The sequence below is a fragment of the Prionailurus bengalensis genome, chromosome D2, assembly GCF_016509475.1.
Source record: "Prionailurus bengalensis isolate Pbe53 chromosome D2, Fcat_Pben_1.1_paternal_pri, whole genome shotgun sequence".
Classification (NCBI taxonomy): domain Eukaryota; kingdom Metazoa; phylum Chordata; class Mammalia; order Carnivora; family Felidae; genus Prionailurus; species Prionailurus bengalensis.
Window position 1 is genome coordinate 12100213 of NC_057351.1, and position 123086 is coordinate 12223298.

General features: G+C 41.2%; 2 protein-coding genes and 2 long non-coding RNA genes across 19 annotated transcripts; 2 read left to right on the forward strand and 2 right to left on the reverse strand.

Annotated features, from left to right (window-relative positions):
* Positions 1-7556: 7556 nt before the first annotated feature.
* LOC122493503 lies at positions 7557-21525 on the reverse strand. Its single transcript, XR_006299900.1, has 3 exons — positions 21219-21525; positions 16113-16115; positions 7557-7566 (listed from the first exon to the last, which is right to left on the reverse strand). It is a non-coding gene; the product is annotated as an uncharacterized LOC122493503 (long non-coding RNA).
* Positions 21526-27813: 6288 nt separating this feature from the next.
* On the forward strand, positions 27814-78459 carry HEATR1 (HEAT repeat containing 1). Its single transcript, XM_043596221.1, has 45 exons — positions 27814-27931; positions 28227-28400; positions 28930-29146; positions 30927-31068; positions 32546-32647; positions 33072-33212; positions 34215-34426; positions 34582-34715; positions 36812-36914; positions 37829-37939; positions 38491-38608; positions 39661-39768; positions 42422-42517; positions 42952-43040; positions 44103-44314; positions 44965-45086; positions 46104-46295; positions 48070-48253; positions 48379-48515; positions 49237-49429; positions 54218-54387; positions 54784-54942; positions 56927-57169; positions 57446-57577; positions 58550-58653; positions 58824-58967; positions 59594-59712; positions 59810-59931; positions 61645-61773; positions 63195-63425; positions 64156-64282; positions 66044-66204; positions 69611-69657; positions 69774-69897; positions 70503-70643; positions 71144-71430; positions 72145-72295; positions 73135-73293; positions 73452-73586; positions 73730-73834; positions 73925-74093; positions 74605-74759; positions 75697-75855; positions 77262-77370; positions 78174-78459. The coding sequence occupies exons 2-45, from the start codon at positions 28259-28261 to the stop codon at positions 78260-78262; spliced, it is 6426 nt and encodes a 2141-aa protein (XP_043452156.1). The 5' UTR covers positions 27814-27931; positions 28227-28258; the 3' UTR covers positions 78263-78459.
* Positions 78460-80138: 1679 nt separating this feature from the next.
* Positions 80139-115995, reverse strand: LGALS8 (galectin 8). Of its 16 annotated transcripts, none has more exons than XM_043596223.1 (13): positions 115942-115995; positions 111463-111605; positions 110633-110907; positions 98351-98479; positions 89884-89972; positions 89015-89225; positions 87537-87656; positions 86841-86897; positions 85861-85887; positions 85610-85732; positions 85100-85188; positions 84210-84375; positions 80139-81389 (listed from the first exon to the last, which is right to left on the reverse strand). In XM_043596223.1, exons 4-13 carry the CDS (start codon positions 98393-98395, stop codon positions 81240-81242), a joined length of 1077 nt encoding a protein of 358 aa, XP_043452158.1. In that variant the 5' UTR covers positions 98396-98479; positions 110633-110907; positions 111463-111605; positions 115942-115995; the 3' UTR covers positions 80139-81239. The 16 variants fall into 16 exon arrangements, with proteins under 16 accessions (XP_043452158.1, XP_043452157.1, XP_043452165.1 ...); XM_043596222.1 differs by having other exon boundaries at positions 98351-98484; XM_043596230.1 differs by lacking the exon at positions 86841-86897 and having other exon boundaries at positions 98351-98484.
* LOC122492700 lies at positions 90284-92686 on the forward strand. The gene is made up of 3 exons (XR_006299737.1): positions 90284-90372; positions 90664-91363; positions 92107-92686. It is a non-coding gene; the product is annotated as an uncharacterized LOC122492700 (long non-coding RNA).
* Positions 115996-123086: the final 7091 nt, after the last annotated feature.

The following is a 123086-nucleotide window of genomic DNA, read 5'->3' on the forward strand; positions in this document are numbered from 1 at the left end:
AATGAAAGCAGGCAGGGAAACAGATCTTTTAGGACTTGGTGCCTTGGGGTAAGAAATGTGAAAACCTCATATCATTGTCTTCTGTGTGCTGGTTAGTGTCAGCATTTCAGTTGTCTCTTGCTGCATAAAGACCATCCCAGAACTTAGTGTCTTGGAACAGCCACCACCGTTTATTTCCTCATGATTTTGCGGTTTGAGCAGGGCTTGAGTTGTCCCCACAACTGGACCTTACCCTATGAGATCTTGGTGAAGGTCGTACATGCAGCTGTGCTCAACTGGGGTCTTACCTGGGGCTGGAACAACAAAGATGTCTTCCCTAATGTATGTCAGGGACCATACACCTCAGCCATGGCAGCTGGAATGGCTGGGGACCGGCTGGGCCTTTTGCTCTCCATGCGGTGACCCATGATTTAGTAGTCTCTCCTCAACTACTCTTTGACAACTTGACCCCAAGAGGGTGAAAGCAGAAGCTATAATGCCTCTTCATAAGTCCTATGACCAGCAGTCCTAGAATGTCTCTTCCACTCTATCTGCCTATATTAAAAGGAAAGCAATTAGATTCTACTTCTTGATGGGAGGAGTGGCATACATCATTGGGAGAAATTGTTGACACAAATCTTCAGGACTCATCTATCACAGTCCTCCTTCTGGCCACAACTATTCACCCCCCCCCCAACCCCCCGATACTCTTCAAAGTCTCATCCAATTATGGTACAGGCTTGAAGCCTACTATCTTGTGGTTTACTTCATATCTGGATGTAAAAGAAGCTCTTCAGGTATGACTCCTCTTGATCTAGATACCTATGAATCATATAAGTTATCTACCGGGACACCGGGGCTCAGTCAGTTGACTCTCGATTTCAGTTCAGGTCATGATCTCACAGTTCATGAGATCAAGCCCTGTGTCGGGCTCTGTGCTGACAGCACGGAGCCTGCTTGGTATTCTTTCTCTCCCTCCCTCTCTGCCGTGCCCCCGCTCTCTCTCTCTCTCTCAAAAATAAATAAATAAACAAACTGATAGACGTTATCTACCTCCCATACATCTACTATCGAATTGTGAGACAGAGTCAGTTGCTATGTCTGATACACAGCAATCTCTGGTCCATAGCAATTATGAAATCCAGCCAAGCACATATCATGATCTCCCTTGACTCCAGCGCAGGACTGAAAGGGCACAGGAAGATCTTCACTTACGGCCCCTTTCTGCAGTCTGGGATTGACTACCTGATCCAGTATTTCCCATTGCTCTTAGCCCCGCCCTCTGAGCTCTTGACTCTTCTCGGAGTCGTCTTCCCTTTTCCATGGTAACAGAGCATGCTCACACTGGTGAGCTCACATTGGTCCCACTTTCAGCCCTTTTCCCACCCAAAGAAGACTGGGCTACAAAGTCTCTTTCCATCTTGAACTGTCTCTCTCACCTTTAGTCTAAACAGGTACAACTCTTTTAAACTCTTTGTGGGCTTTTATTTATCAACTTACAATCCATCACATTAAACAAAAACCACACTCACAATTCTTTTCAAGACAATCTCTTCTCCATTTTGGGCTACCAGTCAGGGTGCTGTGGAGCAATGTTCTTAAGGTTCTCATAGCCTCAGAGAAAGGATCTAGGAGGGCATCACCTTACAGTTTTATGAGACCTTAACAAAATGTCTTACAGAGACTCTTGTCTTTATCTTTTTTTAAAATGTTTATTTATTTTTGAGAAAGAGAGAGAGACAGAGCATGAGCAGGGAGAGGAGCAGAGAGAGAGGGAGACACAGAATCTGAAGCAGGCTCCAAGCTCTGAGCTGTCAGCACAGAGCTCGACCCAGGGCTCAAACCCACAAGATGTGAGATCATGACCTGAGACAAAGTCAGATGCTTAACCGACTGAGCCACCCAGGCACCCCATGTTTATCTTGATCTGAAGGCCATGTGTGATTAGCGGTACACTGGATTTGATCTTTGTCTTAAGACTATTCTTCCTTTAAGAATCTTTTGCTCATCTAGACCTTCCAAAAATAAAAAATAGTTTTCATTTCCTAACTCATCAATTCCTGGATCACAACTATATCTCCCAACTTTTGCTTGAGACGGAACCATTCCTTCTTTAGCTCATCTCTCTCTTCCCTTTCTTTATCACAGACAGTTAAAATAAGTCAACTGGCACTTTCCACATTCAGCTGGAAAATCTCTTTGGCAAGCTTGACAAATACATTAGGTACATGTTTTAGCTGAGTACTTTCTGCTGCTCTGTAGCATGCATTGTCCTTTCTCCAGCTTCCAGGGTAGCTACTTCATTATTCTTCCAGCCTCCCCCACAGGCTCCTCACCAGCCCTGTGGTCTCCATCTGCCTGACCCCACAGCCAACAGCACACATGTTAGGTTTTTTGTTACAGTAGCATCCCAAGTTCAGGTACCCATTTCTGTATCTGTTACCTATCAATAAATAACAAACCAGCCCCAAACCTAATGATTTAAAACGATTAGTTATTATTTCTCACAATTCTGTGGGTTGAATGAGCAATTCTTCCGCTTTCCAGGTTGTTGGCCAAATCTCATTCATGTGTCTGCATTCAGCCGGTGGCTTTGCTTTCCTGAAGAGGAGACTTCTTTTTCTTTTGTATGTCTGGGACATTGGGCTGACCATCAGCTGAGGCGCCTTGGTTCTCCTCCACCTGGCCTCCCTCTCTATGTGGCATTTCATCCCCCAGGGCCACTCCACGTGGCCTCTCCTTCCAGCAGACTGCCTTGGGTATGGCCGCTGGGTTCCAAGAAAGCCAAGTGCAAACTAACAGGCACAACATCACTGCTTTTTTAGTCTGTTGGTCAAACCAAGTGCCAGAACCAACACTGATGCAGGAGAAGCAAAACAGAAGGGAGGAGCATGCCCAGATGGAAGAAATTGTTAGTAGTCATGTTTATGGGAAAAATTCCCCTGTCAGTTTCAACCTACCCTCTGTATCCCTTCTATTCACTCCCCTGAGGCCTTGCAGAATCCTGAGCATCTCTGGTCAGGATTCAGGAACTCATCTGAGTCCCTTTAGATGCATGTTTGCATTCATGGGTTTGCATTCACAGGTTTCTGCATTGTTCCTAATACCCAAAGCTTGAACTCTGTCACAGGTATGGTAGTGAAATCTCTTTCTTGCTCCTGTTGAGAATAAAATGACTATTATTATTAACAGCTAATATGTATTAAACCCATTCTTGGTACCAAGCAAACCTGGAGAGCTTTGCATCATTTCTGATTTGCAAGGGAGAAAACTTGAGATTCAGAATGTTAGTTTGGTGGCCCAAAGTGGTAAATGGCAGAACAAGAACTGGAGCCTAGGTTGTTTGGGTTAAAAGCTGTCGGCATAACTCCAAAGCTCTACTCCTCTCTTCCTGGGCGGTAGCACTGCAGAAGTCTATCAATTCCCCTTACCTGAATCACGTTCTAATTCCTCAACCATGCGCAAAGTTGGGGCCCTGCTGTGTGCCCAGACCTTTCTTCATGTAGGCCCCGTGCCTTCTTCCTTTAAAAAAAAAAAATTAAATACAAGGGTGCCTGGGTGGCTCAGTCAGTGAAGCATTCAACTTTAGCTCAGGTCACGATCTTAACAGTTTGTGAGTTCGAGCCCCACATCAGGTTCTCTGCTGTTGGCTCAGAGCCTGCTTCAGATTCTCTGTCCTCCTCTCTCTCTGTGCCCCTCCCCACTCATTCTCTCTTTCTCTCAAAATAAATAAATAACTTTAAAAAAATTAAATGCATATTCTATTGAACTATACCATACATACAGAAAAGTATAATTATTGTATAGCTTGATGACTTTTTTTTTACAAAATGTACTTACTACCCAAATCAAGAAGTAGAACATTGCCATTGCCGCAGAAACCCTCACCTCACACCTCCCCAAGCCCCAGTTACTAACTATTTATGCTCTACAAAAATAACTATTATTTTCTATATTACAGGTCAATTTTGACTGTTTTTGAACTTTATGTAGCTAGAATTATATGTATTCTTTTTGTCTGGCTTCTTCCTGCTTGACATTATGCATGAGAGAATCAGTCGTATCAATCAGTGTGTAATGATGGTTTATTTATTTTCATTTCTTAATGGTGTTCCGTTGTGTGGCAACTACACAATGTATGTGTTCCTTCATCTGTTGATAAACATCTGGATTGTTCCCAGATTAAGCTATTACAAATGATGTTGCTATGAACATTCTTGGACAAGCCTCTGGGGCATACGTATCTGTTGAGTTTATACCTGAGAGGTCCGCAATTATGAAACAATGAATTTGCAAAGCATCTGGACCAATTTTCACGTCCGCTGGCAGTGTAAGAGAATTTCAATTGTTCCACATCATTACCAACACCTGCTTCTGCTGGTCCTTTTCGTGTTAGCCCTTCTGGTGGTATGTAGAAAAATCTCACTGTGGCCTTAATTTGGCTGCTTATAATTAAGGCTGAGAACATATTCGTATGTTTATTAGACATTCAGATGTTGCATTTTTTGAAGTGATTATTAAAGTCTTTTCCCCATTTTTCTATTAGGCTGTCTTTCTTTTCCATTTGAAACAGTTCTTTAAATGTTTAGTTTTTAAAACATTAAGCACTTGTCAGATATATGCATTGCAAATATTTTCTCTATTCTTTGCCTTGCTTTTGCTTTGTCTTCACTGTGTTTTTCAATAAAGTTGTTTTTTAAGTATCACTGCTCCCAGGTGACCAGTTGCTAAAGTCTACTTCCCCGTGGGGGTCACACAGTTTCCTCTGGTCCCTCTCTAATGCTACCTGCTGCCTGTGCCCTTGCCTTCAGGACAATGTCTCCTGTTGGCTGCATTGAACACCCTCAGAGTCCAGTGCACCTGTTTCTGTCTTTCCAGAGCCTGCGCCATCCCAGTGGACAGATCTGGTTCCAAGTTCTGGCACTTTCCAGTCTTCTCAGACTCCCTGAAGTTAACTAGCTGTGCCCAATCGTGTTCTGAAAAAAAAGTTCAGGATGTCCACACAATTGGCTTGTAAATTAACTTTAGAACCCATGACGCTGTACATTGGGGAAGTCCTAGATATTCTATCTCCTTCTGTCTTAGTCACCAAGGATCCAGTACCTCTTCCAGCCAAAGGGAACTAATACATTAGTTTTAAACCATGCTTTGAGATCACCCAAGATACCTCTGCAATTTAGTGCCAGGCCACTAATCTATGAGAGAAATTATACTATGAGAAAATGAAACTCTTTTTTTTTTTAATTTTTTTTTTAACGTTTATTATTAAGAGACAGAGAGAGACAGAGCACGAGCATGGGAGGGGCAGAGAGAGGGGAGACACAGAATCTGAAGCAGTCTCTAGGCTCCGAGCTGTTAGCACAGAGCCCGACCAGGGGCTTGAACTCACAAACCGCTAGATCACCACCTGCGCTGAAGACAGACACTTAACTGGCTGAGCCACCCAGACGCCCTGAGAAAATGAAACTCTTAAGCCAAACTGAGAAATTCAACAAATAAATCTTGAGTGACTGATATGTGTCAATCACTGTTCCAAACATTACAGAAACAACAAATGAAAAATAAAAAAGACACCTATCCATGTATACATGGATTATGTTTTAGATGGAGAAACAGATAGCAAACAAGTTAAGTAAGACGTTTAGTAGATTAGATAAATACTAAAGGGAAGGGAGGTGGGAGTGTCATGACAGTGGTCAGTGGGTTGACAGTTTTAGACAGGACTTCTAGGTAGAGGCTCACCAAAAAGGCGACATTTGAGCCAAGACTGGAAAAAGAAAGAGAGCCGTGGTGATACCTGGAGGGGGAAGACTATTTATAACAAAGAAAATAGCAAATGCAAATCCCCTGAGGTGGAAGTGTGTCTTTTGTGTTGGAAAAACAATGGGTAGCAAAGAGGCAAGAATGGCTGGAGATGAGCAAGAAATAGGAGAAGAGGTCAAATAGGTACAAAGGGGGTAGGCTTTATAGGTCACTGACCTACAATATGACACAGGGCTATACTAATTTGGGATAGTGAAGCTTAGATGCCAAGTTCACTGTGTGTTGAGATAATGAACATAGTTGTAACTTGAGAGTTGTTAAGAACAGCATACTTCAGCCCTTAGGGAGAGGAAGGAACAGCCATGGGAAGGGCTAGGGGCCACACCACAGGACCAGGGGTTTTGCTGCTTGGGGGTGGGGAGCAATGAGATCCCGAGTCCATAGAGACAAGAAGATTCAGGGAAAGACCAGGACACGGAGGGGCATTAACAAACCCAAGACGCAGAGGTTCAGCCGAGCCTCTCTGGCTTCTAGCAGGGACCTGATAAATGAGAAAAAAAAAGGCTGAGATCGCACTGAGAGATCTCACCAATAGAGAGTTCCTTATTTAAGAGTTGACTTTACCCAATGTCTGCCTGCCTTGGGGTCATTCTCTAGTACTTTAAGTGATTGTTTTTTTTATATTTTGTGAAGATTTTATAAGGTTAATCTCTAATAAAATTAGCCCAACCTAGCTACTAAGTACTAGAAATGAGACTTCCTTTATTATTATTTTAAAAATTCATGATGTCGTCTGTCATTCTTCAGCAACTCCGTCTTACCAGACATGTTTTGTTAGTTCTGACTTAGGCTCCTCTTTTTGGCTGGTAGTTCTTCTTAAATAAGGTGCATTTTTCTTTGTTGGCTCATTGGAACTCTGATTCGATGTTGAATTGCCCAAGTGGGGAGCAACCCTTCATGGAATGAGGGCTGAGCTGTCGTAAGGGTTGTAGGATCTAGAAGCAGGCAGGTGAAGCATTGCAGATCACACGGTGTTTCTGTTCTGTTAGTTTCCTAGGCTCAGGATCAGGGAAGACTCAGGACATCATTGAGCTTTGTATCAGTAATCATTGTTATGTGCCAATATTGCTGCAAACTCGGTGGTTCAAAACAACACACATTTATCAGCTCATACTTTCTGTGGGTCGGGAGTCGGGGCACAGCTAACCTGGATCATCTGCTTCAGCATCTTATAAACCTGCAATTAAGGTGTCAACTGGCGGCCGGGTGGACACCCATCTAAGGCTCGGCGGGGGAAGGATCCACACCCAAGTTCACGGGGTTGCTGACAATATTCAGTTCTTCGTGGGCTGTTGGACTGAGGGTCTTGGTCTATTTCTGGCTGTCAGCTGGAGGTTGCCCTCAGTTCCTTGCCATCCGGGTCTTCCCAAAAGTCACTTGCAACCTGACAGCCAGCCGGAAAGAGAGCCTTCTGTCAGGACCGATGTCACGATGATATGCAATGTGATCACACACAGTGTTTCACCTTTGCCAGGTTCCATTGGTTAGAAGCAAGTCCTAGGCTTTACCCATGCTCACAAGGAGGGGATTTGGATAAGGGCATGAATGCTAGTACAGGGGCTGTGGGGCCACTTTCGAGTCCATCTGCTGTTAAGTTTCTTCATGATATTTTGGGGCCTGGAGGACTAAACACACTCACGCATTCAAAGCCAACCTATCATGGGAGGGTGCACAGATTTTGGCAGTATCTGTTCTACCCCGGAGCCTCTCCTTCATGGTCTTCACACATGAGTTTCCTGGTGTTATTAGCCTCCGTGCTCTTCCCTGGCACCCAGTGACAGCTAAATATCACACAGAGCAAAGGCTCTACTTCTCCTCCTGTTAATGCCACTGTCTTGGTCCAAGCAAGGCATAGATAGGAAAATTACAAATGAGCCTCCCTCTTAGGTGCCCAGAATCCCTCTCTGTATTTGTTTTTTACAACACGGAACATCTCCCACAGCTTAAATGTTTGGAAGTACATAAACACACTATGATACCCCTAAATTATAGTACCCCCCCAGTTGTGTAGCTGTTAACAGAGATTTTAGCATGGAAAAATGTTCTGGGGGTGCGGTGGGGAGAACTGCTTAAAAAACAGGAGATACTCCAAAAATGATTCTTTTTATTTTTTATTTTATTTTTTTAAGTTTATTTATTTATTTTGAGAGAGACAGAGACATCACAAGTGGGGAAGGAGCAGGGAGAGAGGGAGAAAGAATCCCAACCAGGCTCTGCACTGCCAGCACAGAGCCTGACTCGGGCTCAAACCCACGAAGCTGTGAGATCATGACCCGAGCCGAAACCAAGAGTCAGACGCTTAACCGACTGAGCCACCCAGGCACCCTGATTTCTTTTAAATATATGCATGTATGTGTGTATAAATGTGAAAACTTAGCCATATAAAAAATATAATGAAATGTATTGCTTTTGTAATAAAGGGCCAAACTTTAGAAGTTTTCTGCTTTTTATGTCTTGAGTATAATATGTCTGAGATGAAGGACCTGTGTTCTTTATCTCCGTATTTCTAGCCCCTAGCATAACTCCCTTGGACATATTAGGATCTTAATGTTTTTAAACAAACACATGGATTTCAGAAGGTTTAAAACTAATATCAAGATACTCTATGGGGATATGCAAACAATACTAATTTACAAGCGTTATTACAAACAAAACAAAATCTCCCAAACTTTTCCTCTATTTCTTTTTTTTTTTTTAAGTTCATTTACTCATTTTGAAAGAAAGCGCACACACGCAGGAGGGGAAGAGAGAGAGAGAGAGGGAGAGGGAGAGACAGAGAGAGAGACAGAGAGAGAGAGACAGAGAGAATCCCAAGCAGGTTCCTCACTGTCAGTGCAGAGCCCAATGCAGGGCTAGAACTCATGAACCATGAGATCATGACCTGAGCCGAAACCAAGGCACTGACTGAGCCACCCAGGCACCCCTTGCTCTATTTCTTGTAAGGAACCAACTCCATTCTGCCTTCCCCAATGCAGTCGATTATTCTAGGAGGTAAGGGTGGCAGGTGGCATGGTTACTGGTCAAGGATGGTTTAGACAAGTGATGGCATGGTTATTGGTAAAATTGTCAGATAATCAAGTATTTCCTGTTTCAATCTATAGTTTGAACTGTCTTCCCTGATATGACTTTGGAAAAGAGTACTAATAACTAGCAAAATTGATGGAGTGGCTATTATACTTCCTGCTTGGGACCAACACTATAGGAGCTGGCGATGAGCACTCAACTGATTTTGAACTTCAGGATGGGGGAGAAGGAAAAAAAATGGACCAAATACATAACATTTGAGACAGTGAGAATTTACTGTAACGAACCCCTTGTTATTTTTTAACTTCACCCAAAATAAACTGTTGATAATTAAGAGTGAAGGGTAAGAGATTTTTCCTAAGGATACTAAATATGTTCAATATGTTCAATATGTTCATTGTTATTTCAGTATTGCCCTTTAATGGTTACATTATGTTGAAGGCTAATGAGGAAAATATAATTTGAATCCTATCTTACAGAAGAGAATATTGGAGCACTGAAGGAGTCTAAAGAAATTATACAAGATGATTGGGAAAGTCAGTGGCCCATCCAACAAGAGAAATGAATAGTTTTGATCAACCTGTCTGTGTAAGTGTGGCTGAGCTATTTTTACCTCCCCTTCACCAGCTTCCTGGTCCCTCCCCCCAAAATAAAACAACAGATAACTCGGTAGTTTGGTCTTTTCATTTTCCTTCCTCAGTTCCAATATTTTATGATGGTTAGCTCAGTTTCCCGTTTTTAGCCTACTCTTTGCCCAGCAGACGCATTCAGGTACACTCAGCTGGGCAACAAAGTCGCCCACCGATATCAGGTTGGTAGCAAGAGTTTGCTGGTGTATTTCATCTGACTGGTTTTCCTTCATACTGGTAGCGTCAGCCTCAGTACTGGCTGGGTTCAGACAGCTGCTGCATTTTCCTCCATGTGTCATTCTAACAAAAACAAAAACAAAAGACCCCCAAAACCAGAGAGCCTGCGTGGGCTGGACACAGTGCTGATCCTCGCTGAAGGATGGAGTGACAGAAGGAAAAGTAAGCAGACAGCCCAGTTTCCGCCTCTCCTTTCCCGTGCTGGGGTGAGTGTTTTCCGTTCTGTCTTACTCTGTAGCATGCTTTCTTTCTCTACCTTCTCCCGTCAAGTCCCTGCTTGGAGGGTCCCTGGAGTCGTACCTGTACCTTCGGTATCCAGAATCTGAGATCCTCCCAGGCAAATCACCGCCAGCCGATTTCCCACCTTTCTCTCTTTTCTTGCTCATTGGTCTCCTTTCTCTCTTTATTGAAGTCCATTTTTTCTTCAAAAAGGTCAAACTTCGATTGAGCTTCTCCACCAGCAAGTATATTCACAAATTAATCTGAGGTTATGTTGTCCTCTTTTGAGGAGTGCCTAAAACTGACTATTATGCCCAGGAGAAGACATTTTGTTACTTATTGTTTCAGGTTATAGTGGCTTCCAGATCTTCTTAAATTTTTTTTTTTTTCTTTCTGGGACACCTGAGTGGCTCAGTCAGTTAAGCCTCCTATTCTGATTTCGGCTCAAGTCACGATCTCACGGTGGTGAGATCGAGCCCCACGTCAGGCTCCACGCTGAGTAGAGCCTGCTTGGAATTCTCTCCCCCTCACTCTCTCCCCCTACCCCTGCTCACATTCTCTCTCTCTCAAAATAAATAAATAAACATTAAAAATTTTTTTCCTGTTCGGGCGCCTGGGTGGCTCAGTCGGTTAAGCGTCTGACTTTGGCTCAGGTCATGATCTCATGGTTCGTGGGTTTGAGTGGGTTCGGGCAGAGTTCGAGTTCCTCTGCTCATGCTCTCTCTCTCTGTCTCTCAAAAACTGAATAAATGTTAAAAATTAAAAAAAAATTTTTTTTCTGTTGTTAAAAGTAAACATTGTTTAGACAAAATAAGAAAACACCAGGAGATATAGAGAAGAAAATGGAAATCAGGGGCTCATCATCCAGAGCTAATGTTAATATTTACGTACATTTTTTTCAAGATCTTATTCTATGCATACGTGATTGCCTATCAAATACATATGTTTACCGAATAGGGACAATTTGAGAATATACATTTGTTGTACTTTTTATTTAGCAAAGTCACATTTTCTGACATAATTATTCTTTTTTTAATTTTTAAAATTTTTAATTATTATTATTATTATTATAACATTTATTCATTTTTGAGAGAGTGTGAGTTGGGGAGGGGCAGAGAGAGAGACACACACACACAGAATCAGAAGCAGGCTCCAGGCTCTGAGCTGTCAGCACAGAGCCTGACACGGGGCTGGAACTCACGAACCCTGAGATCATGACCTGAGCCGTGGTCTGTTGCTCAACGGACTGAGCTGTGCAGGCCCCCATCTTTTTTTTATTTTTTATTTACTTTTATTTTTTAGAGACAGAGAGAGAGAAGATGGGGGAGGGGCAGAGGGAGACAGAGAGAGAATCCCAAGCAGGATCCATGCTCAGCATGGAGCCCTACTTGCGGATGGATCCCATGACCCTGGGATCTTGACCTGGGGAGAGTCAAGAGTCAGTTGCTCAACCAACTGACCCAGGAGCCCCAGTTAAAGAGTCTTTTAAAAATATTATTGTTGGGGCGCCTGGGTGGCGCAGTCGGTTGGGCGTCCGACTTCAGCCAGGTCACGATCTCGCCGTCAGTGAGTTCGAGCCCCACGTCGGGCTCTGGGCTGATGGCTCAGAGCCTGGAGCCTGTTTCCGATTCTGTGTCTCCCTCTCTCTCTGCCCCTCCCCCGTTCATGCTCTGTCTCTCTCTGTCCCAAAAATAAATTAAAAAAAGAGTTGAAAAAAAAAAAGAATATTTTTTAGTACTACCAAAGTTGATATTTATGAATTACAGAAATATACTATCAATACATTTTGTTACAAATTTTTATTCTCCATTTTAAAAGGTAAAAGCCGAGGGGTGCCTGGGTGCCTAAGTCGGTTAAACGTTCGAATTCGGCTCAGGTCATGATCTCCCTGTTTGCGGGTTTGAACCCCGCATCGTGCTCTGTATGGACACCATAAAGCTTGCTTTGGATTCTGTGTCTCCCCCTCTCTCTGCCCCTCCATGCTCATGCTCACTTTCTGTCTCTCAATAATGAATACATGTTTAAAAAATATATATATATAAAATAAAATATAAAGTAGACAAAAATGTCAAATATTTTATTTAATGGAAGGAGGAGCAGTGGTGCTACATCATGAAGAACAAATGAAGCTAAAAATACCAACTAGTTGAGAAAAACTGCAGAAGATATTCTAAGAACTGATGAGGAAACATGACAGCAAATTCCTCTGTACTTTGCAGACAGACTCGTGTGCTCTGTGGGAAAGTCTGGGTCTTCTGTTCAACCATGGAATAAAATCCCATAAATATATTATACATAACATATATTAGTGCTTATGGAGAAATGTGTGGTGATATATACCAAATTTTTAACAGCGGTTACACCGTGGAGTACACTTGAAAAGTGAGACAAAGTACATTTTTACTTTATATACTTAAATATTGCTTAAAAGTTTTACAATGACCATGTATTATTTTTACTTTCTTTTTTTTTCTTTCTTCTTCTTCTTCTTTTTATTTATTTATTTATTTATTTATTTTTTGTAGTGGAGGAAGAAAATCTGAACCTCAGAGAAGTGAAGTAACTTTTTTCAAATCACTCAAATGGCTAGTAAAAAAGATAGGACCGGAATCCAGGGATTTCTGATCCTGGTCGGGTGCTTTTTCTAACTAAAGAACGCTTTAGACACACTGTTACCAGAACATCTGGCTTCCTACGAATCCAGTCCAACCTCTCATTTCTTAGGGAAGTAAATAAAACATGATTTTCTGCTTCTCCCAGGAGGACAAGTTTCTGAGCCTCTTGGTCAACAACATATCCTTCTCAAGATTTTTTTTTTCTATATTTACTATTGTAATCATCATAGAAATATTCATTTATAGTTACGATGCTTCCCTTATGTGACCAATTCTGGCCACTTCCCTAGCCACTAATCCACTAAGACGGGATTGAAACAAACTGGGACTTTATTCCATGGTTGAACAGAAGACCCAGCCTTTCCCACAGAGCGCACGAGTCTCTCTGCAAAGTACAGAGGAATTTGCTATCATGTTTCCTCATCAGTTCTTAGAATATCTTCTGCAGTTATACTATACTATACTGTACTATATATACATACACTATATATAATATACTTTATAATACATTTTATATATAATATGTATTATAATACATATATATTTTTTATAGAAAAATGGGATCAAACTCTATATATTTCCTATGACTTGCTTTTTCCACTAAACAGTATATCATGGACACTCTTTCCAACTGTAGCGTTATATCGCATGATACAGAGATATCCTAATTTATTTAACAATTCCCATTATGATGGACTTTTAGTCCAAAGCTTTTAGGATAGCTTTCTAAAAATGGAATTACTGAGGTATAAATATTTCAAATTTGTGTAGGTAGTACCAAACTGCCCTCCAAAAGCACAGCTCTTGCTGTTTCCCCCAATAGACTATAACAAGGCTCCGCCTACACACCTTTATCAACACGGACTGTCATTATCTCTTTATGTTCTGCCAATCCGGTCAGTGAACACAGAATCTTATTGAAACTTCCTTAATTACAACATAAAGAGTTGGAATCCATGACCTCTAAGGACACTTGGGTTTTAAAATGCTACATGTGGAAAACATAATTGCTTTGCCTCAAGACGTACATGTGAGGCTTCATAATGGATTTTTCTGGGCCCATCTGCAAAACTATAATGCACAATCCTGAGAGTTTCTGCTCAGAATTCCAGAGGAGGTGGCATTCCAGTTAGAGTTAGGGGACCCATCATCAATTTCACCTGAAGGGAAGGAAGACCAATGTTGCTCTTTTCAGCAATTTTAACTGAAAGGAAAAAAACCGTAGTAACACACACACGCGCACACACACACACACACACAGAACAAAAGGCTAAAAATATATAAACCTTTCTTCAGTATTGCATGTAACAAAGGAAGGACGAAAGCTCCGTATTTAAAATATGGCATTTGGCAGGGACTCTCACTATTGATAATAACTCTACTGACGAAACGATCTTGGTTAATTTCTTCTTTCTGACTAAATCTATCTAAATATGTAGACACTATGGTAATTCTAACACAACTTTCAGTTAGCCCAAGGCGGGGCGGGGGCGGCAGGGGTGGGGGTGCAGATTATGACAGAACAGTGGAAAATCTACCAGGGGAAGGTTAGTTTGATTGAGGTGACCTTTTGGCTTTAGCAATCCAGTTGTTCCATTAAGAGTTATAGTGTCTTTTCTGTAGCAATTTGGAAACCGTGTCTTAGATTTAAGACCCTAGTTGGGGCGCCTGGGTGGCGCAGTCGGTTAAGCGTCCGACTTCAGCCAGGTCACGATCTCGCGGTCGGGGAGTTCGAGCCCCGCGTCGGGCTCTGGGCTGATGGCTCAGAGCCTGGAGCCTGTTTCCGATTCTGTGTCTCCCTCTCTCTCTGCCCCTCCCCCGTTCATGCTCTGTCTCTCTCTGTCCCAAAAATAAATAAACGTTGAAAAAAAAAAAAAAAGATTTAAGACCCTAGTGAGTTGCCCCCAAGCTCCAAATGTAGGGAAAGGGTAATGTCTTAATTACCATTAGTTTTTTTTTGTTTGTTTGTTTGTTTGCTGATTTCCTTTCTGGTAGCTCTTTTTATTTTATAAAATCCTCGTACAGTTTGAAATCTTTCAGCTTTTAAAAGTCCAATCAGTTGTACTCCAAGAACGGAGGAAATAATTTCTGAATGGTACTTGTAGGGACATTTATTAAAATGTTAACATAACCCCAGGACTGAACTATTGCTGTCACCTCCTGCTGGGCTCCGAAGCCAGCCTTCACCCCTTTGACCTGACCTCCTTTGGGGGCCAGAGTCCCCAACTGACCTCAGTCTCTGGATCCCACCTCCTATCTTGCCTTTTCCTTCTAGCATGCCCCATGTTTCACTTAGACTGGCAGTTCCCCAAACACCCCGCTTCACTTCGTACCTGTGTTTTTTTCACTGGCGGCCCCTGCCCGGAATGACTGGTCCCCCAGCTGTCATCCCCTTGTTTCTTTCTATTTGACCTTTCAAGCCACAGCTCCATTGTCACCTTCTCTGAGAAAAGGAACGCCCCAGGGAAAGCTGACCCCTTGTGCCCTCAGTCCCTGGTCTCGTGCCTGTTAAGCAGAATGGCAGAGGTTATTTTAAAAGGCTGCCTTCTGTACAAGACTCTGCTAATGCTTCCTTCTGGCTAAATACAGGCCCTGTGAATCTGTCATCTTCCCAGCATTTATCAAAGTATGGGACATACTGTAGAGATGTATTGATGTTAATTGAATTGACTTGACTCGAATGACATAATGACGAATCTGATCTTACTTGGGAACTCATTTTATTGGTGATCTTGGCATAAGTTCCAACAAAGCATTGTCAAATAAGCTATGCTTGCAAATTAGGCAAACTACTAATGATTCACGTCCCTGGCACAGTGATCTCAAGGTCTTTATTATTGGAAGGAGGTATGAGAAAGAGTTATTTCTGTTATTTTCACAGTCTTCTTTGTGCTTCCTGTACAATAGCCATGGCTCCCTAAAGATTCTGAGATCTTCTGAAATGTTTGAAAGCACATTCAGTGAAAAACAGACTAACAACATGTGCGAAGTACAATAGGACTCACTTTGCTAGAGTTCATTCAATTAATTTTTTAAAGGTACACGGTCGTCTTTCTGACCATAATGGAGCTTTTCGTTTGGAGCTTTTTGTGGAATACATTTCCCCTTTCCCTTTTGGACAATGCAAAATAGTAACTGCCTTATATATAAATATGTCACCCTTTAATCTAAGACCTTAAAATTCTTCAATGTCTACAGTCACACTTGTAGCTTAAAATTGTTATAATTACATTGACTTTTACAGAAGATCCTCTGAGATGCATACTGAAAAATTTCCCAGTATCTTTATAAGTATATTAAACAGAGTGAATTCATTTCATTACTCCTTCTGTTATAGAAACCTGACTCCTTGAACTGAATGTCTTCTTCAAAGTATGTTCTTTGTTCTTAGGCTAAAGAAGAGCCTTACGTGACCCCGAATGTGCATTGGTGTTTAAATAGTTATTAATATATTATCTCTAATAAGCTATGCAGAGTTATTTATGGAGAAAAAATGGTGACTATATTTGTTAAGGTTTAAATATCAGAGGGCGTGGGGCGCCTGGGTGGCTCAGTCGGTTAAGCGTCCGACTTCGGCTCAGGTCACGATCTCGCGGTGTGTGAGTTCGAGCCCCGCGTCGGGCTCTGTGCTGACTGCTCAGAGCCTGGAGCCTGTTTCAGATTCTGTGTCTCCCTCTCTCTCTGACCCTCCCCCGTTCATGCTCTGTCTCTCTCTGTCTCAAAAATAAATAAATGTTAAAAAAAAATTTAAATATCAGAGGGTGATTTAAAATGGAAAATATCATGTAAAAATGATTGGTATGCATAGATAAATTAGAAAAAGATCTTTGATTATTTTTGTTTAAAACTATCAAAGGATAGTTTTTAAAAGTTTATATTAAAAAATCTATACTTGTATTATCTGAATTTACATTTAATTATATATAACTGCACTTTCAAAAATCCACCATCCCACACAATAAAGTGATTACAGTCTGTTTACAGTTGTGGAATGTTGGGTTGCTAACAGGCATCCAGAAATGGAATTAGTAAGTCAATGCGTATGAACATGTTTTGAGTTCCTGATGCATATTTCCTATTACTTCTGAAAGGGTGACACCACTTTATAGTATCATTGGGTAATGCATGAAAATATGAATTAAAATCTGCCTTTTCCAGGAATAAACAACGTTACTTTTTAAAAATTTTGCTAATTTAGTAGGTATGAGGTGCATTATTCTAATCCATTTTTTTGCTTTCTAACAAAGTTGAGTATTTTCCCATAAATTTAATAGGTGGATTTTATATGTGTGAATCAGTTGGTTATATTTTTTGGCTGTTTATCTATTAAAACTTTAGTGTTTCATTCATGATTATGAGATATGTGTTGGGTACATATATTATCCTTTTATCTTCTATATTTGCTCTTTTTCACTCTGTTGCTTGTCTTTTAAGTTTGTTTATGCATTATTTAAAAAAGCATCAGGGACACCTGGGTGGCTCTGTTGGTTATGTGCCTGACTCTTGATTTCAGCTCAGGTCATGATCTCACAGTCCATGAGCTTGAGCCCCACGTTGGGCTCCACACTGACAGTGTGGAGCCTGCTTGGGATTCGCTCTCTCTCTCTCTCTCTCTCTTTCTCTCTGTCCCTCTATTGATCTCTCTCCCTCCCAAAATAAATAAACTTTAAAAATCAATAAATAAATAAATAAGCATCAGATACTTGAATGTGTAGTATAGATGTCATTATATCTGATGATCTTTTTCTCAATAATTGTTTTCTGAAGCATCTGGACATTCTCTCTCACATCATTCCCCAAGTTAGTAAATATGCAATTTCATTTTTTTGGTTTCTTCCACTATTTATGTTTTTACGCAGTTTTTTTTTCAGCATTCTGATTATGATAAGACTTGGTGTCATTTTCTCCGTTTCTTGTGTGTTTTTAAGCTTCCCGAGTCTATGGATTTATCATTTTTTCATCAAATTTGGAAAACGTCCAGCCATGATCTCTTCAAGTACCTTTTTTTCTGTCTGCCCCTGCCTTTGAGGATTCCAGTTACAAATGCATTCATCCACTTAAAGTTGTCTCATAGTTTACTAACGTTTTGTTCATTAAAAAAAAAAATTCTCTTCCCTATGGGTTTTTTATTTTTATTTTATTATTTTTTTAATTTATTTTTTTACTGAGGTGAGTAATTTGGGTGGAGTAAAATATTTATTTGTTTGTTTATTTATTTATTTATTTATTATTTTATTTTATTTTAAAAACCCTATGGGTTTTTTATTTTTATTTTTATTATTTCTATTGCTATGCTTTCAAGTTCATTAATCTTTTCTTCTGTGACATCTCTTTTACCATTACTCCCATGCAGTGTATTTTTTATCTTACACATCACAGTTTTCTTCTCTAGTAGCTCAGTATGGGTCTTCTTAAAAACACCCTGTGTCTCTATTAACTTTTCGAACACGTGGAATATAGTTAACACCAATTATTTACTGTCTTTTGCCTGCTAATTCCAATGTCTGTGTTAGTTCTGGGTCTGTTTCAATTGATATTTCTTCATTATGTGCTGTATTTTCTTCTTTTTTGTGTGTGCCTCATGATTTTTTTTTTTTTTTGTATTGAATAAGAGATATTGCCAAATTTACCTTGCTGGGTGCTGGATATTTTTGTGTTCCTTTAGACGTTCTTGAGTTTTGCTCTGGAATATAGCTTGATCACTTGGAAACAGTTCTATCTTTCACGACTTGATGTCGAGGTATGTTAGGTGGCACTGAAACAGGGCTTGTGTATAGTCAATTGCTTCAATTACCCCACTTCTGAGGCAAGACCCTTCTATGAACCTACCCAGTCACGAGGCCTTCATGTCACTGGTAGGGCTCTATTCCTGGCCCTGTGTGAACGTGGGCACTGTTCCCTCTATTCCCTGCAGATGGTTCTTTCTTCAGCTTCAGCAAGCCCTGACCAGCGCTCGAGGGGGACCCTCTCCAGATCTCCACCGCTCGCTGTCTTCGAGGGTTTCTCGTCTTCAGTATTCTGCCCTACAAACTTTAGCTACCTTGTTCTCTCTGGACTCTTAGCTCCGTATCTTCAACTCAGAGAATCCACTCTTCCCTGCCTGGGTTTCCTCTCCTTGGACTGTGGCCAGGAGACTCTCCCAAGGCAACCAGGGGCTCCCCTCTTCTATTTCCTGTCTCTCTGGGATCGCTGATAACTTAGTTGTCAGATGTACGGTGTCTTAAAGACTGTTGCTTCATATATTTTGTCCATATTTTGGTTGTTTCCAGTGAGAGTGTTAATATGGTCCTTGATTATTCCATTCTGTTCCAAACTATAATTTCTTTCAGTATTTTGGAATCTATTCTTGTGTATGGATTGAGAGGAATTTCTATTTCAATATTTTTTTTACTCCACCCAAATTACTCACCTCAACATCAGTTGTTGAATATTTTCTTCCCTGATTTTCTTTTATTTTAAATAATCTCGACACCCGACATGGGGCTCAAACTCATGACCCTAAGTTCAAGAGTCACATGCTCTACTGACTAAGCCAGCCAACCTCCCCATTCCCTGATTGTTTTTGAAATTTACTTTGTACTATATTAAATACTCACATATATTTGGGGTCTATTTCTGGATTAGCTCTTTGGTACTGGAGATCTATTAATCTTTGTCCCAAAGCTGTATCTTTTACCTGAAGTTGCTTTCTCATATATTTTTATTTAGTTTATTTTTTTAATTTCTTTTAGTTTATTTATTTTGAGAGAGAGAGTGAGCATGAGAGGGGAACGGGCAGAGAGAGTGAGAATCCCAAGCAGGCTCTGCACTGTTAGCACAGAGCCCAACGCGGGTCTGGATCTCATGGACTGTGAGATTGTGACCTGAGCCAAAATCAAGAGTCGAGTTGCTTAACCGACTGGGCCACCCAGGTATTTTTAATACCTAATAATATGAATCTACCCTATTACATTTTTCCATGAAATTTCCCTCTGAAAATTTTAAAAATGTATTCTGTTATACTTATCTTTTTCTATCCATTTAGAAAACATTTTGTCAAATTTTAAAAACCATTCTGGGATTTTTCTCAAGACTGAATTAAATATGTAAGTTAACTTGAAGATGACACATAGACATTTTATATAATATTTGTCTTCCTTTCCAGGAGCATAATATACTATCAATCTTCACTCATTCAAATCTTTTGTTTTAATTTTCCGTAAGTTTGTACTGTTTCTTCACAAAGCTCTTGTGTATTTTTCTCTCAAGCACTTTGTGTGTGTGTTTTGCTTTTGGAAATTGGCCCCTATTTGTAGGGTTGGTTTCCTATAATTACAGATAAAATGCTGCGGACATCATGTGTGTGTGTGTGCGTGCGTGTGTGTGTGTGTGTGTGTGTGTTTATGCTTGCACCCATACAGTTTCTTACATTCCATACAATATCCAGCTGTTTCGAGAGCTAAATGCTTGGCTTGCCCAGGTGCATATATAATCATGTTACTGGGAAATAATGGCATTTTCATTTCTTTATTAGCAATACTTAAATAACCCACATTAAACTAAACTGGTTTAATGGGTCTCGAAACTAGTTACAGCATGGAATTATCCTACTAAAAATATTATTCTGGCTCCTAGTTAGTACTAAAAATAAACTAAAATCCTCAGAGAAGTCTTTTTTAAGATTACCAAAGGGAGCCTCTCTGCTCCTCCCCACTGGACAGTCTCCTCTTCTGGTGCTTTGCCAGCCACATCCCTGAGACACAACGGGGAAGCTCAGAGTAAACGGATTTGGCCATATCAGGCACCCGGTCATCAGGGCTGCTTTTAACTCTGGCAAAGTGAATACTGTTGCCATCAATGACCCCTTCATTGACTTCAAGTACGTGGTCTGCATGTTCCAGTATTATTCCACCCAGGGCAAATTCAACGGCGCAGTCAGGGCTGAAAACAAAACACCGGTCATCCATGGAAAACCCGTTTTCACCTTCCAGGAGCGAGATCCTGCCAACATCAAATGGGGTAATGCTGGTGCTGAGTATGTTGTCGAGTCCACTGGGGTCTTCACTATCATGTAGAAGGTTGGGCCTCACTTGCAGATGGCCCTCACTTGAAGGTTATCATCCCTGCCCCTTCTACCGGTGCCCCCCACATTTGTGAGGGGTGTGAGCCATGAGAAGTATGGCAACTCCCTCAAGATTGTCAGCAATGTCTCCTGTACCACCAACTGCTTGGCCCCTCTGGCCAAAGTCAACCATGACAACTGTGGCATCGTGGGGGTCTCGTGGCCACGGTCCATGCCATCACTGCCACACAGAAGACTGTGGACTACCACTCTGGGAAACTGTGGCATGATGGCCGTGGGCTCGCCCAGAACATCGTCCTTGTTTCTACTGGCACCAAGGCTGTTTCTACTGGCACTCAGGCTCAACCCTGAGCTGAAAGAGAAGCTCACTGTCATGGCCTTCTGTGTCCCCACCCCTCCCATGTGTCACTGGTGCATCTGACCTGCTGCCTGGAGAAAGCCGCCGTATACAATGATATCAAGAAGGTGGTGAAGTGGGCACCAGAGGATACCTTCAAGGGCATCCTGAGCTACACTGAGGACCGGGTTGCCTTCTGCAACTTCAACAGTAACACTCATTCTTCCACTGTTGACACTTGGGCTGGTATTGCTCTCAATGACCACTTTGTCAAGCTCATTTCCTGCAATGACCACTTTGTCAAGCTCATTTCCTGGTACGACAATGAATTTGGCTATAGCAACCAGGTGGTGGACCATATGGTCCACATGGCCTCCAAGGAGTAAGAGCCCCCTGGACCATCAGCCTCAGTGAGAGCAAGAGGAAGAGAGAAGTCCTCAGCTGCTGGAGATTCCTTGCCCCAACTTATCCCCCAACACACTGAGAATCTCCTGGCCTCTACGCAGTTTCCATCCCAGACCCCCCTGAAGAAAGGGAGGGCCTTGGGGAGCCCTCAATGAAGTGTACTGTACCATGTAATCATCCATAACGTGTACTGTTCCAAGCCCCCCCCCAAAAGAATACCAAAGAGAGAATACAAATGTAACAATAATAAAACTTGAAAAGATTGTTTTTCTCTGTTCACTTCCTATCTAATATCATCTTACACAAGGAGCTGCTCTTTTCTTCATCTCCAAACTCCTCTCTCTACCCCAAGTTCTTCAAATCCAGCCCACAGAGAGCTGCATCCTTCCCTTCCTCACCAACCACCTAAACTTTCCTGGGTTTTCTAATAACTCTTGTCATTATGTTTCTATTAATTTCCCCTTGCTGGCTTTCCCAGTCGTCTACGTCACCATGACCCTACTCAACACAAAAATCTCCCCAGCAGCAAATATTCAATTGAAATGAACTTAGAATGAAGTGAGGTTGGGGAAAAAGGGATTCAGGACATCTGCATCTACAATTAAGTGTATTTATTGAACGAATGACTGAATAATGCTCATTAGCTAAGAAAATGTAAATATTTTCAAATCCTGTGGTTCTCTAAATGCTTAAAAACATTATTTTTATTGCATTTTATAATACATGGAAAATTCTAGAAACCAGTTTCTGTAAAATTGTACACAATTTTTAAACTTAAAAAGTTTGAAAGCGGCTATTCCACGCGGTGCTTGGGGATACTGACTAATGGCCTCCCGGGATCAGGAAAATGCTTTATCGCCATCTGCTGGCTCCTGGAGGTATACCAGGCACTTACTCCAATGGATTGACTGACTATTTTTTTCCCAACTCTTAGCTCCCTACCACTGCATTTCAAAATAACCAGGAAAATAATTGTAACTTCTGGGGACAGCACCACAAGTGCTCAAGTTCATAGTACTTTAAATGGCTTTGACTGGGACGTAATGGGAAGAACCAATACTTCTCAGTCCATTTACCAAGTCATGTGTTTGTTGCCTAAAGTGTAGATTTCCCAGGCCGAATTTACATTGCCCATTTTATACATCTTGTTTCATCTTTCATCAATAGATATATGGTCAGGTATCCCATCAATTGTTACATATGATGCAAATAATGTGCAAATGAAAAAATTTTGAAGTTTCTGAATAGTTTACTTTTGTTATAGTTAGAAAATCTCTCAGTCATTCCTGTCACCATACTACTTTCATTCACTTACATTCAGATATACGTTTCTTGAATAAGAAAGAGATACAGACAGAAACAGCTTATACACATTTACATTCGTGCACTCATTTGTTCAGCCAAGAAATATTTATTGTCAACCATGCCCCAGGCACGATACTTCCCAGCACAGATCCGTTAGTAAGCATGAGAAAGCCCTGTCTTCAATACCACCCTTGGGCCAGAGTAAGGCCTGAATTCATATCATGAATACATTTAAAAATTTGTTTAAAAAATGTGGGAGCCTGTCCCTCAAAGTCTGCCTTTTAGCACTGCTGCAGCATAACTTGAACATCCAGTCTCTGATTTGTGTGTTCAAGCATCAGGGAAATAGGTCGCGTGTCCTGTGTCCTCAAATAAAAGCAAACCCTGTTTGAATGCTCTGAAGGCTTATGAGTCGTACTGGCCTTGGACACTGTGTCAGAGCACAAGATTTGTACGTAAAAGGGCTTTAGGTGAAAGACAAATTGGTTAACTTGTCACGTTCTTGCTTTCAGACTGCATGAACACAATAGATTTCTGCATGATGTATTGTTATTCCCAAGCAGTTCCAAACACGTACTTTCTCGTTTCCTTTTGTTTTCCAATTGATGGGTTTGGATGTACTCATGAATTAGCAAAGTATTCCCAACAATTGGACATGGTAGCTGAAGATTGTTTCCAATATTAAATAATTCATGTGACTCTTAATTTGAAAATAAATATAGATGTAACATGAATGAATGGTGATACTGATTCCTTACACTGGCAACTCGATGGACATTGAATGACAAACTTGTGAATAATTTATTTTTTGTGAAAATATTTAATAGGGTAATAACATTTACCAAAAAATAAAAAAGTTCCACTTTAATTTTATTTGAAAGTTTGTCATCAATTATAATCTATTTTGCCTTCCTAAAAGAAAGACAACTGTTGAAAACCAGTGAAAAATAAAACGTATTGACTTTTTAGTTAATTTCCATTTTTATGAAAACATATTCAAGTTTTGTATACTTTGAATATAATTAAAATTTTTAAAATCTTTTTTATCATTTTTGTCAGTGGAATGCCATTGATGAAAATCTGGCTTAAATAACATAACCGGTAATTTTGCTGAAATGAAAGCAGAATTTTTATGGGATAAATATATAGGAAATGTATTAGCTTTATATGTCTTTATTTCTCATCCAAAATCATCAGTCAATCAACATTATACCCAGACAGGTGCAATAATTAAGTACTGTCATCTTTTATATTTTGCTGTCTTTCGTTCATATAAAAACGTTTTTATTTTATCATAAATGTTTACTTGTCAAAGTTGGAGGTTATCCCTCCAACTTAACGGTAGAGGAGTTAATGGTGTGTTAGGTTGACTTATAACTATTTAGACTGATAGTAGGTCAGTGTCTATTTGTACACTTGCCCAGCCCCCCTGATCTTAGGGGCAGGCTTCATGCCAGCCTATATGAAGACAGTATTCAGGTGAGAAGACACAAGAAATAAGTAAGCGAACAGATGAGATCGATCAGGTAGTCGTAAGCGCTGTGCAGAAAACAGAAGCTTGGTGTATTTGATGGACAGAAAGAAGCTCTTTCTGTGACTGGAATGGAGTAAATGTCAAGATCAGTCCTGTCTGGGATGATCTCCGTATTGTCAAGAATTTGCAGTCAGGTCTCAGCTTAAGTGTTCCCTCCTCAGAGATTTCTTCTCCAACCACTCAAACTAACAATGTCTTTTCTCTGTCACCCCTATCGTATGGCTTTGTAGCAGGATCATTAGAGTCCTTCTCACATTCCTTGATGCTTTTCTGGTTTATCTTTTTGCTTACAGTTTGTCTGTCTCTTCCTGGTGGTATGTGGGGTCCATAAGAGTAGAAAGGCCAGCTGTCTTATTTACCACTATATGCCTAGCCTGGCTTAAAGGACACATGGAATGAATCAAAGTATCATTACTATGTATTAAGAGGGGTGGGGTGAAGGAGGGAGACTATCTTTAAAAAAAACAACTCATGGAGCACCTGGGTGGCATTTAATCCAATTGACCACTGAAGTCCCCTTTGACAGTTCAGTTTGCAGTGGTCAAAAGCTCTAGGGGCTCAGTGGGTTAAGTGTCTAACTTCAGCTCAGGTCATGATCTCATGGTTCGTGGGTTCGAGCCCCGCGTCGGGCTCTGTGCTGACAGCTCAGAGCCTGGATCCTGCTTCGGATTCTGTCTGTCCGTCTGTCTCTCTCTCTCTGCCCTTCCCTGCTCACACTCTCTCTCTCAAAAAGAAATAAACATTAAAAAATTTTAAGAAAAAAAGAAAAAAAAAAACAACTCATTTATTCAGATCACTCTTAGAAACTGTGGGGGTGGAAATAGAGTCCTTGCCCTGAATAGTGATTGAAATGAGGAACAAAATTCATTGCTCTGTCATAATGACATCCCTCATCAGATGAAAGAACATATGGTTAAAATTCCATCTCTGAAAGCCATGTTTATCCTTGCATCAAGAAATACGTATCAGTCATAGCTAAAATTATGGATTTAATGAATGTAAAATAGCAAAAGCCATGAAAAGAATTTGTAGGTAGAAGCAATGGAGAACAACACACGCCGTACAACTGATATTTTAAATTCAAATAACAACTGCAAAAGTAAGTTTGCTCTGTTCCTCAAATGAGTACTCAAACTGGGAGATGGGCATATAGTCACAAAATCCAAGGAAGAGATCATCAGAAAACAATCAGGAATATATCCAGAGAATTCTTCTAAAATGGAGAAAAATATCTAATTCAAAATCACAGTATATTTTAAAGTAAATGCTTTTTAAAAATATATATATGTATATATACATGCTGTGTATATATATCGTACATATATATATTTCATATATATATATGAAACTTTGACTTGTTTTCTTACTTTCCTAGTTTACGTCCAAAATAAAATTCAACATGGCACCGTATACCGTTGGAACTGACATAAAAAGGCATAAAAGATTTCAACATGGAGCAAGCCAGCCGAGCTAAGCCTAGCTCTTTTAGGCAGGGTCGAGAGGCCAGAAAGGAGGAAGACTTTAGGCACGTCCTCACGGGAGGAACCATGAACTTTTTGCCAGCTACAAGCCTTCAGCCTGGACTTCACTCCCTCATCACCATGACACCTGGATCTTTCCAATTAAGGAGGCAATTCAATTTGACAAGTTTCAATCCCTCATTTATCTATTAATCCAACCAATCCCAGTTAACCTACTTTTAATCCCTATTTTGCATAGAGGACCTAAATGAAAACTGTACTCGTGACCTTTCACCTTTATATCTCTGCCCCCTCTTTGTCTTCTTCAGAGTGCAATTCAGGTTTCTATCTGACTCTGTCTTCCAAATTGCAATTCTCATTGCCCAAATAAATGCCAAGTTGCTTGAATTCTCAGTGAATTCTTTCTTGGTAGATGAAGAGTTGAACCAAATACCTGTAGCACTTTTTCTTTTTAACATTTTCATTTTGATAAAGCTTTAAAAAAATACTCAGAATTTTTTTTTAAAGTGGAAAAGCAAATATGCTTTGTGGATAAACTGGTACTGGTTTTCATTTTTTTACTACTTTAACTTCTCCCTAAGTTGATTGCTCTTGTTAAGCAAAATTCTCTTGACACATTAGAACAAAAAAATTCCTTTGAGAGGTCTGCTTGGTTGGGTGAAATAGATATCACCAGAAGTTAAAAAGATCATGTTATTTTCCTAAGGCAATTAACACCACATAGTTATTATTGTAAAAGATTATTAACTACCTACAGATATTTTGGAGGTTGTTTTGAATGCTGTTAAAGCAAAACAGCAAAAGACTGTGCTAACGGGGCACCTGGGTGGCTCAGCTGGTTAAGAGTCGGCCTTTGGCTGAGATCATGACCCCAGGAACCTGCGTGATCATGAGGTTAGTGAGTTTGAGCCCTGCATCTGGCTTGCTGCTGTCAGCAAAGCCAGTTTGGGATCCTCTGTCTCTGTCTCTCTTTCTCTCTCTCCTTTCCTAGCTTGCTCACTTCTTTCTCAAAACAAAACAAAAAAACAAAAACAAAAACAAAAAACCATTAAAAAAAAAAGACTGTGTTAATAAAAGGCAGAGAATACTTGTTAAGTATATAAGCAGGGAGCCCCCAAATTTGTAACTGTGTTTCCAACAATCTTCAGGGAAAAGGGTGACTGAAAGAGTGACATCCTGGTACGGAAGAAAGTTCCACCTCTTGAGAGTAATGAATGCATCCAGAAAGAGATGTAGGATATCCAATTACTCCAGCGACCTGGATAGCTTCTTGGAGAGACCACTCCGCTTCCTTCTGTAGTACCTACCACCTGCTTCGGAAACAGATGGTGGTATAGCCATGTTATTCAGCACCATTAACCTGTATATTAAGAATATTATTCAGCAACATTAACTTATAATGATGCCAAGACCAGTGGTTGCCTGCGGCCAGGAGTAGGAGTGGGCATCACAGCAAAGGGGCAAGAGGAAACTTTTGGAGGCAATGGAAACTTCCTATGTCCTGAATGGGGAGAGAGTTACATCTGCATTTGTTAAAACTCATAGAACTGTTGAACTGAGTTGGGCAATTTGGTTTGTATATTGTATCTCAACAGGGTTAACTTTAAAATAAAATTTAAAAAATTAAGTATGCGTTTTCCAGGAATGCAAAGTGGTCGGTGACAGGATGGTCCCCAAGATCCAAGGCGGTGGCAACCACCATTCATAGAGCGGCTCGCTTCGTTCGATCAGCAGCTCACCTCATGAAATTCTCAGCCTTTCCCCACTTCATAGAGAAGGTGACAAACTCAGCTGAAATAATTCGGTGGAGCTCAGGGGCGCTAGCGCCGGGATTTGAGCCCACTCAACGTGACTTCATAGGTCACATTTTTAACTGCTGGCTAATCTGCTGGTACACAGTGAAAGCTGGATAAACGTATGTTGAATGAATGGTTCCAGCTACAGATCCCTAACGCTCACAAAAGGCTAGCCCTGAGACTGAAACCCTCAGGCACAAAGCCCGGCGCGGACCGCCAGCCCCAGCACCGGAGCCGGACCCAACCCAGACCCAGAGCCTGAAATCTGGCACGGCGAAGGGGCGGGGCTTCGACGCAGGGAGGCGGAGCCATCGTATCGTATTTCTGGCAAGCTTGTACCTCTTCTCTTGCCGTAGTGCCTGAAACCGGAAGCTCCTGTGAAGCATGCTTTGAATTTCCGGGCGAGAGCCGGCCGCTTTGGTAGCATGTGGGAACTGCCGTGAAGGCTGGTCACTCCGGACTTGCGTCCCGAATTCGAGCTCTCGGTGAGCAGGAGCTGCAGGGGAGTAGACGGTGTACTAAGGAAGGGTGAGGTGTCCGCGGGTTTTCGAGTCTCGCGTGGTCGGGGCTGAAGAAAGCCACGGCGCGGCCCCAGGAACCTGCGTTAACGCTGTTGCTGTGGCGTCTGTACCCTGGGGTCCGTGAGTCCCGGGGCAGCCGGCTGTGTGTCCGTGACGCCGCTGAGTGCGAAGAAAGTTACCTGTATGCGAGGCATTAGAGGCTCGTGGTTCAGCCACCTGTGGTTTTCTAGAGACTTCTCACAGTGTCTTTGTTTTTTAGCCTGTGTTTTTAGAAATCCGCCTGCGTGGGAGATGACGTCCTTAGCCCAGCAACTCCAACGCCTCGCCCTCCCTCAGAGTGACCGCAGTCTGTTATCGAGAGATGAAGTTGCTTCTTTGTTGTTTGACCCCAAGGAAGCGGCCACCATCGACAGGGACACCGCTTTTGCCATTGGTGAGCTACCCGTTAATTAAGAAAAGGTCTTCGAAGCACCTGTTTTGGGGTTGTTGCCGTCTTGTTTTCTCTTCTGACCCTCCCTCTTCCGTTAAGAGTTTCCAGTTTGTTGACTTATGTTGTTCAGAGAAAGAGGATAACAAATAACTATGCGCTTGATGCTTGAAACGTGGCAGTATCTGAATTTCACAGATGAAGAGACAAAGGTTGGGAGGTTAACTAATGTGTGGAGTGGACAGTCAAAAAGAGGCTGGAGGCGTGGCTGGGGTCGAGGAGGAGTCTTCCCAATTCCTACGGGAACTGGCCTGATTCTTGCAAGGGATTTTTTTTTTTTAATTTTTTTTTTTTTAAAGAATGGTACCTGCCAGGCAGAACTTTCTGTTCTGGTTGGGGAGATGATTTGTTTTTTATGTTGAAAACTAGAAATCTATGTTTGGGACTGTATTACAGGTTATACAAGATTTTTAGGGATAAGTAAAACTGAGTTTGCTTGCAAAGAATTGTTAAAAATACACTGTCCTTTTCCTAGGATGCACTGGCCTGGAAGAGCTGCTTGGGATCGATCCTTCCTTCGAGCAGTTTGAAGCACCGTTGTTCAGCCAGCTGGCAAAAACATTGGAGCGCAGCGTTCAGACCAAAGCAGTGAACAAACAGCTGGATGAAAACATTTCATTATTCCTTATTCACTTGTCCCCTTACTTCCTGCTGAAGCCAGCACAGAAGTGTCTGGAGTGGTTGATTCACAGGTAACAAATTAATTTACAGAAATAACTATGGGCTAACAACTGTGATCTTTTTTTAAAAATTAGGTAATGAGAACACAAGCCAATTTAAAGCTGAGAAATTAGGTCTATGAAGAGGTTAACACGATGTCTGTAAGATGAGATAAGCTTGCCATTCTGTTAAACTCCTTTTTGTTGACAGAAATACAACTGCTGGAGATCTTGAGTTAATAGACCAACTATATTAGTTCCAAGGAGCTCACGTCACTTTGCCACTACGAACTGTTACCGCATATTTGGACCAAAGGATATTATTAAACTTCTTTCTTGCCAAAATAACAAAACCAGTGCTTTGGGAAGAAGCAAACGGTGTCCTCTAAAATACCGTAACTTAAGAAAAACAACAATAGCTAATGTACATTGAGCATTTACATACCAGGTTCTGTGGTAAGCACTTTGCGCGCACCGTCTCAGTGCTCACAGCATTCCTGCGGGAAGGTACGTGTGTTACCCCATTGTACACCTTACAAAATTGAGGCATAGAGGGGTTAACTTACCTAGTCACACCACTAGTGATCTGAGATACAAGACTGTTTCCAGGGTTTGACTCGTTGGAAATTGTCTTAGTAAGGATATTCAAGTTTATTTCCTCACTGAATTGGCATCACATCACAGCTTACACACTTTGGTTTATTCTGCCGTGTGTTGTATGTTTTAAAAGTAGAAAGAGCTTTATTTCATTAATTGGAGACAAGGGGATAAAGTGATTTCCCTTCTGGACGCAAGTGAGTCATTAAGAAAACGTTAAGTTTAACTTGGGTCTTCTGATGATCAGAGCACTAGAGTCATCAGACAGAAAACAGCAATTCTGTAATATTTCCCTTTTTCTTCTAGCATTTAATTCCTTCCCCCCAGCATTAGCTGGGATGATGAGCATAAGGAGTACTTTTTTTAATTTATTCATGTAACTTATTTATTAAGTAAACATTAGAGTCAACACAAGGTTAAATAGGCTGCCCTTGGTTATTGTTTTGAAGTAAAGGTGTATGCAAAGTTTGGGGCTGTTGTGCTGCCTGAAGTAGTTGAGGAAAGCTTCACGAAGAAAGTAGCATCTTGGCGAATAAGTTTAACGTGTAGTAGAAATAAGAGGAATCACTTCGCTGGGAGAATCAGGAAAAGCATCCTGAACACGGAAGCATTTGAGCTAGGTCTTCAAGGCTAGAAAGGATTTAATGTATCTGATGTGGCTAATGAGCCTGTCTTACTATGGTAGAGGGACCAATACAGAGTTGTGTGAAGTTTAGGGACAAATTATATATAGTTGTAATCTGACAATTTATTCTAATTCAGAGAAAGTAATGTGATTTTAGTCTTCTGGTTTTAGAATTCTGATAAGCTGAGGAAGCTGAACTTTAGAGCACAGAGAGGAGCCGAGCATTGCTGCCTAGTTGACCAGTTGGTTTTGTGTTGATTTGACCACAGTGGTCCCACAGTTATGTTAATTTAATAATAGTGTTTTGTTTTGTTTTTTAAGTTGAGAGAAAGTGAATGGGATGTAAATTTTTATATTGAATAGTAAAAACTATTACTGCATAAGAGTTGACGACCTCTGTTGAGAAGTACTTTAATGCAAAGTAGAGGCTTATCACTTAGTGCTCTTTATCTTGCGTATCGTCATGTACTTGTTTTTACTGATACTTAATTCTGGGTGGTTCTAGCTCGTTGATGGAGAATCTGGACATGGAAGGAAATACGTGCTTGCAGGTTTTGTGTCATTTCAAATTGCTTGCTTTTCTCCCCCCAGGTTCCATATCCATCTTTATAATCAAGATAGCCTCATTGCTTGTGTTCTACCATACCACGAGACCAGAATATTTGTACGGGTTATACAGCTTCTGAAAATTAATAATCCAAAGCACAAATGGTTTTGGTTGTCACCAGTTAAGGTACGATTGTTGAATGACATGTCTATAATCATTACAGGTCTTGATTAAGGGATACAATTTGGAAAAAATGAAGTCCTTAGTGCTCCTACAGGTAGTCCAAGTATTACCTCCATCACTTTTATTTCCTAACTTCTAGTTGAAATTGGCATTTACTTGGCACCTGACATTAGGCTAGGCAATTCTCATTATATTATCTTGGTTTGTCACAAAACTATTTTTACAGATGAGCACAGGCTAAGAGAATTACTTGCCCGAGTTCAAATAACTATAAAGTGACAGTTAGGATTTGAATTTAGATCTGATTTTAAAGTTTATTATCTTTCCACTACACTACTGTCTGACATTTTAGATCTTGGAACTGAATTGCTTAAAAAAAAAATTGGAGGTGAAGAAAAGAAAAATACTTCAAAAAATTAAAAGGATAAGGATGATGGACTTAAGGAAATTATTAAAATTGATTAAAAAAAGATGCTATCATTTAGTCTGTAGATGATTAAAAGGATGTTTGCCTTACAGGAAGGGTCTGGTAAGGATCAGTTAGCATGGTTTTGTGACAAAATGACTGATTTGGCCGTTTTCACTTTGTTGGCAACATACAGTAGAAGAAAGTACATTTATGTTGACAAGAATTTTACTGAATATTAAGTATGGCAATTCAGGCTAGGAGGAGCACAGATGGGGCAAAAGTAGACTAACAGACTGTGGGACCTTGAAAAGAGTTAATTTGATGTGTGATGATAGTGAGGTCAGTGATCAGAATTAGTAAAAAGAAAGGAATGGGAATTTTTAATTGGGAGTACAGTTTAAGAGTTTGGATGTAAAGCACTTGAACCAGTGAGTGTTCAAGAAGAGAAAGACAACCCATAATAAAACTTACCAAACTACTCCCTCTGCTAATATAACATCAAGGTCATTTTTTTTCCCCTACTCTACACACAGACGCTGATGCTCTCTAGACACATTTGTTTCAGGTATGCAACTCCACTCACCTATTAAAGTTCACTTCAGATTCTCCTTTCTTTTAGTTATTCAGTGTTTATTGAGCACCCCGTACATGCCATGTGTGGTGTAAGCGGTGGGAATAGCAGTATAAGGTTTCTGGGTTCCTAGTCTATTTCTATTACTAGTGTTCTTGTAAAGCAAAGACAACCACAGCACATTGGCTCAAAAACCCAGTCTAACTAGTAGAGTTCCTAAGAATCTAGAGAATTCAGATTTAGATAAATACATATGAAAATGCAACACATGGTAAGTAGGCAGTATTCACTGAGTACCTCTACCCCCATTGCTGACCTCTTTTGGATTTCTAAAGTTTGCACAATTTTATATGTTCATTTCCTCTCTACCACCAGCTATATGGAGAGACTGTATTTTGTATTAACTGCACCAGTACAAAGTTGTACTGTGGTAGGTACTTTAAAAAATGATCAGTTGATCAGTATCCCTAATGGTGATTGGTTCTTTCTGTCTGTAACAGCAACATGGAGTGCCCTTAGCTAGGGGAACTTTGATTACCCACTGCTACAAAGATCTTGGATTCATGGATTTCATTTGTAGTCTGGTGACAAAATCTGTGAAGGTGAGTAGTATCTGGTTCCCTGACTCTCTGATTCCATTAAAAGATTGCTTGCTTTGAGTGAAGAAAGGCATTCCCCGATAACTGTACTTAGAATAATCTCCTTTTGTTAAGCGAGCTACTGTTCTGGAACATGAGCAGCTTGAATCAGTCTTTCGTCACAAAAGGTGTTTTCCTTCAAAAATAAATTACTCTGTTTCTTGTCAAATTCTATTTACAGTGACTGTTTAAGAGGGGATCAGAAGTCAGGATTGTTCATTCTTGTCATTTAATTGAACCATTGCATTTGTGTATTTAATGTTGTATATGGTAAACATAAAAATGACAGTCTGAAGTAGTTGAGGGGAGCTGTAAACATTCTTATATGTTTATCTAATTGGCCTTTTTTTTTTTTTTTTTAACCTGTGCTCTGTGTTTTTTGTTGTAGGTTTTTGTTGAGTATCCTGGGAGTTCAGCTCAGTTGAGAGTGCTCTTAACTTTCTATGCTTCTACCATCGTGTCTGCTCTAGTGACTGCTGAGGGCGTATTGGATAATATAGTCGCCAAGCTATTTCCATACATCCAAAAGGTTGGTCCTGCTTGTGTGTAGATTATTTTGTACTTGAAGGAGTTTCCTGGCTTTATGAAAATTTCACTTAGACATAACTATTTTTAAGTTGACAGCATAGTTCAGATGGTTGGCAAGATTTAATTTTTAGGTAAAAAAATCTGACTTTTTTGTCTTAAAAACTTGCAAAAGTGGGATCTTGTTTAGGGTTCATTAAGAATAAATGTTGGCCATTTGGCCCTGACATTACCTTTCAGATTTGTTTTCTTAGCAGTCATCTTGACTCACTGGAAGCAGAATGGATTAGAAAGTCTCCATCAAGGCATATGCTCTTACTCTTTTTACAGTGACTTCCACTTCTCAGTGTTTCTTCTTCCCAGGTGCTTTGTTGCCTACCTACCACCCTCCCAGATTCCCTGTGGGGGTACTGCTTAGGTACTGCTTTCACTTCCTGCTGGTGTCCCAAAATTACTGTCTTTGTTTTTTTTTTTTTTTTTTAATGTTTATTTATTTTAGAGAGAGAAACAGAGCACGAGTGGGGGAGGGGCAGAAAGAGAGGAGGAGACACAGAATCCGAAGCAGGCTCCAGGCTCTGAGCTGTCAGCACAGAGCCCCATGCGGGGCTCGAACTCACAGACCGTGAGATCATGACCTGAGTCAGTCGGACGCTTAACCGACTGAGCCTCCCAGGCGCCCCCATTGTCTTTGTCTCTGAAGTCTCCTTTACACTGGTGGGTGTTTGCCCATAAAAGAAGAGCCTGTTGGCCCTTGTTAGCATATGTAGTGGATTTTCAAGTTGGGAGACCTGCTGAGATCCCTCCTCTCATCCAAGAGACTTAACCTCATCTCTGTGTGCTCAGGAAAAGAGGCTAAATTCTGAAGAGTTGTTGACCCTTCAGCGTACATTAGGTAGTATTAATCTCTCATTTATGGCATTTTTAACTTGTCAAGGTAAAGTAACATTTTAAGTAAAGTTAAAAGATACAGCTTATCATTTTTCCTTGTATCTTAAAAAATATTTAGGGGTTGAAATCATCTTTACCAGATTACAGAGCTGCAACGTACATGATAATATGTCAGATTTCTGTGAAAGTGACAATGGAGGACACCTTCGTCAATTCGTTGGCTTCACAGATCATCAAAACGTTGACCAAAATTCCTTCTTTGATCAAGGATGGATTAGGTTGCTTAATAGTGCTCATGCAGAGACAGAAGCCAGAGAGCCTTGGGAAAAAGTACGTACGATTGAATTGGGAAATGATGATAAATACAGGAGAATGAAAGTATTTTGAATAATTCTTTTCAAAGATAAATTGTATACTTTTTTTTTAAATTGCTATATATTACCTGACTTTTGAAGTTAGCATTTTATGTACTTGTTTCTTCAAAGGCCATTTCCTCATTTGTGTAATGTTCCTGATCTTATTACAATACTTCATGGGATTTCTGAAGTCTATGATGTCAGTCCTCTTCTGCGTTACATGCTTCCCCATCTGGTCGTCTCCATCGTTAATCATATTACAGGTTCGTGGTTGTATATTATGTGTCCAGAAGCGTAACGTCTAAGATTAGATTCTCTTAAATTGTTAATATCTGTAAGATATTTCAAGTTTCTGCTAATTGTTTTTGTGTAATTTTTTTTTTTTTTAATGTGAAAAACATTTGAGGTGGGAGTACATTGGTTGAAGGAGATATTTGTTAATTGATATGCTCAGAATTCTGGTGTGTCTTTTTAATGTGTGTTCTATTTTAATGTTTATTTATTTTGAGAGAGAGAGTTTGTGCACAAGTAGGGGAGGGACAGAGAGGGAGAGAGAGAATCCCAAGCAGGCTCCACACTGTCAGCGCAGAGCCTGACACAGAGCTCCATCCCATAAACCGTGAGCTGTGACCTAAGCCTATACCAAGAGTCAGATGCTTAATCGGCTGAGCCACCCAGGAACCTCTAATGTGTGTTTTTAAAACAATCTCTTCGTTAAAAAGGCTATGGAATTATTTTAAAATGATTAACATATGTTACCCAGTAAAACATTCCCTTCTCATTTAGATATTTAATGAACCTCAGTGACTCATGTACGACAAATATTCAGTTGCCAAAAAAGTTTTTCTCCTTGGAGTCAATGAACATAAAAGTCCTTTGAGTCACTGAACATGGCAGACCAAGAAAATCGCATACATAAAAAACCCAAATTTTGGGGTGCCTGGGTAGCTCAGTCTGACTTAGGCTCAGGTATGATCTCACGGTCCATGAGTTCAAGCCCCATGTCGGGTTCTGTGCTGGCAGCTTGGAGCCTGGGGCCTGCTTAGGATTCTGTGTCTCCCTTTCACTCTCTCTGCCCCTCCCCCACTCATGCTCTGTCTCGATCTCTCAAAAATGAATAAATGTTAAAAAAAAAAAACCACATTTTTAAGAAGCTGTAAAAACGGTTATTAAAAATGACTATTTCCATTATATGCTTTTTATCTTTCAATAAATAGAGAAGTACAAGAAGAAATGTTTGGTCCTGTTGCCACTTAGACTAAGAAAAACATACTAGGGGAGACATCTCTAAAGTGTGTCCGTTTATTGGAAAATGAGCTTTGCCTAACCGGATCTTGGTTTAGATATGTGTCAGAGATATGAGTAGCATGTATAAAAGTATATTTTTCCTATTCTGGTGGTGATGTGGTCCCAATCTTTGAAGGCAGGGCTACCAGCTGATTAGTAATATATGTGCAGTAAATGTGGAATAGAAGATGATGGCTCAGTTCAGTAAGGCGCATCAAGATGCATGCTGAGCCTGCTTTCAGAGCTAGTTTCCTGGGCTCTAGGCTTGGGTCCCAACTTCAACCACTTGTAATATGACCTGGCACAACTATGTTTTGGACCTCTGTTTTATAAATAAGGCATGGAAAACCTGTTTTTTAAAATGTAGAGAATTTCAGGTAAAGCATAAGTGAGGGTAATGTATAGAAAAATGTAAAAAATATACATAGCTGAATAGGTGAGATACACTTTTTTTTTTTTTTAATTTTTTTTTCAACATTTTTTATTTATTTTTGGGACAGAGAGAGACAGAGCATGAACGGGGGAGGGGCAGAGAGAGAGGGAGACACAGAATCGGAAACAGGCTCCAGGCTCTGAGCCATCAGCCCAGAGCCTGACTCGGGGCTCGAACTCACGGAGTGCGAGATGGTGACCTGGCTGAAGTCGGACGCTTAACCGACTGCGCCACCCAGGCGCCCCTGAGATACACTTTTATAAACAGGTAAAAAGCTGGATACCAATATATATGGTTTAAAATGATTCCTGTAGGGGCGCCTGGGTGGCGCAGTCGGTTAAGCGTCCGACTTCAGCCAGGTCACGATCTCGCGGTCCGGGAGTTCGAGCCCCGCGTCAGGCTCTGGGCTGATGGCTCAGAGCCTGGAGCCTGTTTCCGATTCTGTGTCTCCCTCTCTCTCTGCCCCTCCCCCGTTCATGCTCTGTCTCTCTCTGTCCCAAAAATAAATAAACGTTGAAAAAAAAAAATTAAAAAAAAAAAAAAGATTCCTGTAGAAGACTTTTCTGCTGTAAGTAAATTTAATAATGTAGGTGCAAAAGAATTTTGCCCCATCAATTTTAATTTATGTTGTATGCTAAGGTGAAGAAACTGAAGGGACAGATGGTCAAATCTACAGGAGACATTTAGAAGCTATACTTACAAATATATCACTGAAGAACAACTTAGACCATTTGCTGGCTAGGTAAGCTATTATTTCTGACATGCTTTTGATTTGTATCTTTGGGGCTTAGTATACTTTTTAGAGTTGGGTAACAGTCTTCCAGTTTCTCTTTATGATGCATTTCTTGATTTGTCCGTATCATTTCATTAATTACTTAGTGCAGTAATGATGGCAGCAGAAGGAAAATGTAATTTGTTTTTAATGCTTAAATGGGATTATGGAAAGTTAATAGTTAAGCTAAATTTGGGTTATAGCTACATGGAACTAGTGGTTGATTTGAGATTCCTATTAATAACTGCGTAAAAATGCCTGAAACAATGCATCGCAGTTAGTATTTAGTAAATATCAATTAGAAACTTAATATTGAGGGTGTGAAGTGAAAATTCTTTCTTTTCTGTAAAGATAGTTCAGTCTCCCATTTTCTTTTTTCACTTAAAGGACAACTTGATACAGTGAAAAGAATGTAGGCATTACAGTCAGACATGGGCTTCAATCCTTCCTCTCTCATTTCCAGGAGAGTAGAGTAGTAAGTTCTGAAGGTCAGACTGCCTGGATCCGGTTTTGCTGTTGTGTAACATTGGCCTGTCTGCTGCTGTGTGTCATTCGTGCCCCTCGCTCACGGACTTGGCTTGTGGATTAAATGAGAGTAGACGTGGGAAGTACTGTTGAGAGTGTGGGCCCCGGAGTCCAGCAGCCTTTGAGAACCTGCTCTACTGTTGATGGCACAGGAGGGCTCGCTGAGCACTGGCTGCCATGGCTGTCCTCTGATCGCAGGCAGATTACAAGAGTTCTCAGCCCTGGTTTTGCATGTGTAAAATAAGAATGACTGGTACCTTGTGGAAATATGGCAGAAGTATTTCTGAAGCATCTAAAATATAATGGGTGCTCAATAAATAGTAGCTCTCATGTCTGCTGATACTTGTTTTGTTTTGCAGCCTTCTTTTTGAAGAGTATATTTCATATAGTTCACAGGAAGAAATCAGTCCTGATAAAGTATCTTTGCTTAACGAACAGTTTCTTCCACTTATCAGACTTTTGGAAAGCAAGTAAGTTGTGTGTTTCTGCCCTTGTTGAATGTGTGTGTCTTGTTTTATTAAAAGAAGATTCACAGGGGCGCCTGGGTGGCGCAGTCGGTTAAGCGTCCGACTTCAGCCAGGTCACGATCTCGCGGTCCGGGAGTTCGAGCCCCGCGTCGGGCTCTGGGCTGATGGCTCAGAGCCTGGAGCCAGTTTCCGATTCTGTGTCTCCCTCTCTCTCTGCCCCTCCCCCGTTCATGCTCTGTCTCTCTCTGTCCCAAAAATAAATAAACATTGAAAAAAAAAAAAAAAAAAGATTCACAGGTCACATCATAACATAGGGAATGAATTGTAAAGAGGCTGGTTCCCCCCCCCCCCCCCGCCCACCTTTAGGAAGACCGGAATGGGATTAAGTGTATTTGACCTATACTTTCATATAGGAAATAGGGGCCATTTTTGTATAGAGAGATGTTACTGTGTTGGAATACTTTTAAGGTTTTATTTGTATCTTTTTTATACACGTATCATGTGTGTGGTTAGTGACTTCGTTAAGAATAATTAGCTCTTTATTTTCTTCCCAGATATCCCCGAACATTAGATGTTGTATTAGAGGAACGCCTAAAAGAAGTTACAGATCTAAAAAAACAAGAGCTTTTTCATCAGTTTATCTCTCTTTCTACAAGTGGAGGAAAGTATCAGGTAAGTTTTTCTTCGGAGGAATTACTACAATTATGGGTATATTTGTGTGGTTATTTAAGGAATTCTGGAGATAAATTGGCTAGTTCACTCCTTTCTTTGCAACTTTCGTGGACAGGTGAGATTTAGTAGTTTCCCTAGTTCCCTGAAGGGAAGCTGTGAGGCCTCAACTCAGTTATGCATTGAAGTGTTGGAAAAAGGCATGGCAACGTAAATAACTGCATGTGATACTTCTTTCAGGAAAAGTATGTTTTGGAAATGTTATTAGCAGTCATCAAAAGGGGGCTTCACTCAGGTTTCCAGTGTGTCCTTATTTTTTTGCTATGTGTGCACTAGCCTCATGAAGCTGTTCAGGTCACTGGTGAGAATAAGGGAGGCAGATTTTAATTTCATGATCATGTTAGAACTTCAGAAATTTCCTGTCAGTTCACCCTAGATCAATCTATTTCTACTAGAAGTTAGACATTTGAGCAGTTTTTACAGTTAGCCTTGAAAATAAATGTTATGAGGAGAAATGTGATTGTTTAGGTTTCTCTCTTTTGTAATTAGACCTTCATCTTTAATTAGTTTCATTTCCAATATTAGGATAATAGATTTCCTTTTTAGTCTTTTTACATAAGTGAGGTAAGTTGTCATTAATTTGACTGTCATTGTTTTATTATTTAGGTGAATTGCTTTCTGTGTTCAGTGACCAATTTTTTTAATTCATATTTTCATTTAGGTGCTAATACACTGATTTATTTCAGGTATTTCTCAGTCTGAAGTTAGATCCATATAATGAATACAAAGTTACTTCACAGAATTGCTTCACTAAATAAACCTACACATAGACACAAATGTACTCTCAAAATCACAACATTTACAATGCTCATTTTTTTCATCTATTGTAACTCATTACGTTCTAGAGACAAAGATTTTACTTCTTGGTTTCTGGATTTAGATGGTTGTTATCAAATGTGTTGGGCATTTTAGGGCAGTTTTCTCTGGTTTTTATTCTTGATCAGATGCTCAGATTTAATGGTGAAATCATTTGGTGATTGTGATGAAATCTGTAGTTTTTAGCAGATTCTGATACGTCTTTGATGCTCAGTCTGAACCATCCACTTGCTCCTGTGAGACTTCTGGCTATTAATCATCTGAAAAAAATCATGAAGACATCAGAGGTTTGTTTCAGATAGCTTCATTTGTGATATTTTTATCCTTAAAATGCACAGTGTAATTCTAGAAGAGGAAATTGGAACTTACCAACTACAATTGATATTATGTAATTACAGACACAAGGCAAATATCACAGAGAGTACATTGGACCATACATGCCAGTAGCCACCATTTATTAGAGCAACCATGCTCTAATAACCTCTATATTCGTGTTTCCACATTGCAGATTATTACTTCAGTGTTTTTCAGACTATGATTTCTAGATCATTTACAGAGGTTCACCAATTATCTGAGAATGTTGTAGTTTTGAAATTTGACTTTGGTACTCTTAAGTTCAACATGAGTGTATTTGGGGACATTGGAATTACAGCTTTTGGAACACTGTTCGTGATTTCAGTACCTCCGGTTGTATTTGTTTCAGATTTTGGTGGCTGTGAATAATAAGTACGAAGGCTAACTTAATTTGTAAATAATGTCTTTATACCAAAATGGTATTTTACCAAGACTTTGCAGTAATTGAAATGGAGCAGTATTTTCTGAGCTTCAGCCATTCAAACAATTCTGTCACAATTTTTGCTGTTCGAGCTTATCACTAATACTATGTTTTTAAAATTTTTCTCTGGCTTTCAAATGGACTAATTTTTTTTTACATTGTTGTCAAGTCATGAGTTTGAAGGGTTAACTGGTGTAGACATGTAGTGTAGTTACTATAAAGGAAGAGTGTTCATCTGTGTGATAATCTAAATCTTCTCATGTAGTACTGTTGCATATTTGGAACATTTCTGGAAGAGAAAAGTCCTAGAGTTGAGTGTCCTCATGGCACACCATAGTATGAACATGCTGAACTTGAACTTGTGTCATGCTAGCTAGAGCCAGATTCATATCACAAATAGAATTTAATTTCAGAGTGCAATCATAATTACCATAGTAAATTCATTTCAATTTGAGTTTTTTGGTTTTGCAGGGCTTTGTGATAGTGGACTTAAAATTTTTTGGTTTATATTTATATTATCTTTGATTTGCTTTATATTTTTGTGTTACTTCGTTTTAAAATGATATGTAAATAATAATAGCAACATTAGGATCTGGGAGGATTTTTTTTTTTTAACATTTATCTTATTTACATATTTTTTGAGAGAGAGAGACAGAAACAGAGAGACAGAGCATGAACGGGGGAGAGACAGAGAGAGGGAGACACAAAATCCAAAGCAGGCTCCAGGCTCTGAGCTGTCAGCACAGAGCCTGATGCAGGGCATGAACTCATGAGCTGTGAGATGTGACCTGAGCTGAAGTTGGATGCTTAACTAACTGAGCCACCCAGGCACCCCAAGAATGTTTCTTTAAAATGGTTGATGTAATACTCAAATTTATAATCTGTAGCTTTGATTCATTTCTGATCTGGCATAAATTACGTCTCACAAGGTGTTGATAGGTTTGCGTTAGTGATTTGCTGGATAATTAAACCATAGCATACTGGTCTTCATTGTGATAGGAAGATCCCAGTGTCTAGAATGAAAAAAAGGATTCCTAGAAGCTCCTAATATTATATCTGAAGGTGTTCTTGTCCTTCTTTTAATCCCTTTCTTTTCTGTCCACTTCTGGATTTGGTTAGTGTTTCAATAAAGGCCGTTGTACACATTCACCTTTTAGATTTAAGCATGGTTAACTGTCTTCAGATTGGGATATTTGACTACTTGCTAACTATTTAGAAAATTTTGGTGATATTTGCTATGTGAAAGTTGGACTTCAGTTTGTGAATTCTAGGGATTTTAGTTTTATCTCCCAACAGAGTGCCTTACTATTTTTTGTAGCATTATTTAGTTATATTTTTTTCACCACCCATAGATAAGGATATATACTTAGGTTGATTTGCGATCTTACCTTTTTGTTACTGTGAATGATTACGTGCTTTATTTTCTTTTGTAAATGAAAAAAAGTAATCTTTTTGGCAGACTGGCTTCGCAGTGCTTGTCCTCACTCTTGTAAAAATCTTGATAATAATAGCTGACTTTAATAGTGTTTACTACGTAAAAGGCCTAGTTCTAAGCACTGATGTGTATTGTTTAATCTTGTAGCAGTTCTTTGGAGTTGGTACTGTTACTAGCTCTGTTCTCTGGAGGAGAATAGTGAGACCTGGAAAGGTTAAATTACCCAGTCGGTCACACAGCTGGTAGGTGGGTAATGCCAGAATTTAAACCTAGATGTTCTGGTTCTTGAGTCTTTGCACTCTCAATATCCAGGCTCTGATTTAACAAGATGAACTTCTTAATGCAAAAATTATATTTGGATTATATATATTCTATTATATTTTCAGTAGAAACTGGAAAAAGTTTGTACCAAATAATTACTCATCTATAAAGGCCCTTTAGCATTGAGGAGGGCACCTGTTGGGATGAGCACTGGGTGTTGTACGGAAACCAATTTGACAATAAATTTCATATTAAAAAAAATAATAAAAATAACAAAAAAATAAAAAGGCCTTTCAGAGATTATCTAGTTCAGTGCAGGTATGTTTAGAGTGTTTGAATTTGCATCTAGGCCAGAGCCTGTATTTCTTACTGATAATCTGGAGTGCTTTTCACAAAACCAAGCTTCCTATCTAGGGTAAAATCTTAGGAGGTTTTAGCAGCAACTAAATATATTTTTTTTCTTATTTAGGAGAATGTCGATGAGTCTTTCATAAAAGAAGCTGTTTTAACCCGATTAGGTGATGATAGTTTAGATGTTGTTTTGTCGGCTATAAATGCTTTTGAGGTGAGTGAATTTGTTGTTTGTTGAAATACACAATTTGTAAATATTTTCTCCTCATGTGATTCTCTGCTCTAGGCAGGAATATATTGGAAATTATTCCTTCATTGGAAATTTGTTCTCTTGAGAGCATTGACTTAAGCCTGGTTAAGGAAAGCTTATGGGAGAAATCAGACTGCACAACTTCATATTACATAGAAGTTCTTCAAAAGGGAAAAGTGTTTTATAAATTGTTATCGATAGTAAATACCTTGGGATCATGGAAAATTGGCTTATGAATGCCACTTTTGAGAAATAGCTCTCATAAAGCCTTGAAATAGTTCAAGGACTGTTGGGAGACGAATTCTTTACAATTCATTATTTTTTTAAGTGTATTTAACAAGTACCATATGCATTTGAAGCAGGTGAAAATTTACTTATGGCCGTTTTTTCCCCTTTAGATTTTTAAACAACACTTTAGTTCAGAAGTGACTGTTTCAAATCTTCTAAATCTCTTTCGAAGAGCAGAACTTTCAAAAAATAGGGGATGGTATGTATTCATTTCTCTTCATACTGTTTTGAATTGACAAAATTCTTATACCTGTCTCATTTTTTGTGTTTACATGTTTGCATTTTCTAATTTAGTTATATGGTCATGGTAGTGGAATGAATCATAATGTAATTCTTGCATTATGTAAAGAATTAGGATTTGTGTGGCTTCATTATACTATTCTCTGAAATTTTTTCTTCATAAAATGGTGAGAGTCTATAATGTGTGACATAATACTGAAATCTGAGAAGTAGGGTAGTAGGGAGTTTTAGTTTTTATTTGAGTGTTTTTTTTTTAATTTTTTTAATGTTATTTTTGAGAGAGACGGAGTGCGAGTGAGAAAGGAGCAGAGAGAGAGGGAGATGCAGAATCGGAAGCAGGCGTCAGGATCTGAGCTGTCAGCACAGAGCCCAATGTGGGGCTCAAACCTACGAACTGTGAGATCATGACATGAGCCGAAGTCGGATGCTTAACTGACTAGCCACCCAGGCTCCCCGAAAGTTTTAGTTTTCTACTTTATATAATTCTATTTAATTATTTTTTCCCAGGATAGTGTATTACTTTATAATGAAACACGAACTTATGAAAGTAAGCTCAGAGGCATGTGGTTACCTTCTGTACTATTTGATGAGCTCATTTTTGGCATTTAAGCTTTTTTCATGGAAAAATGACTAAGTTCCTTAGAGGAAGAGAGCATGTCTTGCAGGTTTTTGTTTTGTATCCATCATATTTAGTTCGTAGCACATAGTATGTGTTCAGATTTTTTTAAAATTATGAGTGAGTCTGTGATTTCTAGTGGAGTTATATATAGTGTGACATGTTTTATGTTATTATAGTTAGCCTAATGATTTCTCACAAAAAAAGATTTGACAGAGTTAGTTTAAAATTGCTCTCCCAAGTAACTCACCTTTTGGCATGGATTTTAAGTGATTGTGTTGGCTGTGTCTGAATTATGTGTTTGTTGAGACCAGGATGATGTCAGCTGAGCAGGGACAATGCAATGATTTGGGGCTGAATTTAAGTTTCCTAATGGGTTTCTCAGCCAATCTGTTTGTGTCTTAGGTACAAGGTACTTGAGGTAGCAGCAGACATATTAATTAAGGAAGAGCTACTGAAAGAAAATGATCACTTGTCAAATCAGGTGGTGGTACATCTGCTGCCGTTTATGATTATCATCAATGATGACATAGAATCTGCAGAGATGAAAATCGCTATATATTTATCAAAATCAGGAATTTGCTCTCTGCACCCGATATTAAGGGGCTGGAAGGAAGGTAAGAAATTCAGTTGCCTTGTAGAAAAAACACTTTAAATACTTAAAAAAAACAACAGCAAATATTGGCTGTAACTTATTTGAAATCACATTTGCTCTGTTCTGTGTCAGCAAGATTGTTTAAGATCAAAAATCTAAGATCAAAAAACCTACGATCCTTAAGCAACAACAGATTTGAACTGCACAGATTTACTTAAATGTGGGTATTTTTCAATAAATACTGTACAGTACTCTGCATTTTCTCTTCCTTAGAATTATTTAAATAGTACTTTTTTCCTTCTAGGTTTATTATGAGACTACAGTATGTAATACATATAAGATACAAAATCTGTGTTGTTGATGTTATTAGTAAGACTTCAGGTTAACAGTAGACTATTAATGGGTTTTTGAGGAATCAAAACTTATATGTATATTTTCAGCTATGTTGGGAAGTGGGTTGGTGCCCCTGTTCCCACGGTCCGTGGTCAGCTGGACAGTGGAAAGGAAGCTGACCCACACACAGATTCAGAATTGGACAAAAGGGAAAATACAGAGCAAACCTTCATAGGAAAATTATAAAACTTTTGCCTAAATTTCTTACTCTGTAGAATTCTTTAGGTGAGTATTCATGATATAAGGGCCCTGTGTTCATTTTTTTTTTTTTTTTAACAGCTCTTGAAAATGTGATTAAAAGCACAGAGTCAGGAAAGCTAATTGGTGTGGCAAATCAGAAGATGATTGCGTTATTGGCTGACAATATAAGTTCAGGGGATCCTTCTTCAATGTTAAAGATGGTAGGTTTGCTGTCAAAGAACACCCCTGGATTTCTCAGTGTTGCTTCACTAGATTTTTTTTAAATAACGTTTGCATTTTTGACTAAGTATATTCTGCAGATTGTTTTATATCTTTTACGTTTTATATAAATTTTTTATTGTGGTTTTATATTAGACTAATAATAATATGTACCTTTTTGCCTCCGTTTCCTTTTATTTAAAATATGAAAACCTGGGGGCACCTGGGTGGCTCAGTTGGTTGAGCATCCGACTTTGGCTCAGGTCATGATCTCGCGGTCTGTGAGTTTGAGCCCTGTGTCAGGCTCTGTGCTGACAGCTCAGAGACTGGATCCTGCTTCGTATTCTGTGCCTTCCTCTCTCTGCCCCTCCCTCGCTCATGCTCTGTCTCTCTCTCTCTCTCTCTCTCTCTCTCTCTCTGTCAAAAATTAAAAAAATAAAAAAATAAAATAAGGGGGCGCCTGGGTGGCGCAGTCGGTTAAGCATCCGACTTCAGCCAGGTCACGATCTCGCGGTCCGGGAGTTCGAGCCCCGTGTCAGGCTCTGGGCTGATGGCACAGAGCCTGGAGCCTGTTTCCGATTCTGTGCCTCCCTCTCTCTCTGCCCCTCCCCCGTTCATGCTCTGTCTCTCTCTGTCCCAAAAAATAAATAAACGTTGAAAAAAAAAAATTTTTTTTTTAAATAAAATATGAAATCCTGTTTTTTGTTAAAATAGCAAAATATCAAAAAGTTATTTTTTTGTTTTTGTTTTTTTTTTGCCTTAGTAAATAAAGCTTTGTCAAGGCATTAGGTGTATAATTTTAAAGCATTTATCTGGTTGCCAAGTGCAGTTATTTATATTCATTATAATTCTGAATTTTTTAATTTTTTTAATTACTTAGAAGTCAGTGCTTACTACTTTTTAAAGGCTTTGTATTTGTCATCTCACCTTAAATGTAATACCCAGATAGGTCTGGGGTAGAGAAAATTGTTTTATGTGAACTAAGAGCTACCAGTAATGGAGAATGTTTATTTTTCAAGGTGGAGGATTTAATAAGCCTTGGGGAGAAGGACTGCTTTAGTCTGAAGCAGAAAGTGACTTTTCACCTGGTCACGGCTGTGCTGGTTTCTTGCTGTTCATCTTTAAAGGAAACTCACTTTCCATTTGCAATAAGAGTCTTCAGTTTGTTGCAGAAAAAAATAAAGAAGCTTGAAGGTGTCATTACTGCAGTGGTAAGTAGTGCAAAGTGTCTGGAACATTGAGTAAAGTGGCGGTCTGGCTTGTTAATCACAGCAAAACTGAAAATTGGGGGCTGAAATGCTGAATCTTTGGATTCAGTTGAATGCTGAATTAGAAAAGTTAATTGAATTACAGAATGTCAAGGTCGTGATGTTTTATACGTAATGGTTGACTGTCCCCTTTATTATCTTTATTGGGTAGTTATCTGAGTTATGCATAACTATCCTTCATGATGAAGAATTCACTAGGTATGTCAGTGCTTGAATAAAATATTACTTCATTCTATTGTTTCCTAAGAATTGATCTTTTGTATTTTAATGTTACATCAGATTTGGATCTCACCAGCTTACTCGTTGTCTTTGACAGTATCAGCTAAGAAACATGTTTCAGTTGTTTATATTTTTACCTAGTACCGTATCTTGAGGTAATAAGATTATTTCTTTTAATATCTGCCCCCTGTAATAGTATTTAGTTTTTATTTGTCCTCCATCATTCAGAGGGCTCTTCATTTTAGGATTTGCAGAATGAGTCAGCATCTTTTTCACATTTACATATACCCTCAGGATTTTACAAGTTCTGGTCATGGTCATTGTTACCTAAAATCATATAAATTTAAAAAGAGTAATAAATTTTTGTATTTTAAAAAAGTAGCCCAGATAAGCCCTTCTTGAATTCTTTCTTTCTTATCTTTTGTGGATTGTGGTAACCTGAAGGGTGTTTGCCCTTGGTGTTAAAAGTGTGAACAATTTGGGTGTGTGTGTATATATATATATATATATATGTATACATATGTGTGTGTGTATATATATATATATATATATATACGTACATATGTATACACACACATATGCAGATAAAATGCTTTATATTTAGTACCCTTTCTGGGAATCATGGGCCTCTTTCTGGCTGTAGCAGCATATTGAGTCAGTGAAATCCCTCCAGAGAGACGTTCTCTTAGAAGTTTGGCTCTTTCCTTCCAGGTTACTGCTGTGTGCTCTCCTGTACAGAGTCTCATAATTTTCCTTCATATTTTCTCCTGCTTTTTAGTAACTGCAGTATAATTTCTAAACACCTCACATTTTGCTGCTTATTTGCAGAATTACCTGCAAGTTTGGAGATTTTACTATGTATCCTCTTCAGATTACCTGTAAAAGTGGGACATGAGAAAGGTCCCATTAAGGGAGGGTCTCTTAGAAATCCAGCTCCTGGGGCGCCTGGGTGGCGCAGTCGGTTAAGCGTCCGACTTCAGCCAGGTCACGATCTCACGGTCCGTGAGTTCGAGCCCCACGTCGGGCTCTGGGCTGATGGCTCAGAGCCTGGAGCCTGTTTCCGATTCTGTGTCTCCCTCTCTCTCTGCCCCTCGCCCGTTCATGCTCTCTCTCTGTCCCAAAAATAAATAAACGTTGAAAAAAAAAATTTAAAAAAAAAAAAAAAAAAAAAAAGAAATCCAGCTCCTTTCTGTGTAGAAGTGTGTCACTTGATAAACACAAAATATGTGACTAACGTTTGTTTTTAGATGTGTGTGTTGAGAAAATATAGGTAACATGAAACTGTGGATAACTTGGATCTTTTTTTTTTTGTAAATAGTGATTGATGGTTGAATCTCTTTACAAATGTGATTAAAGCTTTTAATTCTCTCACATAAATATGCACAGAGACACAATTTTGCATATTACCCAGACATACACATCCATTGCAGTTCTCCTGTGTATAACTCATGTTCAGAACCCCTTGTTTGTGTTGTCTTTGTCTCTTTTACCATTTCAGGAAATCCCCTCAGAATGGCATTTTGAGCTGATGATGGACAGAGAGATACCAGTGGAACTGTGGACACATTACATAGAACAGCTCAACACCGCCCAGAATATTGCTGTGGAGGATTCAGTTTTACTCATATTTTCACTGAAAAATTTTATTCATGCGCTAAAGGCCCCTAAATCCTTTCCTAGAGGTAGGACAGAGTGTGACTTTCGAATGCGATACTCTAGAAATGGAACTAGTGTCTTGAGTGAAAAGTTCGCACCAGTGTGTCCACGTAAGTTTCTTTACCGTCTCTTTGTCTCCATGTCCGTGTAGAGGACGTGTGGTGGGACCCCGAACAGCTGCAAGAAGACAGCAGGGCCTATGTGTGCTTGCTCATTGGGCTCTTTGAGACGATACTCACCGGTGCTGATGCCGTTCATTTTAGGGTCCTGATGAAACTGTTCATAAAGGTACGAAGCTCCTCTTTTTCAGGCATACTCTTCCCTCTAAGAAGATATCGCAGGGTATTTTAGTTATGACAGTTTTAATGAAAATGAAAATAGTGTGTGCTGATTATGGTGAAGAGTGTGCGCTGATAAACATGGCCCTGTGAGGTAGCGCTGTCGTGACACCAATCGGTAGGTAGGACACAGGTGCACTTTGTTGCGTGCATGCTAGTGTGCTAGACCCGTTAATGTGTTTCATAATCACAACAGCCCAGACTGTTTGGTTGATGAGTGCCATTACCAGTGAGAAAGTGCTGTTCACAGGGCTGATTTAGCATATTGTGCTACTCAGCTAAGAAATTTCAGTGACCTCCAGTGGTCGAGGCCTTTGTTCTTGGCTTCTTGCCCCTCCACAGCATTTGACACAGTTGGTGATGCTGACTCCATCTTTGAAGTACTTTCTTAATGAGGCCTCTCCAGCATCACTCGTCTTGGTTTTCTGCTTAGTGTTCTCATTTTGTTGTCGTTCGGTGTGTTCAAATGTAGAGTTGTAGCAAGTCCTTTGAATTTATTTGCATCCTTCTCATTGGTTAAGTGTAGAAAATTTTAAGTCATGAGACAAAGCAGCAGAACATTGCAATGAAATATTTGTTTTCTGTAATTACACACTAGTGAAAAGAGGATTTGGAACCAACCGAATGTGAGTAAAAATTAAACTTCCCTGTTGTTGATTTGTTCAATTTAGGTGCATCTACAAGATGTTTTTCAGTTCTTCAAGTTCTTTTCTGTTTTATGGACGTATGGGTCTAGCCTTTCAAATCCACTTAACTGCAGCGTGAAAACAGTGCTGCGGACCCAAGCTCTTTATATAGGGTGTGCGATGCTCTCTTCTCAGAAAGCACAGAATAAACATCAGCTGGCATCTGTCTCTTCTCCAGGTATTGTGAGTAGCCTCTTACGTTCCGTCATGACCAATTTTAATGCTTTCTCTATATGTAGTTTGTGTGGATTGTACTTTGGAGAATTTCTTTTTAATTTGTTTTTAAGTAGAATGCTCATAGGGGTGCCTGGGTGGCTCTGTTGGTTGAGCAACCGACTTCAGCTCAGGTCATGATCTTGTGGTCCATGAATTCGAGCCCCAGGTTGTGCTCTGTGCTGACACCTCAGAGCCTGGAGCCTGCTTCAGATTCTCTGTCTCCATCTTTCTCTGCCCCTCTCCTGCTCAGTCTCTCAAAAATAAAAAAAAAAAAAGAGTGCTCACTCACATGTGCATGCACTCTCATTCACGTGCTGTGTATACATGTAATTTATGTAGATGTGTGTGAACTGCTACATGTGTATAATTTTTTTATTTAAAAAAAAATTTTTTTTAACATTTATTTATTTTTGAGACCGAGAGAGACACAGCATGAACGGGGGAGGGTCAGAGAGAGAGGGAGACACAGAATCCAAAACAGGCTCCAGGCTCTGAGCTGTCAGCACAGAGCCCAGTGCGGGGCTCGAACTCACGGACCGCGAGATCATGACCTGAGCCGAACGGGACGCTTAACCGACTGAGCCACCCAGGCGCCCCTACATGTGTATAATTTATATACATATATGTGAACTATATGTGTGTATGTATAAACTACTTCTAATCACCAAAACATAATAAAAATGGCAGATGATTAGTCATAGGTTGTTAATATCCTGCTCATTTTCTGAGTTTCAGCAGTTACAGGGTTATCTGGGGAAGCCAGATCATTTAGTATAGTTCCAATATTCAGCTACTTATAAAAAGGTCTCCACTCTGACAGCCTTCTTGGATTTGTCTCTTCTATCAGGTGTAAGTCATTTTCAGGTTGGACACTCACTAATAAAACACTTATATTAAATTTATATTTTTTGATAAAGTGAAATTTGCAAATTTTGTAAAAGATGCAGAATTTCCTGAAGTTGATGAACATGATACTGAAAAATAGATATTTACAAGCTATTGACAAATGAGAGAATCTGACAGAATTAGACCCTGTAGTGATTAAAGATGAGGAAATTGATGAGGATGATGGATATGATTGATTCTTCAAACCAGAAGGATTTTAATGTCAAAGGAACAAGAGTGGCTCTTGGGAAATTTGATTATGTTCTTGATTTTTTCTTTTTTTTTATTCTAAAATCACTCTTTATAAATGTTCTGTGAAAGCAAAATGAACGATATATGCTTTTCCCAGAACAGTTTCTCAGTGTTTCTCTTTCATTAGCTTTGTGAAAGAGCACATAATTAATCATTATAATCAAGGTTTCATTAAATACAAGGTAAAGTATGTATTTAAATTTTTTACTTGTAGAATAAAATCCCATGAATTATTTCATTACTACTTATTATAAAATTGCAGTCCCTGATTTTAGGTGGACTTAATTTAAGAAGGCTTTTTCAGGTTTTGTTTTGTTTTGTTTTGTTTTTTCCTTTGGATGAGAAAGATATACTGCACATTTTTAAAAACTTTAATCCTTTAATATGTTGTAGGTATTGTTCTATATTATTACTTAGTAAACACAGAAATTTATTTACTTGCAAATGTCTGCAGACTATTCCATTGCATGGAAATAGCCTGATTTATTTAAATGGTTATTTTCTGTTAAAGGTATGTATATTTTATTTAGAGGTCATAACTACTTTGATTTTCTAATTAAGTATAAAATGTCTATTATCTTTTGATATCAAAGGCAGAGGTTCCTGAGGGATAGATGTCTCTTCGTCTATAAATAGCAGGACCAAAAGACTTCACTTTTCCCCAGAATTGCTGCAAGATCGACTCCCTGTCTGCCCCTCTGCCTTGTCATCTGTCACCTCCATTCTTCCTAAAGAACTTTTGCATTTATGCTGCTTAGAAATGTCCCAGTAGCCCACCGAAACCAGGACAGGTGCACCTAATTCCCCTTGGAAGCTCAAGGCCTATGCACTGGAGTCCTGGAGGGCCTGTGTGGAAGGTCACTCAGTGCCCCCAGCCTCCGGGCACCCACTCCAGTGCACAGGGAGCTTCTGTCTGCACCTGCTCTGTAAGGACTCTGGGAGGTGCTGGTATTTGTTTTAATCTGTTTATTAAAAATGTGACACTGTTCAAAAGAAAAAGATACTGCAATATTAAAATACTACAGTACAGGGGCGCCTGGGTGGCGCAGTCGGTTGAGCGTCCGACTTCAGCCAGGTCACGATCTCGCGGTCCGTGAGTTCAAGCCCTGCGTCGGGCTCTGGGCTGATGGCTTGGAGCCTGGAGCCTGTTTCCGATTCTGTGTCTCCCTCTCTCTCTGCCCCTCCTCCCGTTCATGCTCTGTCTCTCTCTGTCCCAAAAATAAATGTTGAAAAAAAAAAATTTTTTTTTAAATATTACAGTACAGTGTTTATGAATTTTTGTCAGTGGTTTAAGAATCTAACCAACATTTATTACTTTCTGTGGAGATATGCGTTCCAGCTCAGTCTTGCATATAGCGAGTTTTGTTAAATGAACATTTAACATCATTTGTAAGATGTAGACTGCCTTTGGTTTTTTAATACTTGACCAATATAGTAAATGTATTCATAAGTTTAAAACCAAAGCTCAGTATTTTTTTCAATCTTTAGGTAAAATATCCTGCTTTAAATCTAAATAAAATGACTTGGGAAAACAGAGTCACATAGACTTTTAAACGGAAGAAAATTCCTAAAAGCTGATAGTTTTAATAAGGTAGCTTTTGCTTACTGTGAGTTCTAGTATTTAACTTGAAGGTGGTAACTGTAGTACTTAGTACTTTGATTTGTTTTTGCATTTGGATTTTTCTGGAAGCTCTGTACCACTATACAGGGAATTTTAGCAAATAGTGACTTGGCCTGAAGCTGCCCTTTGTGTGAATTGAAATTTCCAGCTGTTGCTGACTTTATTTTATAAATTAACCTTACAGAGACTAGGAAAGATTGCCAGCCTTTACATGACCTTCTCAGAAGAGTTTGACAGTTTGTTGAGCTCTTTCTTAGCATTCCAGAAATGAAATATATGGAATGGATCATTAGTAGCAAAATGAAAGTCACCAGTTTGCCCCAGCAGATAGCATGGAATAAAGCTTAAATAACAGTTACCGTGAGAGGAATTTAGGAGTCTTTTTATCCCGGAGACATAGTTTCAAAATACTTCAATCCAGTTGATCTTACCAGATGCATTCTGGCAGATCTTGAAAGCAGGTTTTTCAGTGCTGTTGGACTGAGCAGGGCATAAAACAAAGGAGAGCTTCCAGATTCTTTGTCTAAAATGAGTATAACATTGAAAATTGACAACACTTAGAGACAGAAACAAGACAACAGACCAAGTTGCTTTGAATAATAATGCAAAATTTCTAAATATAATATTTGTAAATTGAGTCCAGCATATTCTTAAAAAGCAAGCATCTGCCCAAATAAAGTTCATTCCAACAATATAAAATTGGTTCAAAATAAAGAACTCTTAATTGGCCATATCAGTGTTAAAGGATTATCATTTTCCAAGAATTTAAAAGGCATTCGATAAAAATCAGTAATTCTAATTTTGTGGCAGTAAAATAGGAGTAATGAGAAAAATACTCAAATCAAAAGCTAGCATCTTCATAGCAGAGTTGGGAAAACAAAAGTGTTCCTGTTGAATCCATCACCATACTGGACACGGCGTTAGAAGTAGTAGTTGGCAGAAATAGCTGTTTGAGACACTGATGGAATGTGTGAGTGATGAGGCTGTGGGATTCTTAGGTGCGTTATTAAATAGGACATCTGAGGCTAGCCGTTTGAAAACATTTGAATAAAAGTTGACTCCATCCTTATTTCCTTAGACAAAATTTCACATGAATTAAAGATTTCACGTTAAAAAAGAACAACATAGCTCTAGTGTTAGAAGAAAACATGGAGTGCGTGTGGCCTCTCTAAATATTTAATATAGATTCAGATACTTGAACAGCTCAGAGCAGGGACGGCCTCTCTAAGCATCATACAAAATTAGAAGAAAAGTGGGACTGAAACTTCTACATTATAAAAAATTCCAGGGGTGCGTGGGTGGCTCAGTCAGTCAGGTATCTGACTCTCAATTTTGGCTCAGGTCATGATCTCATGGTTTGTGGGATCAGGCCCCACATCAGGCTCTGCGGTGCTTGGGATTCTCTGTCTCTCTGTCTCTCTGCCCCTCCTGTTTGTGTGCGCGTTCTCTCAAAAGAAATCAACTTAAAAAAAAATTATAAAATACAATTAAGGACAAAGTATTTGCAAAGTATGGTGCACAATGAGAAGTTTCCTCTGCACACTTACCAAGACGTATGTATGTATGGAGATGCTTGTTGTAGCAGTTTTAATGCTGAAAGACTGGAAGCAGCTGAACTTACCAGTAAGATAATGGTTTAAATAATACTGAAAATGCAATGGAGAACAGTACAGTTTTAAAAGAATGATTTTATATACATACATAAACACACACACACACCCTCGGGTGTCAAACAGTTCCAAATAAATTTGAAATGTGATAGTTCTTGAAGCAGGGTGTGTGCATATGTACACCCCTGTGCTCTGCTCTCATTTGTTTTCAAAAGGGTAAGCTCGCATATATCCACGGTAAACATAATTAAACAGTGAATGGTCTTGAGAGAGAATTTCAGTGGGGGGGAAGACTTCAACATCTACCCTTAGGTGCTATTTCAGTTTTGTACTGTTTCAGTTTTTTAAATTGCTACTTAAATTTTTTTCCGTTTGGTTTTAGTGGTGACATCTCTACTCATTAATCTGGGAAGCCCCATAAAAGAAGTACGAAGGGCCTCCATTCTTTGTCTCCAGGCCCTCAGTGGAGTGGTGTCTCATTTCCATCTGGTAATAGATCATTTGGTTCCTAAAACAGAGGAGATCACCTCAGATGCCACCTATGTTACTCAGGTAAATTCCTCTGCAGAGAAGGTTGAATGTGTGCACTCCTGTATGGACACACGAACAGTTTCCTCCTCCTTTGACATTTTGCTTTATAGGGATTTTGATCGACTTAAGTCACTGAATTTAGAAACTGATGGCGATAATCTGTACATCTTTCTCCTCCCATTTTTAAAAGATAGGAGTACAATGTTTCATTCATTTCTGCTCTGCTTTCTTTGGCTAAAAGGCCAGTATTTGGCTTTTAATCATAAGCTAACTGAGAGGTATTGGTACCCTTTCCAGGGGAAATGAAAGATGATAAGTAGCATCACATCATTTGAGAAAGAATCTTCCATAATTAACACATTTAGCCTTTGTAGTTCCTTAGCTCTTTTTCATCCAATTTTCTTTTTGGTGCCCTAGGATTTGGCTGCTTTATTTGAAGAACTGCGGAGAGAAAAGAAACTAAAATCTCATCAGAAATTATCAGAAACTTTGAAAAACCTACTTAATTGTGTATATAGTTCCCCATCTTATATTGCAAAGGATTTGATGAAAGTACTTCAGGAAGTCAGCAGTGAGGTATGTGCAGTTCAGGCGGCTTGTAGTTTTGTGTGTTCTTACTAAGCACTATTAGAGCTGCTCATCGTATCTAGGAAGATGTGTCCAAGAGTTAAGCAGATGCGTGCAGCACACTCAGAAGTGAAAATTCTCTTACTCGTTTGGGAGGGGGAAGCATTATAGTGTAGAAAAAGACACAGGATGCAAAAAGCAAATATTGTGGGGTTTTTTTCCTTTTTAAAATTGTGTGTTATCCCTACCTAACCAGTTACTTGATTTTAAGTGAATTTAAAAAAACATATGGGGGGAAACACTGAAGGGGCACTGCTGAAAAAATTGTTGGTTTGTGTCTTTTCTTCAGGTGAAAATCCTCCACAAGGTAATAGTTTTGGACATAAGCCTGTGAACATTCCAAAATCGTTTGTTCATTTTTTAAATGTATGTGGTTGACCATTTTTCTGGGGGGAAGGTCCATAGCTTTCATGATATTGTTAAGGAAGCCTGTGATCCCAGTGAAAGAGGTTGTGAAGCACCTGCTTCTGTGAAGGAGCATGCTGGTCAGCACAGGAGAAGCTCTTCATCCTAGGGTTCCAAAAATGCCTAGATGCTTCTCCAGTCTGGGACTGACGACAACTTGGAGAACTGAAATGGGATAAAGTGGTGTGGAAACCACATGATCAGATTTTCCTGGTGGGAACAAACAGGTGGCATTTATCAGCTCTGTGTCATCCCTGGTGGAGTTTAAACTAGGAATTGATGGGGCACCTGGGTAGCTCAGTCGGTTAAGTGCCTGGCTTCTGGTTTCAGCTCAGGTCATAATCTCACCGGTTCGTGAGTTCGAGCCCTGCATCAAGCTGTGCCCTGAATCGCCTGCTTGTGATTCTCTGTCTCCCTGTGTCCATGCCCTTCCCCTGCTTGCTCTCTATCTCTGTCTCTCTCTCAAAATAAATAAATATTTTAAAAATATTTAAATAAATAAACTAGGAATTGACAATTTTGTTCTGTAAAGAACCAAATAGAAGTATTTTAGGCACTGTAGGCTACACAGTCTTTCTTGCAGGTACTTATTAGCTCTGCCATTGTGTTGCGAAAGCCATGGTCACTTACGTAAACAAATGAGCATAGCTATGTTTCAGTAAATAAAATTTACAAAAATACATGGTCCTCTGGATTTGGCCCACAAGCCATAATTTGCTAGCATTTTGGTTTAGTTTTTAAAGGCTTCACATATATAACATGAATTAATATTATATCAATTTGGAAGCTCTGGGGGAAACATGCAATGTTTTAGAGAAAGCTAAAACTTCTTTTTGTGGCCTAAGACTTCAGTTTGTATTTCCTGTTTTCAGAAAGTCTTGGGACACTCAAATGATTCATCTCTGAAGGGTTTAGAGCCCTTTTTTTGTAATGTTTTATTTAATTATTTATTTATTTATTTATTTATTTATTTATTTATTTATTTATTTAAATTTACTTATTTTGAGAGAGACTGCGTAAGCAGGGGAAAGGCAGAGAGAGAAGGGATCCAAAGCGGGCTCCTTACTGACAGCAGAGAGCCCAATATGGGACTCGAACCCACAAACCTCTGAGATCATGACCAGAAGTCAGACGCTTAACCAACTGAGCCACCTAGGTGCCCGCCCCTGTAATGTTTAGTTTTGAAAGAGAGAGAGAGAGAGAGACAGAGCATGAGTGAGGGAGGGGCAGAGAGGCAGGGCTCAAACTTATGAACTGTGTGATCATGGCTTGAGAAGCTGGATGTTTAACCGAGTGAGCCACCCAGGCGCCCCTAGAGCTTTTGGCCATTACAGAATGAACTTCAGGGGAGACTTCAGTGCTTAATTGGATTAAATGCCATTTCTCATGTCTAAGAGATCATCTTTATTGGGGCTTTTTTCTCCAGGCTGTGCTCCCAGTCTTGGAACATCATCTCTTTGGATGTCTTTGTAAAGCAAGCAAAATTATATATCAGTAACTGTTTACTATTGAATTGCCCAAATTTTAGATGGTGCTTTCTCAGCTGTTGCCTATGGCTGAACAACTGTTAGAAAAGATCCAAAAGGACCCGGCAGCTGTCCTGAAAGATGAGGCCATTATTTTGCAACTCACTCTGGGAAAATATAATGAATATTCAGCATCCCTTTTACATAAGGACCCAAAGAGCCTAGATATATTTATAAAAGCCGTGCATACAACAAGGGAACTTGGTGCAGGAATGCCAACCGTTCAGATTACAGCCCTTGAAAAGGTCAGTGATTTTTTTCAGAAACTAAAATATGTTCAAGCTTTTAAATTTTGTACTGTTTTACTTGGAGAAGCTTAAGTGGAAATGTTTTAAAAGGAATATAATATATTTGATCTGTTTTTGCAAAATTGAGTGATGTACATGTGTGTCGAAAAGAACTGCATTTTAACTGACAAAATGAGTAATGATTTTACGTTGTAAGAGAGAGTGGCTTTAAGGTCATTTTTGGAATTCATGTTCGTTCGTTGAGCTCACTTGCCTTTTTTCTATTCCCTCTAGATTACAAAGCCATTTTTTGCAGCTATAGCAGATGAAAAAGTTCAGCAGAAGCTTTTACACATGTTGTTTGATTTATTGGTGAACTGTAAAAATTCACATTGTGCTCAGACCATTAACAGTGTTTTTAAAGGGGTAAGTTGCAAACTTTCTGTAACTTGTTTATTAACGTTTGTTCTCTCCAAGGGACACCATGTTTAACTGTCCTCTGATTTCCAGTGCATTTAGGAAGTCAGATGTTAGCGTCAACAAGAATCCTGGACAAGAAGCTCATAGAAAAGTGCAAAATCAAAATATAAGTTTTCATCATGATTTTTATTGTGCGAAATACTTACAGTGTTAAGCAGGTAGGGTATGTATGTTAGGTTGGATCTTACTCATATTAAATGGGATCTATCTGGTTTATGCAAGGATGTTCAACTGGGTATAGGCTATACTTAATTTATATAGTTGTGTAATGACATACATATAATGAGACTGAGAATCTGCTTGTTGATTTATGTGTGTATTAAAACATAGCTGTACATCAGAATAACCACCTGGTTATTCTGTGTTTGTTTTGCTGTTAAAAAAAATAACTTAGAAAACAAGTTCACAAAAATAGGTAATAATATGGGCAAGTTCTATCCAGTTTTAGCAGTTCTCAGAATTTTGACATATTTTCTTAGATTTCTAAGATGCATTAAATGAAACAAATTAAGGTACAGAGTAGTGTGTATAATACAGTCCTGTTTGTGTGTGTGTGTGTGTTTTAATATTTATGCAGGTTTGGTATGTGGGAAGTACATAAGGTGTTTGCCTTTGGGGATTGATTTGAGCTCTAGAGTCATAGGAAAATGTAAAAGTGACATGGATGTTTTCACTATCTTTTTTTTTTTTTTTTTAATGTTTATTTTGAGAGAAAGAGTGTGAGTGGGGGAGGGCAGCGAGAGGAGGGGAGAGAATCCCAAGCAGGCTCCATACTGTCAGCTCAAAGCCTAATGCAGGGTGCATTCTCATGAACCGTAAGATCATGACCTGAGCTGAAATCCAGAGTAAGTCAGCGTATATTTCTCTGATGTTATCCTGTGCAAGTGTATCATCGACCATTCTTCCTTCATATTTCAGATTTCTGTTAATGCTGAACAAGTCAGAGTAGAACTGGAGCCACCAGATAAAACGAAGTCCTTGGGCACAATTCAGCAAACAAGAAGGCAAAAAATGCAGCAGAAGTAAGAGCTATGTGTTCAGTGAGAAAGTGCCCTTTGTTCCCCAGGCCTTAAATGTTATGAAACCATTACGAGTTTTTTGATACCTGTCAGTTTGACGTATGTGGGTATGATAATTTTTACTTTGCATTCATCATGTTTGCTTTTCTAATATTTTCTTACCTGTTTCACAGAAAATCACAAGATCTAGAATCCATTCAGGAAGTTGGAGGTTCTTACTGGCAAAGAGTAACCCTCATCCTAGAATTACTGCAGCACAAAAAGAAACTCAAAAGTCCTCAGATACTGATACCGACTCTTTTTAACCTGCTAGCAAGGTAATGACACTTGCCTTTGCCTTTGATCTGTGAGAGAATAGGATTCTAATTCCTGCATGTCTTCTCTAACAGTCTGTTTTCAACAGTCTTTTCTTGCTTAACTAGTCTGTAAAATAAAGCAAGTACTGTAGTTGAAAGATGAAAGGTTTTAGGTACCCTTTGCCAGTTCCCCAAGTTGTGTAGTAAGTGACCACTCCTCGTATAGCCTACTTTTTAACTTCCAACACCACATCTCTTGGGCATCTTTACTTGTATTGAAAGACACAGGGTGAAACTTGCTATGTTTTTAGGTGTAAATTACTAGATTGATAGTTCTGGTATATGCCACTGTAGTGTGGATATTCTCTTTTACTGTCTAAAAAACAGAGTAATTTGCAAGGTTGTCCTCTAAGGTTTCAAGTAAGTTCATGGAAAATACAACAGAGAGGGTTTGACATTAAGCACCTACCTGCATGAGAAAAAAATTAGCATTAGAATCTTACATCTTGTTTACAGTCTATGTTTGATGTTAATATTTTAGTTATTCCTAATGAAGTATGTGTTGTGGACAATGGTCTTTAATGTATCACTGAAATTGTGTAACTCTTTGATTTCCCATTATGTTTTTTTTCTGGGGGGTCCTGAAGGAGTTTAGAACCTTTGCTACCAGAGCAGGGAAATATGGAATACACCAAACAATTAATACTTAGTTGTTTGCTTAACATCTGCCAGAAGCTCTCTCCAGAAGGTGGCAAAATACCAAAGGGTATGTACTCTGTTGGAAGGAAAGGGTGGAAGAACTCACTGCTCTGCGTGTGAACGTACCTACCACTTAGAGAGTTTTTTCTTTTTCGTCACTGTAGATGTTCTAGATGAGGAGAAGTTCAATGTGGAATTGATTGTCCAGTGCATCCGTGTTTCAGAGATGCCTCAGACCCATCACCATGCCCTTTTACTTTTGGGTACTGTGGCTGGAATATTTCCTGTAAGTATTAAGTTTGAGACTTCAGCAGATATCTTAGGTATTTTCTTTCTTCAGTGGAAATAACCTAAGTGCTCACTGGTTTGAAATCAGTGGACTTTGGGTCTCATTGGCAGGACTCTCAGCCCTGTCTCCTAATAGCTGAGACAGTGTGAGCTGTTTGATCTTGCTAAGCTTCAGATCCTCTTTTTGTAAAGTGGCAGTAATAGTAACCTTCTCGTAGGATTGTTGTGAGGATGTGACTGGGTAGTTTATGGTTCGCACAGAGCCCAGCACAGTGTAGCTGTGTTAGTGTTATTTGAAAAAAGTTAACTGTCCTGTTCTCCTCAGACAGCTTCAACCAGTGACTTGAGAAAAGTAATTGGATTATAAACTGCCTTAGTTAGAGAAATCATGTCCGTTATAGAAATATATCTTTTGAAGAGATTGAAGTTTTTTCCTATCGGGGATTTAGGTCACGGGTTCTTAACTGGGGTTCTCCATGAGCTTCAGTGGTCTTTCTATACTAACATCATGTGCTAAATTTTATGAGTCTAGGATTTTTTTTTCTTTGAAGAGAGTCAGTAACCCTCAGAGGAGTTGATAATCCAGCAACAAATAAGAATCATTGATATTTTTCTTTGTTTTTATTGAAATATAGTTCATACACCATTAAATTCAACCATTTAAATAGTTGTACTATTCACTGGTTTCAGTATGTTCACAAAGTTGTATACCCATCACTATTATCTCCTTCCAGAACATTTTCATCATGCCAGAAGAAACACCATGCTCATTAACTGTCACTTCTCATTCCATCTGTCAGTACAGTTTCTGCCCTGGCAACCATTAATCTACTTTCTCTCTATAGGTTTGCCTCTTCTGGACATTACCTATAAAAAGAACCCTGTAATATGTGCCCTTTTTAATGTCTGAAACATTAAAGTGAAAACACTTAAGCATCATACTTTCAAGGTTCACCCATGTTGAAGCTTGAATCTATTCCTTTTTATGGCTGAGTAATACTCCACTGTATGCAGATACCATGTTTTGCTTATTTGTTTATCAGTTAATGGATATTTAAGCCATTTCTACTTTCTGGTGTATACCTAGTAGTGGAATTGCTGGGTCATAAGTTAACTTTAATATTCTAAGAAACTGTCAGACTGTTTCCATAGCATCTATAATATCATTTTGTAACCACCAGCAGAATATGAGCATCCTAATTTCTCCATATCTTCACTGCTAGTTGGTACTGTCTTTTTTTTTTTTTTAAGTTTATTTTTGAGAGAGAAAGAGTGTGTGTGAGCAGGGGAGGGGTAGAGAGGGAGGGAGACACAGATTCCGAAGCAGTCTGCAGGCTCTGAGCTGTCAGTACAGAGCCCGACAGGGGGCTCAAACCCACAAACTGAGATCATGACCTGAGCTGAAGTCAGATGCTTAGCTGACTGAGCCACCCAAGCACCCCTTACTTTTTTTTTTTTTTTTTTTTTTTGTCATCCTAGTCTGTGTGAAGTATCTTATGATTTGGAGTTTGCATTTCCCTGAACAACTGATAATGTTGAGCATCTTTTCATGTGCTCAGTGACCATTTGTTTAATCTTTGGAGAAATGTCTTTGGAAATCCTTTGCCTGTTTTTCAGTGGGGTATTTCTTCTTTTATTACTGAGTTATAATGAATCATTAATATTTGATATGCTTAAAATAGAAAATGCTGAAAGGTGTGTTTCCTTTCAGGATAAAGTTCTACACAATATCATGTCTATTTTCACATTTATGGGAGCCAGTGTCATGCGTCTAGATGATACTTACAGTTTTCAAGTTATTAACAAGACAGTGAAAATGGTTATCCCAGCACTTATTCAGGTAAGCTGTTTTAATACCATTGTTTGTATTCTTTTAATTTTATAATTGTATATAGTATGAAACTTAAGTGACATTACAAGTTTTTCTGAAATGCTCAAGTGTTTGTGCTTCTGAAATTTTAGAATGATGGAGCTAAGAATGAGTCTTAGTAACAATGTCCTTTCCAAAAACATGAACATGCATAGCTGGTTCTGCTTTGCTGGGAGGGCATAACTGTACACATGTCTTAGCATTAATCTGACAGTGAATTTACATTTGCTGTATATTTCAGGACATTGCAGTTGGATAATACCCTTACTCATGTCAGTGAAGATAGGACATTTTAGAGCTCCAGTGGCAAATTTGTGAATACGCAATTTCAACAAACATTTTCCAAATGTTCTCTAAGAGCCAGGTACTCAAAGAGATGATTGGGTCTCTCTGCCAATTTGAAAAGCAGCCTTGAAGGTGAAAGAGCTTGGTCATCTGGTTGAGTCTTCTGTTTACCCCTACTTGTTAATGCCTTTCTCACATTATTGACCGTTCCAGGGATGACAGCACCGTCTCCTTTTAATCTTGGTATTTGGTTGATATTGTCTGTCCAACAGGTCCCAACAAGTAGGGGACACAGATCTAAAAAAAAAAATAGCTGTATGCACAGTAGCATGTATGCCAGTAGAATAGATGAGTGGTGAAGGGTTCAGAATAGAGGATGGCACATGTCGGCCCCGAAGACCACAGTTTCAGAAGAAATAGAATTTGAACTGGCATAAATGAAGGGCAGGATTTGCTCGGTAAAAAGGCGAGGTCTGGGAGCATGCACCGTGTGTGTGAAGAAAGTGACGTCAGTCAGTTCGTGGAGTGCAGCGTTGAGACGGAGAAGTGGAGGGCATTGGTTCATTCGTTCATTTGTGCAAGAGGTTGTTATTCATTCTTTAATTCAACAACCGTGTTTGAAGGATCAGTACCAGAGTTAAATGGTTTGAACTTTATTCTGAAAGCAGCAGGGAGTTGTTGGCCTTTCTGTACTCTGCTTATGTAGACTGTACCCGTTCTTCTTGGGGCAGAGCACAAGTCCTGCTTGATATGTGCAGCCTCCCGGTTGGCCTGAGAGCAGACCTGTTGTAAGTGCCCCATACTTGGCATCTGCCATTCATTGCCTGCTAGTGTTCTCTTTCCACGTGTGAGTCTTGTTTCATACAGAGGATGAATCTTCCGGGCTGGGCTCACATCCTACATCTTGTATTCTCCTGGGAGCCAACAGTGCCTGGGACCCCATCTGTACTCTTTGAATATTTATTGATAGGTCTTTGATTATTCAGATTCTTTTGATAACTTTTTCTGGCACATCTGAAGGCCGTGGACATTCCGTGTCCACTTAAAAGCTTCTTTTGTGGAGGGTTGTTTGCTCCTACTCACTGTCCCTGCTTGCTGTTCTGCAGTCTGATGGTGGAGACTCGGTGGAAGTCACAAGAAACGTGGAAGAGGTCGTGGTGAAAATCGTGAATGTATTTGTGGATGCGCTGCCCCACGTCCCAGAGCACAGGCGCCTGCCCATCCTCGTTCAGCTTGTCGACACGCTGGGTGCAGAAAGATTCCTCTGGGTCCTCCTCGTCCTGCTTTTTGAACAGTATGTCACGAAAACAGTGGTGCTGGCTGCCTGTGGAGAAAAGGTCAGAGTATAGAGTGGGGTGATTAGAAGGAAAATGTTTGTGTTTATGAAGCATGGGGTGCTCACGTCGATTTAACAGTCCTTGCTCGCAACTGTTTGTAAAGAGGTTTTTGATGTTCTTTACAGCTGCTTTCCAAGCCTGTGGCACTCTGAATATCCTCCATAGCAACTGATATCTGCTGTAGGCGATTCGACCTAAGAACTGGTCTAGTACAATGCTGGGTGGTTTAATCCAATGCTGGATTAAACTGTGTCTCTTGAAAGTGGTTTTTAAGGCGTTTCTTGGGGGAAAGGGAGGAATGTCTACGTCATCAAAGTGGTTACAACATGGTGGTGGTTTTGAAGAGCCCTGTTTGGATGGATGAGGGCAGAACTTACAGGCTGAGGACTGCTTTTAAATGACTTTCTAGACACAGGATCTGGGAATAGAGGTAGACACATTCTGAGTAAAAGGGTATGTTCAGTTCTGCTAAAAATCATAATGCAGATTATCCTGGAATAATGCCAACATTCTTCTCATAAATTGGCATTTTTAGCTAAGAAGCTCAGTAATTCATTCATCTGGTGATAACATGTGACTATAAGGAACAGTATGTAATGCCTTTGCATGCCAAGAAATATTTTTCAAATACTTCCATCATTTGTACTTAGTTAATAAATTTGATAGGGATAATTACATAAATTCGACATCGAATAGGGATAAATTCAATAATTTTATTTTCTCTATACAGGATGCTATTTTAGAGGCAGACACTGAATTTTGGATTTCAGTCTGTTGTGAATTTAGTGTCCAACATCAGATACAAAGCTTGATGAATATTCTTCAGTACTTAATGAAGCTGCCAGAGGACAAAGAAGGTCAGTCATAATCAGGTGTTCATTGTTGAATCTGAAAGCTCCAGAGGTGCAGAAGACCAGACGGGTCATCCTCAGAGCACATGGTACATCTTAGAAGGGATTTTATAAGTAACTTAATAATTTTTATGTGATGGTGTGCTTTCTCAAATCCTTACAGAAAATGGTAAGTAAGATTTCTCCTTGCCTCTCCTCACACATTGGCATTGACTTTTTTGTTTAAATTTATTTATTTAAATTCAAGTTAGTTAACATACAGTGTAGTATTGGTTTCAGGAGTAGAACCCAGTGATTCATCACATATATAACACCCAGTGCTTATCCCAACAAGTGCCCTCCTTAGTGCCCATCACCGATTTAACACATGCCCCCTACCCACCTCCCCTCCAGCAACCCTCAGTTTGTTCTCTCTTTAAGAGTCTCTCATGGTTGGTCTCCCTCTCTCTTTTTATCTCATTTTCCCTTCTCATCCCTTTTGTCCACCTGTTTTGTTTCTTAAATTCCACATGTGAATGAAATCATATGACATATGTCTTTTCTCTGCTTGACTTCCTTCTCTTAGCCCGATACACTCTAGTTCCATCCATGTTGTTGTAAATGGCAAGATTTCATTCTTTTTGATCACCCAGTAGCATTCCATTATGTGTATATATGCATCTTCTTTATCCGTTTGTCAGTTGGACATCTGGGCTCTTTCCATACTTTGGCTACTGTTGATAGTGCTGCTGTGAACATTGGGGTACATGTGCCCCTTCGAATCGGCACATTGGCTTTTATACCTCTGTCCTTTTGTGTAGATGTGTTGGCTGTGGAGTATTACAGGTATATCCAGGATGAATTGTAGTAAAATGACAGCAGGTTAGCAGCAATGTATTAGCTGTGTCTCAACTTCTCATTAGAATATTTGTGAAGACGTTGACAGGAAAAAAAAAACAGGTGCCACGACTTTGGTAACTAAATATTAAATTTTTACCATATATGTGAGTCTTGAAAAAAATTCCACTAATTGCGGCACCAATTAGACTGGTTTAAGAAAGGGTTTGATGTGTTCTTAGTTCTCTGCCCTTTGAAACAGAGCAGCAAGGAGCATTGGAAAGAAGATACTAAGGACCCCATGGAGACTGTTTTCTGTGTGGCCAGCTGTTTGGCCGGGCTTGTGGTCCCACAGTCTGCTTAGGTTTGGCAGGGACAGACCAGGAGCCTGGAGAGCCGTGCGTGGTGACTGCTTACGGGAGAAACCTTCAGTTTGAGTCACTCTCTAGGACAGTGAGTGGTTTTTAAGTGGCCCACTGTGGACTCCCCAATCACTGCACCCTCAAACCCATTTATATTAGATAAATTCGGATATAGGATTCTACAGAGTTTTAGAACATACATCTTTAAACTTTGAGAATTAAATGTTGAAGGCTAGAGATGACCCTCCTTCAGACTGTTGTGAGCCAACATGTAAATACTTCTGAGGCTTCAGAATTGGGAATGGAGGCAACATTTAAAGGTTCCTTTTTAAATGTCTTTGTCTTTCATTTGCTTGTCTCAGTTGTCCTGTTTTTTGTTTGTTTTTGTCTTACTCTCTTCTCTGGGCTCTTGGATACTTTGTTGGTAAATACGCGTCTTTCACTAATTCAGGAGAGGAAAAGCGGGGTGTGACAGATTCACAAATTCCTCGCAAAATCGTATCCCTTTTACTCTGCTCATTATGTCTGTGTCTGTAAAGATTCTGCTTGAAGATGAGTGACGTCACTTGTCCTTGTTGCTCTTTTTCAGAAGCTGTTTCCAAAGCAGCATCAACTAAAAGTGAATCACAAGAAGAGGTGCTACAGATTTTTAATATAGACACTCACACGAGCAAGCAGCTGCGGCATTTTAAATTTTTGTCCGTGTCCTTCATGTCTCAGCTCCTGGCTTCTAATAATTTTATCAGAAAGGTGATGTGTTCTTTTAAATGTGTTTATGACAAGATGATTTTGCTTTTTCTAAAGGAACTATCTTTTAAACTAGTAAAAATAGATTGGCAAATATGAAAACATGAGGCATGCCTTTAAAGATAATAGAAAAAAATCAGGGGTGCCTGGGTGATTCAGTTGGTTAAGCATCCAACTTCGGCTCAGGTCGTTATCTCACGGTTCTAGCTCCACATCGGGCTCTGTGCTGACACCTCAGAGCCTGGAGCCTGCTTCGGATTCTGTGTGTGTCTCTCTCTCTGCCCCTCCCCTGCTCATGCTCTCTCTCTGCCTCAAAAATAAATAGAACATTAAAAAAAAAAAAAGATAATAGGAAAAAAACAGAGCGTACCTGAACCATTTGGCATGATCTGGTTAGGCTGTACATGTATCAACCCTGCGACTCAATAATTCCATCTCAAGTGGTACACAGGCATATTGCACATTTTACTGGGCTTCACACATAGTGTGTGTTTTACAAATCGTAGGCCTGTAGTAACTCTGCATCAGGCAAGTCTCCCAGCACCATTTTTTCAATAGCAGTTGGTCATTTCATGTCTCTCTGTCACCAGATTTTTTCATTATATCTGTTACGGTGATCTGTGGTAACTGATTATGACTTGCTGAAAGCTCGGATGGTGGTTAACATTTTTAGCAATAAGGTATTTTTTAAGGTACATAACATGGGTGTTTTTTTTTTTTTTTTTGACATAATGCTATTGCATATGTAATAGGCTATAGTTAGTGTAAATACAACTTTTTTTTTAAGTTTATTTTGAGAGAGAGAGAGCGTGAGTCGGGGAGGGGCAGAGAGAGAGGGAGAGAGAGAATCCCAAGCAGGCTCCATAATGTCAGCTCAGAGCCCAACGTGGCGCTCGAATCCACGAACTGTGAGATCATGACCTGAGTTGAAGTCTTACACTTAACTGACTAAGCTACGCACGTGCCACTAAATGTAACTTTTGTATGCACTGGGAAACCGAAAAACTTATTTGACTTGCTTTATTGTGATACTCTCTTTATTGTGGTGGTCTTGAACTGAACCTGCAATGTCTTCAAGGTATGCCTGTATACCCAGCAGAATGTATGAGCATAGGCACTAAAAGACGTCTACAAGAACGTTCATAAAAGCAGTATTTGTGGTAGCCCAGAACTAGCAACAAGCCAAGTGTATATCAATGTGGAGTGGATAAAGGGTCTGTCATCAAAAATGGACATGAGGGAATCTCATAAGGGTAATGTTGAAAGAAGACAGGCAGACACAAAAGAATATATCCTATGATTCTAGTTGTATAAACTTTAAAAACAGGCAGAGCAAATCTAGGGTTGTAGAAGTAAGGACAGTGTTTACCTTTGGGAAGGAGGGAATAAGCAATAATGAGGGTCCAATAGAGGAAGGTTTCTGGAATGCTTATAAGAGCCTTTAATAGGCTCTTTTCTTTACCTGAATATAATGAGCTCTATATGTGTGATTTGTATGCCTTCCTGTTTGTGCGTTAAACTTTAAACAGAGAAGAAGGAAATACAGAAAGTGAAGACCTAAAGAAACAGAGAAGGATCAGGAACATCAGAATGGTTGAACATTAATAAGAAAGTCTGAGTTGTGGTCTTCTGCGTGAGCAGGTCAATGGGAAACCATGTGATCATCGAAGTATTTGTAGAAAAATAATGTAATAAATTCAGTACTTATGATTTAAGAAAAAATCCTCTTAGCAACCAAGATAGATGGGAACTTCCTAATGAAGTTCTGGCCTAATGAAGATACCAGAAACTGCTTTACATCACCTTTCATAATGAGACAGACTTTATAAAGTCTGGAACAAGGATATCCTGTCATTGTTTCTATTCAGCAAAAGAACGATGTGTAAGAATCCGAAAACGATCAGCAAACTCCTAGAACAAATGATTCGTTCAGGTAGCTTGCTTGATAGGGATAAGTGTAGACCCTGCTCTGTCTCAAGTGAGCTTGCCAAGGACAGTGGTGGTGCCAGGTCAGTCAGGGGGGTCAGTGTGACCGTGTCCGGTCTGTCTAGACACATACCCTGTGCGCATGGAAGAAATGCTTTCATGTGGAAGGGGCATTACAGAGTAGTTAGGAAAAGAGAACTGTCCAGTTACTAGAATGGACTTGATTTGTTTTCCATGTGGGGAAAGACTGGCCTCATACCACATACAAAAGACAATCTTAGGTAGGTTAAAAAATTACTTCAGTGTGATTTTAGGTAGATTAAAAAATTACTCTTTCAGTGTGAGAAGGAACACTTAGAAGGAAATGAGAACATTGTTACCAGAGGAACACAGAGGAATTTCTTTAGAAGTGCATTTTAACAAAAAGCCACCATAAGCAAAATGAAAAGAAAGCCACAGACATAAATTAAAAAGTATCAGTTCCTATGAGAACATCTGGCAAAGAACATGAATTCACAACAAACGGCTAATATTAACATACAACAAGGTAACCTCTCTAGTAAGGAAGGGAATTGCAGATTAAATGCGATGCCACTATGATGTCCTATCAAACTGGCAAAAGTTTAAAAGCCCTTAATAGCAGGAAGTGGCAAGGCTGTGGGGACACAGTGACTTGTGTACCCCACTGTGGGTTAGGTCTCCGGATAGCCACTTCAGAAAGCGAGCAGTCAGCGGTCTCCAGTCAGGTTGGAGATGCGCATCTCTTGTGATCTAGCCGTTCCCTTTCCGGGGTATATGCTCTACAGAAAAGTGCCTGCTTGTTCAAGGAGACATATAAAAATGTTCTTTTCTAATGTCTTTACTGACAGAAAAATGGACGTAAACTAAACATCCATAGTAAACAGATGGGATGAGCAGATGTGCCATGGTGTGTACTGTGATGTATGCAAGGAGTGTTAAATGAACACTAGAACGACATACATCTCTGTAGATAGATCTCAGAACTCTGATGCTCCCAGAAAAGCATGTTGCTGACTGTGGTGTAAACTCTGACATTTAACGGCAGGTTCAAGTTTGTGGGGCTGGGGGCACTTAACCAAGGGATGAGAGAGGTAGGGATTACACTGGTATCTGTAACGTTCATAATGTCATGCAGTTACTAGGAGCTAATGGAAGCATTTCATAAAATTAGTGGGTAAACGAGTGTAGATGGCTGTATTTTTCTGAATCTTTCTAGTACTTATAGAAATCACAGGTATCTATAGAGTGTAATCACTCTGTGAGTAGAATAACGAAAGGGAATAGAGTTACTACAGTTTGACGGGGAAGGTCTCAACCTGATTAAATTGTACGGTCAGAAAACGGTCCCTGGGAGGTTTGAATTGAATAGTCTTACAGATGAGTTTCACTGTACATACTTCAAATGATTTTTTTTTATATCTAGCTTGCATACTGTTCTGATGATGTTTTCTTTAAAAATTAGGTGGTTGAAAGTGGTGGTCCTCAGGTTTTAAAAGGCCTTGAACAGAGGTATGTTACTTTTTAAATTTTTAAAAAAATTTTTATTTGGAAATAATTTCCAACTTTTTAACAAAATGCTGGAAGAATAGTGGACAAAACTCTCATATAAGCCTCCTTTGTTTTAGGTTGCTAGAAACAGTTCTTGGCTATATTAATGCTGTAGCACAGTCCATGGAGAAAAATGCAGACAAGCTAACTGTGAAGTTTTGGCGGGCACTGCTTAGTAAAGCTTACGACATGTTAGATAAGGTAGGCTTCCATTTCTCCCCATCCACTGTGTTTTGCTGTTTTTATGTCATCGTGAAGCTATTTGATAGAAAGTTTTACTTTAGGAATAAACTTAGTGATAGTTTTTCTTACCATAATGCAGCTCACATTTTTCTCGGAAAAGAGTCTCTTGATGGCTGGAGATAAATTCATCTGAAAATGATTATTTACCTACAAATTATGAGAGCATGTGCTTCACTAAAAATGATACTTTAAGATTGAGTCATCTAATACTGTATAATATTCTACTTTATGCAGTGGAATAGAAGAAAAATAGCTTTTTAGGTAGAGTATGTGGGATATTAGAAATATCACTGGCCTTGACATTAGGATCCCTGTTCAAAATCTAGCTGTAAGACTTGGAGCAGTTCACTTAGTCTTAGCATCGGCGTTTCTTGTTTGTTTGCTTCTTTTGTTTCCCTTTTAAATGTGGTTAGTAATGTCTACCTGAAAGGTTAGTGTAAGAAGTTAAAAGGGCATAAACTGCCTGGAACCTAGAAGGTATGCAGCAAATAGAAATCAGTCTTAATCTGAATGGATCTTCCCTTTTAAAAATTTTTTTTGTTCAATGTAAAACTACTGTCTAGGTCAATGCCTTGCTGCCCACGGAAACCTTCATAGCTGTGATCAGAGGGCTGCTGGGTAACCCGCTGCCATCTGTCCGCCGGAAAGCACTGGATCTTTTGAACAACAAGCTACAGCAGCATACATCCTGGAAAAAGACCATTGTAAGTGAAGATCATCCGTCATACCCACTCACCACTCTGCTTTATCAAAGAGCTGCATTTTAACTCCCTTGCGTTTGTCGCTTCCCTGAGTGCTACGATGTAAATAAGTATAGTAGTATTTGAATATGATGCCAGTAGACGTGTTTCTAAAATGTGATGTTAATTCTAATAGGAATTGGGATAAGAGTTCTTAGAATGGAATCACAGCCTAATAGAGTTGTTGCTAATTTGGACCCTACGTTGTCTTAGCTTTAGCATGATCTAATCCTCTTTTACTCCAGACCAGTGGATGCATTACGTAAATACGTCCCAAATGGGTCGCAAGCACATACGCTGGCTCAGTGGTGAAGAAGGCAGATAGGGAAACAGTTGCTTGTGTATAATTGTGTGGCACAGGGCCTCAGGCAGTCGCAAGCAGTAAAAAATGGAAAAGACGGACTAGTATGTTTTTTCTGCAGCTCTAATTATTTAAAATTTTTGGCTGACCTCTTCATCTTCAGGTTTATCGTTTCCTAAAACTGGTTCCAGTCCTTTTGGCCATTGTGCAGCATAAAAAAAAGACGGAAGAACAAGCAATAAACAGACAGACAGCTTTATATACTCTAAAGCTTTTATGTAAGAATTTTGGTGCAGAAAATCCAGAGCCTTTTGTCCCCGTGCTGAGCACTGCTGTGAAACTGATTGCACCGGAAACAAAAGAAGAGAAGAATGTCTTGGGAAGTGCCCTGCTGTGCGTGGCAGAGGTGACCTCCACCCTGGAGGCGCTGGCCATCCCTCAGCTTCCCAGGTATGCTGATTAGGACCTGGAACAAGAGCCATCATGTGGGGTTTCTGGTACAAATTGAAAAATAATACCTTAGCAATTTTTTTTTTTTTTTTTTTTTGCCACTCAGTAGAGGTTACATAAGATTAGATTTGTTAAAGATTTAATTTTTTCTTCAAACTAAAAACCACTAATTAAAAACTTTCTAATTTCCTTTATGATGTTTGTTGCCTTCCTCTTTTCACTCCCCCTTGGCCAGCTGTAACTAGGAAACAAGGGGTGAAGCCCCGCGGTGGGTGTTCCATCTGTTTGGGCAAAAGCTGCCTCGTGCAGCCCAGGTTCAGAGTTGAATGCTCCTGACTTTCCCCCTTGGCTTTGGTATTTTCTAGCTGTGCAGCCCTGGGCAGGTTACTTGGTCTGTTAGAGCTTTGCCATCCCTAAAACCGAGACCAGACCGACTTCATGGGATTCCGGTGGGGGGGTGCATGTAAGGCTTTTTGCACAGCGCCTAACACGTAGCAAGCATTAAATTGAAAGTCCCTGTTATTTTTTAAAATGACTGAGTAACTATTGCTACTGGGAGGTTTCTTGCTCTGAGTCTCATAAAATGTGTAGACACGTTTTGTCGGCTGTGACATAGCATGATGTAGCGGGCACAGTTATTAGGAGTTTTGCATAGTGACTTCTCCATTCTCTGTTCTTAAAGTTACTCTAAAACTCTTGCTTTTTTATATCTAGCCTGATGCCATCATTGCTGACAACGATGAAAAACACCAGTGAGCTGGTCTCCGGTGAGGTCTATCTGCTTAGTGCTTTGGCGGCCCTGCAGAAGGTTGTGGAGACCCTCCCACATTTCATCAGCCCTTACCTAGAAGGTGTCCTGTCCCAGGTGAGCCACAGTACCTCAACATGCTATGCCCGTTTTCTCTCCCATCATCCCTCCTGCTTGGTCATGACGTTGAAATGGTCATCGCTTTCTTCTTATAAGGCTCATCTCTTTTTTGATTTTGCAGAATGTGTTTTATTGCCTTTCTCTCCCCTCCATGAGATCGTTCGTGTTGGGCTGGAGCTGCCTTTTATTACTTGTAGAAACTTGTGTGTCCTATTTGCTTCGAATGTAAAGGGTTTTTTAATCCTAAGGTGTCTTTCAAAATCAGAATCCCTCTATTGCTGTTCAGTGGTTACTTGGCACATGGGCAGTGGGCAAGGGGCATTTCTAACTGACAGTGCCCAGGAACGATCCTCACTCTGTTCTCTTGTACTGGTCATTTGCCATTATGAGGTTAGGAGCTTCAGCTGCCATGATGAAAATAATTTAGCTGATTCACACACTCTTGTAGCCAGGGCTTGAAGGTAGACTTTTTATAGAAAGGGACCCCTACATCTGAGGAGGTTTGTAGATAGATTTTTTTAGCAAGAACAAACACACTTGACTCTTCTCATGGTCTCTGGATTCCTGTCCTCTTTAAAAACAAAAACCCATCAGTCTGAGTGCTCTGTGTTCTTCTGCCTTCCACCATTTACCTGCATCCCTGACTCCACTTGGGGAAGAGGCATCTGTTCATTTGTATCTACAGATGTTCAAGACTGCTTTGAAAGGAATTCTGTGAAGCGATAGTGCTCCGAGCTTTCCCCAGCCGCTAGCCTCTGGGTTGACGTCTGTAAGTGTGCAGACATTGTCAGTGAGTTCTCATATTGGCTTTGGTCGTGGTTTCTGTATTCCTATAGGTGGTTCATTTGGAGAAAATCACTGGTGGAATGGGTTCTGCCTCACAAGCTAATATCCGCATCACATCCCTTAAAAAGACACTGGCTACCACACTGTCACCCCGAGTCTTACTGCCAGCGATCAACAAAACGTACAAACAAATTGAGAAGAACTGGAAGGTTAGATCATACTGGGTTTTAGACTTTGGAGAGGGGAGATGTGGTACTGAAATTTCTAAGTTTTCACTTAAAGAAGAGGATGGTTATTTAATTGATAAACGCACTAATGAACTCGGAATATTTAAAATTGGTATGTCTCTTTACTGTGTTACTGGTAGAAGCACATGCGTCCATTTATGAGCATCTTGCAAGAGCACATTGGGGTCATGAAGAAGGAAGAGCTCACCTCCCATCAGGCTCCACTAACCGTGTTTTTTCTGGAAGCCCTGGACTTCCGAGCACAGCACTCTGAAGTAAGCTTATTTCCACTTCCCCAGATCCTAAAGTTATCTACTTGTTTAAGAGCCAGAGAAAAATCTAGCTGTGTAATCTGTTTTACTTGCCAAAGTTATTTAGAGCTACATGTTAGTAATCTGGCTAATCTTCTGTTTTTCAGGATGATCTGGAGGAAATTGGAAAGACCGAAAATTGTATCATTGACTGTCTAGTAGCCATGGTGGTGAAACTTTCTGAAGTCACGTTCAGGCCCTTGTTCTTTAAAGTAAGCTTGCTCCTTCCACGTCTCCTTTGTACCCATACATAAATGTTACAAGATATGTAGAATAAACTAATATTACTTTTATCTTTTTAGCTGTTTGATTGGGCTAAAACAGAGGATGCCCCGAAGGACAGACTTTTGACATTTTACAACTTGGCAGATAACATTGCTGAAAAACTTAAAGGGCTTTTTACTCTGTTCGCTGGCCACCTGGTGAAGCCTTTTGCTGACACCTTGAACCAGGTGAACATCTCCAAAACAGGTTGGTAGCTGACTCCAGTCGATACCTTTGCTCTGTGTACCTTACACAAGGCACAGTAGGTATAGTAAGCATAAGGAGGGTGAAGGTTTTACTTCATAATCAGTCAGTAGGCATTGAAGTCTTTGCTTGAGCAGAATGAAAACATGTTAACAACAATTGACTCACTTAGAAGTAAAAGTAAGGTAAATGGTATGTGCTACTCTAAGTTATTGGAAGTAACTTTAAAATGTTAAGATTTAAGATTGGTGTTTTCTTTACCGCTAATGAGCAACCCACTGGATAAGTGGTAATTTAACTTGCCAAACTAAGTGATCTAAACTGAGAATCTTGACTCCTACAGGAGCCACTTACCCGAGAGCTGCCCATTTTATGTCATGTCTTCATCCTGATTTTCTGTATTGTTTTAGAAATATTCTTCTGACTGTAGTGTTAATAGTGATTTGAATTTAAACATTGGAGGTTAAATTGTGAAAATCAACTGTTTTTTCACTTTTACTCTTCCCATCTACAGATGAAGCGTTTTTTGACTCTGACAATGATCCTGAAAAGTGCTGCTTGCTATTGCAGTTTATTTTGAACTGTTTATATAAAATCTTCCTTTTTGATACTCAGCATTTTCTCAGTAAAGAGAGAGCAGAAGCCTTGATGATGCCCCTGGTGGACCAGGTAACCACATGGAACCCATCTTTTTGACAAACGATGAGGAAATTGCCATCACTGTTAAATTTTTTTGTTAATTTTATTTAAATCCAAGTTCGTTAACATATAGTGTAATAAGGTTTCAGTAGAATTTAGCGATTCATCACTTATATACAACACCCAGTGCTCATCCCAACAAGTGCCCTCCTCAGTGCCCATCACCCACGTAGCCCCTCCCTAACCCTCTTTCCCTCCAGCAACCTTCAGTTTGTTCTCTGTATTTAAAAGTCTCTTATGGTTTGCATCCCTGTTTTTATCTTGTTCTTCCTTCTCTTCCCCTGTGTTCATCTGTTGTGTTTCTTAAATTACACATGGAGGTGAAATCATATGATACTTACCTTTCTCTGACTTCTTCCGCTTAGCATGATACTCTCTAGTTCCATCCACGTTATTGCAAATGGCAAGATTTCATTCTTTTTGATTCACTGTTAAATTTTTACTAGATTTATATCTACTAAAATTAGAGCTTGCTGGGCTTTCTTCTCCAGGCTTTTTTTTTAATGAAATTTTTATTTCAAAATTTTGTTATTTTTAATGTACAGAACTTATCTTCATAGTGGCATACACCAGGTTTTACTTTTGAAGGTTTCAAATGGAAGGCAGGATATAAGGACTCATGGTTAGATTTTTTAATTTTCTAAAATTGGATTTATTGAGAATGTTTTAGGACTGGGCCGCCATCTGGAAGAACGCCTCTCAGCTGTTCTCCTGGAGGGAGGGGTGACACTAAGGGCCATGACAGTCTGCCTCGGCTCCAAAAGGTGGTAAATTTGCTCTAGAGAGTGTTAGAATTACACACCTGGTCCTCGAGCCTGCTGCTTGGAAAGAGTAAACAAGTTTATTTATACATTGGGAATTTTTCAGACAGAAAACTTGTTGCTCAGAGTCCCTGTCTCCCTCATAGCTAGAAAACAGGCTGGGAGGAGAAGAACGGTTCCAGGAGCGAGTGACAAAGCAGCTCATCCCGTGCATAGCGCAGTTTTCCGTGGCCGTGGCAGACGACTCTCTTTGGAAACCACTGAACTACCAGATTCTGCTGAAGACGAGAGACTCCTCACCCAAGGTGGGCGCTGTGGTCGACAGGCACCGAAGCTGCGTGCGTTCCCCATAGAAACCAAACAGTCCCAAAGCGGTCGTGGCTGTAGGCCCATGGTACACTAGCTGCTTGTCTTCTAGGACCGGAGGTTGCTCTTTGGGGCAGAAGTTTGAGCCTGAGAAACGTTTGGCTTTTACTTAAAGGCTATTTATAAATAATAGAAGTCCTCTCCCCCACCCCCACGGTGTGTTAGACGCAAGTAGTGACATATTTAAATGTCTTTGTGCTCCCAGAGACGGTCTTTCAGTCTGTTCACAGAACATTCCTTTGAGCTAGAGCAATGGATTATCTCCGTCATGTGTATCAGGCTTAGGATTTTGTGAAATAATGGGAAATAAGGAGTGGTGGACACTCACTCACGTGGGCGAGGACGAACCAAGTTACAGCCCCCTGCCTGCGTCTCAATTTCCAGTCACCAGTTCTCAGTCTAATTAGCCTACGAGAACCTCAGTGAATAAAGCAGACCGAAGCAGAATTTTGTCAAAAGATTTATTACTTGAAATATATACCATTTATTACAGGAGAGAACAGTGAGGCTATTTTCATGAACCCCCAGATTTTACATTGTAGGTTCTTACAAGCTTATAGCATTAAATTTGTCTTAATGTTTTGTTTTGAATGTACAATATCAAAAAAAGTCTGGCTTGAACATAGGTAGCTCATAGGCTTTTTAAAGAAATCATTTTGCTTTATCCAAATATATTTTTTTAATTGTCCAAAACCGGAAAGAGGATTGGTACAGCTTTTGTTTCAAAGTGAACCACTAACAGAGCCAGACCACTGCTTGCATTCCATAGACCAGAAATATGAAATAGAGAATATATGAATTAGGTATATGAAATAGGAATAGAGAAACACCCAGACTTTTTTTAAGTTCCCAGATCCGGGGAAGTCACGATACATTATTTTTAATTCCGTGCTGAATGCCCGCCCCCTCCCACCACTGTAGTCGGGAGGGAGGGGTCCTGCCTGAGGGGGCCAGGCTGGCCTCATCGCCCACAGCCCAGCAAGCCCATGAGCTTCGGTGCACGTAAACTTGATGACATACTTGAGTCTGTGTGTGCCTTTTTGATTGTTGTTTTTAAAGGAAAATGTTAGAAAAAGGTATTCACATTAAGCCCTGCAGTACTGTAAGACACTTTAAAAAACACTGGTTTGTATAAGGTTGCCCGTATTCTAAACAGACCCCAAGTTGTTAAATAAATTGGTGTTCTGAGATGGAAGTGGAGTGGACAGATGGGGAACCAATTCGTTTAAAAAGTCAGAGCCTGTCTCAAGTTAGACAGTTGTGAGATATAAATGCAGCAGTGCTAGTCTTGGGCGGGGGAGGGGGGGAGGGTTAAATCCTTTCTTTACCTTTTTATCTCTTTCAGGTTCGATTTGCTGCTCTGATTACAGTATTAGCACTGGCTGAAAAACTAAAGGAGAATTACCTTGTCTTGCTACCAGAGTCCATTCCTTTCTTAGCTGAATTGATGGAAGGTAATGCCTAAACTACTAAGAAATAATGGCAGTAAAATTCTGTGAAAATGTGCCCAGTGATCATGGAAATTTGGATAGAACCCCATCCTCTGCCCCCTCCACATCTCACATTGCAGGCAGGAGGCGGGGTGCTTGTTTCGAGTAGGGTTGAGAGACCGTATTAGGTGGCCACCCCGCGATCATCTGAAACTTGTCTACAAGGAAATCACCACCTTTACTTTTGCGTTTATTGATGTTTCTCATTATCCTCATACATTTATATGATTATTTTAGTCCCCATAGATTTACTGTGTCAGAAGTGCCAATAAGATCACAGTAGATTAGCTGCCTGTTACTACCAGCCAACATTTTCTCCATGTTCTGCCTGGAGGATCTCATTCAGTCCTCACGATGTGTGTGCCATTATCCCTGTTTTATAAAGGAAGAAACTAGAGGCTTTCAAAGGATTTTGATAAACTAACAAAGTGAGTGTGACGGGTGTTCAGGCCAGGTTTGCAGAGTTCTGGGCGTGGCGAACGCCCTGCCACCAGGGCGCACGAATCAGCAGGAGTGAGGAGGCAAGCAGACAAGTGCTCGTCTACAAGTACATGCCCCGGTGTCTCTTGCGGCCTAGAGCAGGGGCATCACTAGAAGTTGGGATTCCCACTGTGTACCGCTCTTTCGGGGGCTGCAAGGAGGGTGCTGTGCTTTCTGCTTCGTGGGCAGGTTTCATTTCCGTCCTTTGACTGATCGGTGGCCAGACGATGCAAGAGCTGAAGAATTAGACTAACGATAACTGAGGCAGTTTTTATTCTTGTGTTTAGATGAATGTGAAGAAGTGGAGCGTCAGTGCCAGAGAACCGTCCAGCAGCTGGAGGCCGTACTGGGGGAGCCACTCCAGAGCTACTTCTAAGACTCCGGGTCTCGGGGCTTTCTTACTCTGTTCAGAGGTCGGATTTATTCATGTTTTTATTTGTGGGTGTTTGGTACCATATTACTTTTGGTGCCCTCACCCCTGCGCGGACTTCTGTATGAAACCAGCTGGCGTGCTGCCCTCCCGCCCCTTGTAGGAACTGCAGTAAGAGTAAATGATGCCTATTTTCATACAGACTGCTGTTTGTCTAAGCATTTGTCACAGTCTTTTCTGATTGAGGTTACTGATACCGCAGACTTGGTTAATTTTAGCACTCAAAGGTAAAAGCACCTCCTCTTTAGACAGTCAAAGCCTTAACTTTTCCCGTAAAGGGATATCTTACGTACGTGGTATCCATGTTGGATTTCATTCAAGGTAGCTCTTCGAGAAAGTGACAGTTACTCAGCACCAATGCTTTGGACTATAAAGCTATTTGGAATAGTTTTCACATTTTGGGTAGATGATACTTCAGCCATAATTTTTGTGCGTGGCCACAGTGGGAATTAGTTCCGGAATGCGTTTTCTACTTAGGACTGTGATTGTCTTCTGTACCCTTCAGTCTTTGGTGGGGGCAGAGGCAATAGGCTCTCAGAACCCACAGATAGAAAAGGCCCAGAAACACTAGGTGGCATGGCTCCTCCAGAATTAGAAATGGTCAGACTTCCCCTGATGGTAATTCAAGAATTACTTGTATGAGAAAGTATCAAATTTTTTTTTTCAAACTTGATAATATATATATATATATATTTTTTTTAATGTTTACTTTTGAGAGAGACAGACACAGAGTGTGAGTGGAAGAGGGTCAGAGAGAGAGGGAGACACAGAATCTGAAGCAGGCTCCAGGCTCCAAGCTGTCAGCACAGAGCCCAGTGCAGGATCGAACTCACGAATGAGATCATGACCTGAGCCAAAGTCGGACACTTAACCGACTGAGTCACCCAGGCACGTTGGAACTTTGAAGTTTTCTAATCCCTGATGTCATGGTGAAAGTGAAGGCTCAAATAAAATAAACTACCTTCAATAAAGACAGATTTGTCTAATTTGTGCCTTAAAAATAAGTTTAAAATATCTAAGAACTATCCCATGGTTTTAGTTTGAAAGCCTTTGTTCTAATTTAGTACAGAAATTTCATGCCAAATTGTGACAAAGAAGCAAAAGGCTGAATTGTAGCTGTAGAGATATAGCTTGCTAGGAATGCGTACTCCCTTTTAAAAAATGTTTTGATAAGATTAATCAGTAAAATGCTAATAGCTTCTTCTCAAATCACATCTTATTGTTTTGTATTGTTTCTGTCAAAGAATCAATCTTACGTCTTAGTAACAGCTCCACGTAAAACAAAAAGTGAAGTATGTTTAAGAATTAGAGGAAACAATGTATGTGGGGCTTTTTTCCTGAGTGGCCTATAGTCTCCATCTGAGTCACGCCCTCTGATGTTTTACATGAAGGAAAAAAAATAACCAAAACCCTGGGGGATTCTTTCTTCAATTCTCCCAATGAAAACTGGGACCCCACTCCACCTGCCGTGAGCTTGGCAAGATGTAACATGATAAATTAACACGAATAGAAAAGAATCACGTGCCAGAATCTTCTACACTGAGTACTTTTAAAAAATCAGATTGGTAGTAGTATTCTTTTCAGTATATGGGTACAAATAATATCTAACCAAAATCTGTAATGAAAATAGTCCTAAATCCTGGCAGCATATTCAGCATAGCAATTTAACATGATAAAATGATCAGACTAATTTAACTTTTTTACCTCCCCACTCCCAAGCCTTTGAAATTTCCTGTGACAAGATCTGACCTGTAAGAATTCTATAAAGAACTTCTGCCAACTCACTTCAAAGAATAATGAAAAAATTACAGAAATGCAACAATTTAACTTGCTGATACAGGTTTGATTTTAATCACTTAAAGTAGAACAATGTTTTGATCTGGCTTGTTAATGATGAGGGACTAATCTTTAGAAGAGCAGAGAGGTGGGGTTTGTTTGCATGCAGACAAGCAACAGATTTTTATACTGCTGCTCTCTACCTCATTGGTCTCGGTGTATTTTATTTTCTGATAGTGTGTGCCTATTTCATGAACAATCATTAAATCTAATCTTGACAATTGCTTTGTTACACCCATAAACGTTTTACAGATTGAAATCATCTACCTTAAACTTTCTAGTGGAGTGTGTGTAGACCTCTAACTCCAAGTGCATGTACTGTAAGCATTTACTGGTATAGACATCCATGGCCTTCAGATTGACATCAACTTAACTTTCATGCCATTTGTTTTTGTTTCACTGCGTTTTTTTGATAGTGTTATTTCTTTGGCAGTGCTTGTAGCTAGCAGAGCTAGATATTTAGCATGTTAAAGAAAATTGCCAAATGTAAGGGCAACGTCAATCCTTTCAGTTACGGGATGTGATCGAACTCTGGTTACGAAAGCAATGGCTAGAGAAGGAATAGTGTCTTGTAAATTCGTGCCTAGGTGACTTAACAGTTGAGTAATTCTTCTAAGTCTCTGGTTACTTTATACAATTAATGCCTATAGAAAAATTGGTGACACGAGGGCAGAGCCCAAAAGATTCTGAGCTCAAGAGGGAGCAGAGTGGTATTATGTTCCACTGTATACACATAGCCCCAGCTTCTAGCGCAGTGCTGGCAGGAAATAAGTACTCAGTGTGTTAGCTACTGTATTACTAGCTACTTATTGATCTGAATCGCATTTAAAAAAGGAAGCCAAGGTGGGAGAGAGAACAGAAAGGCCTGAATAATGGCTGTCAGTTGTTGTTGCCTTGAATTTCCTTACCCTGTGGCTAGACAAAGCCACAGCGAGCGCTCGCTGCGTGGCAAGACCCAGAACACCTAGAAGGACTTTGTTATGCAAGCTCATTTTAACAATATAGATAAACAATAATAGATGCACTTTAGCAAGGCCAGTGTCACATAAGCCATTTTGTATTTCAGTTTTTGTAGCAAGCATGTCGGCTACCAGCTTCTGACTTCCAGTAAGTGAATATCTCCATCAATTTCCAGCGTGTCAATATTGCTAAGCTCTTTAAATCTGTGTTTGTACTCCAGGCTGTGTACACCATTTACGGCAACCTTGAATTCTCTAACGTCACAATAAATTATCATCTGGAAGGAAAGTACACACAACATTAGTGGCTTTCCTCGGTTTAGGCAGTTCTCCCAGCCCGCTGGTGTTAACGTCCCTTCTAAGATTCTGACTAAAGTGTATCCAGTAGTGGCACCTTCTGCCTCATCCCACTTGGGGAAGGGACTCTGAACATGCTTGCAGCTTCACGCTGTCCCCAGGGCCCGAGGCCTGCCTTCCCTCAGCACCCTCCATCCACTGCACCTTTTCCCAGCGAAATGGGAAGTTGTTCCCTCCCCACACCCCCCTCCCCTCCCCGTGTCTGGGAACCGTAAGGACGTAGGAAAACAGCCATCTTGACCCTTACAGAGGAGCTGACTGCAAGTAACAGGCTAGAAACCAAGGGACCTGGATCATGACTCTTCGGCCTTAAACCCCAGGATCTTAGACAAATGCCACAGTAGAGAATTTCAGAGCTTTTAGGGCACTCGCTGGGACTGCACAGCCGCGTGGCAACCTTGACTCCATTTCCACCCCAGCTCCGCACATCGTGGTCTCCCATCTGTGTCTCAAGCTCAGGATTCTGTGGCTCTCTGGAGCAACTGGCCTTCTGGCAGAGTGAGCTCACGTCCGTGGCCAGTTGTCAGCCTTCTGTGCTAGCCTTTCAGAGCTGTCTCTGCCTAACACAAACCCGTGAACATCAAAAGAAACTACAGTCCTTTTAAATCACTTTGACACGTCAGCCTCATACTTCCCGCTGCCGGCCTGGCCACCACGCTACCGTGTATTCTCCAGCCACACGGCAAAGACCAGTCTGGTGAACCTGCACCACGAAGCTTCTGAAGAGCAGCTCAGCCTGCCTCACACCTGGCTCCACCCCCGGGGGCCAGACGGAGGCAGAATCTGAATCTGCAGAGAAACAGGTTATTTATTCTGCTCTGACTGGTGATAAATGGCTGCTGGGGGCGATTCCTTGGATAAAACAATGAATGGACAGAAACAGGCTCTAGGTCTATGTAGAGAACCGAGGAAAATACCAGTAACTGGAACCACATTATCCTCACAACAGTGCTGGAAATCCCAGTTTCAACCAGGAGGAAGGGACCTTTGGTAACATACATTTAACAGAAATCTCAACACAAAACAACAGCCTCATGCCCAGAAGGGAAAACAAGCTGGCATCAGAGGCATGTAGTGGGAAGGTCCGTCAGTCACCAACATCGTACGACACAGCAGGTGCGGCGCCCTGCATTACCGATGGAAAGGAAGGGCACGCGGCCTGGAAGATGCACTCCTGCAGAACAGATACTATAACCATGTGCAAAAGCCAGTCCCAAACCCCCCCCCCCCCCAACTATCTGATGTTACGAACAGCTCGTAAGAACATGATTTGATTAAAACAAAACTCACAGATGAAGTTACAAGACAAAGGTATTTTTTAAACGAGTAGCTGGAACTGATAAATGAATTTGAAACAAAAGGGGACAGAAGATAACTGGTTAAAATCAAAGTAATGGCATAATGGGAAAATCCAAGGATCGCAATAAAAGCATATTAAAAAGGCAGGAGTCTGAAGCAGAGAAAAATCGGTCACTACAGAAACTTAAAAATAATCCAACATGAGGTAATGACTGTTCCTGAGGTAGAAAACTAAGGAAAAGATTTTAAAGGAATTTTTGTCCTTTTCCATTTTAATCCAGTAGCAAACATGGATGGGGCCCAGATCAAAAAGCAGGTTAGTCACTGGTTTCCTGTCACCAACCACAAGGATCCACTTCCTTCTGGAGCAGTCACTTCTGTCTCCCTCCAGTGAGCCCCAAGTGTCCTCTTATACCTGGATTCTTGCCAAGCCGACAAACCCCTGTGCTGCCCTCCCCACCTCCAGTGACTTGTTCAAATCATCCCCTCCATCTGGAAAACCCACCTTTAACTTCACCCTCCTGCATGCCCCTGACTTCCAAACCAGTATCCATAATTTCCAGGGACCCTCCTATGATGAGGTCACAACTGTTACCCCACATACCAGAACTTGGGAATACACATTCATGTCCAGCTGCTGTCTTTTATTCAGTCTTGGTGTTCCTGCTTTTTAACAACTGGTTTTGATGAGTGCTCAAAAACTCAACCTACTGATCCAGAGCAAGTGACAGTTTTAAAATGTAGAAGCAGGACCCTAAATCAGTGACCCTAAATGACCATGGGAGGCAGTACGTCACCTCAACTAGTGACTGAACCTTGCCAACCACCCAGCGTCCGCGTCGAAAAAACTACTGTCTGCTGAGCATCCAGAAACGTTTTCGGAAAGGTTGTGTCACCATGATATTCACACGTTTGGGGGACCCGGGACAGTATGTTCTCAAGTCACACGAGATGAGGGGCCCTAAAAAAGTTACCTGACCTTCGAGGTCCAGGGTCTAAACATCTCTTTCCTTGAATATTTACAAACAGGACAAACTCCCTGTAAGAAAGGACTGCCACCTAAAGCTATCTATAACCAAGACGGCACGTGAGGGAGAATGCAGGCAGTTTTATAGTTCCTGTGTGCTCATGTACACAGGGGATTATCCTAAACGTGTTTTTCCAGTCCTGAGGCAAGGCTCCTGTTAAAATTCCTATTCCTCAAATTCCTATGAACTAATATGGGCCACACAGTAAGAATCCCAGGGCAAATAATACAGTATTCTACTGGCTGTGCCATTTAGACTGATTGTATTTTGAATGCCCCTTTTATAATGCAGACAGTCTCCACATAAAAAACTACGTGCTATCTCCACATATTAAGCTAGGACTTGACGTAAGTAGACCATTTATCCCACCCCTCCTCCCAGGATTCTTTTTCCTGTCCCATAAGATCATCTTACCTCAAAGTACATCCCGGGACTAAATGGGAAACAGGTAATATTTCTCTCTTCTTCTCCCCAGGACTCGTGAAGAAAAGAATTTCTTACAAATGCTTTAATATTCAGGCGTGGGTTCAAGTGGAGAGCAATATCCTTGGATTTTCCTGATATTAGGTCAACATTAAAGCTTTTGAGAGAATAAAAAAAAAAAACCCTAATTAACCAAGTAGAAGGAAGTGCAGTTTCTGCCATTTTAAGAATCAGAATTGAACTCTGATCACGACACAAAACACATGTATGCACACAGACAGGAATGCAGATGAAGGTAAAATTTTAAAATCAGTTATCGCTCCACTGATAAAAATATAAAAAAATTTATAGTTTTTTAGCCTCAGTGTTGAGGCCACAGGTCTGGTTGGGAAGCAGCTGAAGAGCAAGTAAACCACATGCCTATTACTTTAGGCTGCAGGGGGATGGGGTCCTCGCAAGTGTTCTTGCAAATGTACTATTTTCTAGGAAATAGTTAATTTCAAGCTTTCAGAAGTCTGAACATCTCTAGGAAAGGTAGTTAAGTCACATGTGGTGAGGGGCCCTAACCAACGTTACCTGACCTCGCAGCTGCCCTGGAGTTCTACAAGGCAGGCGGGGGTGGGGACAAAAATGCCACCCTCTTGTCTGGCCACAAAAAGCCTAGCTCAGAACACTGGGCCTGAGTCCTGGTTCTGCCCCAACCAGCCGTAGACAGTCTGGTTAGCGGCGTGACTTCGAAGCTCTTGCTCTGATGGTCTCGGCTTCCAGGTGAGGACTGGGACACGGCTCCCGCCTGTCCCACAAGACTGTCTTGGGGTCTAAGGCAACAAGAGAGACACGTGCAAACTCTTCGCACCATTAGTGGTAACAACGGTACTGACCCTTTGGCATTTGTATTCACTTCTCCTTTAATGACGACAGTTCGTCCAGGGCCCATCGAGGAGTTCAACCTCGCAACGAATGGCAGAGTCTGTAAAGAGACCACAGTCGGCACCAGGAAGCCTGCAGAAAGGGGTCTCGTGGGACAAGTGTCCGAAGATACATTTTAACGTTTAAAGGCCATGACCCTGTAAAACCCCAGTGGTTGGCACTGCCTGGCTCACAGCAGAGACTCGCCAAAAACGGTTCACGCGATGAAATGGGTTAACGGGACACGGGACCTGCCTGCGTTGGGGACTGCAGCTGGGCCACACGTCCTGCCTGAGGGGAGACGTTAAGGAAGCACACTCCTGGCTCAGAGACTACGCCCGGCCAACTCTTATCTGTCCAGGATCAGCACAGAAGTGCAAAGTGGCTCCTGTGGGTTTCTACTGAGGGTGGAAGTTACATATACCAGCTAATTAAAACTTAATTTGTTAAACAGAATTAAGAAAATTTTTGGCTCTTCAAACCTTTGACAAACAGTTGGTAGGTAGTATTTTGGCGCAAGTCAAACTGTGATTGGCAGTCGAACCTTTGCTCTTGGTGTAGACAGTTCTGGGTACGATTTTAGAAATGTCTCCTCTATTACTAGGCTGTTGGGGAAACAGTTCTGCAATAAGGTGTGGAAAAAATGAAGCTGGCTTCCAAGGTTTAAACTATTCATTTCCTGGGCGATTCTATAAAACATTCCATATATTATAATCTAGGCAAAAATACTTACAAACTGTGATGTGCCAGACTTTTGTACCTATTGGAAGAGAAAGTCAAAATGAAGACATTTGAAAGGGAAAAATTACAACACGAGCAGTCAGATCTTACTGGTTGAAATGGCCAGAGCCTGGGGTAGTAGCACCCGCTTGGCCTTGGATGTGACACACAGCGGCCTATGCTTTCTGACAGGTGTGGTATCAGGCTGTGAAGGGTGCTCAGGCTGGGAACACGGTCTGATAGTCCTACAGTCCTAGGACCACACATGAACTTTACACATGTTTTACTTGTTCTTTCCAAGGGGCTCCCAAAATGCTGAGATTATATTCTCTGAGGTCACATGCTCTGAGATCAGTAAGATGTAACTTTTTCCATTAATGACAAAGACTCAGTGTTTAGACTGTACTTGTTACTACAGGGGAGAAGATACATGTGGAAGTTTGCTTCCCAATGCGCCAACTGTGTTCAACATTTATAAATACTGTGAGACAGTTTACTCAACAGTTAAGAGAGAGGTTTTTTACAGAAGAACGGTGGGTGGTGGTCACAGACACTGATGGCTCAACCATCTGCGAAACTTCCAGTGCCTGGTCCCACAGAAGTAGATGCCTTAGTCTGCAAATGATTACTCCCACCTTCTTGATATTAAAAACAATTTTTCACAAGTTAAAAACATAACTTTGGGGGGCACCTGGATGGCTCAGCCGGTTAAGCGTCCGACTTCGGCTCTGGTCATGATCTCACGGTTCATGAGTTCAAGCCCCACGTCAGCTCTGTGCTGACAGCTCAGAGCCTGGAGCCTGCTTCGGATTCTGTGTTTCCCTCTCTCTCTGCCCCTCCCCAGCTTGGCGTCTGGCTCTCTCAAAAATGAACACTAAGAAAAAAAATTTTTTAACATAACTTTTAAAAACTCAGCCTGCCTGCCACCTGATTTACTTGACAACTAAAAGAGCATTTTTAAACTGGTGGTTATTTAAAAGATTGAATATTTACATTTTCTTTACTTATCTCTGTCAGTTCCAGAGTAGACGTCTGGGTACTTCTTAAATCCTAAAGATAAGATTAATTTTTGACATCTGTCAGAATTCTAAATATAACCTCCCTTACATCTCAAAAAGAATTACAAATAGTGTTAAACGTGAAAATAGGCTTGAGAATCATGATCCAAAAATGCACTTAACATTAGGGTCCTCTGCCCCCTTATCAGATGGACAGACCTCAAAGAGCCTAAGAACGAGTGTCAAGAGGAATGTGACAAATGGGCACAGCTGCTGAGACTGCACACTGCTAGAATCTTCTTGAAGGGCAAGCTAGCAGTATCTGTCATAACTTAAAATGCAAATACCCTCTCAAGACATTCCGCTTCTAGGAAGTGATCTCAGGAGAAATCCTCCACTGTTCACCTGTGTCAGGGAATTAGCCCCTGTTCCAAAGGGTTTTGTTTTGTAATTACTGTTTGGGGTTTTTTATTGTTGTTGTCAGAACCATACTAGATTTAAGATCCTACGGACATTAGAGCGCTAAATGGCGCACTACTAGTCTGAAAGCTTTGTTTCTAGGAAATTAACATACTCATGATGGAGACATTTATAGTATTTTTATCTTAAAGGAAGATGTTAATTAAAGATACTTGCTACCATTTCATCAGAAAACATCATCAAAGACCCCAAGCTATGGAAGGGTACTCACCGAGCTGAAGCTAAAACCAACTGAGTGAATATTCACTTTGCCATAAATGCCCAGAGTGTCTATCTTCTCCGGGCTAATCCTGTGGGCATAGAGCAGGATGTGTTTCCCATTTACCGCCACCTAGATGGACACAGAACACCCCGCCACCCCCAGAAAAAAAAAGTTAATATGTTAACGTGTCCAAATTTAAATCCCGTTTCCTTGGGTTTCATTTTATACCTCTTCCCCCAGGTCTGCACATTACACGTCTGATCAAACTGTGACTGAAAGCATCCATAACACTAGCAGTGGTTCTTAACTTCCTTTGAGCTCTGATCTGATTAGTCACCATGGACCCTCTCCCTCCACACCAATTAGGCATTCATGAATATATTACATGCATGTGTGCACCGACACGGGTACAGGAAGCATCCGGGGTTCAGCGGTTCCCCGGATGCACTAGGCCTGTGAACCCAGGTTAGCAATCTGCCCGGCAAGCTTGCCCACCTGCTCTCCTTGAGGACCACACTCTAAGGAAGAGGACGCTGCACGTGGCAGGCTTTCAGTAAATATTTGTTGAATCCTGAACGAACGGACACGGGCAAGCTACTCAATTTATCTGCGATTCCTGCTTAGAGCAGGACAAAGCTCTTCCTGAAGAAAGGGGCTGCTGTTGTGATCAAGTCACTCCCGTGAGTGCCCGCAGCACATAACCCTGTCCTTCCCTCCCAAATAGGGAATGTGGGGAAAACAAGCAGGATACGAAACGGTCTCGGACATCAAGGAGCTTAAAATCCCCTTGGCACGTAAAATAAACACAGGAAAACACACAACAGGACAGGAACAAGGGTTTTAGAGGAGGATACAGGTACAAGCACCCAAGAAGCCAGGGAAGGGAGGGAAGAATGGAGTCCGAGCCTGAGATGGGAGGTTTTCACGCTAGAGAGCGAATCTCTCTCTAGTCTGGGGGGTTCGAGGTTCTACGGGGCTTGCGGGCAGGTGCATCCAAAGCTCCAGGGCCACCCTCTCCATCACACGTACGCACTATAAGCACTGTGTCTAGACCGCTCGATGAGGCCAGCGGTGGGACTTCTAACAACTCGGGATCTAGAATCTCACGATCCTGAAGGACTTGTGGCAGGATTCCCCATTGATCTGTTAGTTCCAGATTCCCAACCCCCGCCCCGGGTGACGGTGACCACAGTTTACTCTCCCACAATTTATACAGCTCTGCGCCAATTCAGAAGTAAGCTCGGCTGTGCAGCAGAAATGCCACACACAAAGAGGTCTGGAGGCCCCGGCCCCACAATTCCAGATGCCACGAGGCGCAGGCAGAAGCTGCGCCCCAGCTCACACTTAGGTACCCTCCGTGCCCCTACTTCAGGGCAAAACAATAAAGCCACTCTTTCTCTAGACTTAAGTAACGTAAGGGCGGGTTCGCCAACGTGCAAGCCTGCCTTGGGTGCCACTTCTCATTACCTTCATTCTCCCAAACCCACCTGGAACTTGTCTTTCAACGCCATAATCACAATTTCAAAAGATTTTTCTTTCTTGAAAGGCGTGTCGTAGGTGATCTCCTCCCATCCCCATTTTTCATTTTTCAGAGTATTGCAGACGATGCAGTCGGACCACTTGAAGCGGGGATTGAAATGAAAGGCCACGTCGGCGCGGGGCTTCACGCTGCTGCCGCACTGCAGATCCACCTGGAACCTGCAGGAGTGAGGAGGAGTGAGGAGGGAGGGTCGTGGGCAGCCAGGGGGTGGGCTGCAGGTGGAGGCCTGGCGAGCTGAGTGACCCGCGACTCACCCCCGCGCACCCACCCAGCTACCCAGAGCATGGAAGTGAGGGCCGGGCTTCTAGCTGCCGCGAGCCAGGAGAAACAGGAAGGACCTCGCCCTGGGGACAGCAGAACGGTGACCCCGAAGCCTGCTTCTCTAGATGACAGTCACCTGGAAATGTCTGGGCTTTCTCCTTCAGAGTTCACTTTCACTTATTTAAACCACTGTTACCCGGGCATCAGCCACAGAGAGCTGGCCCGGCCCTGACACCGCCTAGTCCACAATTTGTGCCCAAAGCGAGCCTCTGACAAAACAGCCCGAAATCGATCTTCAGAGATGCCATGGGGACCTCGTCCCTGGCGTCTGACCACAGTCCCTGTCATTAACCGTGTATCTGATCATATTCCAACCACACTTCGAACAATAAAATGAAAAACTCAAGTTTTTTGATTTCGGTCTTCATTCCAGTCTCCTCGGCACCTTGGCCTCAAGAGTATCAAAATGGTCTCCCCACATCAGTTTCTGTGGTTCTTCCACAGTCACGAGAAGACAGCGTAGTCACTTCCTCCATCTCACACCATGGTTTTTACCTGTCCGAATCACAAGGAACATGCCCACGTATCACAATCAAAGTTCCAGGCTCCAACTGCTCAGGAATCGTCCCGACATAGGGGATTACCTAGGAAAAATGATTGTAACAAATGTACGTTTACATAAACAAAACGGAAAGACTACATTTTGAAAGTCTGCATACAAATCTGCTCAGAATCTAGCATTTTCCAAATCACTGTTCAAACAGCTGAGATAGTGACAATATCTATACACCTGAGTTCTGTGGGAAAAGACACGGCAAAAGTTCACAGAACATTTTATTTGGCCGAGGGCTTTGTGAAATAAGATACTTAATAGGACAATTATGATCTAGAAAAAACAACTTGCTGGAAGTCAGGTCCCCTCCCCCTCCCCTTTTCCTAACATTCCATGGATGATCCGGACGGCAGGACCGAGACCACACCAGGTCCCTTGCCCACACTGATGGAGACCGGGACACTCACCGGCCGCTTGTAGAGGGGCACCAGGTGAGCCCCTCCCCCACACCTGGGATGGGGGTGTCTAATCCCTGCCAGGCCTCCCGCCCACAGCTCACCGGCCCTGCTGGAAACCAGAACCACGAGACCTCAGGGATGACCCTGGGCGCCTGTGGCCTCCCCGGACGCAGCAGCACCCCCCCCCCTCACCCCCACCCCGTGGCCTGACCCGGTCCCGGGCTTGGGTTCGACACGGTATCCGTGTCTCCTCTTGCCCCCTCATCACCCGGAGCCCCACCTCTTTGTCTGGGGCCGGACGCACCATCAGATCCCCTTCCGCAGGGGTGACCCCACCACGCGCCCCGTCCACCGGCTGCGTCCGCGGCATCACAACCCCCACCCTCTTCCCCTCGGGAGCGTCGGAGCAAGCCAAGCCAGCCGGACCCCATCAGACCTCCCGCCAAGCTCCCCCGAGTTGTGTCACGCATGCTAAAACCTCTCCAAGGTAGCCCTTGGTCGCCAAGAGCTGAGGCCTAAAACAAGAGAGGGCACATCCAAGTGGTTGCGGATTGGTCGCTCCTAAGCTGAAATTCTCGCCTCAAGCGCGGTCTCCTCCGTGGAGCCCTTTCCGGACCCTGGGCCGTGGCACCGTACACCCCGCCCGGCCCGGGAGCTGCACGGGGCGGGCCGGCTCCTTTACATCCCCAGGACCGAGGTCAGACGAACGCGCTCCCGCCAGCCCGGTGCCGGGGTTCTGGCAGCCCCACACGCAGGACGAGCAGCGCGGGTCGTGGCCTTAACCGACGAGCAGAGATGAACGGAAACCGGAAGTAACCGAGGCCGGCGGGCATCTGGCATCACGGCAGACGCGGCGGGCAGGGCGGCTGGGATGAGCAGCGCCCGTCACACCCAAGAACACCCCCCAGATGTGCACGGTGTGGCCGCAGCCGCCCGTCAAAGCCGTGGGTTTTGTGCAGGGAACGTGCAAGGCCCTCCGCTCGCACACTGATCTTCCGGGCCACGGCGGATTCCCTTCCTCAGCGTAAGTCTCTTAATAAACGGAGACCTGCTTTTGTAGCTTCAAGTCTTACGCCTATTCAAATTCTACTGATGCAGAATGTTTAACAATGCAAAAATGTTAGGGACAGTATTAGTGAGAAAAGAGCCTACAAAACTATACACGGTTTGATCCCAACTAAGTTAATAATAAACATCAAAAAAATAAGCCAAAAATGTTAATAGTTTTCTCATTGAGGCGGGATTGTGGTTTTCATCATGTATTTTTATATTTTCCCGAAAATAAGCGTTTATATCTTTATAACCGCAAGTTTTGTTGCATAATTTTAGGGTTCGAAAGGGCTTTCTGAGGCCACTAATCTATTCCCATCACTGCTAATACGTTCTTTGCGATCGTTACTCAGTCGTTCCAGTCTAAGAAACAACAGCGCTGAACAGTTTAGTCACTTGCTGTTTTCGGCATCTGGACGAACGCTTTCCGCTTGGGAGAGCCCCCTAAATGATGTAACCCTCGAGGGACCTGGGCCACGTAACACAAAATGCCCTGCAGCCCACAGACTCAACTCAAAACTGCTCCTGTGAAAAGCGAGAAGGGCATGATTTGGTAGGCAACTTCAAGCTTTGATGCTTCGCAAAGAATTTATGTGGAAAAAAATTAAAACACAGTTGCGATCGCTCTGGAGACGACACCAGGAGCTTAAGCCCCACTCGTTGAGTGTAGTGTTTTCTCCCAAAACATCCTGACTCATCCCGCTTCGCCTGTTTCAGGGCGACTTATTCAGCGTCTGCTCCACCCGACGGTCGTGGGTGGACTCCAGCTAGAAAGACGCACGACGGCCCCTCCGTGAGGCGCTTCTAGTACAGCCGGGAAGAAGTCAGATACCCGTGGAAGGAGTAGAGGAGAAACATGACCCTCTGGCTGTTCAGAATCACAGTCTCCTTCCACGCCTGGAAGATCCTCTCCACCTGGCGAACATCCGGCCTCACCCAGACTGCAGCGAGCCGCAAGAGTGTACGACGAAACCCCGTCACTCAGCAGCCCCGCCTCAGGCTCGAAGTTGGAGCCAGGGCCAAGAAGCCGCCATGAGGCGGCGGCGTTCGCTCCGCCAGCGGGCAGCGGCCACGCGCAGGCGCAGTGGAGGCGCTGGCGGTGTTGCCAGTACCACCTGTGTCCAGGGGTGGCGCCAGAGGTCTCGGCGGAAACACTTCAGGCGGGACTTTGGACGCTGTCCGTGACCGGGCCTTGCCAAGTCCGGTTCTTCAAACCTACCAGCGATCCGGAGAACCACGCGGTATCATTTGATAAATCTTAGTTTAGCAATTAATAAATTAATCATCTCTGCTTAGAGACTGGCTTTTATGCTCGCAACTACAAACCACGACCGACTCAACGGCTTAAAATACGGGGTGGTAAGCCAGTGCCAAATCAGAGCTTCAGAAAAGTGTATAAAGAGTTCCGAGCTGCCCAGAGACACTTTATGGTGGAGGTGTGATTTGAGCTGGGAGCTTGGGAGGAGAAAGCCAGTTCGGGTAGAAATGTCCATTTACAAAAGCAGAGAGGCAGGAAAAGATAAAACATGTCTGCTAGAGAGTAAGCAGCAAGGGAGCAGTGCCAGACAGGCAGGGTCAGATTTTAGAGCGCTACAACGAGGGGAACCTGTGTGGCTCAACTGGTTAAGCGTCGGACTCTTAATTTCCGCTCAGGTCATGATCTCCCGGTTCGTGGGCTCGAGCCCCGCCCCAGGCTCTGCGCTGACAGGGGTGGAGCCTGCTTGGGATCCTCTCTCTCTCTCTCTCTCTCTCTCTCTCTCTCTCTCTGCCCCTCCCCTCCCCCACGCACACTCTCTCTCTAAACATGAAAACAATTTTTTTAAATATGTTAAAAACAAAAAGGATGATATAATGAAAACGGGGTTTAAGAACAACAGTCCAGGAGGGTAAAAATGTGCCCGAGGGCAGGGGTTATCTGGGAGACTGGCTACTTGCAGGAAGCCTGGCATAAGGAGAAAATATAATCCAGGCTGATGGAAGCAGACACCAGCGGGGAGAGGAAGAGCGAGGTACGAGAAGTATTTCAAAGGAAACCATCTATATCGGGCCACCAACTAAAATGGTGAAACTGGGGAGGAAACGGATTCAGAAGGATGATGAGGAGTTTAGTTCTGAACGCTTCCCGTGCGACGGCTCAGCAGGACATCTAAGAAAGAGCCCGTATGACTGAACAGAGTGGGAGATTCAGCACAAGTTAAGTGAAGGGCCAGAACTCATCTCTAAAGTCAGAGCAGAGGTGATTATTAAAGATATCCAGGTAGATAAACTGAGAGGAAGGAAAAGTCAGGGGCAAAGCCTCGATGGGTTTGTAAAGCGAGGGAGTGTGCAGAAAAGGGAACAAAGCAGAACTGACTGCTGTCCTTGAAAGGTGGCCTCCTTACGAGGTTGGCCCTTGGCTGGTGTCTAGGAACTTGGATTTGGGGACAGCACCCACCACCCACACGGAAAAGGGCGGTCTCCTGTTCGCCAACTGTGTGCAAACAATCCAGTTTATGCTAAAAACCTGCTCCCCTTCCAGGAGTCTGGAATTTCGGTACGTGCTAGGCAGAAGCAGTCTGCGAGACCGGCCCCAGATATGATCTCCCGGCAGGGAGTCTCTGATGAGCTTCCCCGGTAGGCGACGTTTCACATGCACCGTGACAGCTTGCGGCTGGGGGATTTAAGTCCATCTTGGGTGACTCCACTGAGAGAGGACCCATGGGACCTTGCGCCTGGTCCCCCTCAGACTTTGCCCCAGGTGCCTCTCCCTTTATGACTTTGCTATCACTTCACTACAGTAAGTGGCAGCCGTGAGCAGGACTGTGCCAGTGAATCATCACAATGGGGTGTGTGTCGGAGACTTTGATGCAGCCAATGAGAGAGAAAGGAGAGAACGATCGATTGGTCAGGCTGGACAGTCATATCAAGGAAGTCCTTTCGATACGGAAGACTGTCAACATCTCGGACACGGAAAAATACAGAAGATTAAAAAAAGATAATGAAATGGCAATCATATCTTTTGGCCCAGTGATTCCGCTTTTACAGATTTATCCTATAAAATACTGGCACGTATGCTTAAAGACGCATATACTGGGATGTACATCACAGCACTACATACAATCACAAAAGGAAACAGTCCTTTAATGGAGACTGGTTAAAGGAGTTAGAGTATATCCATACAGTGGCCCAATTATGCAGCCATGAAAATAAGTGAGAAGCTGTAAGTGTGCCAGTTTCTCCAAAATGTATCAAATGGAAAAAAGCCGCAAACACAGCAGTTTATATACAGGCATACCTCGGAGATATCGTGGGTTCAGTTTCTAAACCGCTTCAATAAAGTGAACACTGCAATAAAGCTATTCAGATAAATTTTTTGGTTTCCCAGTGCATAAAAAAGTTGTTTCGGGGTATCCAGGTGGCTCAGTCAGTTACGCGTCTTTTGATTTCAGCTTGTGTCATGTTCTTGCAGTTCGTGGGTTCGAGCCCCACATCGGGCTCTGAGCTGACTGCACAGAGTCTGCTTGGGATTCTCTCTCTCATCTCCCTGCCCCTCCCCTGCTTGTGCATGCTCTCTCTCTCTCTCTCTCTCTCTCAAAATAAACTTAAAAAAAAAGTTACGGTTACATTATACTGCTGTCTGTTAAGTGTGCAATAGCATTATATCTTTAAAAAAGTGCATTCCTTAACTTAAAAATATTGCTTAGGGGCGCCTGGGTGGCGCAGTCGGTTAAGCGTCCGACTTCAGCCAGGTCACGATCTCGCGGTCCGGGAGTTCGAGCCCCGCGTCGGGCTCTGGGCTGATGGCTCAGAGCCTGGAGCCTGTTTCCCATTCTGTGTCTCCCTCTCTCTCTGCCCCTCCCCCGTTCATGCTCTGTCTCTCTCTGTCCCAAAAATAAATAAACGTTGAAAAAAAATATATATATATTGCTTAAAAAAGCAAACCATCATCTGAGCTTTCAGGAAGCTGTAATCACCGATCGCCATAACAAATATGATAATAATGAAAAAGTCTGAAATATTGCCAGAATCTCCAAACTGTGACACAGAGACGTGAAGAGAGCAAAAGAGAGCAAATGCTGTTGGAAAAGCGGGCGGCCACGAGCCCTCGCTCTGTGCGAAGCACTCGGCAAAACGGGGGGTCCTGTTGTACGACCCAGATGCGGAGGCAAACAGATCTATGAAGTGATACACACAACACGCATGCTCGGACACTACGTGTGTTCTCAGGAAGGATCTGCAAAACGTGCTGAATGTGACTGCCCTCAGGGAGGGGAACTGAGCACAGGGTAGATGGCAATTTTATGTTCGTGAAACCCTCAAATACTCTTTGAATTCTTACAAATGGTTTACGCATACTCTCTTCAGATTTTTTTTTTAATTTTTTTTTTTCAACGTTTATTTATTTTGGGGACAGAGAGACAGAGCATGAACGGGGGAGGGGCAGAGAGAGAGGGAGACACAGAATCGGAAACAGGCTCCAGGCTCTGAGCCATCAGCCCAGAGCCCGACCCGGGGCTCGAACTCACGGGCAGCGAGATCGTGACCTGGCTGAAGTCGGACGCTTAACCGACTGCGCCACCCAGGCGCCCTCTCTTCAGATTTTAAAAACGATGATAAAGGAAAAGCCACTGACGTTTGACACAAATGAAAGGAAATTCTGAACGCAGCTTCTGTTCAAACTATGCGGGGCTTGGCGGCACGGGAACAGCAGAAGTTAAACAGCAGAAAGACACGGACAGAAACGGAAACAAACCCAAGAGAGGGGAGCTGATCCAGGGAGGAAGACATGACTTTGGTTTTGAACTAAGTCTAAGAAGCGGGAGCCTCAGGTAAAAGGCCGGAACAATTTATACACTGTGTACACGCTCAAAAGGTCTGACGATGATCAGGAAAGACACAAAGAGAAAGCAAAAGACACGACTAGTGAAGACAAGAAAGAAATTAAGAAAGAGTTGAAAAAAATTTAAGAAAGAGTAAAAAAACAACAAAAACAAAAACCAGAGGGCAGAGCTGTGGTGAGGACATCAAGTGCTCAGAAACAGACGCTGACGCTCTCAGGACCGGGACCAGCAAGGGAAGAACAAGGGAACAGAGGCTGGAAGGGACCTCGGAGGTTAAAAGATTTTACTGTTTTGTTCTAAGGTCAAATGGTAAGGGACAAAGGATGTCAGGTCAAATGGGAAGGGACAAAGGAGAAAAAGGTAACATGGAAGCGAGCTTCCGAAGGAGAGCGGAATGGTGAGCTTTTGAGCGCCAGGTGGAACGAATGGTTACAAGTGGCCTATTAACTCACAACAGCCAATCTGAGCCGCTGCTAAAATTCCTAAGATTTTAAGGTAATCAGCCGGGATACTGTACAAGCTAGCCTTCGAAAACACTACCTTCTTGCGTTATGGTTATTTTGTTAGCGATCAGTCAAAACCCTGAGGGAGAGCTGGAGCCGAGTGTGCGTGCTCAGCGCTGCGAGTATTTAAGAAGTGAAATTTAAAGACAGAGCTCAATGTCATTTTTGCTATTAAGTTCAATCTTTCTACCTCCATCCTTTTCTGCTTGTGAGAAGAGACTATACATATACATATATATACGCACATATGCTACCTGCCAAAATTATTTGCTTTGGGACACTGTCACCACGAACCATGCTCAGAACGGCAGCAAGGCCTTCTGGGAGCCCTGGCTGCATTTCCTGCCCTGGGGCAGCACCACTTCCCCAGGCCCTTCCTCAGGAAATGAACGTCAGCGTCGATGTGTTTCAACCCTAGAGCTGCCTGTGCTAACCCCAGAAAATCGGGAACTGTCCGTGTGCTCGCATCAAGATGCGCGTGCACCTTAACCTGCAAAACTGCTTTCGGAGTAACGTTCACAGAAGTCATCTTACTGAAGCTCAGAACTGAGGAGTGTAACCTGACCATCCCTCCCCCTCCAGGCCGGAGCCAACACGGTACTTCAGTCACCCTTGACAGGCAGCATTTTTTTTTTTTTTAATCTTTGCAGAAAGTCAGTCTACAACCTTGAGATGTTTTGAACTCTGGGATCCAGAAAAGCATTTTAAATGTCTCACTGACTTCAAATGCAGTAAGTCTTCCTTTTGAAGCCAGTACTATTTAAGGCTATTTCTTCTAAAACTGAGTTTTGCTTGATGTGGCGATGGTACCTCATTCTGCACAATGACGTCAAAGCTTAGGTTAAGAAAAAGAGTTACAACTACAAAGTAAATAACAGGAAAATGAGACAGGGTCAGGGTCATGCTTCGGGGACCCTCACCGTCCCTCTCTTGCCCACAAGTCTCTGGGGACAGGGGGTTATTTAAAAAAAAAAAAAAAAAAAGTAACTCTATCTTGGACCTAAATTCAGGATCCAGCTTCATGTATGTGGAAACTAGACATTTCTAAAGACTCTTAATCACCACGTAAAACTAAAACCAGTTCATTATTTCCAAGGACGTACGCTGAAAGTTCCAGCAACTGCAGTCCCTGGGGCCCTTGAACCACAAGACCCTCATTCTTCTCTTTCTCCATCTTGCCACTAGCTCTTGGCCTTTTCCCTGCTCAAGTACGAAGCAGTATTTGAAAGGCAAGGGAAAAGCTGAGACATTTACTTCTCGTGACCAGGGTCTAATTAAGAAAGAAAATTAAAAACTTTTAGAGCAATGAATCCATTTTCCTTTAAAATATTGTCTTGTGATGATCTTCCCAGCACCAAAGTCAGCTTCCCTCCACCAGACCCCATGCTCTCCATTCAGAACACGTTCTCACCACCCTGTACGGTCACTGTGACTTTGTCCTCCACCAGACCGAGGTCCGAGGGCCGTATCTGTTTTTCGGTCAGCAACCGGCACGGTCCCTCTCACACAGTGGGTACTTTCCATACACGTTCACTGAATTTGAGGGTCTCCCCTCCCCAGGAATGGATAATTACTATCCAATTGGATTTGCTCTACATCCTGCCACAGACAAAAAGTGATTTCATCGGAATCAGTTACCGGGTTATAGATGACATTCTGCAGGTTGTTTAGGGACAACATCATTCTTTTCCACCTTATCGTTGATTGAGGTCTCTATTCTACGTATGATCGAAGGTTTTAAGACTTCTCAGATTGAATCGGAGGCACCTGTCCTGTGTAAAATCAAAACAGAGGGAAAGAAAAATTAGCATGCATCGTTTTTCTTCATATCATAACTGTCTCCAAGTTTAAGTTATATTAGTTTACTGGTAGTTACCAAATAACAGGTTGCTATTACCATCAACGATCTGACCCCCATTCTTCCCTCGTGTACTTACACGCCAAACAATTTGGGATTATCAGCAGGAAACAGGAAACAGTGACTTAAAATATACATTAGTAGAGGAGAGGGCTCAAAATGGCCACACGGGAAGATCCTGAGCTCACCCCCTCCCACGGACACAGCGACTCTACTGCTACACATGGACTACCTCCTTTTCAAGGGGACCTGGGATCTGGATGAACAGAGCCTCCGCAAGAAGAGGCAGAGATACAGCCTCACAAATGGAAAAACCACACCCCAGGCAACGGCATTCCACAGTCCAGACAGATCTCAAAGGCATGGAAATTTTCCCAGAGGAGTCAGATTCAAGCTCACATCAGGCACCCCAACCAACCCTTCCATCCTGCACAGATGGCCCAGCCCCCAAAACAGCTGGCTTTCAGAACCAACAGGGCATCACCCATGAAAACTATAGAACTATAGGGGAAGGAAAACCCATTCTTGAAGGGACTGTGTGAAGACTCCCTCGGCCCAGAAACCAGTACAAAAATACCAGACCAAAAAACACACAGACCAGAGGTGAAGGAGACCCACTTATTAACCCCGGAGCACCTGCGAGAGAAGCTAGGACAGCTGGGCCTCTCCCCGGGAACCGAGACACCGGCGGCAGTCATTTGGCTCTCTCATTCTGCCATGCTGATCCTGGTGGACGCCATTTTGGAATCCGCTTTCTAGACTGCTCATGTCAGGGGGTGCACACTGCTGAGAGCCCCACATAACCTTACGTCTCAGCATGGCCTTGCTGCCAACACGACAGCAACCCTGCCCAGCAGAGCAACCTGAAGCGGTTCAGCCAGGCCCAACAGCCAGCGGGGCAGGAGGCCAGCCCTGCCCACCAGAGCACGTACACGGCCGCAGCCCTGCCGCAGGGGAGAACCCTGGAGCAGCTGGCTCTGGTGGCCAAGGGGGAGCGCGTGTCTGTGCCCCATAGGACATCCACATAAAGCCACTCCTTCAAGAACAAGAAGACCAGGAGACAGAGCTGAACTACTTCATACATACAAACACAGAGTTAGGCAAAACGAGACAGAACAGTATGTTCCAAACACAAGAACAAGACAAAACTTCAGAAAAAGGACAAAACAAAACAAAACAGTGTACCCAATAAAGAGTTCAAAGTCATGGTCAAAAAGATGCTTACTGAACCAGGGAGAAGAGCGAATGAACAGTGAGAACATCAGCCAAGGGAAAATGCAAGAAATTACCAAAAAACCAGAAAGGAATCTAAACATAACATGAAAGAAAGTCATAAAGTCACAAGAGAAGAGAGCAAGAGAACTGCAAAATCAACCAGAAAACCATCAACAAAATGGCAATAAATACATACCCGTCAATAATTACTTTCAAAAGGTAAATGGACTAAATGCTCATCAAAAGGCTTAGGATGGCTGAGTGGATTTCAAAACAAAACACAAAAACAAAAACACACAAGGCAGAGGACTGTGGGAAGACGGTGGAGTAGGAGGACCCTAAGTTCCCGGTGTTCCCAGATAACATTCATATCAGCATAAAACAGAAAATGGCCCAAAGGCAGAACAAACTCCACAACTAAATGAAGAAAAAAGACCACATAGAAGAGGGTAGGAAGGGTGGAGACACAGTGGAAAGCTAAACACACAGTCCAGGCGGAAGGAACCCACAGGTGCAGAGAAGGGAAACGGACTATCACACCAAGAAGACCCCACAGGGAAGACAAATCCCCGTAACATCAGGCTTTGAAAACCGGAGGGGCTAAATTTTGTGAGTTCATACAACCAGTGGGATTTAAACCTGGAATTTTAAAAATCAGTGGGCTCAGCTATGGGAAAGCCGGGAGGGAGAGAAGCTGAAACCTTGACCTTAAAGAAATGGCTCAACAAACAGCCCAGAGATACTGCCTGGATAAGCAGCAATTTGAAAAATGCCCGAGGCACATGGGAGATGTATTCACTCATCTCAGAGCACATCCAGCAGGAACAGAGATCAACAGGGTACTGCTCCAGGAGCAAAGACCCTGGTGAGCACTATTTCCCTCTCCCCACCCTGCATAAACACACAGCCACCTGTGGGAGCCAAAGCTGTGCTGACATTCACCACTTGAGTTGCTTCCACTGCTTCAGGAATCTGCCCCTTCTAGCCAGGCCTGCCTCATTCTGCTTCAGGACCTCTCCTGCGAGAAAACCAGGAGCAGGCAAACCTTGCTAACACCAGTGCCCCACCGCACCCCTCTAGCCCCCATGTTGGGGGTCCACCCCCTCCAATACGCTCTCGGCTGGAGCCCATTCAAACCAGGGCCACAAGCCTGGCCATGTGCAAGCAGCCCCAACCGGGGCCAGCACCACTCCTAGGTGACTCCCGCCCTGGGGAGAGGGGACGATAACCACACACACCAGTCTGACTGGGGACCCAGCAGTGGGCTGGGGGCAGACACCTGCTCTGACTGCAGACCCCACCCACCAACTTAAAGCTTCTCAGGGAACAACGCAGACGGCTCACCCTGAAGTTCGGAGCTACTGCATCTCTGGCAAATGCCTGCTCTGACTCAACTCAAGCCCAAGGCAGCCCGAGACTGGTCCACTAACACCACAGGGACCAAACGCTGTCCGCAACCGGCAAAGACAGCCACTGCAAATGAATGGGCTGAAGTCAAAAGTGGCTCAGCCACAACAGCAGGGTGCATGCAACACACACAGGATACCCCTCAGTGGACAGGAGCTCCTCTTCATAAAGCCATGATTTTCAAGAGCAGGAAATGCAGGTGACTTTCCTAACACAAAGAAACAGACCCAGAGAGTTAGACAAAATGAGGAGACAGATGAATATGTTCCAAACAAAAGAGTAGGACAAAACCACAGAGGAGACCTAAGCAAAAGGGAGACAAGTAATATGCCAGATAGACAATGCAAAGTAATGGCCATAAAGTACACACCTGACTTGAGGAAGAAAGTGGAGGATGTCAGTGAGACACTGAACAGAGATTAAAAAAAAAAAAAAACACACACACAAAACAATCGAAGATGAGGAACACAATAGATGAAATTAAAATACACTAATGGAATAAACAGTAGAGTACCAAAGCAGAAGAATGAATCAATGACCTAGAGGAGAGAGTAATGGAAAGTAATCAAGCTGAGCAGTTGGAAGAAACAAATTACGCAAAATGTGAACAGGGAACTCAGCGACTCCATCAAGCTCGACATTCATACTACAGGAATCCTAGAAGGAGAAGCGAGATAACAGGGGACAGAAGTGTTATTTGAAGACATAATAGCTGAAATCTTCCCAAATCCAGGAAGAAAACAGACATCCAGATCCAGGAGACACAGAGAGCCCCCAAGAAAATGAACCCAAAGTGGTCCACACCAAGACACATAGTAATTAAAATGGCACAAAAGTAGTGACAACAAGAGAATTTTAAAAGCAGCAAGAGAAAAGAAAACAGTTACATACAAGGGGAACCCCATGAGGCTATCAGCTGATCCTTCAACAGAAACCATGCAGGCCAGAAGGGAATAGAATGATATATTCAAAGTGCTGAGAGGAAATAAATCTGCAGCCAATAATACTCTATCAAGCAAGGCTATCATTCGGAATAGAAGGAGACACATGCAAGCTAAAAGTAAAGGGATGGAGAAACATCAGGCAAACAGATTTAAAAAGAAAGCCAGTGGGGCGCCTGGGTGGCGCAGTCGGTTAAGCGTCCGACTTCAGCCAGGTCACGATCTCGCCGTCTGTGAGTTCGAGCCCCGTGTCAGGCTCTGGGCTGATGGCTCAGAGCCTGGAGCCTGTTTCCGATTCTGTGTCTCCCTCTCTCTGCCCCTCCCCCATTCATGCTCTGTCTTTCTCTGTCCCCAAAATAAATAAACGTTGAAAAAAAAAAAATTAAAAAAAAAAAAAAAAAGAAAGCCAGAGTAGCAATACTTATATTGGTCAAAACAGACTTTAAAACAAAGACTACAAGAGGCAAATAAGGATACTATATAATCATAAAGGGGACAACCCAACAAGAAGATATAACAATTATAAATACTTATGCACCTGATATGGAAGCACCCAGATACATAAAACAGTTCATAACAAACATAAAGGAACTAATCAATAGTAAGTAATACAATAATAGTAGGGGACTTGAACACCCCACTCATATCAACGGACAGATAATCCAAACAGAAAATCAACAAGAGAACAGTGGCTTTGAATGACACTTTGGACCAGATGGATTTAACAGACATCAGAGCATTCCATCCTAAAACAGCAGAAAACACATTCTTTTCAAGTATACGTTCTCAACAACAGTTCGTATGTCAGGCCACAAAACAAGCATCAATGAATTAAAAAAGATCAAAATCATACCATGCAGCTTTTCTTCTAGTTTCGGTGAAACTAGAAGTTGACCACAAGAAAAAATGTGGAAAGAGCCAAATACACGAAAGTTAAAACATGCTACTAAACAATGGATGGGTCAATCAAAAAAATCAAAGAGGAAATAAAAAAATATATACATGGACACGAATGAAAATGAAAACACAACAGTCCAAAATCTTTGGGATGCAGCAAAAGCAGTTATAAAAGGGAAGTCTAGAGCAATACAGGCCTACCTCAGGAAGAAAAATCAAAAATTAAACAATCTAGGGGCACCTGGTGCCTCAGTCAGTTAACTATCCGACTTTGGCTCAGGTCATGATACTGTGGTCCATGAGTTTGAGCCCTATGTCAGGCTCTGTGCTGATAGCTCAGAGCCTGGAGCCTGCTTTGAATTCTGTGTCTCCCTCTCCCTCTCTGCCCCTCTCCCACTTGCACTTGCTCTCTCTCTGTCTCTATCAAAATAATAAATAAACATTAAAAATAAAAAAAACAAACTAAGCAATCTAACCTTAAACCTCAAGGAACTATGAAGAAAAAAAAAAACAAAACAAAACCAGCAGAAGGAAGGAAACAATAAAGATTAGAGCAGATATAAAGGATACAGAAATTTAAAAAACACAATAGAACAGATTAGTGAAACCAGGAGCTGATCTTTTCTTTGAAAAGATCAACAAAACTGATATGCCTTTACCCAGACTCATTAAATAAGTAAGACCAAAAAAATCAGAAATGAGAGAGGAGAAAGAACAACAACAGAGAAATACAAAGGATTGTAAGACAGTATTATAAAAAACTATATGCCAACAAATTAGGCAAGCTAGAAGAAATGGATAAATTCCTAGAAACACATAACCTACCTAAATTGAAGAAGAAATAGAAAATTTAAATAGATCGATTACTAGCAATGAAACTGAATCTGAAAATTAAAAATGCCCAACAAACAGAAGTCCAGGACCAAACAGCTTCGCAGGTGAATTCTACCAAACATTTAAAGAAGAGGTACTACCTATTCTCAAACTATTCCAAAAAAGATAAAAGGAAGAAAAACTTCCAAATTCATTCTATGAGGTCGGCATTATCCTGATACCAAAACCAAATAAAGACATCACAAGAAAAGAGAACTATAAGTCAGTATCTCTGATGAACACAGATGCAAAAATCTTCAACAAAACATTAGCATATCAAATCCAACAATACATTGAAAAAATCATTCATTACGATCAAATGGAACTTACTTTTGGATACAGGGGTGGTTCAATATTCCCAAGTCAATAAACATGATACACCACATCAATAAGAGAAGGATTAAAACCATACGGTAGTTTCAATGGATGCAGAAAAAATATGTGACAAAGTACAACATCCATTCATGAGAAAAACCCTCAACAAAGTAGGTTTAAATGGAACATATCTCAATATAATAAGAGCCATATATGAAAACCCACAGTTAATACCATCCTAAATGGGGAAAAACTGAAGAGGTTTTCCCCTAACGTCAGGAATAAGACAAGAATGTTCACTCTCACCACTTCTATTCAGCACAGTACTGGAAGTACTAGCCACAGCAGTCGGACAAGAAAAAAGAATAGCAGGGACCCAAGTTAGTTAATAAGACCTGTCACTACTTGCAGATGACATAATACTATGCATAGAAAACCCTAAAGACCACACCAAAGAACTACTAGAACTGCTGAAGCAATTCAGTAAGGCCACAGGATAGCAAATCAATGTACAAAAATCTACTGCATTTTTATACACTGATAATGAAACAGTAGAAAGAGAAATTAAGAAAACTCCCATTTCCAATTGCACCAAAAACAGTAAAATCTCTAAGGAATAAAGTTAACCAAGGAGGTAAAAGACTTGTACTCTGAAAACTGGTGAAAGAAACTGAAGATGGCACAAATGGAAAGACATTCCAGGCTCGTGGGTTGGAAGAACAAATGCTGTTAAAATGCTGATGCTACCGAAAAACCACGTGTATGCTACCCGAAGCAATCTACATATTCAACACAATCCCTACCAAAATAGCAACAGCATTTTTCACAGAACTATAACAGATAATCCTAAAACTTGTATGAAACCATAAAATATCCTGAATTGCTGAAGCAATCTTGAGAAGGAGAAACAAAGCCAGAGGTATCACAATTGCAGATTTCAAGTTATATTACAAAACTGCAGTATTCAAAACAATATGGTACAAAAATAGACACATAGATCAACTGTACAGAATAGAAACAGAAAATAAACCTGTGATGCTATGGTTAATTAATCTTCAGCAAATGAGGGAATAAGGAATTGGAAAAAAAAAAAAACATGCAATAAGAAAAAAACCATTCTCTTCAACATCTATATGCTGCCTACAGGAGACTCACTTAAGATCTAAAGACACACACCAACTCAAAGTGAAAGGATAGAAAATACATTCTACACAAATAGGGAAGAAAAGCAAGCTGGTACAGCAATATTTGTACCAGACAAAACAGTTTTTAAAACAAAGACTGAAACAAGAGACAAAGGAGCATTACATAATGATAAATCAACCCAACAAGAAGATGTAACAGTTATAAATATTTATTCACCCAACACAGAAGCACCTAAATATATAAAGCAAACACTAACAAACACAAGAGGATAAATTAACAGCAATACAGTTAACAGTAGGGAACTTCGACACCCCACTTACATCATTGTATAGATCATCCAGGCAGAAAATTAGTAAGTAAACACTGACCTTGAAAGGCACATTAGACCAGGTGGACAGAACAGATACATTCAGAACACCCCCTCCAAAAACAGCAGATTACAAATTCTTCTCAAGTACACATGCAAATTCTCTAGGAAAGATCACATTAGGCCACAAAATAAGTCTCAATAAATTTAAGAAGACTGAAATCATATCAAGCAACTTTTCCAACCACAGTGGAATTAGAAATCTAGAAATCAATTACAAAAAGAAAACAAAAAAAAAAAAACCCCACAAACATGTGGAGACCAAAGAACACGCTACTAAATAACCAAAGGGCCAATGAAAAAAAGTCAAAGGAGAAATAAAAAATACCTTTAAACAAATGAAAACACACCATTCTAAAATCTATGGGATGCAGCAAAACTAGTTCCAAGAGGGAAGTTCATAGCCTACCTCAAGAAAAAAGAAAAAAAAAGAAAGAAAAAGAAAAAAAAAATAAACAATCTAATCTTAAACTTCAAGGAAATAGAAAAAAAGAACACAGTACAAAATTAGTAAAAGGAAGGAAATAATAAAAATCAGAACAGAAATAAATGAATAGAGACCAAAAAAAGTAAAGATCAATGAAAGGATTCTTTGAGAAGATAAACAATACAGATAAACCTTTAACCAGACTCATCAAGAAAAAGACAGGGGCGCCTGGGTGGCTGTCAGTTGAGCGTCTGACTCCTGATTCAGGCTCAGATCATGATCCCAGGGTTGTGGGATTGAGCCCCACACTGGGCTCCACACTAAGCATAGAGCCTGCTTGGAATTCTCTCTCTCTCCCTCTGCCCCTCTCCCCTGCTAGGAAAGAAGGCAGGAAGGCAGGAAAGGAAGGGAAGGAAGGAGGGAGGGGTGGGGAGAGAGAAAGGAAGGAAGAAGACAGGGACCAAAAAATAAAATCATAAATGAAAGAGAAGTTACAACTGATATCCAGAAATACAAAGGATCATAAGACACTACTAGGAATGATCATATGCCAAAAAATTGGACAACCTACATGAAATGGATACAATCTTTCAAGACTGAATCAGGAAGAAACTGAAAACCTGAAGAAACTAATTACTAATAATGAAATTGAATCAGTAACCAAAAAACTCCTAATAGACAAAAATTCAATACTAGAAAGCTTCACAGGTGAATTCTACCAAACATTTCAAGAATTGGGGTTATTTTATTTATTTATTTATTTTGAGAGAGAGAGAGAGAGAGAGAGAGCGCGCGCGCACATGTGCAGGGGAGGGGCAGAGAGAGAGGGAGAGAGAGAATTCCAAGCAGGCTCCACACTGTCAGCACAGAGCGTAACGTGGGGCTCGATCCCACGAACCATGAGATCATAACCTGAGCCGAAATCAACAGTCAGACACTTAACCAACCAAGCCACCCAGGCACCCCAACATTTCAAGAATTGCTAAGACCTGTTCTTCTCAAACTATGCCAAAAAACTGAAGAGGAAGGAACACTTCCAAACTTATTCTACAAGGCTAACATTACCCTGATACCAAAACCATAGAAAGACGCTACACAAAAAGAGAAAATTATAGGCCAATATCCCTGATGAACATAGATGCAAAAATCCACCACAAAACATTTACAAACTGAATTCAGCAGTGTATTAAAAGGATCATACACATGATCAAGTGGGATTTATTCTGGGGATTCAAGGTTGTTTCAATATCCACAAATCGACGTCATACACCATATTAATGAAACAAAGAATGAAAATCATATGAACATCTCGATACAGAAAAAGCTTACATTCAATATCCACTTAGGATAAAAAATCTCTATAAAGTGAGCACAGAGGGAACATACCTAAATGTAATAGAGGCCATATACAGGCCTACAGCTAATATCATACTTAACAGCAAAAAGCTCAAAGCTCTTCCTCTCGTATCAGGAACAAGTGTGCCCACCAATACCACTTTTATTCATCACAGTTTTGGAAGCCCTAGTCACAGCAATTAGGCAAGAAAAAATAAATAAAAGGCATCCAAATCGGACAGGAAGAAGTAAAACCGTCAGTATTTCCAGATGACCTACTACATATAAAAGACGCTAAAGCCTCTGCCAAAAAACTATCAGAATAAAAGAATTCAGTAATTTGCAGGATTGAAAATCAGTATGCAGAAATCTGCTGCATTTCTGTACACTAATAATGAACTCTCTGAAACAGAAATTAACAATCCCGTTTACAATCGCATCAAGAAGAATAAAGTACCTAGGAATAAATTTAATCATTGAGGTGAAAAACCTGTACTCTCAAAACTACAAGGCACTGATGAAAGAAATTGAAGACAACACAAATAAGTTAAAAGATATGTCAGGGCGCCTGGGTGGCTCAGTCGGTTGAGCGCCCGACTTCGGCTCAGGTCATGATCTCGCGGTCTGTGAGTTCGAGCCCCGCGTCGGGCTCCGTGCTGACAGCTCGGAGCCTGGAGCCTGCTTCAGATTCTGTGTCTCCCTCTCTCTGACCCTCCCCCGTTCATGCTCTGTCTCTGTCTGTCTCAAAAATAAATAAACATTAAAAAAAATAAAAAAAAAAAGATATGTTCACAGACTGGAAGAATTAATGTTACTAAAATGCCCATACTACCCAAAGCAATCTACAGATTCAACGCGATCCCTTTCAAAATACCAATGGCATTCTTCACGTAACTAGAACAAACAATCCTAAAATCTGTATGGAACCACCAACAAAACCAAAAACAAACAACCAAAGCAATCTTGACAAAGAACAACAAAGCTGGAGGCACCATGCTCCCAGATTTCAAAGTGCACTACAAAGTACATAATCAAAAACAGACACATAGGGGGGAAAAAACCAGACACATAGCTCAATAGAACAGAACAGAGAGCGCAGAAATAAACCCACGCTTACGTGGTCAATTAATTTATGACAAAGGAGGCAAGAATGGAGAAAAGATAGTCTCTTCAATAAATGATGGTGAGAAAACTGGACAAGCTACATGCCAAAGAATGAAACTGGGCCACTTTCTTATGCCATACACAAAAATAAACTTAAAACGGATTAAAAACTTAAATATAAAACCTGAAACCATAAAACTCTTAAAAGAAAAAACATAGGCAGTAAGCTCTTTGACGCCAATCTTAGCAGTATTTTTTTGGATCTGTCTCCTCAGGCAAGGAAAACAAAAACACATTTTGTTAATAACAAATTAACGAGTGGGTCTACATCAAAATAAAAAGCTTTTGCATAGTGAAGGAAACCATTAACAAAAAGGAAACTTACTGGATGGGAGAATACATTTGCAAATAATGCATCTGATAAGGGGTTAACATCCAAAATACATAAAAAAACTCCTACAACTCAACATCAAACAATCAGATTAAAAAATGAGCAGAAGACCCGAATAGACATTTTTCCAAACATAAACCTCATATAACTATCGAATCACTATGTTACAAGTGAAACTAACACAATGTTCTATGTCAACTACTATTCAATAAAACAAGAAACAAGTTTATCAGATCATGCAGGCACCTTAACGCAGGAGAAGAGGTTAATTGTGATAAGTAAAATCAGCACTGTCCTTTATTTTTACCACCAAAATCCTGAGGTTGCTCAAACAGAAATAAACCAAATAATAAACTTAAAACAATACACTCCTAGAAATTCTCTAACTTGGAATTACTAAAAATAAAATAATAGCAAATCGTCCTGTACAACTACCAAAGATACTCATTTATCTCATCGGTAAAATGAAAATAACAGCATTCACCTGACACGTTTGTCCTGAGGGTTAAATGAATTAATAAAAACAATGGAAAGAAAGTGCTTTATAAATTTGGGCTCTTATTTTAATAGAAGGCATTCCTCTTCCTCCTCCAAAGGCAACTAGTCAAAAAGAAAAAAGTCTAATCCCTTGAATAACAAGGATACAGTTTTCCTTGTGGCTTAAAACTATGGGGGGCGGGGGGCAGGGGGCGGTTGCGACGCATTAGCCACAGTTTGAAAGATAAAACCACCCCACTGACAGAAGTACCCATTTAATAGCTCCAGCGAAGACTTAAAGACATCAAGTACAACTAAAAGAGAAACGAAAGTAAAACTTCCTACATTTTACTTCCGCCAATTCTCTCATCGCACCAAAGAACAATACGCAGTAACCACAACTATGAGTTTCTATTAAGAAAAACAAGAAACTTCATCCTTCTTGGTTTACCACCTGAATGCCCTAAACTGTCATTAATTTAGACGTTAGTCAAAACCTCGAAACTCTTCCTTCTGCTCCGGAAAATTCAGGAAGCGCGAATACGAGCAGAGGGAAAGGATACAGAGATGCCATAGCCACATTCATAATTTACATCGCGACCAGAGAGTGACCCGATTTAAGCCACAGGCTTGCATGAAACCGGTTGTTCCCAAAGGAGCCACACGGACGGGTCCTGCAGTTTATTCGCTTCACAAAGAGCCATCATTATGTTTTGCGGACAAAGCAATTCAAGTGACCTCCGTTTCCGAACTTTAACACTGCAGTCAAATGACTCGGCATCTTGCACCAACATGTTCAGGGTCCGGGAGAGCAAAGCAGGTCTGTCACTAAACGCACAGAACTTGTCCTTTAAAAGGTGGAGCAGGAGAACCCCGGGCAATCTGGCTGGGGGCCAGCAGGTGGGAAGGCAGACCTGGTGGGGAGGGTCTGCAGCGGGGCAGCGGGAAGGGCCGCGGCTCCCGATACCCGCTCCCTCCCGGGAGCTTTCCCGCCACCCCGCCCCACGCTGCCGCGGAGAGGACCGGCTGGACGGGGTGCACCCAAGAGGTCCCACCCACCAAACTCCAAAGTGGAGACAGCGATGTCTGCATCCCCTCCTCGGCCGGCGCGCCCACCGCAGCACCCAGCGGCTCCCCGCCCCGGAGAATGGCCGCCGTCCGACTCACCGCGGGATTGGCGTGGCCGCCACTCCACGCACCCGGCTGTTTCTCCGCCGCCGCGCGTCGTCCGGGATCCCGGGATGCGTGGGCGGCTACGGGAAGCGAGAGGAGTCAGTCTGCTTCCATTTCCCGGTTCGCGCGCCGCGGGGGCGTCGCCGTCGGCCCCGCCTCCGTCGGCCCCGCCTCCGTCTGCTGGGCGTGCTCGGGGCTCTGCTGGCGTGCGGCCACCCCCCAGCCGGGCCTCCTGCACAGCCTCCGGGGATCGGAACGCGACCGGCTTGCTGCGGGACGAACGGAGGGGGAGGACGGCAGAGTGTGTTTTACAAATTCCCGAGCGCACCCACCTGCCCCTGCCCCTGCCCCTGCCCCGTAGTCGGGGTGGGAGTGGACGGAAATGGGTTGGAAAGGAGAAAGCTGATGCTCCCTCGGCCCGGGGCTTTCCGCCGGCTCCGGTGTCCCGGCCTCTGCCGTGGGTCAGAGTCCAGATGGTGCTATGAAAGATAACCCGACGTGGACGCGCCCCTTTTTGCCAGTGCACACCCTGGGGTGTCAGTGAAATGGTGGGGGGGATGGGGTCAGTTCGGCTGGACTGCGCCCAGCCGGGGGCGCCCCGTCCGGTTAGTCTAACGGACTTGCCTCCGCTGTGGATCACCCGCCAATTACCTCGTGTGTTGGTGTTTCCTAAATTACACACCTCCCTAGGGAAAAATGTCAGCAGTATGGGGCACAGTAACGAGCAGAGGAGATGTTCAGTAAAGGACCAATTTCTCACCCAAGGACCCACACTGACCACTAGTTTGCTGTAAAAACAGAGAGATACAAATAAAGTCATGTACCTTGGACAGCTGGCTGCTTTCAGTTTGTTTTCTGTTAGGGACCGCAAAGTTCTCACATTCCTACTTGTCTCTGCTGGATTTGTATCCACGTTTGTTTTGAAAGACCGTTTTGGTGTCCCGGCTCTGGGCTTTCTTCTCGGTGGCTTTGGTTTTTATTATTTTGTATTTAAATTGAGAAATTCATCACAAATCCCATACCTGTGAACTCACGTTCCGATTTACTATTCCTTTTTGCTCTCTCTCCTTCTCATTTTCCAAGTTTGATTCACTCTGCAGGATCCAGTTTCAATAGCTGCATTTAACCCTTGACATGCTCTACCTTGGATTTGTACTTCTGCTTCTGCGGGTTGTGTTTTATCTATCTAATTCGATTTTAAATTGAAAAGAGAAACTTGTCTTGTATGTTCCCCCAATGCCCAGTGTGACGCTTTACGTGAAGTAGACACTGAATATTGAGTTGAAATAATAGGTTATTGACAAGGTGGGGAGCAATTAAATATCTACACAATTTTGCCTGGGGTTAGTACCTCTCCTTTGCAAAAGAAGTTGAACTCAATACACATCAGTGCTCTTTTTCTTTGTTAAGTGCAAATGTGACTAAGTCAACGAGCCAGAAATCCAGTGTTGAAGTAATTCTATATTAAAATATGCCCAAAACCAGAGAACCTATTCTGAGAAATAACCCACTCATTAGTCCCTGTTTTGTTTAATGAGCTCAGTATGTTTTTACATCATTTAAAATCTTACAAATATATGCTGAATGCCCACCATGACAAGGCACAGTGATAAGGGGTACAGGTTTACTAAAAGGTTTTTGTAGTGTTTGCCTCGTGGGACACTTCTAGACACAAAGAAGAGACGTAAGGACGCCTGCGTGGCTCAGTGGGTTAAGCATCCGACTTTGGCTCAGGTCATGATATCCCAGTTTGTGAGTTGGAGCCCTGTGTCAGGGTCTGTGCTGACAGCCTGGAGCCTGCTTGGGATTCTTTGTCTCCCTCTCTCTCTGCCCCTCCCCCGCTTGTGCTCTGTCTCTCTGTCTCTCAAAGATGAATAAATGTTAAAAAAAATTTTTTTTTTAAAGATGAGACATAAATAAATGGAAGTCCCATATCTCTTCCTTGGATTATTGCAGAAGCCTCATAATTGGTCTCCCTGCGTTTGCCCTTGTTCCCCTGCAATCTGATGTCAACTCAGCAACCAGAGGGATCAGGACAAAACATAATTCAAACAATGTTACTCCTCTGCTAAAACTTGCCACTGACTGATGTTCCTTCTTTGAGTGGATATCCCTGTCCTTACATGATCTGCCCACCATCTCCACACACACTCATTTCATTTCCTACTTCATGTTCATGCCTCCTCTCTCATTCTGCAGCAAGCACTGGCCTTCTTGGTATTTTTATGGCACGCTTGTCACACCTCCCCAAACCTTTGCATCTGACATTTCCTTTTCCCCCTAAAGTCCCCCTAAACTCAAATATCAATTTTCAGCGAAGCCTCTCCTGACCACCATATTTAAAATTGCAAACACCCTCCCAACACACACACACACACACACACACACACACACAATTCCTATCACTTTTCCTTCCTTTATTTTTCTCTAGAACTTACCATATGCCAATGTGCTGTATAATTGACCTTTTTATTTTATATGACTTCACCCACCAAATGATGAGCTCCATGAGGACAGAGGGTTTTCACTATTCTTGTTTCCACAGGGTTGATATTCCCATGGGGGACACAGATAGTGATGAGTTTCAGAGAAGACTTAAAAAGGATGGTGTCATTGGGAGCACTTGGGTGGCTACTTCAGTTGGGTGCCAGGGAAAGCCCCTCCGAAGAGGTGATCTTTGAACGGCTGGTGAGTGAAAGAGGAAGCCATGGCAGATCTTGGGAAAGAGCATTCTAGGCAGAGGGAACAGCTCACTCACGCAAGGTCCCTAAGGCTGAGAAATGCATTCAGTGTGTTCAGGAACAGAGAGGCCACAAGCATGGCAGAAGCAAAGCAAAGGAGACAATGATGTGAGATGAAGTCATGGGATTTGATGAGGTCACCTAAGAGCGTAGATAGATGGAGAATCTGATCGAGGACAGAGCCCTGGGGAGATAAGTCAGGAAAAGAAAAGTCCATGAAAGAGACTGAGAAGAAGCAGCCATGCAGCCTTGCCAGGAGTGGTATTCTAGAAGCCAAAGAAAGGAAGTGCTTTAAGGAAGAGCAGCCAGTTGTGTCACATGCTGCCGAGGGGTCAAGGAACATAGAAATTTCCAATGGATTTTGCAACATGGAGGTCATCAGTGACTGACTTGGAAGTGGGTTGAGAAATACGAGGTGAAGAAGTGGCAGAAATCACGACTAATCAATATTTTAAGTTTCGCTGTGAAAAACAGAGAAACTGCCGTAGTTCAGAAAGCAGTGGGGTAAAAAGAAGATTTTGATTTCGTTTTGTTTCTATCTCCGTGTTTAAAAAGAGAAGCTACTAACTACAGCGGTGCTTGGCAGACTTGGGACAAGCCAGCCACAATAAGAACCACGTTTCCATTGTGACTTGTTACACACGTACTTAAAATCATGAAAACAAAAATTTGCAAAACAATACCCGTGTTATACACCGCGTTCCAATTCTTCATTTAAAAATGCTGCTTATTACCCACTAAAATGTTTGCAAGCCCCACTAATGGATTGGAAACTGAGGTTGAAGAACACTTTCGGGGAGTGTCGGAGCTGGTTCACACTGGCTTGCAGGAGCCAATTTTGCACACCTCTTCCATGTTGATAGCTTGAGAATGGCCAGGAACGGAAGCACTTATACCAGGGACATAGACAACCATGACAACTTAGGGCCACCCCCCACCGCCCCCAGCCCAAAGCCAGGTGTTAAACATTTACCACCACACTACTGACTGTACTCATATGAACGATCCAGTAGAGCGGAAAACACTAACCACGTAGAAGAAAGGGACGGTCACAAGAGTGCTTCTGGAGATGATGTTGCTCAAAACACACAGCAATAACATTTTGGAATATCAGTTCAAAACAACAACATAGAGATTACCAATTATTTGCAGACAATTGTCTTAGAGTTCCAAAGCTGAAGGGATCATTTCTAGTGGGATCAATTTCATCTCTTAATGGCCTCTTTCCTTAATCAAGAAGACACATTCATATAGTGTCGTGTGGCTGCAGATTTGGAAATAGTATGATACAGAGATATTGTCTTACAAGCAAAATGTGAAATAATGTATATTTAATGATGTGCATCATGTTGTTTAAATTTTTTTTTTCAACGTTTATTTATTTTTGGGACGGAGAGAGAAAGAGCATGAACGGGGGAGGGGCAGAGAGGGAGACACAGAATCGGAAACGGGCTCCAGGCTCCGAGCCATCAGCCCAGAGCCCGACGCGGGGCTCGAACTCACGGACCGCGAGATCGTGACCTGGCTGAAGTCAGACGCTTAACCGACTGCGCCACCCAGGCGCCCCGCATCGTGTTGTTTAAAGGTGGGAAGCACTTCTGGTAGTGATTTTGCTTATTATTGTGTTGCTGGGTTTTTGTTATTATAAGTAAATTTTTTTTTTTTTTTGCCTCCAAGCATTGATTAAATGGTGGTGCCAGTGCTGGGAAAATACGCCTGAAATTAATAACTGTGGCATACAGGGGCGCCTGAGTGGCTCAGTTAGTTAAGCCTCCGACTCTTGATTTCAACTCAGGTCATGATCTCATCGTTGTGAGACGGGGCTCTGAGCTGGGCATAGAGCCTGCTTAAGAGTCTCTCTCTCCCTCTCCCTCTGCTCCACCCTGCTCTCCCTCTTTCTCTCTCTCGTGCTCAAAAAAAAAAAAAAAGTTATAATTTTGGAATACAAGTTAGATGTGCTAAAACACTGTAAAGTACTTTAAATGACTGCTTCGATAATTATTCATGCTGTGAATTTAGAAGTCAAAACTCTAGAACCTTTAGCAAAAATAATCTATAAAAAAATTCAAAACCTTGCGCAATAATTATAGATTTATGAGCTCTGAGACTATATACCCTGCTTTCCCTTTATTTCTATGAGAAAATTGTTCTTGAATTATGCAGATTTTAAATTATTCAGTCTTTAAGACTGCATTCTTTTATTTACTTATTTTTTAAGTAATCTCTACATCCAATGAGGGGCTGGAACTCAACCCCGAGATCAAGACTTGCATGTTCTATGGACTGAGCCAGCCAGGCACCCCAGAAGTGCATTCTTTACAATACCATAGCACTTATATTCCTTAAACCTATGTCTACTTCCCAGGGAAATTTCATGGTTGGTGCCATTGACCTCTTCTGATTGATTATCCTCCCTCAGTGTAAATGGACTCATTTCTTCTTTGAATCCTCTTGCTTTGAACAAATTCTCTCACACCTCAATACTAACTAGCACTACCCAAGAGCACTCAACCTTTTTTTCCAAACTTCAGACCCCCCTGTGTTTTGATCCATCCAGCTTACCTCTTACGTTCTACACGATCATGTCCCTGATCCAGTCTTTTCAAGTGTGAGAAACAAGCTTCTAGAACTATGGTTTTGTCATAAAATAAAAGAATCTTGAAGATGTGGAAGATCTTCAGAGGAGTGTAAATTAAATTAATTCATCCCAATGGCTCAAAGAATGAGATACTGTCCTATTTTTAAAATGCTTTCCTTGGGGCGCCTGGGTGGCTCAGTCAGTTAAACATTCAACTCTTGATTTGGCTCCGGTCATGATCCCAGGGTCATGGGATCAAGCCCCGAGTTGGGCTCCACGGTGGGCATGGAACCTGCTTGGAATTCTCTCTCTCCCTCTGCCCCTCCCTTTCTCTCTCTCTCTCTCAAAATAAATAAATATTTTTTAAAAGTTAAAAATAAAATACTTTTCTTGAAAGTCTTAGCAAACTAAGGTATGTTAACTACAGAATAATGTATTGTTATTTTATATGAGAATATATCTGAAATTATGTAATTTTAAAAGTAGAAACAATAAAATACTTAAAGTCACATATATATTATACTAGGTAATATTTTAGGCGCTAGAGATACAATGGGTAAAAAATATAGCTCCCATTGGAGCTTCCATCTAGTGGGAGTTAGATAATAAGTAATTATACACATGTATTTTAAAATTCAAAAGGATGATGTAAGTAACTGTTAATGCTCATTGTGATCTTTGTTCTTGCAAAGTAGCTGAGATTCTTAATACTATTGAAAGGCTTCCCTCAGCAATGCAATATGAATATTTAACCAATCCTTCTTGTGTATAACTAATTGTCTTCTAGCTTGTATTTACACAGCTCATTAGAATTTCTGTGACAGGTTATTTCCTGCCAAACCTGGAGTTAGCAATTTTTTTAAGCAATTTTTCCAAGAAAATTTTTAGTGGGAAATGGTATATAGAGACCACAATTTTGACTAGGGATGCTTATGGCCACTGGGTTTGTTTCTAGACTTCCTCAGTAGGTGAAGCCAAGAGGAATGTTTAAAAAAAAAAAAATATATATATATATATATATATACACACACACATATATAATATAAATAAATTTAAAATAATATATATTAAGTATATAAAATCTATTTCAAAATATGTATCTTATATATTTAAATATATATTTAATTAAAAATATATAAAATATAAATATATATCTAAGTTTACACTGATTTCATTCAATTTAGGATTACAATGTTTTCATTTAGCTTTTTTATTTTATATGTATTCCTCATTTTTGAAAATAAAAATCTTCGTTTCTAATAACACTAACATAATTACTTATTTGCTTTATTCTACATATATAATAGTTTGGGGATAAAAAGTTAAATATTGTTATAACAATATGATTACATAACAAAATGAAGGTTTATTTGCATTTATTTTCTGTCTTTAAGCCATATCGCACAGGAGATATACAATAACGCCTCTGTGTTTTAAAGTAATTTGACAATACTATCCAAAGCGATCTATAGATTCACTGCAATCCTTATCAAAATTCCAACAGCATTTTTTGCAGAAATAGAAAAAAAATCTTAAAACTAATATGGAATCCCAAGGGACCCTCAATAACTAAAACAATCTTGAAAAAAAAAGAACAAAGTTGGAGGTCTTACATTTCCTGATTTCAAAACATATTACAAAACTAGTAACCAAATAGTCTGGTGCTGGCAAAAAGGACAGACCTATAGACCAATAGAACAGGAATAGAGAATAGAGAGCCCTGAAATAAATCCATATGATCTTCAATAGGGTGCTAAGACCACTCTGGGGGGGAAAAGATAGTCTCTTCAACAAACGATGTTGGAAAAATTAGATATTCACATGCAAAATCGAACCTTTAGCTTACACCTTATACAAAAATTAACTCAAAATGGATTAAAAACTTAAACAAAAAACATAAAACTACACAATTCCTAGAAGAAAACAAAGGGCAAAAATTGCATGACATTGGAATTTGGCAATGAGTTTTTGGATATGACACTAAAAGCACAGATAGTAAATTAAGAAATAGACAAACAGAGGGGCACCTGGGTGGATCAGTCGGTTAAGCGTCCGACTTCAGCTCAAGTCATGATCTCATGGTTGGTGGGTTAGAGCCCCGTGTCAGGCTCTGTGCTGACAGCTCAGAGCCTGGAGCCTGTTTCAGATTCTGTGTCTCCCATTCTCTTTGCCCCCCTCTGCTCACACTCTGTCTCTCTGTCTCTGTCTCTTTCTCAAAAAAAGAAATAAACATTAAAAAAAATTTTTCTTTTAAGAAATAGACAAATAGGACCGTATCAAACTTAAAAATTCTGTGCACAAAGGTTGCAATCAACAGAGTGAAAGGCAACCCAAGGGAGGGGAAAATATTTGCAAATCATGTATCTGGTAAGGGGTTAATATCCAGAATATTCTGGATATTAACCAGATATAGATTCTGGACATTCTAGATATCCAGCAGTATATGTATATGCATGTATGTATGTGTGTGTATATATATATACATGTATATATATATACACACACACACACACTATATACGATATATATATATATATATACACACACACACTATATACTATATACTATATATATATATATATATATATATATATCCTATAACTCCACAACAAAAAACAAATAACCCAAATCAAAAATGTTCAAAGAATTTGAACAGACATTTCTCCAAAGATGATACACAAACGACCAAGTTCAACATCACTAATCATTAGAGAAATGTAAACCAAAACACAGTGAGGGGGCACCTGGGTGGCTCATTTGGTTAAGCTTCTGACTCTTGATCTCAGCTCAGGTCTTGATCTCAGGGTGGTGAGTTCAAGCCCTGTGTCGGGCTCTGCACTGAACATGAAGCCTGCTTAAAAAAACAAAAACAAAAACAAAAACAGAAAAATACAAAACCACAATGAGACACCACCTCATACTCATTAAGATGGCTTTACTAAAGAAAGGTGGAGGGAAGAGGGAAAGAAAGAAAGAAAGAAAGAAAGAAAGAAGAAAGAAAGAAAGAAAAACTAACAAGTATTGGCAAGGATGTGGAGAAATTGGAATCCTTATGCACTATTAATGCACCAAAATGATGTAGCCTCTATGGAAAATAGTATGACAATTCCTTAAAAAAATTAAAAATAGAATTGCAACATATCCAGCCATCCTGCTTCTGGGTATATATCCAGGAAAACTGAACACATGATCTCAAAGAGATATTTGCACACCTGTGTTCACAACAGCATTATTCACAATCCAAGAAATGGAAAACAACTCAAATGTCCTTTGATCAAGGAATGAATAAACAAAATATTATATACTGTATATATACATATACATATACGTATATAATACATATAGTAGAATATTATTCAGCCTTTAATATTTTTTTAACGTTTATTTTTGAGACAGAGAGAGACAGAGCATGAACAGGGGAGGGTCAGAGAGAGAGGGAGACACAGAATCCGAAACAGGCTCCAGGCTCCGAGCTGTCAGCACAGAGCTCGATGAGGGACTCGAACTCACGAACTGCAAGATCATGACCTGAGCGGGAGTCTGACGCTTAACCGACTGAGCCACCTAGGCGCCCCCATTCAGCCTTTAAAAGGAAGGAAATCCTGTTGCATGTGACAACATGGATGAATCTTGAGGACATTATGCTAAATGAAATAAACCAGTCACAAAAAGACAGTTACTTACATGAGATATCTAACAAAGTCAAGCTCATAGAAACAGAAAGTATAATGGTAGCCTCCAGGGACTGGGACAAGGACAAAATGGGGAGGTGTTTGATGGGGATAGGATTTCAGTTTTGTAAGATGAAATAGTTCCGGAGATTTGTTGTACAACAATGTGAATATACTTAACACTACTGAACTGTGCACTTAAAATGGTTAAATGGTAACTCCTCTGTTGTGTTAACCACAGTTTAAAAAGCAATAATAACTTGAAATAATTTATCTCTGTGTCAATAAGCCACCAACTCAATACACCATTGGATTCATTAGTTTCATTTTTGTTTTCAATTCTTGAGGCTTGCTTTTAGTTTATTTCACTTCGATTTAACTCTGGATTACAATCTTATGAAATAGTTACACGGTCCCAATGCCAAATTTACAAACAAATTTACGAATAAGACACGTTTGGGGTATCTGGGTGGCTCAGTCGGTTAAGTGTCTGACTTCAGCTCAGGTCATGGTCTCACAGTTCGTTGAGTTCAAGCCCCGCATTGGGCTTGCTGCTGTTAACCTGTCAGCATGGAGTGGCTTTGGATCCTCTGGCCCCCTCTCTCTGCTCCTCTCCTGCTTGTGCTCTCCCCAAAATAAAAATAAATGCAAAACAAAACAAAACAGATAGAATACATTTGTGGAATCCTAGTTTCCATCCCTGTCCTCTCCATCCTATTCCCTCCCTGACTCTACACATAATACATGTAGATGGTTTTTATATTCACATTCACACTGTAGAGAAAAGATAGCACACTGTGCATAGTTTTGCACTTTGCCCTTTTTACTTCACGTATAGCCTGATGACCACTCCACAATAGTATACACAAATATTCCTCATTTCTTCTTCAGCTGCATACTGTACTATTGCCTGGATGTAACTGTGATATTGTGATGTGTAGTAAGAAACATACATTTGGTCTTTGTCCCTTTTACTGACACAGAGCTCCCTGGAATTTCCGAAGTGATGAGAGTCAGAAAGGCACCTTTTGTTATGCTAATGAGGTGACTTCAGGATGGAGGCTGGTTGCCAGCCATCCTAAAGGATGGGGCTAGGGAGCTCCCGGGTTGCTGAACTCCTAGAGATTTAGAAAGAACGGTAGGCTCAGGGAAGACATGGAAACCGCACCCTTTCTCCACACCCGCCCTGCGTATCTCTTCCATCTGCAGTTCTGGAGTTACATCTGTTCAGAATAACCTGGTAAGCTAGTAAGAAATGTTTCTCTGAGCTGTGAGCTGCTGTAGCAAATTGAGCCCAAGGAAGGGTCCTAGGAACATTTAATCTACAGTGGGTCCTTCAGAAGCACGGGTGCCACTGGCATTTGAGTTAGAAAGGTGGTCTTGTAGGACTGAACCCGTAAGGAGTCTGATTCTATCTCTGGGTAGATATGTCAAAATTGAGTTGAATTGTAGGAACCCTCAGCTGGTGTCAGACAATTGCTTGTTGGTGTGGGGAAACACCCTGCTCCCCCAACACACACTCACACACGTGCGCGCACGCATACACACACACACACACACACACACACACACTGGAATTGAATGCAGAATCCTTTAGTACCATAGTTTGTTCACCCTGTGGACCTTTTGCTATCATAAATGATGCTTCAGAGTATAGGTTTGCACACATCTTTTTGTATATTTGCACACTGTCTCTGGGATAGATTCTGAGAAGTGACATTTTTGTGTCAAAGTTAAGCACTATGTAATTTTGCTAGACGTGAGTTTAAGTACTTTTGGAGAGTTCATTCAAATCCTTTGTTCCTAGTCTACCTTAGGGGAAGGTCCAGGCTACTCTTATGGGAAAGGGGTGTTGGGGGTGACCCCTGAGGGGTTGCAGTGGAGAACCTGTCACCTGAGATGACAGGAGAACCAAAACCAAAGGAGTGAGCAGGACCAGGAACCACAGGGAAGACCAAAGTCAAGAAGCCAGGAAGGAAAGCTGGGAGACTTCAAAGAGGGGCCAGGAGGAAATATGAAAGCTTCCGTCCAGGAAGAGAAGCGTGGGAATAATAAATGCAAATTGGGAGAGGTCCAAGGTAATTAACCCAGAACAGCGCCACTCTTCTACATTCTTTTTCTGGCTGGCTGGCAAGGAGTCATTGCATATGTTTATATGAGGGCAACAGCTGAGCTAAGACACAGTAGCTGAAATGCAGTCTCTACTTGACATGCCCAACTGGCATGATGCTGCATCTCCAGGAGGAAGGGGTGAGGGTGGGGTTAGGACCACCTCTTTCTAATATGCACAGAGGTGTCCTATGACCTAACCATACCTTGCTCAGGTTGGCTGGGCTTAAGGGCTCTGCAGAATGGGCAACAATCATCCAAAACCTCCTTCCCCCTTAGTGGTTATATTCACTTTTTTCTCTATAATTCAGCTATATTTTTGGCTATAATATTGCACTCTAAAACTATCTCTAGTAGAAAGGTGAGGCTGAATTGTATGGTCTTTTGCATTGGAGCCACAGTAAGGAGTTGTTTATTTTAATGAAATGGTTTATTTTCATAAATACAATGGTCTCTTTTAACAAAAACGGCTTTTAGGTTAAACTGTGACTGCCAACTGATGAACCTTTCATGTTGTGTGAGGTGAGGCATGTTGATACTTTTGTTAATTTGGAAATGGGAGAGTCAGGAAAGCAGCAAGCCAAGCATTACCTGGAGATGATATGGAGCTTTATTTATGAGCTTTGAGCTCTGGAGTTGAGAAAGAAAGGGAACTCAGTGCCGGCTTGACCATATACTACTTTAGATAAGTGGTCTTTAAACATTTCTACTCACATAACCTGTGATAGAATTTTGAAAAACGATGTAACCTTTCCTCTAACATGGTACTAGAAGTCCTTGCTAATGCAATAAGGCAAGGCAAGGAAAAAAGAGATGTACAGATGGGAAAGTAGATGTAAAACCGCTTCTGTTTACAGATGACATGATCATCTATGTGGAAAATCTGAAAGAATCAACCAAAAAACTCCTGTAACTAATGAGCGATTATTGCAAGGTTGCAGGATACAAGGTTAATGTACAAAATTCAATTGCTTTCTTTTATACCAACAATGAATAAGTGGATTTTTTAATTAAAAACATAATATCATTTATATTAGCGCCCCCCAAAATGAAATACCCAGGTATAAATCTAACAAAATATATATGAGATAAACTACAAAACTCTCATGAGTGAAAGCAAAGAAGAAATGGGGAGATATTCAATGTTCATGGATAAAAAGACTCAATATTATCAAGATGTAGATTCAATGTATCCTCACTCAAAATCCCAGGAAGCTATCATATGGATATTGACAAATTGATTCTAAAGTTTATACACAGAGGGAAAAGACCCAGAATAGCCAACATAATATTGAAGATGAACAGAGTTGGAAGACTGATACTAATCGACTTCAAGACTTACTATAAAG

What these genes read in the sequence shown, in the direction of transcription:
- HEATR1 (XM_043596221.1), top strand. Translation starts at nt 28,259, where the DNA reads ATGACGTCCTTAGCCCAGCAACTCCAACGCCTCGCCCTCCCTCAGAGT. An exon ending in CTTTCAAAAAATAGGGGATG is followed by an intron (nt 43,041 to 44,102) that starts GTATGTATTCAT and finishes TTTGTGTCTTAG; the next exon opens with GTACAAGGTACTTGAGGTAG. An exon ending in CTGTGGCTGGAATATTTCCT is followed by an intron (nt 59,932 to 61,644) that starts GTAAGTATTAAG and finishes GTTTCCTTTCAG; the next exon opens with GATAAAGTTCTACACAATAT.
- LGALS8 (XM_043596223.1), bottom strand. Translation starts at nt 98,395, where the DNA reads ATGATGTTGTCCCTAAACAACCTGCAGAATGTCATCTATAACCCG. An exon ending in GTTCCTTGTGATTCGGACAG is followed by an intron (nt 89,226 to 89,883) that starts GTAAAAACCATG and finishes TCACTCCTGCAG; the next exon opens with GTTCCAGGTGGATCTGCAGT. An exon ending in GTCCCGGGATGTACTTTGAG is followed by an intron (nt 81,390 to 84,209) that starts GTAAGATGATCT and finishes CTTTCCTTCCAG; the next exon opens with ATGATAATTTATTGTGACGT.